At 42.6% G+C, this 144,179-nt stretch overlaps 1 long non-coding RNA gene and 1 pseudogene across 1 annotated transcript; both read left to right on the top strand.

The window, feature by feature from the left end:
* The first annotated feature begins 43,677 nt into the window (after window positions 1-43,677).
* On the top strand, window positions 43,678-106,202 carry LOC128930193 (uncharacterized). The gene is made up of 3 exons (XR_008477875.2): window positions 43,678-43,976; window positions 102,639-104,455; window positions 104,575-106,202. It is a non-coding gene; the product is annotated as an uncharacterized LOC128930193 (long non-coding RNA).
* Window positions 68,502-76,228, top strand: LOC128930192 (adenosylhomocysteinase pseudogene; annotated as a pseudogene).
* Window positions 106,203-144,179: the final 37,977 nt, after the last annotated feature.

Below are 144,179 nucleotides of genomic sequence, written 5' to 3'. Positions count from 1 at the left end.
AATTTGTCCTCTTAATGCTCTTCATAGCTCTTTTTCTTTTTGATTCCAGGGTCCAGTTGAAAACCAGACATTGCATCCAGTTGTCATAGCTTTAATCTTTTTTTTTTCTCTTTTTTTGAGAAGAAGTTTCACTCTTGCTGCCCAGGCTGGAGTGCAATAGCACAATCTCGGCTCACCACAACTTCCGCCTCCTGGATTCAAGCAATTCTTTTGCCTCAGCCTCCCAAGTAGTTGGAATTACAGGCATGTGCCGCCATGCCCTGCTAATTTTGTATTTTTAGTAGAGACGGGGTTTCACCCTGTTGGTCAGGCTGGTCTCGAACTTCTGACCTCAGGTGATCTGCCCACCTTGGCCTCCCAAAGTGCTGGGATGACAGGTGTGAGCCACTATGCCCAGCTATGGCTTTAATCTTAATGCCTCCCCTGCACTGTTTTGGGAATACCCTGATACTGATATTTTTGAGGAGTCCAGATCAGTTACTGTGCAGGATGTCTATTGATTTGGCTTTGGCTGTTTCCTCATGAGTAGATCCAGATTATACATTTTTGTTGATGGGTTCTTCTCAGTGAATCACATCAGACGATGTCAGCACAAGGCCTGATCGGTTGGGTTAGGCAGCTTTCACCAGACTTTTTCATTGTAAAGGCACCTGTCCCTTTTCTAATTAATAAGTGATACGTTGGGTGATAGTTTGTGTGACTTTCCTTTTCTCCAGTGACCTTACACCCAATGAATCCTTGCCTGAGTCAGTTATGGCAGCTGCAAATTTATGGTTTTCCAATTCTGTCCTCACTTTTACATTTATTAGTTGGCAGTCTATGACTTCTTGTAGCCACATAAAGATAATTCAGGAATTACCTGAACCTGTGAATGTTACCTTATTTGGAAAAAGAGTCTTTGCAGATACAATTCCATTAAGAATCTTGAGATGAGGAGATTATCCTGGATTTTTCAATGGGCCCTAAATCCAATGACAAATGTCCTTGGCAGAGGGAGATTTGAGAGAGACAGAAGAGAAGACACAAAGGAGAGCAGGAGGCGATGTGACTACAGAGGCAGAGATTGCAGTGATGCAGTCACAAGCCAAGGAATGCCAACAGCCCCCAGGAGCTGGAAGAGCCCAAGAGTATACACTAACACCTGGATTTAGGACTTCTGGTCTCTAGAAATAGGAAAGGATAAATGTCTGAGTTTTTTGTTTTTTGGGGTTTTTTTTGAGGCAAGGTCTTGCTCTGTTGCCCAAGCTGAAGTGCAGTGACGTGATCACGGCTCACTGCAGCCTTGACCTCTTGGATCCAAGCTGTCCAATTCATCTCAGTGTCCCGAGTAGCTGGGAGACCAGCAACTACACCCGAATTTTTGTACTTTTGGAGAGATGAGGTTTCACAACGTGTTACTCAGGCTGATCTAGAACTCCTGAGTTCAAATGATCTGCCTACCTTGGCCTCCCTAAGTGCAGGAATTACAGGCATCTGTTATTTTAAGGCACCCAGTTTTTATTACAGCCTCAGGAAACCAATACAAAGGTCAAGGGAATGTTTTGTTTTTAAAACATGGAGGCCAGGCTCGGTGGCTCCACCTGTAATCCCAGCACTTTGGAAGGTCAAAGCAGGTGGATCACCTGAGGTTAGGAGTTCAAGACCAGCCTAGCCAACAAGGTGAAATCCTGTCTCTACTAAAAATACAAAAATTAGTTGGACATGGTGGCAGGAGTCTGTAATCCCAGCTCCTTAGGAGGCTGAGACAGGAGAATTGCTTGAACCTGGGAGGCAGAGGTTGCAGTGAGCAAGGATCATGCCCCTGCACTCCAGCCAGGGTGACAGAGTGAGACTCATCTCTCTCTCTCTCTCACTCTCTCTTTCTGCGCATATATATATATATATATAGCTATATATACACATATATAGCTATATATATACACAATATGTATTATATACACATATATAGCTATATATATATATATACACAATATGTATATATACACATATATGCACACACACCATATACATATATACACATATATATATACATATACATATATAGCTATATATACACATATATAGCAATATATATACACAATATGTATATATACACATATATGCACACACACCATATACATATATACACATATATATATACATATACATATATATAGCTATATATACACATATATAGCAATATATATACACAATATGTATATATACACATATATGCACACACACCATATACATATACACACACATACATATACATATATATATTGCTATATATACACATATATAGCAATATATATACGCAATATGTATATATACACATATATGCACACACACCATATACACATATACATATACACACATACATATATATACATACATACATATATAAAAATATGGAAGACATGTTGGCAAGTTTGAGTACTGATGGGAAAGACTCGGTAGAAAGTGAGATTTGATGCAAGAGAGGAGAGAAAATTGCTGGAGACGCCTCCTTAAGTAGGTGACAGGGACATGGAATCTAATGCCTGGTGGAAGTTTGGCCTTGGTGGTGGCTTGGAGAGTCTATCCACAGTAAGAAGAGGAAAGCAGAGAATATGGGGCCAGGTGCAGCTATGGACGTGGTGCAGGTACAGATCAAGGTGATGGCAGGGACTTGTGGCCATTCTTTTGTTTGAAGAGAAAGGATCGGTATTAATTTTTGGTTTGTATTACTTGGATAATAATGGCAAAGACACACAATTTTACGTGTGTGGACCCTATGTATAGAATTGTCCTGCAAAGAAATGCTGGATAATACTTTTTGAATATTTACTCTGAAACACAGTTCATACTTTTTTTCTGAACACCACCTTATTTGCAAAAGATTTGGAAGCCTGAGTAGAAATGACTATGGATATTTCTGGAAAATTAAGGGGTACATGAAAATCCTCAGTGTAGGAAAAATATCTTTTCAGGAAATCAGAAGTTTAAAAAGTACTAAAGAATTAAGGTATATCAGAAATGACAATGGGCTCGGTACTCAGGGGGAAGGGTGGGAGGGGTTGAGGGATAAAAGACTACACATCGGGAACAATGTACGCTGCTTGGGTGATGGGTGAACCAAAATCTCAGAAATCACCACGGAAGAACTTACCCATGTAACCAAACCACACACCACCTGTTCCCCCAAAACTATCGAAATTAAAAGAAATTTTTTAAAAGAATATATCAGAATTGGGAGCATAGCAGAATTTAGGTACATGATACCCAAAAAACAATAGATGCTGGAAGAAACTTCAGAAACGGGTGTGGGTTTGATAAAGGAAAGGACCTTTGTCTGTGTTGATCATGGTTTAGAAGTGGTATTTCTAAGTACTTGTCATATGACCTGGATGAATACAGTGAGTGTGGCCAATGTCCCTTAAAGCTAATATCTTATTGGAGCTATCTGAGATACATATATGGAAAATAGCAGAGAAAGAATGCCTTTCTGGTGTGCTGGAAATCCTGTTGTCTGCCCTCCCCCACCTTTCCCCTCTCCTCATTTCCCACCCTGCCCTCTCCTGGGGGAGTCTGGCCAGAAGGAACCACATCAAAGGATCCTCTGGCTTCCGGTTGGCTTTTACCAGTGGGGAGTCCCAGCAGATAGATGGAAGGTAGGCAGCTTGGCTGTGTCCCCAAGTAGAAGGTCACTGGTTCTCTCAGCATGTCCTCTCTCCGTGTCCCGGTCCCCAAGACCACTCCCTTCCTGCACGCTTGAGGCCTTGGAGTAGACAGCACTGCTTGCCGGCCCCAGGAACCTGCACTTTCCTTGGGGTTTTCTGTACCCTGTCTATATTTACAAATAGCCTCTTTACGAAATCCTCTTGGAATTATGGAGAGTTGAATATGCCACCTATTTCTCTGCGGGGAATCTGGGGATGCTCTTTGAGTGGACAGAAAACTGTGAATCTTTGGACACTTGCATGGCGTTTCACATTCAGCATTGCTGGTGTTGTAGGTGAACATTCGCGGGCACATCTATAGCGTTTCACATTCAGCATTGCTGGTGTCGTAGGTGAACCCTTGTGGCCACGTCTACGGCGTTTCACTTTCAGCATTGCTGGTGTCGTAGATGAACGCTTGTTGGGTAGTTGTACCATTTTCACACTCAATCATTTTTCAGTGAAGGTCTTCGGACTACTATTAATATTCAATGTCCCTGTGTTTTCTCATAGACCTCCCTAAGTCTCCTATCTTAGGCTATTTGCTAAATAATTATGTTCTTTTTTAAAAAAATTTAATTTAAAAGATTTTTTCTTATTTTTTCATCACTCTCAGAATGCAACTACATTCTTTATTAATATTTTTTTCTTCACTTCTTGCCACACATACCATCTTGATAATGAGTAAATAATAGCATTAATTTTAAATTTTCAGCTCATAGCCATGTAATGTTTTTTTCCTCCCAAGGACTTCAGGAAACAATGTATGTCCTAAGGTATTTGTATACTTGTCATGGTCACTTGTTCGGTAAATACTGTGTCCTTTCAATGCCTGTGGAAAGCTGCCTTTCCTGATGGTTCTCTCTCAAGATAGCCATGAGCCCACAATTCTGATTATCAGTGCAGAGTGGGGCTCTAACTTTTTTTTTTTTTTTAAGTGGAGTTTTGTTCCTGTTGCCCCAGCTGGAGTGCAATGGCTCAATCTCGGCTCACTGCAACCTCTGTCTCTTGGGTTTAAGTGATTCTCCAGCATCAGCCTCCTGAGTAGCTGGGATTATAGGCTGTGCCACCACGCCTGGCTAATTTTGTATTTTTAGTAGAAACAGCGTTTCTCCATGTTGGTCAGGCTAGAACTCCGAACCTCTGGTGATCTGCCCACCTCAGCCTCCCAAAGTGTTGGGATTATAGGCGTGAGCCACTGGGCCCGGCCGGGCTCCAAGTTTTTATTTTTATTTTAGATACGGAGTCTTGTTCTGTTGTCCAGGCTGGGGTGCAGTGGGGCAATCATGGCTTACTGCAGCCTTGAACTCCTGGGCTCAAGCAGTCCTCCTGCCGCAGCCTCCTGAGTAGCTGGGGCTACAGGTATGTGCTACCATACCCAGCTAAATTTTGTTTTGAGACGGTGTCTTGCTGTGTAGCCAGGCTGGAGTGCAGTGGTGTAATCTCTGCTCACTGCAACCTCCACCTCCTGGGTTCAAGCAATTCTGCCTCAGCCTCCCAAGTATCTGGGATTATAGGCGCCCACCACCATGCCCAGCTAAGTTTTGTATTTTTAGTAGAGACAGCATTTCACCATTTTGGCCAGGCTGGTCTTGGAACTCCTGACCTTGCGATCCTTCTGCCTCCGCTTCCCGAAGTGACGGGATTCCAGCTAATTAAAAAAATTTTTTTTTGTTTTTTTTTGAGATGGAGTCTTACTCTGTCACCAGGCTGGGGTGCAGTGGCATGATCTCAGCTTGCTGCAATCTCTGCCTCCTGGGTTCAAGTGATTCTCCTGCCTCAGCCTCCTGAGTAGCTGGGACTACAGGCACATGCCACCATGCCCGGCTTTTTTTTTTGTATTTTTAGTAGAGACAGGGTTTTGTCTCGTTGGCCAGCCTGGTCTCAAACTCCTGAGTTCAGGCAATCCGCCCACCTCAGCCTCCCAGAGTGCTAGGATCACAGGCGTGAGCCACCACTCCCGGCCCACAGGTTCTTAAATAATGTTCACAACCATCCCGATTATCTTCTTTTTCCATCTTTGAAACCGAAGCTTTGAGGAGTCACCCATGGAGTGAGGGTTTGAATCTGGGACTCCTGACCCCTAACCCAGCTAATCTCCTCTCCAGCCTGGTGACAGATTAAGCCTCCATCCCAGAGCACAGCACTCGCAGACAGGACCTGGGTTTTTGGCCTGGCTTCTTCAGTGACCAGTTGCGAGGCTTCGGACCTCACTTTCCCATCTCTAAAATGGGGACAGTGCACCCCAGGGTGTTCAGTGGGTTAAACATAGTCACTTATGCAAAAGCACTGAGCCTCTTGCCTCTGTAAAATGGCCTCCCCAGGTCGATTTCAGTATCCTGTTTGTTTCCTCTGTAGCAAGTACCCAGTCTGCGATTATCTGCTTTGTTATCAGGTTCTCCTGTTTAACACATGTGCTTCCCAAGGGAAGGGACTCAGCCTGTTTGTCTTCCCTGCTACGCTCTCAGCAGCACTTAGCACAGTCCCTGGCACACAGTAGATGCTCAATAAATATTTTGTTGTCTCCCTACCTCCTCATCTACTTATCATTTTCTAAAGCAGGGGCTGGCAAACTGTAGCTCAAGGTTCACCTCTGACTCTCATCTGTTTTTATATGACTTCTGAGCCAAATGATTTTTACATTCTTCAATGGGTGGAGGAAAAAAAGAATTTGTGACTGGAAAATTATGCAAACTTCAGATTTCTGTGTAGGTATGTAAACTTTTAATGGAACACAGCTGTGTCCATCCATTGACCTACCGTCTATGGCGGCTTTCAAACCGCAGTGTAGTTGCAGCAGAGATCATATGAACCAAGCTTAAAATATTCACTTTTTGAGTCTTTACAGGAAAGTTTGCCCATCCTTGTCTTAAAGGATAAATAGCAATTGCTTGAAAACGAATAGTCTCTCTGCTTCTTTACCTTCAGTTATCCATGTGCTTGCCTGACTCTCCTTCATTCAAAAGTTTATTTATTCAACAAATATTTATTGAGCATCCACCTCTTCTACCAAATAGATCAAAGGACTCAGCTCTATTTGCCCTCCCATAGTTGGGGAGGTGTGTCAGAGAACTGGGGAAATGTGGCCCCAGTGGTGGTGACTGAATTTGTGTTAATCCATCAGCTCCGTGCCCCTTTGTTAAGGTGGCCTGGCTGGCTGTTGAATAGGAAGAAGCCGCATACATCCCACGGGGCTTGCACTCAAGCTTTAGGCATGATCGGTATTGAAGCACTAGGCAGGGTCTCATAAATGGAGGCCTGTTCTTTTAGATGAGGATTTTCTAATCTTTTTCAGTCTGGGACTCACCTGTTACTTTTCTAGGCTCAGAAGCTCTGATGTCTGCTTTTGTCTCTCTGTCTTCTGCATCTCACAATGTAAATATAACTAAAACATCCGCAGGCGCCCTTCCTCCTCTTCCCCCATGGTTTCCATTTCCTCTGTCCTCTGTCTCAGCTGTTAAAACCACATTAGCTACGAAGGGGGTCAGAGGAATGAGAAAGAGTAGGAATGAGAAATGTCAATATTTGCTAAGTGCCTAGCACAAGCATTCTAAGGGCTTTACATGCATTGCCATTTTTAATCTTTTCTTTAAAAGGTGGGTGCTTTTATTGTTCTCCTATGTTACGGATGAAAAAACTGTGGCTCAGAGGGGCAAAGCAATTTGCCCGGCGTAACATATCTCTGAAGCAGTGAAGCCTGGAATTTGAATGCAGGCGGTGTGACTCCAGAGCTGAAGCTCTTGAGTACTGTGAGAGTGACGATCTGGCATATCTGCGTATTCTATGACAGGAAAGCAATGTGGGTAGGAAATAGGGGTGTCTTCCTTTTCTTGTAATGGCATTTTCGGTAACTCCCAAAGGAAAAGCTGGTAGTCAGAAAGAACATTTCCTACCAAAGGGACTTGGAAGTGCTAACAGGTCAGAAAAAAACTGGATGAGGGACAAAAAAGACTGACACGTGTGCTTTCTGTCGGTGTGGGGTTATGATGACTTTGCAAAATCAAACATCTTGACAAAACATCCAAACATCGTGACATCTGACAAACCAGGATGTTTCTCAGGACTGACTCACACAATGATTATCCAGAATACCAGGCCATAAATTTCACAGAACTGACCCAACCAGCCATGCCCGAGGAGCCTGTGGAATGTTAATCATGTTACTAGAAAAAAGGAGTGGCCAAATAGGTATGGGGATGTAGAGTTAAACAAGGTAGTCAGGATCCTGATGGCGAGTACTTGTGTGACCCTCCCAGAGGGAGACACATGGAAGGCAATGACCAGACCTTGGCCGTGCGTCAATGGCTACCTCAGGGGACTGGTGTTCTTGGTGTTCCAGGGAACCAGGGAACTTACTTCGGACAGTGTTGATTTAAGCCTTGCCCTTTCCCTTTTCCTTTTAGATAAGAAATCCCTAACACTTTGGGAGGCCAAGGTGGGCAGAGCACAAGGTCAGGAGTTTGAGACCATCCTGGCAAACACAATGAACCCCCCGAATATACTAAAAATACAGAAATTACCCGGGTGTAGTCCCAGCTACTTGGGAGGCTGAGGCAGGAGGATTGTTTGAACCTGGGAGAGGGAAGTCGTGGCAAGTCGAGATCATGCCACTGCACTCCAGCCTGGGCAGCAGAGCAAGACTCAGGTCTCAAAAGAAAAAAAAGAAAAGAAATCCCAAACACCTAAGTGACTTCAGAGCAGTCTGGGTCTTATGTCAATTCACTGCTACTTCTAGGCTAAGAAGGGAAAAGGATTGCCGTGTTTCCAGTGATGAAAAAACTTTGTTAGGAAGGACGTTGAGATTAATAAAACAAAATTAGATTGGATTTTTTATTTTTGAGACGGAGTTTCGCTCTTGTCACCCAGGCTGGAGTGCAATGGCGTGATTTTGGCTCACTGCAACTTCCGCCTTTCGGATTCAAGTGATTCTCCTGCCTCAGCCTCCCGAGTAGCTGGAATTGCAGGCATGCGCCACCATGCCCAGCTTATTTTGTATTTTTAGTAGAGATGGGGTTTCACCATGTTAATCAGGCTGGTCTCGAACTCCCAACCTCAGATGATCCGCTTGCCTCAGCCTCCCAAAGTGCTGGGATTACAGGTGTGAGTCACCGCGCCCAGCTAGATTGGAGTTTTGTTGAGAGCCTTTCAGTTATTCAGCAGTGATGTCTCAGTGAAAGTGGGAGTAACTTGGGATCATGTAGACCTTTCTCAAGTGTTAAAGTTTCACATATTTTAGTTTAATCTTTTTCATATCGTTCAATTTATTAAGTTAGACCTCAGACTACAAAGCATGTGTTTTTCTTTTCTTTTTTTATCTTCACATAGCAAGTCAAAGCGTGTTTATTTTCTAATGATAAACAAAACACACATTTATGTGACTAAGAGTGGGAATTGTAACCCTGGGCTCTGGTTATGTAAACATGGGAATGTGTGGAATTTACTCATAGTTTACAGGAAGTAAGGTGTCATTGTTCAGATAGTTTCCGGTCATAAAACATTATCTAATTTGATTTTAAAATAGCAACCTTAGATGTTGTTTTTCGACTCAGAAATTCATAGGAACCCAAAACTGTATGTTTTTTCTTTTTCTTTTCTGTTTTTGTGAAAGAATTTTCTGTATTTTCTACTGACAAGAAATCAGATGTTTCTATTCCTGGTAGTGCACAATGTAATGATGTCCTTATGTACCACAAACATATGTGCGGGTGACCTGACATTAAACCTAGGTACACTCTGTTGATTTCAGTGATGAGCTACACATACAAAAAGCCATCCTTCTTCCTTGACCATTTCTACAACTTCCAGTCCTGAGAACTGGTCACTCCAGCAGGTTTAAAGTAATAAGCTGAGGCTGTCAAACAATTTTACCTGAAGCATTTTGGGCTTGTACTTCTTTATAAGCTTGCATTTAAAACCAGAGGCAGACCGGGAGCAGTGGCTCACTCTTGTAATCCCAACACTTTGGGAGGCTGAGGTGGGTGGATCACCTGAGGTCAGGAGTTTGAGGCCAGCTGGACCAACATGGTGAAACTACATCTCTACTAAAAATACAAAAAAGTTAGGTGGGAGTGGTGGCAGGTGCCTGTAGTCCCAGCTACTCAGGAAGCTGAGATAGGAGAATCGCTTGAACCCGGGAGGCAGAGGTTGCAGTGAGCCGAGATCATGCCACTGCACTCCAGCCTGGGCAACAGAGTGAGACAAAATAAAATAAAAATAAATAAAATTAAAACAATATTTTTTCTTTTTTCTTTTTTGAGACAGAGTCTCACTCTCATCACCCCCAAGGGAAACCCCACACGTATCAAGCAGTCACTCACCATTTTTCTCCTCTCTCCAGCCTTTGTCTCCGCATGGATTTGCCTATTCTGGAAATTTCAAACAAATGGAATTGAACAATATGTGGTCTTTTGTGACTGGCTTTTTTCACTTAGTATACTGTAAAAACAGTTCATCCACATTGTAGCACATATCAGCATTTTATTCCTTTTAATGGCTGAATAATATTCCATTTTACAGGGAATAACCTTTTGCTTATTCCATCTTCAGTTGATGGACATTTGGGTTGTTTCCACCTTTTGGGAATTGTGAATAGTGGTATCATGAATGTTTCATGTACACGGTTTTATTCGAAAACCTGTTTTTAATTCTTTTGAGTATAGATCTAGAAATAGAAATAGTGAGTCATATGGCTGTACTTCTTACCTTGTTGAGTCACCACTGACCTGTTTTCCTCTTACCTTTTTTTTTTTTTAAGATGTGGTCTTATTCTCTTGCCCAGGCTGGAGTGCAGGAGCACAATCACAGCTCACTGCATCCTCAACCTCTGGGTCAAGCAATCATCTCACCGCAGCCTCCTGAGTAGCTGGGAGTATAGGCACAGACCACCCTGCCTAATTTTTATTTTTTATTTTTTTGTAGAGACCAATGTCTCACTTTGTTGCCCAGGCTGGTCTTGAACTTCTGGACTTAAGTGATTCTCCTGTCTCAGCCTCCCAAAGCATTGGGATTACAGGCATGGCCAGGGCCTAGCCTCTCTTATCTTTTAAATGCCTTTCTAAAAATAAAAATGTACCACAAAATTGATGTCCCAATATCAATATGAGACTTGTGTTAAAGAATGTTTCCATTTCTAGGCTGAATATTAAAAGCCTAAGATGTTTCATTGAGTCAAAATTCATTCAGAATACTTTGCTAAATGAGCAGGCACAGCAGGCAGAAGCCACTTATATTCATTTGCTTCTTGCCATCCTTGGCTCTTTGCTAAAACGTTTGGCCTTTCACAAAATTCAGTATCTGTAAAGATGATGGTTATAAATAGATGACACGTCCCTGTCCACTTTGGTTTTGTACTTTTTCTGGGTCAGATGGAAGCTCTCTAATCTCTTTCGTGATTTGGTTAAATGTAGAGTAATCCTGTGGCAAATCCGAGTTAGCTCCTCATCTTCCTTTTTATGTTGACTTTTGCTTAAATATCATGGTTCCCTAGGGCAGGGTAGAAGAGAAATAGAACGATGACAGATAATGCTGATAATATCCCAGTATGAAATTGGCTGGTGAGGATCCTAGTCCCAGCTACAAGTGAACAATAGTGTGAAGTCTGACTGCCACAGACAGTGAGCTCCACGGGAGGGTGTGAGAGTTAGTAAAAACTGAAGTGTTTTCCTACTCACAGTCACCACAACACAGAGCTCCCTAGTCACCACAGTGTGTGGGGTTTTTCCCCCTCACAGACCAAGCGATTCTCCAGCGGACACCAACAGGCTGTCCTGTGATTCAATTTAATTCTGGAGTTGGGAGTCAGATCCTGCGGGAGGGCTCGGTCCCACAGACTGCTCCTTTTTCAGATGCCAATTGCAAGTCCAGTAGCATGTTGTCACCTGTTCTTGTGAGTTTGTTTGTTTTTGTTTTTTTGAGACAGGGTCTTACTTGTTGCCCAGGATGAATTTGGTGTTGGCTCACTGCAGCCTCCATCTCCTGGGCTCAAGTGATCCTCCCACCTTAGCCTCCTGAGTAACTAGGACCACAGGTGCATGCCACTTTTTATAGAGATGGGGGTCTTGTTCTGTTCCCCAGGCTGGTCACAAACTCCCGGACTCAGCACCCACCCGGGCCTCCCAAAGTGCTGGGATTACAGGTGTGAGCTATTGTGCCCGGCCCACCTATGCTTCCAACTGATGGGCTATAAATCAAGTTACCAGGATCTCTTCTTCAGGTTCCATTAGTTAGCTAGGATGGCTCACAACTTAGGGAAACAGTTATTTATATTTACTGGTTTGTTATATTAATAGAGGGTGCAGATGAGCAGCCAGATGGGGAGATGTATAGGGCAAGGCATGTGGGGAGGAGCACTGAGCCTCCATGTGCTCCCCAGGTGCACCACCCTCCAGACACCTCCACACGTCCAGGAACCAGGAGGCTCTCCTAGCCCTGTGTTTTGAGTTTATACAGGGACTTCATTACAGAGACACAATAGATGACATCACTTGCCATTAGCGAGTAACTCAACCATCAGCCCTCTCTCTCCCCCTCCCTGGAGGTGAAGGTGAGGTAGGGATAAGAGTTCCAACCATCCAATCACATGGTTGGTTCCCTTGGCAACCAGCCCCCTTTGGGAGGCCACCAGAGCCCCCAACCATCAGTCATCTCATTAGCATACAAAAATACCCCTTTGGAGATTCTAAGAGTTTGAGTTACTGTGTGTCAGGAAACTGGGACAAGGACCAAATACATATTTCTTACGTAAATTGCAATATCACAAGGGCTGTAGCCTGTTCATTTATACGCAGGTCCTCATCCGTCTATCAGCTGCTCTTTGGTGGCCCAGCCTTCCCAATACTTTCCAGGTTTTGGGGAATAGTTTAGGAATTTTTCTCCACGAGAGGTCTGCTCTCGTCTAGGGCTTAGATCCCAAATATTGAACAATCAATATGGTGCAGGCATCAACCAGTCTGCACACAGGATATAGGTCATGGTATGATGCAGCAGGTTCTGAATTCCGTCTCCCCCCCGCACCCCACCATCAGGCTCAATGCTGTAGTTGTGGGAACATGAAGTTTCCTGGTTCTGGGATTGGGGTTTCGGGAGGCAATGACCTTGGGAGGACGTGTTAGGGTATCAGCTATTTACCAACTGATATAGAAGTATTATTTATTTATTTATTTTGAGACGGAGTTTTGCTCACGTTGCCCAGGCTGGAGTGCAATGGTGCAGTCTTGGCTTACTGCAATCTCTGCCTCCCAGGTTCAAGCAATTCTGCCTCAGCCTCCTGAGTAGGTAGGATTATAGGTTCCTGCCACCACACCTGGCTAATTTTTTTGTATTTTTAGTAGAAATGAGGTTTCACTATGTTGGCCAGGCTGGTCTTGAACTCCTGGCCTCAAGTGAACCACCTCCCTCAGCCTCCCAAAGTGCTGGGATTACAGGCATGAGCCACCGCGCCCGGCCCAGAAGTATTTTAATATGTAGACATACTGATTTACTAGGAGAATTCTATTACTAGAGCCTATGTTTTCCTACCATCTTTAACCTTAAATCTTCAGGATGAAGATTCTGCTGTCTTACCCTACTGTCTTTCCACAAGTAGTTACCACTTTTCTTATTAGAAAAGGCATCATTGTGCCTCCATAGAGAAGATGCTTCTTCCTATATCAGTCTAGGTAGGTTACTGTCATGACCTTTGGTTCCTTGTACTTTCAGAAATTTCTTCCTCTATCCATTTTACTTGACATTTCCATCAACTTTTTTTTTTTTGAGACCGAGTTTCACTTTTGTTGCCCAGTCTAGAGGGCTGTGGCGCGATCTTGGCTCGCTGCAACTTCTGCCTACTGGGTTCAAGTGATTCTCCGGCCTCAGCCTCTGGAGTAGCTGGGATTACAAGCATTCACCACCATGCCAGGCAAATTTTTTGTATTTTTAGTAGAAACGGGGTTTCACCATGTTGGCCAGGCTGGTCTTGAATTCCTGACCTCCGGTGATCCACCCGCCTCCACATCCCAAGATGCTGGGATTACAGGCATGAGCCACCGCTCCCGGCCTATCAACTTTTGTTCTAAAGCCTCAGTTACACTTGGTCATTGTCCTACTTAATAGCCATCAATGTGTGTTTAATGCCTAAAAATAGTTTCCCCACTTCCAGCAAGAGAAAAAAAAAAAATTACACATACAACTTTAGAATGACAGTCTAAGCCTCAGTCTCATTCCCAACATCTTTTTCAATGACAACTTCTCTTCCTTACTTCTACCCATGCATGGGAATGCGTATTCTCCCGCAAGTACACCCTGTCAATCACCATCTCTGTTCCTCAATTCCCTGCAAGTAATCTCTTGCTGAAGTCCTATGATACCTGCTGTGTTATTCTTTCAGTGTCACACCCTCTCCTTTTTTGGAAGCTAAGGAGGAAACATGTGAGCCAAGCTGAGCAGCCAGCCTTTTCCCAGGGTTGATATAAGCACCTGAAGAGAGACCGTTACCGTTACTGTCACCGCCTGCTCTGAGGCCGTGTGAGCCTGGAGCTGCCGCGACCATTTATTCTACGATGTGGAAAAAACCCACTAGAGGACAAACTCAACAGGGGAGCAGGGCCAAGGGGTCAAGGGATTTCAGGAATGTGCCCTGATAGACATCAGTGAGACCCTGAGATTCCCCCCTTGGATTTCTCTTTCTTTGGGGACAATACATCCCCCCACCTTTTTTTTTTTTTTTTTTTTTTTTGCTTAAATGAATTTGAGTTAGCTTTCTGTCGCTTGTGAGAACGAGGTGGCCTTCTTTCAAGGCGCAGGTCATCCGCCAACTCCTCCACGTGTCACGTGTTCCTACCTCCTTTTTCACTGGTCTTTTTTCCCTGTTTCACCACTGCCTTGGACGCGTTGTTTTTTGCACGTTTCATGCTGCTAGGACGTATGGACCTTCGGGAGGACAGATTCCTGGAGCGTCCAGACCAGATTACATGGTTAATTAGAGAGGGAGTGGGTGGTGGGCACTATGTGTGAGTTACTCTTTTGTGAGATTAGGCAGGAAGAAAGAAAGGCTGGTAGGAAAAGGCTTAGGGGACCAGGCTCAAGGCTGGCTTAAGACTGGCTCCAGAAGACTCAAGAAGAAAAAACTTCAGCTCGAAGTGGCTATGTGCATTCATGCTTATACACAAAGGGAAGTCAGGGAAGAGGGAGGAAGAAGGTATCGAAGAAAGAAAGTTCACTGCAGAAGTGCCATCTCAGGATCAGCAGGAGGGCCGGGAGTAGAGCTCAGAGAGTTAGAGCTTGGGAAAGAAAAGAGGGTATTCCTTCAGGGCTGTGAATGGAGAAAATAATGGGTTCAGATGTGGGGACATTGTCACATGAAGAGGAGCTGAAGGAATAGATACTTTATGATATTAATCTTGGCAAAGCAGCAAATCGTCAGTTTCCTGGACATGTTATTTAAGGGTTTTAATTTAAGGCGATTTTCCTTAAAACTGCCTTGAGAATTTAATAGCTGTGTCTTTATTTTTCCTCTAAGTGGAGGTCACTTCTCATCAGCTTCCTAAAGGGCCTCTTGTCCGTATTCTCTTTTCATATTAATCTCTTCTCTACCCAGTGTCAGGCACTCTAAAGTGTAAATCTTACCTTGTCACTTTCTTTCTTGAAACACTGCAAATCTTCCCAGAAATTCTAGAATGAAATTTCCAGTCCTTAGCTTAGCACGTAGGCCCTGTATTCTGGGGATACTGATGTGTCACAGCCCAGCATGGCCACGTATGTGGCAAGCAGGCCCCGCCCACCTGTCCAGACCACCTTCCGCCACCTCTTTCCTGCCTACTTGTTTCCCTTATCCCCTCCTCACATTTCACACCTCCACGGATGTTGGAGTTACTTGGTATTTTCTGCCAAACCATGTGCTTTACTATCCCTTGAAATCTTTCTGCATATTGCTTCAACTTAATTCAATAATATTCACTGAGCATAAAAAAGTGTCTGTTGCTGTAGTGGGAGCTACAATATTACTCAAACTGATTACTAGGTTAACTCCTAACTTTCAGTTAACTGCGGTGAAACAATCGGCCTCCCTCTACTGGAAGCCCTCCATCCCCTCCCATCTGGCAGGAAGGGGGCAGCCTGCAATCCCCAAGGGCAGATCTGGGGCTGCCAGATGCTCCAGGCAGGAGGCCAGAGGGGGCTCTCCAAAGCTTGCCCTGCAGGAGATGACAGCGCTGCCCCTAGCTTGTCTGCCAGGGTACAGTGGTCCTTGACCTCCTGTAGCCACTTGCTGGTAATTATGCAGGATCCCTGCGAGCTTCTTCTTGAAGCCATCCTTGGAGCTGCCATAGATCATTTCACTCTTAGGGGTGCAGACTGAGGGGCTCAGAAGGTAAACATCAGGTCTTCCTCTTGGCACTCCTTGGATTCATAGATTGCATCATAGGGGAGATACTGGCAGTCCTTGACAACCACATAGGAGGCAACAACTGCCCCACTCATCTGCCAGGGGCCCTCTGCCCTCCTTGAGGGTGATGTTCTTGTTCTCACTCAGGCAAAAGAGCACTGCCTTCTTACACGTCTTCACCTCTTCTGCTGAAGACTTGTGCACCTTCGCGTCATCATGTCATTGAACACCTTTTTAAATCTTTTTTTCTTTTTTTAAATTTTGAGATAGAGTCTTGCTCTGCCATCCGGGCTGGAGAGCAATGGTGTGATCTCAGCTTACTGCAACCTCCGCCTCCCAGGTTCAAGCAATTCTTGTGCTGCAGCCTCCTGAGCAGCTGGGATTAGAGGCACCTGCCACCGCGCCCGACTAATTTTCTATTTTTAGGACTGATGGTGTTTCGCCATGTTGGTCAGGCGGGTCTTGAACTCCTGACCTCAAGTGATCTGCCCACCTTGGCTTCCCAAACTGCTGGGATTACAGGCATGAGCCACTGTGCCTGGCCAATTTTTGTATTTTTAGTAGAGCTAATTTTTGTAGTTTTAATAGAGACAGGGTTTCACCATATTGGCTAGGCTTTTCTCAAACTCCTGACCTCAGGTGATCCACCCACTTTGGGCTTCCAAAGTGTTGGGATTACAGGCATGAGCCACCATGCCCGGCCTCATTAAGCACCTTGATGATGCCATCAGAAACAGCCACACCTGATGCCATGTTCCTGGAAGTAAGAAGGAGATGGCAGGAGAGCCCCAGAAGAGGAGAATTGCTGCAGCTGCTGCCAGGATCCGACGGAACCAAAAATTCTTGTGAAGGAGCTGGGTCGAAGCATGACATTCAAATGCAAGAATGCTACCTTTTGCTCCAGTGCCGGAACACACTGTGACTTTTTTTTTCCCACTTGAGCATGAACTTAAGTAGTTGGCTTATGTTTTGGGGCCAGGAGCCTCTTGAAACTCTCCACTCACTAGTGCTCACTGTCCCAGAGGCATTTGGGAAATCACAGCCACAGTCACTATAGTCCTCATGTTGTGGAATGGCCTGGGCTGTTTGTATTGTTTTGTTTCTCTTGTTTAAAAGAAAATTACTGAATGAGTATATTTGAGTTCACCTAAGTCAGATGCTGATATGATGTGCCCCACTGTGCTGGTCTGAGTTCTCCAGAGAGTTCTAGTCTGGGAATGCCTTTGGAAAGTAATCAGTGTGTAGACAGTAGTTAAATCAGTGAGTGTGGATGTGTTCACCAAGGGGAGTGTGTGTCAAGAGGAAGAGGAGGCAGCCTAGGGCAGGGCCTCGGTGAACACGGATGTTTATGGGGCTGGAGAAGGAGGATCCCAGAAAGGAATCTGAAGAAGATATGAGCCTGGAAAGTAACACAGGGACCACAGACAAGAGTTTCAAAGAAAAGAGTGGTGAAAGTGTCTGGTACTATAGAAAGAGGTATTCCCTTATCTTCATTAAGTCAGATAAGCCTAGAGGGTGTCCTTTAGATTTAACAGCTTCTCCAAAGCATTCACCACTGAGAGGCATAGTGAGGGTAGAGATCAGATTGCAGAGGAAGGAGCTGGGAACAGGAGACTGATTTTTTTCAAGAGTTGGAAGTGAGCATGGAAGGTTACTAAAGAGAGGGTCGTGAACTAAGAAAATCCTTTAAAAATAAATAGAGGGGAAAATTCTTGAGCCTATTTTTATGATGAAGAGGAGAACCAGTTTAAAAGGAGAGCTTAGAGACTGGGTGTGGTGGCTTGCCCCTGTAATCCCAGCGCTTTGGGAGGCTGAGGTGGGTGGAACACCTGAGATCAGGAGTTCAAGACCAGCCTGGCCAACATGGTGAAACCCTGTCTCTACTAAAAATATGGAAAGTTACCCAGGCGTGGTAGTGGGTGCCTATAATCCCAGCTACACTGGAGGCTGAGACAGCAGAATGGCTTGAACTTGGGAGGTATAGGTTGCAGTGGGCTGAGATCATGCCATGGCACTCCAGTCTAGGCAAAAAGAACAAAACTTTATCTTAAAAAGAAAAAGAAGAGAGCTTAGAAATAAAAGTGTGTGGTGGTGGAGATGGAACAAGGTGCTGGAGAATTTGGGAGGGGACGATCTGAAGACAAGGTCCAACGTTTCACCTTGGACTGGAGGAGGGGGAAGGAATAGGAAAAGCAAATGTCTTATTTTTGTCTTTGTCCTGTGCAGCGTGGTGCCTATTTGCTGGAAGGTGAGGGAGGTACAAATGACTGCGGTAGGTGAGAGATGAAGAGTCAAGTGAGCACTTGCCTCTTTTCAAAGAGGAGTAGTCAAGACCCTCTATTGAAGGTGCCTGAGAAAGTAGTGGGGATTTGGAGAGGACCCACTTAAGGAGGTGGAGAGGAGGAGGGAGAAGTAACTGTGCTGTTGGGAAGGCTCGCTAAAATCAGGGACCATGAAATTAGAAGCCAAATCCATGGGATTGGGGGTCTTCTCCAGGAGCGTGCAGAGATGCCCATGGGTAGTAGTCGAGAAGGCAGTACCTGGCCAGGCGTGGTGGCTCATGCCTGTAATCCCAGAACTTTGGGAGGCCAAGGCGGGTGGATCACCTGAGGTCAGGAGTTCAAGACCAGCCTGGCCAACATGGCAAAACCCTGTCTCTACTAAGAAAAATACAAAAACTAGTCGGGCATCGTGGCAGGGGACTGTAATCCCAGCTACTTGGGAGGCTGAGGCAGGAGAATTGCTTGAACCTGGGAGGCGAAGGTTGCAGTGAGCCGAGATCGTGCTACTGCATTCTAGCCTCGGTGACAGTCTGAGACTCCATGTCAAATAAAGAAAGAAAAAGGAAGGAAGGGAGGGAGGGAGGGAGGGAGGAAGGGAGGGAGGGAGGGAGGGAGGGAGGGAGGAAGGAAGGAAGGAAGGAAGGAAGGAAGGAAGGAAGGAAGGAAGGAAGGAAGGAAGGAAGGAAGCAGGCAGCACCTATCGGAATAAGTCATCCATGTGGAAAGGCAGTGAGGGGCTCTTCTCTACTCTTCTCTACTTTCTGGCATTAACTTTCCATTTCTCCCCCTGAAAACTCAGTGTCTGCCCTGTCCTCAGACAATGAGGTGGAGAGAGTTGAGCTCCGCCTGGCTCCCCCTTAGGGGATTTGCATCCCTTTAGAGACCTGCGCGGACTGTGGCCCGCCCTTGAAACTCCAACTCCTGAGTTGGAGTTATGACTACTGGACTTCTGTGCTGCCCAGTTCCTCCACACCCCTACTGTGCCTGTTTCTTTTCATCAGGTTCCTGAGTGCCCTGCATATATCCTAGGATGGTTAAAAATGTGAAACTGTCCATACTAGGTGTCACTGAAGATGCAGAGCACCTGGAACACTCAGACACTGCTTGTGGGAGTGTAAATGGGAACAAACCTTTGAAAATCCTTTGGCAGTGTTGACTGTAAATATACCCAGTGACAGTGATTCTACTCTGAAAATAGATGCCCAAAAGTAAATACGCCAAAAAGTAGATACAAGAATGTGTACAGCAGCATTATTCCTAAAAATAACCCAAGATTCGTGACAACCGACGTGTCCGTCAGTGGTAGAACTGAAAGATAACTTTGCTAGAGTCCTGCAGTTGGTAGTAGCAGTAGAGAAAATAGCTGTTGCTACATGTGAAAACACGGACGGATCTCACAGACATAATGCTGAGTGACAGGAGATGGATGCAACACACATGCTGCATGTTGTAATTACAGGTAACAGTTCAAAAGCAGGCAAAACTAATGGTTGGGGCAAGGATTGGGAGGGGACATGATGGAAGCTGATAGGTTACCAGAAATTGTTCTCTACCTTAATCTGGGTGGTGGTTTACATGAGAATTTTTACACTTAAAAGTTCATCAAACTTCAAAAATTCATCAAGTATATTTATAATTTCTGATTTTTGTTTTCTTTTGCTGTTTTTTCTTTTTCTTTTTTTTTTCCTGAGACGGAGTCTTGCTCTGTTGCTCAGGCTGGAGTGCAATGGAATGGTCTTGGCTCACTGCAACCTCCGCCTCCTAGGTTCAAGTGACTCTCCTGCCTCAGCTCCAGAGTAGCTGGGATTACAAGCACCCACCACCACTCCTGGCTAATTTTTGTATTGTTAGGAGAGAAGGGGTTTCACCATGTTGGTTAGGCTGGTCTTGAACTCCTGACCTTGTGATCCACCCTCCTCAGCCTCCCAAAGTATTGGGATAATAGGCTTGAGCCACCATGTCCAGCCTGAACTCAGTTTCTTGCAGGCCACTGGAATGAAAGCCTCATTTTCTTGCTGGCTATTGTCTGGAGGCCAACCTCAGGTCCTAGAAGTGCCATGCTCAGTCCCTTGCCACACAGGCCCTCAACATAGCTGCTTGCTTAATGAAGTCAGCAAAGGAAAGAAAAAGTCTTCAGCAAAATAGGTTCTACAGTCTTTCAAAACATTACATTTACCCCATCACCTTTCTATTGGTTAGAAGCCAAGCACAAGGTTGTGTTCATTCTCAAGTGGAAGGGATTGTACAAGGGCATGAATGCCAGGAGGTGGACTCTTGGCAGCCACTAGTGTTATTATTAGGAGTCTATCTGCCACAGTGAGGAGCAGTCTGTTTCTCTTGCTACGGTCCAGGTCCAGCAGACTCCCTTCCTCTCACCTTGGCTCAGCCAATCACCACATTCCATTCTCTGGTCACAGTGATTGGATCAAGGTTGGGCATACCACCAGGTCAAGTCAAATGGGGCCCACGTGACTCAAGGGCTCAGAAAATAAAATCAGAATCTACTTTTCCGTTAGATTGTGATGCAATTCACAATAGCAACCTTTAGTGAGGTAAAGTGGAAAAAGTAGATTTTCTACCTGTCTGTCTGTAATTGTATCAGGCTAAGCAGATTTTCACTACATTTGGAGATCATATTTGGCATGGTTTGACTTGAAGCATAGGTTTTGAGTCAGGTAACTATAAATTCTGATTTGTCCAGAAAAGCTCCAATTTAGAACTGTTGTTCCAGTATAATTATTACTAGTGTTTCCTTTCACTCTCTAAATTGTCGAGTTTGGACAATAAATTATATGATTACCCTAGCTCTGAAGTATGTTCCAGATTCACTTGGAAAGCCTTAGGGAGGACCATTTCCATTTCCAAGAGACAGCCTATTATCCCCTAAGACTGCAGTCAGAGGAAGAACTCCAGCGATGGCTGATTGAGAGAGACATGTATGGTACATAGTTATCAAGATACCGTGTACAGAACAAGAAGAGATTCCAACTGAATATGCACCCAAATTCTTTCTTTCTTTCTTTATTGTTTGAGATGAAGTCTTGCTCTGTTGCCCAGCCTGGAGTGCAGTGACACGATCTCAGCTCACTGCAACCTCCTCCTCTCAGATTCAAGAGATCCGCCAGCCTCAGCCCCCCAGTAGCTGGGATTACAGGCATGCGCCACCACCATGCCTGGCTAATTTTTGTATTTTTAGTAGAGATGGGGTTTCACCATGTTGGCCAGGCTGGTCTCGAACTCTTGCCCTCAGGTGACCAACCCACCTTGGCCTCCTAAAGTGTTGAGATTACAGATGTGGGCCACCTTGCCCAGCCCCAAATTCTTAATAAAAGAATTATAGGTGTTGACTTGCAATTTAGATGCTTCTAACATGAGCACTATATCTTGAACTTCAGGGTTAGAAGCAGCAGGGAATTATTGAATTGTTAATGAAAGACTTGTTCATTCTAGGAACTCTAGTTCTGCAAGTTAAGAAATTTAAGTGAGAAATGAGTGAGAGGAATTGGAATTTGGAGACCAGCTTGGAAGCAACAGATGAAAGGAAGGCAACAAACAGCAAGTGGAGATCAAGGAATCCCCTGGCAGGTCCTCAGAGGCCCGGGCACCCTTCGGACTCCTCTTCTGTTTGTCCTTCCTTCTTCTCCTTTAGAACAAGGACTAAACATTGCCTTCACAGAAAAGGAAAGGAAGGTGGAGAGTGGGGTGGGATTGAGATCTCGGGGGAAGATGAGGGAGGTGGTATCATTTAGAATCTTTACAAGCATAAGCTGTAGACATAACTACTAGGATTTGAACACTGACTCTTACCTTGATATTTGTATGTGCTTGGACAGAGTTACTATGATCAATTTCATCATATATAAATTATTATGCTAAATTGTGAGAATTAAATGAGATAATAAATGTGATATGTCTAGCACAGTCCTGAGAACACAGTAACATCTCAGTCTTAATTAGCTTCCATAAAAAACAGCTGAGCTCCATACAGAGTAATGTATCATTACTATTCATGTTACCACGAATGACATTTGTTGAGCTCCATACATAGTAATGTATCATGTACGTTAAACACATTACCTAAGCCAGGTGCAGTAGCTCGCACCTGTAATCCCAGCACTCTGGGAGGCTGAAGTGGGAGGATGGCTTGAGCCCAGGAGTTTGAGACTAGCCTGGGCAATGTGGCAAAACCTCTCATCTTTACAAAAAATACAAAAGTTAGCAGGTGTTGTGGCAAATGTCTGCAGTCCCAGCTACTCAGGAGGCTAAGATGGGAGAATTGATTCAGCTTGGGAGGTCAAGGCTGCAGTGAGCCATAGTTGTGCCACTGCACTCCAGCCTGAGCCACAGAGTGAGACCCTGTCTCAAATAAATAAATAAAATTAATGTATTACCTTATTTCACACAATGGACTGGACATTTCCCTCATCTTACAATGGAAGAAACTGAGGCTCAGAGATTATATAATTTGCCTTGTTGTCTAGTGAGAGGTACACTAGAATTTATGTTCCCATAAGAAGCGTGGCTGCGTTCGATGCTTCTTCCACCACCCCAGGCTGCTTTGTCTGAACCGTCCCTGCATCCCCGGAGCCTAGAACACTGCCTAGCACTCAGGCACCCACCAAACATGTGTTGGCTGACTGCATGAATGCTTCCTGCCTCCTCTCACCATGACGGTTCCTTTGTTAGGCGTGTTGGGCATTTGAGTATCTGCCCGCAGTGTAGGACACTGCACTCATTAGTATGCTGCTTCTTGTTGTTAAGCCTTTGTTTGTGTGTTGCCAATCCCCTGGCTAGACCGGCAGTTCTCAGGCCAGGCCTGTATTCAGTAATGCAGGGAACTAAGCTCCAGCATGTTGGAGCCCAGGAAGCACTTTCCAGAAAAAGATTATTTAGAATATCCAAGGTTGGAGTATCATGACTTTTTTTTCTTTTAAACATTCAGATATGAAATGCACACTTGGCTAGCTAATCTGTCTTAACTAGGATCAAATGTATGAAACTGTCTTCACATTGGCAGCTCAGCCAAAAATGAAGATTTGGCATGCTTCAAACAACTGTTGCCTGCTTTTGTTTTTGAAGGCTGCGTATTTCAGAGGCAAGAGCGCTGGACTTGGGGCTTGAGTCACTTAACTTCTTGGGCTCTCCTTCCTCATTTTTTAAAAAGCATTTATATTTTTGTATTTTTATTTTATTTATTTATTTTTGAGACAGAGTTTCACTCTTCTTACCCAGGTTGGAGTGCAATCATGTGATCTCAGCTCACCGCAACCTCTGCCTCCCGGGTTCACGTGATTCTCCTGCCTCAGCCTCCCGAGTAGCTGGGATTATAGCCTTGCACCACCACAGCTAGCTATTATTTATTTATTTATTTATTTTTGAGACAGCTATTATTTATTTATTATTATTTTCACTCTTGTTGCCCAGGCTAGAGTACAATGACACAATCTTGGCTCACTGCAACCTCCACCTCCTGGGTTCAAGTGATTCTCCTGCCTCAGCCTCCCGAGTAGCTGGGATTACAGGCATGCGTCATCAACCTTGGTAATTTTGTATTTTTAGTAGAGATGGGGTTTCTTCATGTTGGTCAGGCTGATCTTGAACTCCCGACCTCAGGTGATCTGCTGGCCTCGGCCTCCCAAAGTGCTGGGATTACAGGCATGAGCCACTGTGCCCGGCCTCCCTTCCTCATTCATAAAGCCAGGATGATAATGCAAGCTCTAGTAACCCAGAGTTTGGAAGACACAGACTGTTTTAAAGGCATTATTCTTATAGTGTAGTGTACCGTTAAAATAAAAAAGGATCATCTATCGAGCTTATTGGTGGTGAGATATGGATGATTTTCTCTTCTCAATTTTGCCTTATTTGTATTTCCTAATTTTGATATTATGAACTTTTTTCTGACTTTCTTTGAGTCACTAAAATCATTAAAGATTCCCAGTGAAAAGATTGTGGGCTGGGTGCCGTGGCTCATCCCTGTAATTCTATGGCTTTGGGAGGCTGAAGCTGGAGGATCACTTGAAGCCAGGAGTTTGAGACCAGCTTGGGCAACATTGCAAGGCTCCATCTCTACAAAAAATAAAAGTAAAAGTTAAATTAGCCAGGCATGGTGGCACACACCTATAGTCCTTGCTACTTGGGAGGCTGAGGTGGGAGGATTGCTTGAGCCCATGAGTTTGAGGTTGAGGATTGCATGCTGCACTCCAGCCTGGGTGACAGAGTGAGACCTTGTCTCTAAAATAAATTAAAGTAAAATAAAAGAAAAAAGGTTGTGACTTACACTTTGATATTTTAGTTGACATTTGAGGGTCATTTTGGCAAATATCTGATATTGTAAAATTGATATAAATAAGTGACAGTGTAATTAATACAAGAGAATGATTACGGTTGATTTTTAGGGACTGTAGTTTACCTATCACAGTCTGATAAAAAGCTGTGGTTTCTCCTCCAGCCTGGCTTCTGGTATGTGGCCAGTGGTAGAACAGGCCTGCACAGTTTTGCCTGTAAAAAACTAAGGTCCTAGTGATTTTATCCGCCTCCAGACTCTTATTAGTATCAAGAGAGATAATTAAAATTAAACACAATGGTAAGTTCACTTTTAAGCATGGATAAATGCTACACAGGACTACAGCAAATTCAAAAGGAGGAAGATGTGATCTGTGTTTTTAGGGAGTTTCTCAGGTTCTCCTCAGTTTGGCCTATCTCAGTTTATGCTTTTTCCCCAAAGGTGTGGCTTTAAAATTACTGAGGAATAACAGCTACTCATTGTTATTTCTGCGTCTTTTTTTTTCCCCACGAGACAGTCTTGCTCTGTCACCCAGGCTGGAGTGCAGTGGTGTGATCTTGGCTCACTGCAACCTCTACCTCCTGGTTCAAACGATTCTCCTGCCTCAGCAGCATGTGCCACCTCACCTAGCTAATTTTTATATTTTTAGTAGAGATGGGGTTTCACCATGTTGGCCAGGATGGTCTTGCTCTCTTGACCTTGTGATCCACCTGCCTCAGCTTCCCAAAGTGCTGGGATTACAGGCATGAGCCACCGCGCCCGGCCTATTTCTGCTTCTTTTAAACTGGCGGTTGTTCCGAGTCACCATGTTCAGGTTTGACACTGCCATTGCCTTTTGTGATGGCTCCGCTGCTCTCTTTGACTTCTGTGGACCTGAATCTTCCTAGCAGTTGAGACTGAAAAGTACAAGTCTCAGTTGAGGTCCCAGCTTCAGTGGAGGTTTCTTCTGCCCACACCACATTTGTCGTCAACTGTTCCTATTTAATTCCATGGTGCTGGAATGTTTTTTCCCATATACGCTTCTAGAGATAATTATAAAGAGTATGGGCAGTGGGTATGGTGGCTCACACCTGTAACCCCAGCGTTTTGGGAGATTGAGGAGGGAGGATTACTTGAGCCTAGGAGTTTGAAACCACCCTGGGCAACATGGTGAAACCTCATCTCTATAAAAAATGTAAAAATTAGCTGAGTGTGGTGGCACATGCTTGTAGTTCCAGTTTCTGGGGAGGCTGAAGTGTGAGGATTGCTTGAGCCCAGGAGGTCAAGGGTGTGTTGAGCTGTGTTCACGCCACTGCACTCCTGCTTGGGTGACATAGAGAGACCCTGTCTCAAGAAAAATGTACTCTTTTGCACAGTTTTTAGTGGACATTTAACATTTTTCATAAATTTAAATATCAAATTTCAAAAAATCCATAATAAATCTATAATATACCTTGTTTAAGGGTCCTCAATCAGGGGTGATTTTGCTCCCAGGAGACATTAGGCAAAATCTGGACGTCACAGCTGTGTATGTGTGTGTGTGTGTGTGTGTGTGTGTGTGTGTGCGCGCGCGCACATGTGCATGCAGAGATCAGGGATGCTGGTCAAGATCCTAATAAAAAGGTTTGGTTTCAGCAAACCACAACACGAATTTTCTAGCCCAAAATGTCAACAGTGCTGAGGCTGAGAAACTTTGGTTTAACTGTGTCCAAAGGAATATGAATATCATGGGATTTTGTACTCACCAGTGCCAGTGTAAAAAATACAGGCACTCTTCTTCCATAGCATTGTTCCTTTTTCTCCTTGTATTTCCATTCTCTTTCCCTCATAGAATTTTATCTTGATGAAATACATCCTGGGCTGGGAGCGGTGGCTCATGCCTGTAATCCCAGGATTTTGGGAGGCTGAGACGGGTGGATCACCTGAGGTCAGGAGTTCAAGATCAGCCTGGCCAACATGGTGAAACCCCATCTCTTCTAAAAATACAAAAAAGGATGATGTCTTCCTTAGTGTTCCTTGCATTTTGGGACAGAATGGAATCTCAGACGTTGTGAAGGTGACTCTGACTCCTGAGGAAGAGGCCCGTTTGCAGAAGAATGCGGAGACACTTTGGGGGATCCAAAAAGAGCTGCAATTTTAGTCTTCGGATGTCACACCATTTCACTGTCTAGGCTGCAACAGGATTTTAGTTGGAGATTGCGCATGTTGTCCTTTTTTATCTGATCTGTGATTAAAGCAGTAATATTTTAAGATGGACTGGGAAAAACATCAATTCCAGAAGTTAAAAATAGGAATGCTTTGTAAAGACCTACAGCTATATTCTGATACTGGATGGTGGTAACCTTGTGTAGTCCTAAACTGGTCAGTGCGAAATAGTTCTGCCACCTCTGAGGCACCACTGCCAGTGCTGCACATGCTGCAGTTGCCCCTTGAGCCAAAGATGTTCATTTGTTATATAACTTCCTGAACATGCCTAGTCCAACATTTTTTCCAAGTCGGTCACATCCTGGCATTCAATGTATAGATCCAATATCGCATGTCTTGTTCCAAAGGATCTTATTTTGTGAACTATATTTCAGTAGTGTACATTACCATACAATGTAATATAAACAATGCAACCAACTATTCAAATGTTACACCAACTAAAACCCACAATAAACCTTGAACAGCGAAAAAAAAAAAAAGAAGTACATTCTTATGCTTGAAAGCCCTTATTAACTATGATATAATTCTCTGCTACAAAACTAGGTATATAAATTGAAATTTGTTTTTCAAATATCCTGTAAGATTCTAAAGGTTAACATTTTTCTTCTGTATTGAGGTAGCCCTGGAAATTGATCAAAACACCATCAATATATTACAACCTATGTGATATATTTGATAGATGAGTTTTAAACACAAAAATCTTTTGGTTGAAATACATTTCTTAATGGGATGAATTGGGGAGGGAATGTCAGGGACCTGGTAAATAGGCTTCAGGTGAAGTGGAGGTTTGTATTTTCTCGGGTGGATCAATTTTAGAAAAGAAAACATACGGACCCTGAGGATTGTGAAATGGGGTTCCTTAAAACTATTTGTGCCCACGTACCCTCTGGAAAGTCTTCGTGTTTCCACAGAGATACTCACATATCGGCCTGATTTGGCTCTCGTTGGTTTCTGAGTAACTTAGCAACGCTTTTCTTTTAATGATTCAGACAGTTTTGCATGCAGCTAATGCTTGTTAAAGAAGCTAAGCCAGGGTAGATTATAAACACTTCATAAGTCAAGCAAGTAGAATTTCTCACAGGAGTCATAATGATAGTGGAGGCGGTATCCCATTGTAGCGAGGGCGCTTCTTCTGGAGGCAGACACAGTATTTGTTCCTGTTCTTCATCGCCATTGGCTGTGTGACTTGGGGTAAATGATTACCTGCTCTGGTCTGTTGCTTTCTCACCTATGATAAACAGAGGCCAATAATAGATTCCTCATTTGGTTATGGTAGGATTTAAATGAGGTTATGCACACAAAGCACTTTGTACAGTGCTCAACATATCCTCGGCACTTGGTAAATACTAGTCGTTGTTATCTTTAGATATGATCGTGTTTACCTCAAGGAATGAGCACTTGCGATGTAATGGAATAAGTATTTCAGTCTTTTTTCTTATATTGTGGCTCTTTTGTGCACAACGGACTATTCCTGACTTCCTGATTTTATGGACAGCAGTGGGTTTTTGATATTCCCATTGATCACGACTCTGGAAGCCCAAGGCTGTGAGGCTGCTCTGAGGCACCTGCTCCCATCAGCCATGTGCTCTCATTTTCTGATCAGCCGCACAAGAACAAATGTTAATTCTCAAACACCTGGAAGAATGAATCTCTGAATGCCTGAAGTTATTCTTAATATTCTCGGAATGCTGTCTGGGGGTTGCATGGTGTAGATGGACGGCACTCATTCGTCGTCTCCTATAGGGTCCCTTGCACAAAGCATATGTAAAGGCATGACTTCAAGTAATGGGACCAAAGTACCTTAATCCTTGTATCGACAACCGTCCTATTGGGTTACACAGTTTTAATCCCAGAGGAGTTGTCTCTTGACATTAAACTGTCCAAACAGTATTTATATCTGCGGCTGCCCTGCAAGATCACTTAACCCTGCAGAGCCGTTTAAAAGTAGTTAATGACAGAACCGGCATGACTTGCCCGTTATGAATGATCACATAAGTTCGACCTGTGCTGTCATGGTTTATGGAGGAAGGCAGTTTGTCCATAGCCTGCTTCAACCACAGCAGGTAATTTGAAATGAAATGAGACAGTTTCTACAAGCAGATTGATTTGGGAATCTTGCCTGTTCTTCCCTTTGACCCTTGACAAGTTGACACTACAAAGATTGTGACTTTAAAAAATGATTGGGTGCAAATACATTTAGGTAGATGATTTACTGTGTGCTGAGGCAAGGACAGTGCGTCCAGAGTGAGGCTGTGAGGGAAGGTAATTGTAAACTTTAATGACTCATGTTTTATGTGTCTGTATCTTATTAATTATCCTGCTAGGTGAATCTACTGATCCCTTGATCAAGTAGTTTATATTCCTGGTTAAGAGACCAGAGACCCAATTTCAGGATTAAGGGATATAGTATTTATGACAAACTTACTAAAAGTTACAGATTCCGTTTGTTATTTTGGCCATAAACCACAGCTTCTTAAGGATAAGAAGTCGAGTTCTCTTTCATGGATTCTGGGTTTTTTTTTTTCCTTTTTTTATTGGTTTTCCTAAATATAGTTAAACATATATGGGAGGAATCATTGGGAGTAAAAAGATAATCAGCTTAATTTTTTATGACCAAAGAGTCACCAGGGATATCTGAAAAGAAAAGAAAAGAAACTCCCAACTACGATGTCACACATGTTATTTCTAATTTAGATTTCCACACCAATAGTATGTAATAAGTAAACAAGTATTTTCCATATTCGTTCTATTCTATTCTTCTGGTGCAGTTTTCCTTAGAATGAGGTTTTGTCCTGAATCGATGCTACCATAAGTAGAATTTTAAAATTAGCTGTCTTCCAAAACAAAAATAAAAAAGACAGTAAGATCATTTTTAAAACAGTTTCCTTAGTTCACAGTGATACAATATTTACGTTGAGATTGTTTTAAATGAACTCTGTGATAGAATTGTTGATTTATTAATATTCGGACTTGGGTTGATGCTCATTTTACATCTGCTGTAGAAAATACCCGCGACGTGAGGTTTGTAAGACTTGGGCTATTCTCTGCAGCTTTGTGTTTTTCTCTATTCTAACCACTTTGCTTGAAATATAATTTTGAAGATGCTAGTAAAAAATGTAGCAAATGCCCTATTGGTCTCCGTTTAAATTATTTACTGCCCTTTTGAGCCATATCTTCATTGAACTATGTTAAAAGTATTTTGCTGAAATGTTTCTTTATGTTGTCCATCGGGTTTAATAGACGTGCCGTTTAATAAGCTCTCTACCTGTAAGGATAGACTATTTGACCTCTCTGCCCTACCACTGGTAGACATAGTATAAGATTGCTTTGTGAAATAAAGCTGTCGGTAACATCAACAAAATAAAAAATGATCGTATTCCAATACTCTCTGCTGAGTACTATGACAGCGCTGAAATATGGAATAAAATTGAAAGTAGATTAGTTTTGGGTCTTAAGTCATGTTTTGACAAGAAATAAGAGAGGAGAACATATCTTTGAACTTTTAGTTTTAAAGTTTTTTAATGAAAATATTTATCATTTTGTAAGGTTCCCTCTTTCTTTATCACATCTAGGCTGTATAACCTTAAAACAATTCATTCTCTTATTGTGAGGGATATAAATACTGTTCTATCTTTATATTAAATATCATAAAGGAGACACGCACAATGAGAGATGGCTTGACACATGTTAAGGATTGTCATGCTAATAAAAAAGCTTATTGAAGAGGTTGGAAAATCAGTCATTAATAAGCCATATATTTTTAGGGTATGTAAAGCATGTAAATACTGTAGACAAGAAGGCTGCTTTTGCTGTATTTTTTGTTCACTTTTTGGAATGGTTTGAATCTGAAGAGGAAGAATAAGCATGTCAGAGTGGAGAAAGCTTTGCAGTGATTGCTTTCAACCTAAAGGAAATTGAACATTGCTGCGACACGCAGATTGTGAAATTATTTCTTTTGCCTCTGTGGTTACATATTAATCAGCTGAAATCGTGACAAATAAATGGCACTGGTGGCCTACAGGGAGTGTGGGTTGAGTACAGTAACCCTTCCCTCCAGGAGTTTGCAAACATCCTGTGTCACCAAATGTGAGACGACGGAGCTCATAAACATGCAGTGCCTGCTTCCCCTTCATTGCCTAGATGGAGTGACTACACGGGGCAGGTTAAACCGCGCTCCTTGTTCATCTCAGAGGGAACTTTTCTCTCTTCATATTCTTTCCCTTTAAAACACAGGATACACGTTCTCCACACAGGTCACTGGGCTGCCCTTGCTCTCTCCAGTGTGTCCAGGAGCCCTCAGCCCATCGGGGCAAAGCTCACTGATGGGAGCCTTCTAACCTTTCATTTAAAAATATTGAAATTGACCCCTCCCCACCAATAAAGGTGAATTGCATGATAGCATGGGGCTATAACTTTGGGCAGACCTTTATGAAATGCTGTTTTTAGTCATGAAAAGAACCATTGTCGTAATCTGAAAATTTTCATATTAAGAAATTTAAAAAATAAATGGAAAAAGCCAAGATCATACTGGCTAAAAGTTCCGGAAAAAAAAGTTATCTTACAAGATTTCAAACAATCTCTCCTATGATAATTTAAAATGTACAAAGGAAAAAAATTAAAAATTAAAGGAATATGAAATATAGCTGTGTTTCTTAGTTGAAGTATACACCAAAAGTGTGACGGAGGTCCTGTAATTTGTTCTATTACATGGTTTTAACCTTGACTTTGCTAAATAGTATCTTTAAACAGGATGATGAATTGCTGTGGTCATTAGGTTTGTGTCATTTGTCATCATTGGTGTAGGCTTGACTCCTGAGTATAGAAGGTTGTTAAATAACTATACAGTTATCAATGATCCAGACCAAATTTACCTGTGCGTTTTATTCGTGTGTGTGTGTGTGTGTTGTGTGTGTGTGTGTGTGTGGTCAAATGTCAAGCTCGGCCCTGAACATCTTGAGAGGGTCGGAGTGTGCTGTAGACTTTTGAAGGACTGGGAGTGGCCATGCCCTGGGAAACAGGTCCTTGGCCAGGGGAGAGTTCCCAGAAGAGATCGAGGCTAGCCAAGGAGGGGACTGTGCATAAGGATAGGGAAAGGTATCAAAGTTGGAGGTGAGAGAAAATTTTAACGTTCTAGAAGACAAGGGAGAACGGAAGTACTGGTAGAAAATTAACAGTAATTGACCAGGCATGGTGGCTCACAACTATAATCTCAGCACTTTGGGAGGCTGAGGTGGGCAGATCACCTGAGGCCAGGAGTTTGAGACCAACCTGGCCAACATGAGGAAACCTCATCTCTACCAAAAATACAAAAATTAGCTGGGTGTGGTGGTGGGCACCTGTAATCCCAGCTACACAGGAGGCTGAGGCAGGAGAATTGCTTGAATCCGAGAGGCAGCAGTTGCAGTGAGCCAAGATCACACCACTGCACTCCAGCCTGGGTGACAGAGAGAGATTCAGTCTCAGGGGGAAAAAAATAAAATAATTATAATAAAGGAAAGGGACTTGGAAGGCATTCCATTGTGAAATAGGTGAGGGGATAGACTTTTCATAGTGGCATTCTGTATGTCAGCCTGGAGTTCAGGGTCAGGTGTGCCAGATCACAGCTGTGATACTTTTGGCAAAAGATGCAAAACTTCTTAGTGTCAGGGTTTTAATTTGTAAAATGGCGATAAAACTGAGGTGGTTACACTGTGTGTGAATTCAATAACCTACTTGAAATTGCCTAGTGTGGTTGCCAACACACAGCAACGGCTGGTGACCTCCTCTCCCCTCTTCTCCATTCTGAAATAAGGATGTCAACCTCTTCCTTCTTCCAGATTTTGTGAACCTAAAGACGTCCATTCTATTCTTGTGAAAGGGAATATTCTAGAAGTTTTTTTTTCACCTTCACTAAACAAAACATTCTTATTCTAATTTCAATTACTCCAGTTATTTGGTTTAAGAAATCCAGACTAGAACCTTAGTGTCAATAAATTTTAGAGACAATTTGCATTGTGGTTTTGTAATTAACATTGATTAATATTATTACAGGAGAATATGGGAGATGAGATGAGTAAGTTTCTCACTTGGGCCCTTATTTATTCATTCATCTATTTATTTATGCATTTGGTCATTCTCAGAAGATTCGATTTGGTAGAAAAAGAAGGTTTCCTGAAGCAATATGTTGCAATAAGATCTTTGCTCTCAAGTAATTTAAAATCTCATAAAGAAGAAAAAGATGCCTACAAAAAGTTTACCTAAGCCTGGTGGTGAAGGAAAAGAACACAGTCAGGAGGGTTTTGCAGAAACACTGAAGTGAACATTGAGACACAGGATGGAGGTGGGCATTCTGGGATAAGAATGAGGACCAGGAGAGCTGTGAAGGACATTCAGTTATTGTGGGGAGTGCCTGTCCTGAGAGGCACCCTCGGGCAAGAGCGCCAATGCATCATGCCAGCAACAGATGGAGTTACAGGGTGCGTGGGGTTAATCTCAGTCATAGCCTATGGGATGCTTGCCATGCTGGGACTTAGTTTTGAGGTGTCATTTGGACATTACTAATAACCTCGTGATGATCTCTAAGTGCAGAAACAGCAAGAGGGTTAAAAGTTCTAGTAAGAGAAGGCAGATGACGCCAATGAAAAGGAAAGAAACATTTTTCTAAAATGGTGAGCAAGGAAGTGTTCCACACGTTTAAGGGTTGAGTCCTCACTTGGGCCACAAACTCAAAGCAGCACAATGTTCAGGATAAGAACTCGAGAGATGTAACATCACAATGATCTTAGAAGCTCTTTCTTCTTTCTTTTTCTTCCTTCTTTCCTTCCTTCCTTCCTTCCTTCCTTCCTTCCTTCCTTCCTTCCTTCCTTCCTTCCTTCCTTCCTTCCTCTCTCTCTCTTTCTTTCTTTCCTCTTTCCTCTCTTCCTTTCTCTCTCCTCCCTCCCTCTCTACCTCAATCTCTCTTTCTCTCTCTCTCTCTCTTTCTTTCTCTCACTCTGTCACCCAGGCTGGCGTGCAGTGGCATGATCTCAGCTTACTGCAATCTCTTCCTCCCAGGCTCAAGCGATTCTTCTGCCTCAGCCTCCTGAGTAGCTGGGACTACAGGCGTGCGCCACTACCTCCCAGCTGGTTTTTGTATTTTTAGTAGAGACAGAGTTTCACCATGTTGGGCAGACTGGTCTCAAACTCCTGATCTCAAATGATCTACCCACCTGGGCCTCCCGAAGTGCTGGAATTACAGGCATGAGCCAGCCACCATGCCTGGCAAAAGCCTTTAATTTCTTTGAGAATCTTCTTTATCACTGTTAAAGTCAGAGGACAATAATAATAATAATTGTAACACTACATACATGTGCTCACTATGTGCCAGGCACTGTTTGATGTAACTTATCTATATAAAGCCTTTTAAACTTCATAACAACTCTATAAGTTAAGATGTTATTACCCATATTATAGATGAGGAAACTGAGGCACAGAGAACTTGCATAACATGCCTGTGATCATCCAGTAAGTGAGCTAAGATTCGAAACCAGGAAGTCTGATGGCAGAGTCCATGATTCTTAAAAAGTCTGGAATGAAGCATTGTTTTGTGATTCACTAATTTACTCATTTATTCAACCAACCAGGCAACCAACCAATCAACCAATTAACTAACCAACCAACACATGTATTGAGTATGTACTATGTGCTAGGTACTCAGCAAGACATCAGAGCTAGAGTGGGGACCAAAAGCATATGCTACCTTCATGAAACTTATAGATAGATCAGAGACATAGATATTATTCAAATAAATAACAGCAGTAATCGTACAATTTCAATTTGAGCAAGAGGTCCAAGGTACTAAGAAAGCTCACAATAGGGATATTGGGCCTAGTAAGGGAAAACATCCTTAAGAAAATAGTACCTGAAGCTGGGATCTGAACGATGAGTAAGAGTTAGCCAAGTAAATGGAAGCAGAATTTGTGCTTCACAGCCCCTGTGATCAGAGGGAGAGTTGAGGCTTCGAAACTCAGAGAAGGTAACCTTGATACTAGGGAGAGACGAATGCTACATGAAGTCAAACCATGTAGGAAGACTTTGTGGCCTATGGAAATGAATTTATTGTTTGTCTCAAGATCAATGGAAATATTTTCAATGCGGGGGAGGGTGGCATGGTTTGGGTTTCATATCACTCCTCTACAACATGGAAAATAGATTTGTGATAGACCAGAGGTGGATGCAGAGAATTGGGCTATGTGGCAACTGCATAAACTCTGGTGAGATATGATGGAGCTCAAACCAGGGTGTGAAAGTGAAGGTGGGGAGAAATAGACAAATCCAAGAGATACACAGGGGGCAAAATCCACAAAACTCATTGGTGGATTAGATATGGGGAGATGCGGATAGCTCCTGGGTTGGTTTCTGGGGCTGGATGATTGTGGTGCCATCCCCTGTGATGGGGACACTAGCGGAAGACCTTGGTGGTTTTTTTTCTGCTTCTGGACAAGTAGATTTTGGAAGTTGTTTTTTTTTTTTGAGATGGAGTCTTGCTCTGTTGCCTAGGCTGGGTGCAGTGCTGTGATCTCAGTTTGCTGTGACCTCCATCTTCCAGGGTCAAGCGATTCCCCTGCCTCAGCCTCCCCAGTAGCTGGGTTTACAGGTGCATGCCACCATGCCTGGCTAATTTTTGTATTTTTACTAGAGGTGGGATTTTAGCGTGTTGGCCAGACCGGTCTTGAACTCCTGACCTCATATTATCTGCCCGCCTCGGCCTCCCAAAGTGCTGGGATTACAAGCATGAGCCACTGTGCCCAGCTTGGAGTATTTTTTTTTTGAATAAATGTTTTATTAGGAATGTAAAGAATAAAGTCAAAATGTAGATTTTTTAGGTGAAATTTTACAAGAGTTGAAAAGAAACAAGAAGAGTCAGAACTGATGCCATGTTGGACAGCCATTGTTCTTTAATGAAACGGAGTTTTACATGAATATGTTCATTTTATTACTTCTTTTTTTTTTTGAGACAAGGTTTTACTCTGTTACCCAGGCTGGAGTACAGTAGTGAGTGGCGAGATCATAGCTTACTGTAACCTCAAACTCCTGGGCTCAAGCAATCCTCCTGCCTCAGTCTCTCTCTTTTTTTTGAGACTGAGTCTCACTCTGTCATCCAGTCTGGAGAGCAGTGGCATGATCTTGGCTCACTGCAACCTCCACCTCCTGGGTTCAAGCAATTTTCCTGCCTTAGCCTCTCCAGTAGCTGAGATTATAGGCACCTGCCATCACACCTAGCTAATCTTTATATTATTATTATTATTATTTGAGATGGAGTCTCTCTGTTGCCCAGGCTGGAGTGCAGAGGTATAATCTTGGCTTACTGCAACCTCTGCCTTCCGGGTTCAAGTGATTCTCCTGCTTCAGCCTATTGAGTATCTGGGGTTACAAGTGCCTGCCACTATACCTGGCTATTTTTTTTTTTTTTTTGGTATTTTTTTCTAGTAGACATGGGGTTTCACCATGTTGATCAGTCTGGCCTTGAACTCCTGACCTCAGGTGATTTGTCCGCCTTGGCCTCCCAAAGTGCTGGAATTACAGGTGTGGGCCACTGCACCTGGCAATTTTTTTTATTTTTAGTAGAGACAGGGTTTCATCATATTGACCAGGCTAGTCTCAAATTCGTGACCTCAGGTGATCTGCCTGCCTCTGCCTCCCAAAGTGCTGGGATTACAGGCGTGAACCACTGTGCCTGGCCCCGTCTGTTTCTTGAGTAACCAGGACTATAGGTGTGTGTTAACCACACCTGGTGAATTTTTCTATTTTATGTAGAGACCAGGGTCTCTCCATGTTGCCTAGGCTGGCCTCAGGTGATCCTATGGCCTCAGCCTCCCAAAGTGCTGGGATAACAGATGTGAGTCACCACGCCCCGCCCATGTTTTTCCTTGTATAGTTATCACTTTATGTTTATGAACAAATGCATTTAAGATCATCTTTTGGAACAAAACCTGTCCCTAAAGAAACGGGTGCTCTACTGTGGGCATAATTGCTTCTAAAATACGTATTTATAGACAGACTTGTGTAAGCCATCATTAATTCTTTGTAAAATTAATGTATAAAATGCAGAGTTTCTATGAATGGAAGAGTAAACTCAAGCATCACACAGATAATATCAATAATATGCATCTGTAATTACAGACTGTAGGTAACTGTAGAAGCTACACTTTATTACATTAATAAAACGTGAAAACTCCTGAAGCAACCCGGACTGGGCGGCTGCAACACTATTAGGGCTCGTGCTCCATCAGTTAGGAGTTTGCTAAACTGTTCTTAGCTGGTAGTAACACCCACAGGGCATTGGGAAATCCTTTTTCTCCTGTAAAATAATGATGCTCTATTTTCCAAGATAAAATATTGCATGTTGATAGAATAATACAATATGAGAGTTATGAGAGTAGCAGCGATGATAAAAATGAAACTTAATGAGGATAAAAAGGAGGAGGGAGAACTGCTTGTTTCTCCAGGCAGATGGAGTGACCAGGTTCTGTCACTGTACATGTAAAACATCGTTTACTCCGTTAGCATGCAGCAGGTATTTGGGAGAACTCATAAAGAGAGTGCTGATTTTCTGAAGGGGAAGTGTAAAGGGTTTCAAGTGTTGCTGGGCTAATATCTTGGTCACACTGACAGGCAAAAGGAATGGTGGGTTGGATGAACTGGTCCAATCGATATCTCTTTAAGTATCTGCCAGTCTTGCCATTAGAGTGGAAGACAGCGTGGATTAGTTCAAACAGTTTCTCAGATGCTGCAACGACACTGCCAGGCCCTTTTCCCTACGTAGGAAATGGGAAGAATGACTTCATTTTGGGGAAGATGAGGAGGCCTTCAGATGTGGGATATGCTCTCCCAGTGATACCTTTAAACAAATCTGGCCTGTTCAAATATAAGCATTTTAAGTTGAGATATTCAGATTCTGTGTCTTAATATGGTTGATGACGATGAAATGTCTCAAGATAGACTTATTTGTTTAACGGTCTATATTATGTGCTATTAGTAATTCTTGGTGATGAAATTGAGCCTGTGCCTACATCTTAAACAAGTCAAGCATCAGACCTGAAAACACTTGGAGGCAGCTGACAGCTCTGTGTAAACCGTACTGCAAAAATATTCATAGAAACACAGAAGACATTTCTATAAGCTAAACAAATAAACAGACCACGTGCACCAGACCCAGCGAGTCACTTGATCCAAAACGCAACTGCCAGTGGATTTAAGATATCAACAACAGAGGTGTCAAAAGCACAATGTTTCTGTTGGAAATACCACCCAGAATTCCCAGAGAGCCTTTCCCATTGATTAACTTTGAAATGAAATCTAAACATTCTTGGCTGCAGGGAAAAGTTGAAGGTTTTTTTTTTCCTTCCCCACACACTACAATTTTGAACTAAAAATCATTTAATGTCAAAAATTTTCTTTTGCATAGATGTTATTGGAATCTTATCTTCTAACCATCCTCCCAGAATGCCCAGTTTCTTCCATTTTACAGAATTTTTGTCACAGCACAAAAAATGACGTCGCTCTGCCGTATTTGTGGTCTAGAAAGGGCTACACAAATGGGCTTCAAGACATCCAATTTATTTACAAAAATCTATTGTGAATTTTTTTTTTTTTTTTTTCTGGAGAGGATTCAGAGCTCTCATAATATTCTCCAGGCTCTGAGCTCCTCTTTCCCCATTTAAGAAGCTTTCATGGGCTCTAATGTAAATACAATTACGAATACAATACGCAACAAGAGTTCCCCTTTCCTCTCCCTGAGGTGTGTTTCCTTATAAGGCCGAGAGGTGGCAGCATAAACACCAGCCTGTAGCAGCCCCATTTTCCTGATGGGGGAAAACTTTTAAGGGTAAAGTTTATCTGTGTGAGATCCTGTCAATAACCTTGATTTGGCTTGGATAGATTGTGGACATAATGTCCCATCAAACTGCCCTAAAATATTCGTAGAAGAGTAGCGTGAGACTGAATGAGCAGTCCTGGATTTAAGGTCACAAAAATGGAAAGACAACGTTTTGTTATGGAGTTGAGCACCATGGAGAGAAAAGCATAGAGCTTCATTATTGGTTGACTTAGAGGCATTCACACATTCCATATAAAATCAAATATAATTTCCTGAGCCGCGATTAGTATTTTACTACATAATATCATTGTTTAAATTGTATGTACGTCACCCTAAGAAATTACTTGTTCTGGGCCGGGCTCCGTGGCTCATGGCTGTAATCCCAGCACTTTGGGAGGCCAAGGTGGGTAGATCACAAGGTCAGGAGTTCAAGACCAGCCTGGCCAAGATGGTGAAACTCCATCTCTACTAAAAATACAAAAAATTAGCTGGGAGTAGTGGCACGAGCCTGTAGTCCCAGCTATCTGGGAGGCTGAGGCAGAGATTTGTTTAAACTGGGGAGGCAGAGGTTGCAGTGAGCTGAGATCATGCCACTGCACTCCAGCCTGGGTGACAGAGGGAGACTCCATCTCAAAAAAAAAGAAAGAAATTGCTTATTCCGAACTGGAAAAGACTTTCGTTTCTTGGAACCAACGGCCAAAAGATCTCTTTCAGTTCTTGCACTCCTTAGGTGATTGAGAAAAACAGAAAAAGGAAGTTGTTTTGCACATGTAGATTCTGTGGATTTTTATTTTAGTAATTAAGTATCACTTTCATTTTCTGTGAAAGTATGAGAAGCGTGGATGCAGAGGCATGCTACAATTCTTATGCATACTGGATAGTTTTTTCTTCTTTAAACACAGCTAGCCAGTTCCAATATAAGAATTTTAACTAGCTGACCAGGTGTGGTGGCTCACACCTGTAATCCCAGCACTTTGGGGGTAGAGGTGGGCAGATCAGTTGAGGTCAGGAGTTGGAGATCAGCCTGGCCAACAAGGTGAAATCCAGTCTCTATTAAAATTACAAAAATTAGCCGGGTGTGGTGGTGAGCGCCTGTGGTCTTAGCTACTTGGGAGGCTGAGGCAGGAGAATCAGTTGAACTTGGGAGGTAGAGGTTGCAGAAAGCCGAGGTTGCACCACTGCACTCTAGCCTGGGAGACAGAGAGCAAGACTCTGTCTCAAAAAAAAAAAAAAATCTTAATATGGTTTATGAGTATAAATGTCTCAGGAGAGACTCATTTGTTTAATGGGGTATATGATGTGATACTAGTAATTCTTGGTGATGAAATTAAGCCTGTGCTTAAATGTTAAATAAGTCAAACATCCAACTGAACAATCACCTGCTGGGCTTAGATGAGACAGGTTTTGCCTATTATTTCTATTCCTTTAGAAAGTTTCCATAAAATTCATAATTATTAAGTCACAGAAAGCATGTGTACACACACACCTTCACAGCTTCAGGCTGTTTTGTGTGGAAGAAGATGATAGATATGAAGGGCTGGTGGCATTTGACAAATAGAAGCAATGCAAATTTTGTGGGTGGAATAGAATTTGAGAACTCTTCACCAGCTTGTTTTGGTTCATTTTTCATAGTCCGGTTCAAACTATGAGGCTCTCTTGAAATGTAAAATAATCTCCTGGGGCAAAACAGGAACAAAGTGTCTGCATTATGAATCCAGCTTCTCTCAGATAGTACCTAACTTTAGAAGGGCCATCAGTTGATCAATTAATTAATCAGTCAATTATTACTTATTTGGACATCTATTTTTGACCTAGTCCTCTGCTAGTATTGTGAGGAATATAAGAGAAATGTAATGCCTAATCCCATAGCTGCATCCATATTACCTTCTGTGCCTTTACGTGTGGAGTAGGGAGAAGGAAGTGTGCTGTAGGGAGCCATGGATAGGCAGGGGTGTCTAAGGGCAATTTTTTAGGAGTTTTAACATAAACATTTCTGCCAAGTGCAGTAGCTCATGCCTGTAATCCCAACAGTTTTGGGAGGCTGAGGCAGGTGAATCACTTGAGGCCAGGAGTTTGAGACCAGTCTGGCCAACATGGTGAAACCCCATCTCTACTAAAAATACACAAATTAGCTGGGCATGGTGACACGTGCCGGTAATCCCCCTACTCAGGAGGCGGAGGCAGGAGAATTGCTTAAATCTGGGAGGTGGAGGCTTCATTGAGCCAAGACTGTGCCACTACATTTCAGCTTGGGTGACAGAGTGAGACTCTGTCTCAAACAAACAAATAAAAAACCATAAACATTGGCCACATGGCACAGCTCATGCTTGTAATCCCAGCACTTTGGGAGGCTGAGATGGCAGATCATGAGGTCAGGAGATGGAGACCATCCTGGCCAACACGGTGAAACCCTGTCCCTACTAAATATACAAAAAATAGCTGGGCGTGGTGGCGCATGCCTGTAATCCCAGCTACTCGGGAGGCTGAGGCAGGAGAATTGCCTGAACCCAGGAGGCGGAGGGTCCAGTGAGCCGAGATAATGCCACTGCACTCCAGCCTGGTGACAGAGCAAGACTCTGTCTCAAAACAAACAAAACAAAACACAACATAAACACTCTGTCTCACTTTCTGAGGCACCTCTCGGACTGAGAAAGACTAAATGCAGCCCTTTTCATTTGCCTACTCCCCTCTTCCTATTACGCCAGGTGCTTGACACACCTGGAGTTCCTTTTATAAAATGTTTTCATTAAATAAAAATTAGTCCAGCTGGGTCACAGTTTGAACAGCCCTTAGACTGCTAGCTTGACTGTCTTATTCTCAAGGGTGATGTTTATGTGTATTTTTTTCTCCGTTAGCTCTGCCTCCAGGGAAACAAAACACATATAAGGCTTGTCAAACATGCAGGTCTGCTAGCAGCTTAAAGCCTGCTGGGGTGCATAAATGTTTTGGGGAGCAAGGGTGGGGCTCAAGTAATAAAAGAATAGGTTCAGACTGGGTGGCCCTTTCTCCTGAGCTTTGAATCCATTTCCAATGCTGCAGGAATCGATACCTAGGGGACTATTTTTAAATACTCCAGGTGTGTTGGGGCTAACAGGGATGCCAAATCAACAAAGATAAACTGTACCATGCTTTGAGTTATAGCTCCCATGAGGGGAAAAGTAATATTTCTGGAACCTTCTTATTCAGTATAGTTTCAGAATTCTGACATGGTGTCTACTCTTCCAGTTATTCAAAGTTTTTTTTTTTTTTTTTTGCGCAATGGTTTTATAACATTCACAAATAGCAATTAGGGCTAGTTTCTTCTTAATTCTCTTTAAAAAATTCTTGTGCTGCATCTTGACATTTCAGTTTCATTTGACCTAAAATTATTCTATATGTTAGATGGTTTAAATCACTGCTTCCCAAAGTGTAATCCTGAAAATAAAAATTTCATGGTATATTAATAAATCTTGCTTGGAAAAGGGTTCCACATTCAAAGAAATTTGGAAAATGCTGGGCTAAGCTAAGTTCAGTAAGTTTCTTGACTGAGAGCCTTAATGTGAGATGTGACCCTCAGAAACAGAGAATGCTGGGTGTGGTGGTACTTGCCTGTAGTCCCGGCTACTCAGGAGGCTGAGGAAGGAGAATTGCTTGAACCCAGGAGGTGGACGTTGCAGTGAGCTGAGATCACACCACTGCACTCCAGCCTGGTGACAGAGAGAGACTCTGTCTCAAAAAAAGAAAGAAAGAAAATGTGCAGAGTTTCTCAAATACACTGGCCAGTTTCTTTCCCAGGGAGAATCTTGCAGAGCTGGTGTTCTAAAAACCACATCTTTGGAAAACACTTGTTTATAGATTCATTTATGTTTGAAAAGATTTAGTACAGAGGAAAAGTGGACACAGGGAAGGCAAAAGACTGTGAAGGGGTTTATTTTGAAAGATGAATGGCATGAATTGGCATATCATTTTGGAAAACTTTTTTTTTTTTGACACAGGATCTCGTTCTGTTGCCCAGGCTGGAGTGCAGTCACTCATTGCAGCCTCAACCTCCCAGGCTCAAGCCATCCTCCCATCTCAACCTGTCCACCCCCTCTGCAGCCCCAACTCTCTTCCCTCCACCCCAGTAGCTGGGACTGCAGACATCCATACCACCATGCCTGGCTATTTTTTAAAATTATTATTTTATTTTATTTTTTGTAGAGACAGGTCTTTGCCATGTTGCCCAGGCTGATCTTGAACTCTTAGGCTCAGGCGATCTACCCTCTTTGGCCTTTCCAAGTGATGGGATTACTGGCATGAACTACTGAGCGCCACCTGGAAAACCTCTTTTAATTACACATGTTACTTTCTGGTCACCAAAAAATAACCTAAGACCCAAAAGGCAACAGACAGACTAAGGTGGTGAATGAACACATTATAAGAAAATACATTTTACAACTTACAAAAATATTTAGGACAACAAGTTGGTGAGAATATAAGGAAGCATTGAAAACAATGCATATTCTCAGGCACAATTTAAAATGAGGATCTCATTAAGATTCATGTCACAAGGACATTTTTATTTCTAAAATAGGCTTGGTACAGCTTGGGCCTTTTATGTATAATTTAACAACGGAAACCACAGCAACAATAATGTATGGATAGGAAGAGTTTATTCTCTTGAATGAACAAATTAGGTCATCATCAAGCAGTTTTATTTAATGGGAATCTCCCGCGAGGTATTCACATAGTGAGAAACAGTTCTTCTCCCTTTAGAAAAGAATGCTGAAAAGAACAGTCCCCTCCGTTTCACACAAGAGTGGAAGGGCCCAGTGAAAACTGGGAATGTGCTAACTCCCGACAGTGGTGCTGGAGTGCGTCCTCCAATCCAGCTGTCAGCACTGTTGGGAGCAAGGCCGAGCCTGCAACCACTACCTTTCGCACTTGCGCTAGGTCTGAGGGTTTGAAGAAGAGATAGCAATTCCTTCCTTGCTCCTTGCTCCGTGGTTCCAGAGCAGGTCTCTGATTTGGAGCTTATTAATAGGCTTCCCTAATAAGATCATCCATAAAATTCTGAGCCCCCAGTGCGTTTACCTGGTGTAAGTGTTCTTACCAGTAGGGGTGACAGCACAAAGGAAACTGAGGTTCTAATATTGACTCCCCAGGGCGATGGGCATCTCCTCCCAAAAACCTCCGTGGTGCAGAAGGCTGGACTCCCGGCGCTGGGAATGACCTTGGAAACCTCTCCAGCACCTTTCTCAGCAAGCCAAGCTCTGAAACTGGGAGGGGAGGCTTTGCTGTTGATGGTGCATGCTGCACCAGGGGAAGGAAATCCTGAGTTGAACTTCCTTCGGAGAGAGCGTGACCTTTCCGCCGGGTCCCACGCTCAGGACAGGTATTCTTTGAATGTGCAAATTGAAGTCGCTCTAAAAGTCGCAATGCCGACCCGACTGTGTACCTAATGGCATTCTGCAGTTTAGACGAGGTTCTTTCAGGCCAGGCTGTCAGGAGAGCGAACGCTCATTTTCGGTTTTCTTTTGCAAGGGCTTGCCCCGCAGGGGGAGCTAACCGGCTCTGCCGGGGGTGCCGGTTCCCGCGCAGCCGCTCCGGGGCTCCCATTTCCCGGGTCGCGGAGGCCGGGGGCGCGCTGGGCTGCGCCGCGATGCGGTTGCATCTCATGTTAATTGCTTTAACCTCTGGTGGTTTCAGCGTTTTTATTGGCAAGAGATTCGGGCTATAGCGCTTTATGGGATAAGGTTTCGGATCGCGCTTGCGGGGGAAACAATGGGCTGGATTTTGAGGAAACCGACCGAGACGTTCATTAGCCGCTTAGACACTCGGAGCCCTTTGCAAATATGAACGTAGCCTGGGTGTAAACGTAGCCCAGGGTTTCCGTCCCGAGGGCAGGAGCTTCGCTGTTTGGGACGCTTTTTTTGTTTTTCTTCTCAAATTAAAATAAAGTAGTGCAGCGCCATGTTGAGTATTTAATTTAAATTCCTTGAGAAAGTGTTTGGGGAAAATGCTGATCAATAGAGGAAAGGGAATTTCTGACCTCCCCGCCCCCCCCCCCCCGCCCCGCATGCTTTTCTTCTGCATTTCACACTTATATGTATCTTAGAGAAAACCATATATAGTATTTTAAAGAGGAACAAGGTGATCACCGTAAGTGATAAGAAACATGGCATTATACTGAAAGGGGAGAGTTACCTCTTAACAGTAGCTCTCATTGAACACCTATTGGTATCAGGCACTGTGCACTGTCTTCATTTAACTTAATTCTTTCCACTGCCTGGTGTGATAGGTGGTGTTATCCCCACGTTGTATGTGAGGAACTTTTTTCTCTGCTGGCTGGCAGCAGAGGGTTCAGACCCTGTTTCTGTGGCCGGGCTTCTCATCTCTCCCCCTATAGGGTCCCAGGTGGAGCCTGTGGCCAGCGGTGGCGTGAAGCATCGATTATAGCATCAGCAGCCTGCCTTTAAAATCAGCCTCTCACCTGAGCTGTGTGACTTTGAGCAAGCTATTTAACCACGGTTTCAGTTCATACCTAGCTCCTGGGTTTGCTATGAGATTTAGAGCAGCGTATAGAGAGCCAGGAAATAAGGGGGCTCAGTGAGTCTTAGAAATGTACTTTTTTTTTTTTTTGAGACAGAGTCTCGCTTTGTCACCAGGCTGGAGTGCAGTGGCGCCATCTCGGGTCACGGCAACCTCCGCCTCCCAGGTTCAAGTGATTCTCCTGTCTCAGCCTCCTGAGTTGCTGGGACTACAGGTGCGCGCTACCACGTCCAGTGACTTTTTGTATTTTTAGTAGAGACAGGGTTTCACCATTTTGTCCAGGATGGTCTTGATTACCTCGTGATCTGCCCACCTCGGCCTCCCAGAGTGCTGGGATTACAGGTCTGAGCCACGGTGCCCAGCCAGAAATGTACAATTTGTAGGAGTGTTACTTCTTTCTCTCTCAGTAGCTGGTGACTCCTGCCCACAACCTGCAAATGTGTTGTAAAAACAATACAATGAAGAAGCAGGAGGATTTAGGAGTTGAGCTTGAGTCTGGAAAAGGTGCTACTGGGATACAAATCCTAGCTCTGTCCTGCTGGCTGCATGATAGAGCAGATTAATTAACTGCTGGGTACCTCAGTTTCCTCCCGTGTCACATAGAAACAGTATTAGGGTTGTTACGAGACTAGGATGCGGGGATGATTAGGAAATACTGTACATGGGGCATGGCACCTAGTTAGTGAAAAATTATTGTGTCTGCTATCTCCTGCAGATGTTAAAATGGTGCATTTTCTCTTCTGTATTTAAATGCCGGTTCCAGAAGAGAAGCATTGTTTTTCTGTCTTAATATACTTCTGTTCACACTTTGATTTATAGTCTCATTGTATTTTGCTTAGGTATTGACACTATTGTGCCTTTTTTCTTAATGGATTCCAAATATCGTCCTGTAAATATTCTTATGTCTCCTTTGGGACTTAGGGAGACACAGGCCCACTGACACACTCTTGCATTCTCTCACCATTTAGCGTTTGCTGTGAGCTGGGTGCTGTGTAGTGTGTCTGTTCATGGGTGCATGAGTGCGTCAGGGATCAAGATATTGTAAAGAAGCTACGCTCTCCCTCAAGAACCCCAGAAGGAAAGAAAGCAAGACAGGAAGTAAGTTTTAGTAATCCAAGGCAGAAGGAGGTGAGAGCATCTAGATAAGGTGTCAGGCAGGCAGGCTACACGAGGAGGTGATAGGTCAGGAGTGAGGTGAAAGCTGAGATAGGCTTTGCATGGGTAGAATTCCTGAAAGTGTAGAGTGGAGAGAGGCCTGGGTGAGGGAATGAGAACCTGAGCAAAACTGTGGAGGTAGACGGTGGAAGAAGGGCGTAGGAACGCGTGCCTTGTGGAAATGTTGTGAAGCATAAGGATGGGGAGCAAGTGAAGTCCGAGGGGGCCAGAGGATGGGAGACCATGGAGAGGTGAGGTTTAGCAGGGTCTGGGGAGGGTGCAGAACAGTTTCATGAGTGTTTGTGGTAAAGGGTGAGAGGTGAAAGGAGAGTCTAGCTGCCTGGGCTCTGGAGTGGCGGACACAGTGGCAAATGGCACTGAGGGGTATGCAGAGACAGGGAATGAAGTATCTCCACAGTGCCTTGAGTTTCCATTCTCAGGCTGGGCTGCTGCTGGGGCAGGGTTGGCTGGGGGTGAAGGGGCAGAGAAGGGGAGATGGTGGATGGAGACTTGGGTTTTCATTGCTTCTGGGCTTCCTGTGCCCTGGCACTGATTTTCTCACAAAAACCATATTGGAAAATGTCCCCAGGTTCTAAAGTAAACTCATAAAGCCTGTTAATCCACAACATACTAAATAATATAGCATACCATAGTACAATTGGTGCGAACTCCTAAGACCATGTTGTAGGATATGACCTCTGTGGGTAATTAATTGTAAATTCCAAATATGTAATCAGCTAAAAACATGATGGTCAGCTGGGATTCTTTGACATCCAGTGGTTCCACTATATGCCTTGCCTGGAGAACATCTGTTCTATTACAAATGGCCTGAAAAAATTTAAGTTTGCAATTTTTTTAAGAGATGGGTCTTGATACATTGACCAGGCTAGCCTTGAAATTCCAGGCTGAAGTGATCGTGTTACCTCAGCCTCCCGAGTAGCTCGGACTACAGGTGTATATTACTTCACATGGCTAGTTTTTCTTTTTATGGTTCAGATTTTAAAAGACATATCAAATATGGTTCTTCTATTGCATTTTCAGGAAATACATTTTTATACTATACTTAAGGAGAAAACATACTTAGTCATTAGCATTTGTTGTCATTGTCAATTTTTTTCTTTCTTCTTTTTTTTCTGGAGATGGAGTCTCACTCTGCCTCTGTCACCCAGGCTGGAGTGCAGTGGCACCATCTTGGCTCACCGCAACCTCCACCTCCCAGGTTTAAGTGATTCTCCTGCCTCAGCCTCCTAGTAGTTGGGATTATAGGCATGTGCCGCCAGGCCTTGCTAATTTTTTGTATTTTTAGTAGGGACGGGGTTTTGCCATGTTGGCTAGGGTGGTCTTGAACTCCTGACCCCAGATAATCTGCCCGCCTCAGCCTCCCGAAGTGTTAGAATTACAGGTGTGAGCCTCCGCAACTGGCCCCTCATTGTAAGTTCTTGATCATCAGCCTTTTAAACTGATTCTAGTATTGTTTTCCCATCCTGGGATTTTGGAATCTTTATGGTTAGTATGATTATGAGAGGTGACTCTTAGACCCTTATATGGATAAAAACTATACAGAGCTCAATTATGGGGTATATTTAAAATTTAATCTTGTCAAAGAAGAAATTATTCCGATAGCTGTTAGAACTGGTATCAGAATAATTGCTGGGCGTGGTGGCCTGTACCTGTATCATGAAGCACCCTACTTGTACATGTACCAAATACTGTGCTAGACACAAGTGAATCTGTTCTGATTAAAATCAATCCCAGTGTCATAGAACTTTGAGTTGGAAAGATACATAATTGAGTAGATAATTAAGCAAATCATTGCAGGTGTGTCGAGTGCTGTGTGGGCAATGTACAGAGTGCTTGCGAGCAAGTATTAGGGACCACACCTGTTCTTAGGAGTGGCCGGGGCCAGCTTTGACCGATAAGATGGGCAAGGTGGACAGACAAGAGTTAGCCAGGTGAAGAGAGAGGACGATCAGCAGAGGAAGTCGAGGGTATGGCAGCTGAGATGTATGAAGAACTTGGGAGGGGCCCAGATATGGTTGGAGGTGAGACACTGACTGAGAAGCTGCTGAGAGAGGAGACTACAGACGTCAGATGATTCATGGTCTTACAGGCTCTCTTGAGGAGTTAGATCTTTATGCCAAGAGCAATTGCAAGCCATTGAAGACTTTGAAGCCTACAATGACCAGATTCTTATTGTATGGTAAGATTTGTGTTATGAAAACTGTGATTCTGGCAGTGGAATGGGGAATGGGTTGGAGGGAATCAAGAGTACAGGAGACTAGTTAGCAGTCCATGATTGCTGAGGTTCAGATGAGATATGAAGGGGGCTGGCCCCGGGTGGTGACATTGGATGAGAAGGATTTAAGAGTCAAGCCATACCATATTACGTTGATCCTGAAATGTAGGTATGTTTCATGTTTTCGTCTCTAAAGTTGGGATAAGTCTTAGATTTGGTGATACTGATTCTCTCTGAGAGGTATGAATGACAATGGTGCATCTAACACTCCATGGCCTGTTATTAGATGAAATTCGGTGTTTCAAAGAGAAAAGCTGCCGGACTTGCTGGTGTCATGGAGCTCAGTGGGTCGGGGGCTTGAACTGCTGAATGAATGGTGGAACTGCAGGTTCTAGCAGAGAAAAGGCTTTATGGGAACAGGTTTAGTCTTTAGTTTAACAAAAACCAAAAAAACAAAAAAAACACGGATTGATTCTGAAAGGCCAGAAAAGAAAAGAAAAAAAAAAAAAAAACACGGCCAAGTCCAAACTAGGAAAGTTAGTTAATGTGTGCCAGGAGTTGAGTTATCAATTTTCTGTTTTAAGAGATGGGATCTCACTTTGTTCCCCAGGCTGGTCTCAAACTCCTGGGTTCAAGCAATCCTCTCGCCTCAGCTGGGGCTACAGGCTCATGCCCCTGCTCTCGGCTTGAGTTGCCAATTTTAACGGTTGTGAAATAGCATAGCTACGTTTTAATTGTTGATATGAATTGTTGATTCTAAACTGTTGTATTCATTTTATGAAAAACTGGTTTGTTAATTGCTGAAATTAAACTGGCTTTAGGGACAGATGAACATCTCCCAGTTTGATCTCTTGGTGGGCAGGGCTCACCCTTTTAAGGTGGCATATTTACATTCCCTGCCCTCCGTTAGCATCCCCTTAGCTTCAGTTTTCCTGTCTCTTGATGACACAATAGCTTTACTTTGTAAATGACTGACCTCCTGTTGATAGTAAATATTTGTTGTGCTGGTGTCTTCATGGCTCAAACATTCTGGAAAGTTTTTTTTGTCCTTTCTTTTAAGAGACTGGGTTTCACTATGCTGGTCCAGCTGGTCTCGGAACTCCTGGGCTCAAAGCATCCTCCTGCCTCAGCGACTTGGGTAGCTGGGTTTATAGGTATGGGCCCCCTCACCTGGCGTCCTATTTTTCACTGCCTCTTGACAAAGCAACTGAATTCGACACAGTATGCATAAGGGAAAAGGAGTCATTCATGGTAGGTAAATATTTATTTGTCTCCCAGCTTACCCAGGATGGAGGATATTTTTAGCTCAAGGCCTGTAGGGAATGATTATTGGTAACTGGAGTAGAGAGGTTAGAAATTCCAAAGGTTCTGTCCCGGACTTGCCTATGGCAAAATTTAAAGCATTGCTGTCTGCTATGGACTGAATGTTTGTGTCCTCCCAAAATGCATACGTCGAAGCCTTAATTCCCAGTGTGGTAGTATTTGAGGTCAGGCCTTTGGGAGACAATTAGGTCATAAGGGTGGGAGGCCTCATGAATGGGGTTAGTGTTCATTAAGAAGAGACAGAGAGAGGTGATTTCTCTTTCCTCCATGTGAGGATACAGGAAGAAGACAGCTATATATAAACCAGGAAGAGGGCCTTCACCAAGAACTCACCTGTGCTGGCATTCTGATCTGGAGCTTCAGGCCTCCAGAATTATGATAAATACATTTTTGTTTAAACCACTCAGTCTGTGGTATTTGTTATTGCAGCCCAAACTAAGGACACCATTTTTCTCTTCATCTTGCAAATATAGAGATTATTATAAAATGCTTTTACGTTGGGCATGGTGGCTCACCCCTGAAATCCCAGCACTTTGGGAGGCTGAGGCAGGAGGATGACCTGAGGTCAGGAGTTCAAGATTAGCCTGGCCAACATGACGAAACCCCTTCTCAGCTAACACTACAAAAGTTAGCTGGGTGTGGTGGTGTGCCCCTGTAGTCCCAGCTACTCAGGAGGCTGAGGCAGGAGAATTGCTTGAATCTGGGAGGCGGAGGCTGCAGTGAGCACCACTACACTCCAGCCTGGGTGACAGAGTGAGACTCTATCTATATCAAGAAAAAAAAAGCTTTTAATTTTTTTATTGCTTAGTTGATAATAAACATGAATCACCAGCAGTAAGTATTCTCAAGAAACAGCCAATGTTTTAGATGCCTCATACTGTACCTCTGACCAAATAATTGTAATTTAGTGGTCAAATTATTACATTTCTAATATTGTTATTTTGAAGATAATTTTATTTATTTAGATAATTTCAACTTTTATATTAGATTCAAGGGGCACATGGGCAGGCTTGTTCCATGGGTATATTGTGTCATGCTGGGATCCGAGGTGAGAATCCTCTCACCCAGGTAGTGAGCATAGGGCCCTGTAGGTGGCTTTTCAACTCATACCCTTCCCACCCCTCTCCCATCTAGTAGTGTGCAGTGTGTGTTGTTCCCATCTTTATGTCCATGTGTATTCAACGTTCAGCTCCCACTTAGAGGTGAGAACATGTGGCATTTGTTTTGTTCCCACGTTAATTCCCTTAGGATAATGGCCTCTACCTCCATCCATGTTGCCTCAAGGACATGATTTTATTTTTTTACGGCTGCGTAGTGTTTCATGGTGTATATGCACATTTTCTTTTTAAATTTTACTTTAGGTGTATACTATATCCAGTATTTCTCCCCATGTTATCCCTCCCCACCCTCCTCACTCTCCCCATTCCGTGCTGTCCTTTCCCTACCCCCCCACAAATCCCCCCAGCATGTGATGCTCCTCTCCCTGAGTCCACATGTTCTCATTGTTCAACACCCTCCTATGAGTGAGAACATGCGGTGTTTGGTTTTCTGTTCTTGTGTCACTTTGCTGAGAATGATGGTTTCCAGATTCATCCAAGTCCCTACAAAGGACACAAATTCATCATTTTTATGGCTGCATAGTATTCCATGGTGTACATGTGCCACAATATGTACATTTTCTTTATCCGATCCACCACTGGACTATGGTGGATTGGGCAGCATCTAGGTCTTTGCTGTTGTGAATAGTGCTGTGATGAGCTGTTGTGAATAGTGCTGTGTCTTTTTGGTGGAATGATTTCTTTTCCTTTGGATATACACTCAGAAATGTGATTGCTGGGTGGAATGGTAGCTCTATTTTAAGTTCTTTGAGAAATCTCCAAACTGCTTTCCTGAATTGCTGAACTAAGCATTTTAAGCAATTTCTAAGTGTTTTCCTTTGCTGTGGAATTGGTCTTACAATAGAGCCGAGGGGTAAAGTGATAACTACTATGGGCATCCTTGGAAGCAGATTCTTAAGATCTGTGACTTCTATTTTGGGGTATCATTAGACGATGCCCTTACACAGCCACTTACTTTTGGGAATTGGAACTTCGGAATTGCTGTTGTCTTGTCTTGTTCAGGAGGTGAAGCAGTCCGTGGAATAGAATAGAGCAAAGGGAACTAAGCTTGAAAGAAATGGTTCAACTTCCTGTGCTTCAACTGCACGGGATGAACAGGATTCATTTGTCTCACTTGGCTGGAAGTTCAGGAAGTGGTGCCTGACAACTCATCCAGGTGAAGCTCTCTGGCAACTAGAAGTACAGAAACCAGGTATATGGACAGGTATATGGATCAGTATCAGCTCCTGATCGTTGTAGAAGCTTGGGATATGCCTCCTTCTGGTGTGGCTCTTTTGCCCATAGCCATCGATAATAACTTAGCAAATCTTGTCTCTGTTTATATCCACACCTGTATATGTTATTGAGGGGAACAAGCAAGATTCATTTATTTAGAATGCGAGAAGTCATTTTATGAGTCAGATAATAATGTGGATCTCATGAAACAAAATGAAGGTCGATCGTTCCTAGATGCCCTGGAGAGGATTACAGCATGGCACTGCATGTCACTCTGTTTATCTACAGCTTTAAAGCAGAATATTATTGCATTAGCAATTCTCCTATGCTGAGATACGCGGAATGCCAAGGGAACAAGCCCTTCTGTGAGTTCTGCTCCGGCACCTGCTTTTAGGATCTAGAAGAATAAGAGCTATTGGCTTACAGGACATAATCAGGCTTTCTGATTGTGAACATTAATAATAATAAACATCTTACATTTTTATTGGGTAATTAAAAAATGTCTAAGTACTTGAATACCAAGTGTGTATCTTGACTGATTCTTGAGAATACTTATCTCATTGTTGGTGATTCATGTTTATTATTAACTAAGCAATAAAAAAAGCACTTTAAAATAATGAATAAATTACTTTAAATGAATATATAAAAGGCGTTGATGTTTTCACTATGCAAAGAATGATGGCTTGGTGTGGTATATGAGTGAGGAAAAATGGTCTCAGGACAAATGAAATTAGGCTGCCAAGAGTTCCATTCTATTTCTGTTGAAGGTTTTTTTGGTAACTCTCATCAAAATGATTCTCTCATTAACACTGATCTAGCCTTCAGTTCCATCAATCAAAAAACAGTTGCTGAGCCTCTTCCATGGATAAATAAAGCCTTTTCTAGTGCCGGCAAACATGTACAAGGAACATCATTCAAATGGGACCACGGTCTCTGTTTGAAACCTAAAAAGGGACAACAGCGCCTCTGCTGCAAATATGATACCTTTGGGTGTTGTCGAAAAAGGTGCTGCCCCCTATGGATACATATAGTCTTTCAGGCTTGGGTTTGATGGACAGGCTTATACTGTGCTCATTAGGAACATGAGCGCTTTGCACTGACTCAGCTTACATCAGGTCACACAACAGGTTGCATAGAACTTGGCATTTCAGCCCCCATTTTCCTTCTGTCCAGCTATACTTTCTGGTTTTACCTACAGGTAGTTTCAAGTTGATGAATTTTTTCACAGTCATGTCTTACTGTTCACAGTAAGAGTTAGGCAGGGAATGTAGATGGGCATGCAAGTTTCTCATTTTTCCTGATGAACACACACACGATGAGGACTCTACTATGTCTGCTACAACAGGACTTAATACATGAGGAAGAGAAAGCCCAGAACAATTAGCAGGCTTTTCTAGGCAATTGAGTGGCAATCCAGGATTACGATTTCTTAATGTCTGCTCAATGCTTGAAATCACATTCTTGATAGTAGTGGCATGTAATACTGTTAAAGCAAACATCTAGAAGGTTTAACGCGTGTGCTTTGTCATCGGAATTAAACCCAAATTCTTTTTTTTTTGAGACTGAGTTTCGCTCTTGTTACCCAGGCTGGAGTGCAATGGCGCGATCTCGGCTCACCACAACCTCCGCCCCCTGAGTTCAGGCAATTCTCCTGCCTCAGCCTCCTGAGTAGCTGGGATTATAGGCACGTGCCACCACACCCAGCTAATTTTTTGTATTTTTAGTAGAGACGGGGTTTCACCATGTTGACCAGAATGGTTTCGATCTCTTGACCTCGTGATCCACCCGCCTCGGCCTCCCAAAGTGCTGGGATTACAGGTGCGAGCCACTGCTCCCGGCCAAACCCAAATTCTTAAACTGACATTCAATTCCCTTTGTGCTTTGGTCTCAATTTACTTTCTAGACTTTTTCTCTGCTGCTCCTTCATAAGATGCATGCCATAGTCTCACCAAAATGCACCATTTAAGGTTCTCTAAACCCTAAGCTTTATGTTTAAATAGTGCAAAATGCATCTACTCTGTATCCATCTGTTGAAGTTTCTTCCATCCTAAGTGGCTCTGCTTGAGTATTGGTTCTTTTCTTTTTGAGATGGAGTTTTGTTCTTTTTGCCCAGGCTGGGGTGTGATGACACAATCTCAGCTCACCACAACCTCTGCCTCCTGGGTTCAAGCAATTCTCCTGCCTCAGCCTCCCAAGTAGCTGGGATTACAGGCATGTGCCACCACACTCAGCTGTTTTTTGTATTTTTAGTAGAGATGGGATTTCTCCATGTTGGTCAGACTGGACTTGAACTCCTGTCCTCAGGTGATCCCGCGGCCTCAGCCTCCCAAAGGTGGGATTGCAAGCGTGAGCCACCACTCCTGGCTGGTTATTTTCTTTATAAAGCATCTGATACTTTCCACCTACTGTGATTTCTGTCTTCTGAATCTGGATAAGGTTTTCATTGTTACTTAGTTTACTGTCTTCTAAGTTACTTATTTATTTTTTTAATGCTTATTGAGGATAATGATTCTTTACTCAACTTTCTGTCTTCTACAGTGCTGAGTTTCTTAATTAGGGAGGGGAAAAATGTATACTGTGTTTTAAAAAAAATTTTATTTATTTATTTTAATAAGGGCATAAACTCAAACTCGGTGGTAAGAATATGCTGTTTGAATTTATTTATTTTGGAATTAAATTGGAAACAATCGAGTTTTCTTCTCTCTTAGTAGAATAGTATAATCCCAGTGTCCTTAATTACATTAACATACAAATATTTATCTTCACCTTGATATTCCTATTTATATATTTTAACTATATGCTATAAACACAAGCATTGCAATATCACGACAGTTGATCTGATAACCCAGATGGCTACCAAGAGATTTCATCGTGCCACTCAGAAGCGTACAAGATTGAGAACTTAGAAATTAAGGTTGGAATTTTTCTTTTAGCATTTGTGGACTGCGGTTGACTGCAGGTAAGTGAAACTGTGGAAAACAAAACATCAGATAAGGAGAACTACTGTAACATGATAAAGAAATGAACCTTTGCAGCTGGAGGTCATTGGATTTGAGTTTTTGTTGTTGTTACTGCAACATAACCTGGTGAAAACTGTCTGACGTGGGCTTTATATTTGAAAACCTATCGGGACTGAAAGATAAATAGGAATTTGCCTGCTTAGAAGAACCTAGGGTCTTGGGGCATTCCAGGCAGAGAGGAGCCCCTTGAGGGAATCATTTTCTTGACTCATCAAGTTCTGAATATCGGGATCTGGTTCCAAAATTCCCTGCCTTTTCAATGAACTTAAATCAGAAGTATTCAAGAATTTGCATCTGTACCACCTGAAGTCACGGCCAACCTGTTTTGGGTATGAAAGGGACAGGAGAGAAACTTAAGGTACTGAGAAGCCTGTGCCAATTCTTGAGCTGAGGGTTTTTTGCATTCTGCTGTCGTTTGCAGCTCTTGGGCTCCTAACGAAATGTTTAAACCAACCCTCTTCTCCTATTTCTTCAGGAAATTGTAACACTTCTGCCGAATACACAAACGATCTCAATTATTCTCCCTTCCTTAGCAAATAGGGAAACTATTTATCATTTTCCTCTATAAATACTTTTGGTTCATCACCCATTGCGTACTTCACAAATGAACCGGTAAAACACAGTTTAGGAATATGTTCTGGTGGTAAAAGTTGCAATTGTAAAAGAAGACGTGACAGTGACTCCCTGGATCCTGGACAATAAGACTCCAACCAGAAGCCACAAGAGCAGAATAAAGTCCCCGGAGTCAGGAATGGATCTTGAAAAGAATTTGATCTTGTCTTGTTGTTCCCCACACTGTTTCAGTGCTATGTGCACGCTGTAGAAAAGGGCTATATTTTATTAAAAATAGTTCCCTTCAGGATTATACATGTCATAGACATAGTTTTCAGTTTCATTTTAGAAGATATATTATCTTTGATTCTTAAAAAGATAAATGCTTTTTGAAGACAGTATGAAAAATACTTGAAAACATGAAGGAGAAAATAAAAACCATTCATAATGTCACCACTCAGAAATAATCGTTTTGGGGTTTTTGAAATTTGGAAACATTTTGAGATGTATGTATGACTACTCAGTAAAATTCTGTAAGATGATTTTTGATTGGCTCTTATCCTGAAACCAGGACAAACTAGAGGTGACCATCCTGACTCTGATGACTTCTATGCAAGTGCTGCTGTGTATTTGTCCACATCTTTCTTGGTTCTCCTACCCCCCTCCCTACTCCATGATTCTAGGATAATCATGGCACATATTCCAGACTTCACACTACTCAGGCTGGCTACTCAGAGTGACCTAATTCTCCTGTTCACAGAAGGTGACCAGAGTTGGGCCATCCAGAGGCCTTTTGATGGGATTCCTAGGGGGGTGAAAGAGCTGTGTTTTTTTCTCTGGGAGAGTTGTTGTGAGGATGGCGTCCCCCAGGGCTTTGGTGCCATCTTTCTGCCTGTGGAGAGAATTGATGTAAATGTAGCCAAGCAGAGGCATGCAGAACTGAGCAACAGGGAGGGAGAGGTACAGTCCCACTGCCACTATTTGCAGCCCTGGATCTAGCGGGACCTGGCGTGTGAGCTGGTAAGCTCTCCGTGTGCCAATGCCAGTGTGAGATGAGCTTTTGGCCCTTGTGATGGAAGCAGCTGTGACTGATAGAGATTCCCAGAGCTGAGCTCATCACTGGATCAAAGGGTCAAAGAGCACCTCAAGGCTCCTGATACACTGCGTTAGCAGACTGTGTGGTGGAAAGATTGTACCAAGTTACTCTCTTAAACCAACACCGAGAATTTCTATCTTCCCAGCCCCAAGTGATGACTTGGGCATCATCATTTCAAATTATTTCTTTTGCTAATTTTATTAATTAAAAATGTAAACTAGCCTGGGTGCGGTGGCTTACACCTGTAATCCCAGCAGGTTGGGAGGCTGAGGTGGGAGGATCACAAGGTTAGGAGTTTGAGACCCACCTGATCAACAAGGTGAAACCCGTCTCTACCAAAAATACAAAAATTAGCCAGGCATGGTGGTGCGCACCTGCAATTCCAGTTACTCAGGAGGCTGAGGCAGGAGAATTCCTTAAACCCAGGAGGCCAAGGTTTCAGTGAGCTGAGATTGAGCCACTTGCACTCCAGCCTGGGTGACACAGAGAGACTCCATCTCAAAAAAAAAAAGAAAGAAAACTTTAAAGTTTGTATTCTTTAAGTTACTAATGAGGCGACATGTGTTTATGGAACTATATTCATCTCATGTGGATTTTCTGTTTTCTGCTGTTACTCCCTGACCTATTTTCCTGCTGGTGTCTTAGTTTTTCTTTTCCTCTTTTTTCAAGTATAGAGTTTAACAGCATTAAGTACATGCGCATTACTGTGCTTATCACTTTTTTTTGTTTGTTTTTTTGAGGCAGGGTCTCTGTCACCCAGGCTGGACTGCGGTGGTGCTCACTGCAGCCTTAATCTCTGGGCTTGCTCTCACAGGTCTTGCTATGTTGCCTAGGCTGGTCTCTAACTCTTGACCTCAAGTGAGCCTCCCTCCCACTCACCCTCCCGAAGTGCTGGGATTACAGGCATGAGCCACCACACCCAGCCACATTATTATACTTCTTTTCCTTTTAATCAATTTGTAAATTTCCTCTCTATATAAGGCGTTTTAAGAATATTTATAACAAATATATTTATTGGCTTTTCTTTTAAAAACTTGTGTGGTAGTCAATTCATTTCCTTTGTGATTTCTAAGTTTTGAATTTGGAAAGGACTCCCCACCTGACATGAGATAAATATTCTCATACATTTTTTTCTAAAAATTTAGTTTCACTTTTGGCTGGGCACGTGGCTCACCCCTGTTATCCCAGTACTTTGGGATGAGGAGGAGTCTAACTAGATTAGTTTCCTGGTACAGAAGGGTGCTCACTATCTCCTGTAGAAGCTTGAATGAATTAGATAAGGCAGTGTTCCCAAAAAGGGCATCTGGAAATTTGTGGGGATGCTTTTTGGTTGTCACAGTGATGAGGAGCTGCCAGCATTTGGTGGGCAGGGACAGAGGAAGCTAGACATCTTGGCCTTTGGGGGACAGATCAGGACAATGTCGTTGTCCAGCCTCCTGCTTTACTTTTGAATGTCCCAGTGAATTAAATGTGTTATTAAATATAGACCAGTAGTAATTTAATACATAATAATACTAAATAATCATAGAAAATGATTATAAGAATAGCCCACAATATGGGATGGTGTTATGGAGAGGAAGGATGAAATGAAATAAAGGCATTTTCTCAACATTATGGTTCAATGTAGTCTAACATGTCCAGCTGCATCTTTAGTTGAAAAGAGTTTCATCATAAGCAAGAAAAACTCACTGCAAATGTGTATCTGAGATTCCTTTAGAGATTCTTAGAACCAGGCAGGGTGTGGTGGCTGACGCCTCTAATTCCAGCACTTTGGGAGGCTGAGGTGGGTAGAGCTTGAGCTCAGGAGTTTAAAACCAGCCTGGGCAACATGATGAAACCCTGTTTCTGCAAAAAAATTTTTAAAAAATTAGCTGGGTGTGGTGGAATGTGCCTGTGGTCCCAGCTACTCAGAAAGCTAAGGTGGGAGGATCGCTTGAGCCCGGGAGGCACAGGTTTCAGTGAGCCAAGATCATACCACTGCACTCCAACCTGGGCGACAGAGCAAGACTGAAGGTCTCAAAAAAAAGATTTTTAGAACCAAATAATTAATTACTAGAGACACATTAATTTCAAGGACTGCATTGAATTTTCAGAATAGCTTGGTTTAAAAGTATTTCATTTTATTACCATGCTATATATTCAAACATTTTAGTTTAGTTTTATTTTGTTGTTTTGAGACAGAGAGGGGCTCTGTCACCCAGGCTGGAGCACAGTGGCACACTCACGGCTCTCTGTAGCCTTGACCTCCTGGGCTTGAGCAATCCTCCCACCTCAGCCTCCTGAGTAACTGGGACTACAGGTGTGTGCCTACAACATGTTTTTGATTTCCAAATATCAAAAAGAAATCTTTGTGGTAAAAATTTCACAATGAAATTATTTCCAATTATAGGAGTTGCTTCTCCTTTTTTCAGTCTTTCCTTGACACTGTTCTTGGAAGTCTCCTGTATAACCTTTTTCTAGTCTCAGTTATTAATTTTCTCTTTTTTATTCCCTTCTCTGTTTCCCCAAAGTGTTCTTAAGTTCCAAACACTGACTGCAAGTTTATTTATTTATTTATTTATTTATTTTGAGATGGAGTCTCATTCTGTCACTCAGGCTGGAGTGCAGTGGCATGGTCTCGGCTCACTGCAACCTCCACCTCCCAGGTTCAAGCAATTCTCCTGCCTCAGCCTCCCAAGTAGCTGGGATTATGGGCGCCCACCACCACGTCCAGCTAATTTTTGTATTTTTAGTAGAGTTGGGTTTTACCCTCTTGGCCAGGCTGGTCTTGAACTCCTAACCTTGTGATCCACCCACCCAGCCTCCCAAAGTGCTGAGATTATAAGTGTGAGCCACTGTGCCCGGCCTATTTTTTATTTATTTTTTTTAGGCAGAGTTTTGCTCTTGTTGCCCAGGCTGGGTGCAGTGGTGCAATCTTGGCTCACTGCAACCTCTGCCTCCCAGGTTCGAGCAATTCTTCTACCTCAGCCTCCTGAGTAGCTGAGATTACAGGCATGTGCCACCACGCCCAGCTAATTTTTTGTATTTTTAGTAGAGACAGGGTTTCACCATGTTGGTCAGGCTGGTCTCAGGTGATCCACCTGCCTCAGCCTCCCAAAGTGTTAGGATTACAGGCATGAGCCACCGCGCCCAGCCAGACTGTAAATTTTAATATGCAGTGGGATTTCCCGAGAGGGGACACATTTGCTATGCGATGTTATCCCCATCTTGCTTCCAGTCATAACAGGGGTAATTATTCCATGTCTTCCTGTAAACTAGGCCCTATTTGTTGGCAAGAATATTAGTACTAACTCATTTTCTCCACTTCGAGGATCTGTAATTTGTTTTGGCATGCTTTTTCTCCTCTAATTAATTTCTTGCTTTCTTTTAGAATGTGCACTTAAGCCTTGTCTGTTCGCATTTTTTTAAACACTAGATGTTATTCTAGCATCCACCTGTCCCTCTGGTGCTTCACCTGTCCTTGTGCGGACTGCCTTCTTCTCTTAAATCCAAACTTACCCAGTTTAAGTAGGGGCAAGCAGCTGACTACTTAGTTATGTCAATTATTAATTACAATCCTTTTGATACAATCAGTGCATTGCATATATTTTTGACATTATGTAAATAGTAAGTTATTTTGTCAGTGAGTTCTGTCACGGGATGGTATGTTAAGACTAAAAATATTTGTTCTCAAAAGAAGTTGTTAGGTTTGATATAGTTGAGAATTGCTGGAAAAAGTGAATAGATATTTTTTGATAAGTGCATGGAGAAAAAGAAGGGAAATCATCACTTTTATGATGCTTACCACGAGACAGGCATCTTACCTCACTGATATCTCATAACAGCCCTATGGAGGGGGCACTGTTGTTATCCGCTCTATACAGGTGAGGAAAGCGAGGCGAGAGGAGGTAAATAACTCCCCAAGGCCCCAGCTGCCAAGTGGCAGGGAATAAATGTGCTGAGGAATTACCATGTGCCAATCACTTCCAGGAACTTTTACATGATTTAATCTATTAACCTTCACAATTCCTGTGAGATAGGTACTGTTATTATCTCCATTATATAAAATAAGAAGTGAGGCGCAGTGTGATTATGCATTTTGCCCTGAGTTCAACAGTCTGGTGGATCCTGGATGCAAACCCAGAGTCTGTGCTCTCAGTTACCACATCACCTGACCTCTAGCAGAAACCATCTCTGCTTTATGGCTTTTTGCCATCAAGCTACACTAACTCCTGCAAAAAAATAAAAATCTTCAATTTTTTTCTGTCTTCATTTCTTTCTCTCCCTCCCTCCCTCCCTCCCTCCCTACCTCCCTCCCTCCCTCCCTCCCTCCCTTCCTTTAGACAGGATCTCGCCCAGGCTGGCAGCAAACTTCTGGCCTCAAACAGTACTCCTACTCCCATCTCCCAAAGTGCCGGGATTACAGGTGAAAGCCACCATACTGAGTCCCTTCCCTTCCTTTTCTCCTTCTCTTTCCCCTTCCCTTTCTCCTTCCCCTTCCGTGGCCCAGGCTGGAGTACAATGGCATGATCTCTGCTCACTGCAACTTCTGCCTCCTGGGTTCAAGTGATTCTCCTGCCTCCGCCTCCCAAGTAACGGGATTAAAGGTACATGCCACCACGCCTGGCTAATTTTTGTATTTTTAGTAGAGATGGGGTTTCACCATGTTGAGCAGGCTGGTTTCGAACTCCTGACCTCAGGTGATTCATCTGTCTCAGCCTCTCAAAATGCTGAGATTACAGGTATGAGCCAACTCACCCGGCCTTCTTTCTTTTTAAAAAATATATATTATTGCCACTGAGCCATTTTGAAGTTTTTTTTCTTATTTTTTTTTGAGATGGAGTCTTACTCTGTTGCCCATGTTGGAGTGCAGAACCACAATCTCAGCTGACTGCAACCTCCACCTCCACCTTCCTAGTTCAAGCAATTTTCCTACTCAGCTTCCTGAGTAGCAAGGATTACAAGTATGCACCAACACTCCTGGCTAGTTTTTGCATTTTTATTAGAAATGGGGTTTCACCATGTTGGCTAGGCTGGTCTTGAATTCCTGACCTCAAGTGATCCACACATCTCGGCCTCCCAAAGTGCTGGGATTACAGGCCTGACTCACCATGCCCAGCCTCTTTTTTCTTTTTAGATGGGGGGTCGGTCTTGCTATGCTACCCACGCTGAAATGCAGTGGCATGATAGTAGTTTACTGCAACCTCAAACTCCTGGACTCAAGCAATCCTCCTGCCTTAGTCTTTGGAGTAGCTGGGACTACAGGCGTGTGCCACCATGCCTCGTTTATTAATTTTTTTTTAGACGGAGTCTTGCTCTGTTGCCAGGCTGGAGTGCAGTGGCACCATCGGCTCACTGCAACCTCTGCCTCCTGGGTTCAAGCGATTCTCCTGACTCAGTCTCCTGAGTAGCTGGGACTACAGGCATGTGCCATGATGCCCAGCTAATTTTTGTATTTTTAGTAAAGATGGGGTTTCACCATGTTGGCCAGGATCGTCTCAATCTCTTGACCCCATGATCTCCCTGCCTCAGCCTCCCAAAGTGCTGGGATTACAGGCCTGAGCCACTGCACCCGGCCTAAAAAAATTTTTTAGAGACAGGGTCTTGCTGTGTTACCCAGGCTGATTTTAAACTCCTGGCCTCAAGAGATCTTCCTGCCTCAGCCTCCCAAGTAGCTAGAATTGCAGGTGTGAGCCACCATGTCCAATTCATTTTGAAGTTTCTAGAATATCTGGGCACTTTTGGTGTGTAGGAACTGTGGCAGCAGCTTCAAAGATGCTACCCTAAGACTTGAAATTTGACAGCAAAAATGGGAGAGAGACCTGGGAAGTTGTAGGACACAGAAGCTACAGAAGCTGCAGAAACCCCAGAAACTGCAGGGCCCTGAACCGCTGCCCTGCGGTCTCTGCTCTTTGGCTGGCTGTTCCATGAAGGGACTTGTAGCAATAGCAGAGACTGCAGAAAGTGAGGAGGAAGGGTAGGATGCTGTTCATCCAAGTTCTACCTGTCCGTGGCTATCATCAAAAGTACCCAATATCAGGAGGCCCGGGACACTGGCCTTGCTCTCAGAACTGTGTCCTTGATACAGCAAATAAGGAGACTGAGTTTTGCTTCAGATTTTGAATGTAGGAAATGTCTTTCTACCGCATTTTGCTTCTCTCCACTTTTATTATTATTATTATTTTTGAGATGGACTCTCGCTCTGTCACCAAGGCTGGAGTGCAGGGGTGCGATCTTAGCTTACTGCAGCCTCCGCCTCCCAGGTACAAGCGATTCTCTGCCTTAGCCTCCCAGGTAGCTGAGATTATAGACGTGTGCCACGATGCTCAGCTAATTTTTTGTATTTTTAGCAGAGATGGAGTTTTGTTATGTTTACCAGGCTGGTCTCGAACTCCTGGCCTCAAGAGTTTTGGCCTCCCAAAGTGCTGGGATTACAGGTGTGAGCCACCGCATCGGGCCTTCTCTCCACTTTGAAAGCCGCCTCCCCCTCCATTCCCGTGTGTACGTGGGAGCCTGGGCTCAGTGGCTGCTGGTGACCCTTGGTGTTCTTTTCAGGCCTCCAGATTGGCTCTGTTCCCATCCCCCATGGCAGCTCCCCTCTACTTGTTCCTCTCCTCAAGCCCACAGAGCTGTTGCCCCCTCTGCAGGTGACCTTGCCTGGAGTGGAGCTGAGACAGTGAAAGCACACCAGGTATGGAGAGTTCCTCAACTTCCCTTCCTTCCTCTTGCAAACGGCTCTATTTTTACCCATTCATAGCTCTCTCTTGCCTCCCTCCTGCTGCTGAGAAAGCAGCGGCCCTGGACCGGTCCGAGACACATTACTCCTCTCTGCCTCATGTGAGTCAGCATTTGCTGCAGGAACAAACAACCCAAAACCTTAATATTTGCAATTAACAGCCTTTGTTTCTCTTTCAAGGTCCTGGGCTTGGCAGGGCGGGGCTGGGCTGGGCTTCAGGCTGCAGGTGTGGTTCAGGTCTGGACCACTGCTCTCCTTCGGGGTCCCCAGCAGACCCCGGCAGCGATCAATGGCTACCTGGCCTATTATTCTCAGAAAAGAGGTACAGTAGGGGACACAAGGCCATGCCAGTCCTCTCAAGGTCTCTGCTTGGAGCTGCCACATTGGCACTTTCTCCTGCAACCCACCAGTCAAAGCATAATCATGACCCAGAGTCAACGGGGCAGGAAAACAGTCTGCCTATGGGGTGGGTTTTTCTGCTGAACGTAACACAGTCTACTGCATGCCTTCTTTAAAATCGTCACCCCCTACAACAGTTATTTTTATTCCCATTCATTTTTTTGGTCCATCTGTTTCTTCTCATTCTGCTTGCTTTCCTTTTTAACTCTTCTTCAGTGGCTTTTCCATGCTGACAAATAGATAAATATTTTCTTGCCCTCAAGGAAAAACTTTCTTTCTCTTAATTGACTTCCCTCCAGCTTTCTTCACTTCTTTTCCTTCACCCACTTACAGCGAGTGTTTTCTGCCACCTTACTATCTCCCCCTTCTTTCCTAGCTCATTACGATCTCCTGTCCCTAGTGCCCTTCCTTGTCCCACTGGCTCTACTCCTCCCACTCATCGCTCCTTCTCCATCTTCTTCACAGATCTTTGATTTTTTAATTCACGAGTTTGGCAGATGTTTATAATGTGCTTTGTATATGCTGCATAGGGAGATAATGGGTAACATCCTTGCCTCAAACTCCAATGAGTTGACAGACGATTACAGAATTGTAACAGTGTGATCACTGATATGATTTGGGGTGCCATGAGAAACCTAACTCTGCTTGGGGATAGCAGGTGATACGATTTGGCTGTGTCCCCATCCAAATCTCAACTTGAATTGTATCTCCCAGAATTCCCATGTGTTGTGGGAGGGACCCGGGGAGAGGTAACTGAATCGGTTGGTAGCCAGTGGTCCTCCAAACTCAGTACTAAATGCACTATCTAAACTGCAGCATCATTCTTCCTCACTCCACGACTGCCTCATCACCACACTGGTGAGGGTTGACACTGTAGTCTTTCGGATGCTTCTTTCTTCCCCACCTGCCATCTGTTTGCCATCATCACATTTGATGCATGGCTCATCCTGCCGATTCTACTTCTAAATGCTGTCTCAACTGTCTCACTTTTCTCAGACTCTCATTGCTGGTTCTAGGTATTGTTCATATCATTCACCAATTTGGTCTCATTCACTCTTAATTCTTTCCTGTCTTTCTTAAGCATAGATCAGCTTAAAAACTCATATGATATGCACAAATGTTCATAGTAGCACTATTTGTAATAGCTAAAAGGTAGAAACACTCAAATGTTCATCAACAGGTGAATGGTTAAACAACTTGTGGTATATCCATAAAATAAAATATTACTCAGCCATAAAAAGGAATGGAGTACTGATACGTGCTGCGACACGAACCTTGAAAACATTATGCTAAGTGAAAGAAGCCCAGCACGAAAGGCCAGACTGTATAATTCCATTATATGAAACATCCGGACTAGGTAAATCCATAGAGACAAAACTCAGATTGGTGGATGCCAGGGGCTGGGGGAGGGAGCAAAGAAGAGTAACCGATCAGTGGGTGCAGTACAGGGTTTCGTTTCGGGTTGATGAAAATGTTTTGTAACTAGAGGTTGCAGTTGCACAGCACTGTGAAGGTATTAAATGCCACTGAATTGTTCACTTTGAAATAGTTAATCTTACGGTATGTGAGTTTCACCTCAATTGAAATCAAGACAGAAACCTTTTGATGCTCTTAGAAAAGATCATGTTCTGAGCTTGGTGTCCCCTTTCTTCCACGCCTGGCTCCAGGCTCTTTCCTGGCTCACTGCACCCTCCTCTTCCGTATTCCATCCCCATTTCCTCCCTTCTTTTCCCTTCTCTACCACCCCCTAGTGGCGTTCATTTGAAAGTCCAGGCACCTTCTTGCTGCTAAGGCATTTTAAAAAGCCACCTTCTCTGTAAGCCCTCTTTCCTTACTCCTATTTCAAAAGGAAATTTGGAGGGAGTACAGGGAACCTGGGAATTGGGGACAAATTCAAATTCAAATTCTTACAAAAGACCTAAGTTCAATTTCCTATTCTACTACTTACTCAGCTGTGTGACCTAGAAAAAGTTAATTACCTCTCTGCACCTCATTTTTTTCTCATCTCTAGTACCTGTCTCATAAAATTATTGGGAAGAGTAAATGAAATCGTACACACAAAGCTTTTAGAGTGTACTGGCCACCTACCAAGCTTGCAGTAAACGTTGGCTATTAGGATGTCTGTTAGTTCATCCTTCAAGGCCCAGATCAAATGGGAGGTCTTCCTCATCCGGGAGGTCTTCCTTATCTCCCCCTGGCAGAGTCGGTTCTGTATTTACTGTTATTGCATAGCTTGTGTACCTCTGTGCTTGTTGTATGTTTTACTCGCCTTTTCCTACAGGAGCTGTGAGCCCTTTAAGATGGAAATTCTCCATGATATAGTTTGGCCATGTCCCCACCCAAATCTCATCTTTTTAAATTTTTTATTTATTTGTTTACTTATTTGTTTGTTAGTTTGTTTTTGAGATGGAGTCTTGCTCTGTTGCCCAGGCTGGAGTGCAGTGGCTCAATCTCAGCTCACTGCAAACTCTGTCTCCTGGGTTCAAGCAATTCTCCTGCCTCAGCCTTCTGAGTAGCTGGGATTACAGGCATGCACCACCATGCCCTGCTAATTTTTTTTGTATTGTTAGTAGAGACAGGGTTTCACCATGTTGGCCAGGCTGGTCTTGAACTCCTGACCTCAAGTGATCCTCCCGCCTCAGGCTCCCAAAGTGGTAGGATTACAGGCATGAGCCCAGCTCCAGATCTAATTGGGAATTGTAGCTCCCATAATCCCTACCTGTGGTGGGAGGAACCAGGTGGAGATAATTGAATCATGGGGTTCATTTCCCCCATCTTGTTCTTGTGATAGTTCTCAGGAGATGTGATGGTTTTATAAGGGGCCTCCCTCTGCACTGGACACTCATTCTCACACCTGCCACCCTGTGAAGAGCTCCTTCTGCCATGATTGTAAGTTTCCTGAGGCATCCCCAGCCATGTGGGACTGTGAGTCACTTAAACATCTTTGCTTTATAAATTACCCAGCCTCAGGTAGGTCTTTATTAGCAGTGTGAGAATGGACTAATACACTCCGCTGGTGAAACAGTTTAAATTTCTTGCACCCCTCCCTCTCTCAACCTCTACTGTTTTCCCCGGGAACCCAAGCTGGTTTGGTGGCCGCTTAGTGGTGTGGAAGGGGACCAGGCAGGTAACCTTGCCTCTTATTGTGCCTCTGAACCTGAGTTTCACCAGAGTGACAGCCCAGCACCCCAAGCTGGTAAGGTGCTGGGTCTCAGTTCACTTAAAAATTTCTAAGTGCCATCAAGCCTCGGTTTTCTTTTTGGATTCCAGAAGAAAAATTAGGCAAACAGTTAATATTTATTATTTCATCTTTCCCTTTTGTGCTTTACCCATGGCCTGGCATACATGCCTAGCAACTGCTGCTGGCTGGATTGTGATGGTTTCTGGTTCCTTCCTCACAACTCACCACAGCGGGTTAGCATGGCAGGTCCCTTGTGTTTAGAAAGAGAAAGTCCAGTACCAAACAAGAAACCCTGTGACAGTCCCAGGATGCTGGGCAGGAATCTGCATTTATTTCACATTCCTTCCATGCTCAGCAACATCGTTCACTTCACATGGCTCCCTAGGCCTTGCCTTTGCCAGCAAGGCCTGGCCTCTTCCCTGAACCAGGAAAACTCTGAATTCAACCCATAATCCTGCTGTTCTTGGTAACACCAGCGTCTTCCCACAAAAGCTCTAGAAACTGGTTAGACTTTTTGAGCTTTTTGGAACAGTAAGACATTCACTTTTGTTGGGAAGGATATCAATTTTCAGTGTTCTTAGGCTTCTTGGATGAAATTTTAGATAAAAAAATCTTGTGATACTCACGTACTTTCCCCTAACCCATCCCCCTTCCCACTTAGGAAACCTTTTCTAAAAAGTGAGATGTTAGTTTGGGTTGCAGTTCACAAGGAGTAGTGGGAAGGGCCGAGAAGACCTGGCTTCAAATCCCAGTCCCACCATGAGTATGAGGAATGCGTTCAACCTTTCTGGCCCTCCGTTTCCTCATCTGGTCAGTGCCTCCAAGGTTTATATTTAGAATCAAATAAGATTTTTGTAAGGTGCTTAACACAGATTTTCAACAAATGTCAGTCCCCTAATTCCTGTGATCTCCTTTCTCTCGTGCCCTGTTTGCTCATAACAATTTTCCAAAATCGAATCTACGGAGAGTTTGAAAAAGCTGGAATTATGTGTTTTCCATTTGATCCTTTATTTATGTTTATTTATAGAGATAGGGTTCTTGCTCTGTTGCCTAGGCTGGCCTTAAACTCCTGGGCTGAAGTGACCCTCCTGCCTCACCCCCTGTAGTAGGTGGGACTGCAGGTGTGAGCCACCATACCTGGCTTGGTGCTTTCTTTTTAAGCACATTAACCTTTCTGTAGCATTTAAAAAGTGCCTTACCCACAGCGCTGCTATTATATACAGTCGTCTAGAGACTGATAGGTTAAGTGAACTGGGGACTCACTATGGAATATTGTGCAGTGGTTAGAACCAACATATTAGGTTACAAATTATAACATGGAGAGATAGTCAAAGTATAGTGCATAGTGAAGAATAAGAAATACAAAGTGGTATTTAACTCAATACCATTTATATAAGCAAAAAATACTTGCACACTAGATGTGAAAGCACCAGTACTTATGGATTCATGTGCAGAAATATGCAGCTTTGTTTGTAGTGATGAAAACCTGAGTGCAACCCAAATGCCATGAGTAAGGGAATGGTTGGGTAAACAAATGAACATCCATCTATTCCACGAATTACTAGACAGGTATTAAAAAAGCATGCCAGAGATCAGGACCTACTGCCCTGGAAGGATGATCGTATCATATTCTTAGATGAGAATAGCAAACCACAGAGATACGGATTATGAATCCAGTTCGTTAAACCAAATCTCTTTCCTCTCTCTCCCTCTCTCTCTCTGTTTCTCTGTCTCTGTCTCTCTCTCTGTCTCTCTCTCTCTCTCTCTCTCTCTCTCTCTCTCTCTCTCTCTCACACACACACACACACGTGTGTAACCACCAGTTTAAAGGACTGAGTGATCCTGGAGACACGTGTGGAGAGATAGACCCTGCCCATGCTGTTAGCAGTGGTCACCTGCTGGGGGTGCAGGGAGATAAGAAAAAAAGACTATCAAAGACTAAAGAAAATAAAAGCTCATTATAGCTATGTTGAAAATCCAGACACAAGTATTCTATTATGGAAGTTACTTACAATGAGTAAACAACGAAAACGCAGGTGGACCAGGACCAGACTGTAACATGAATAAAAGTAGTACTTGGGTAAGAGGATTATCGGCATAAAGAAAAATACATGAACACAAAACAGTGATATCAAACAAACAAAATAAACATTAAACACCTTAGGGTAGCAGCCTATATGTGAGAGGAGAGGGTGGGAGTGAGTAGGAAGATCAAAAGGACATTTAAAAAATATTAAAGAGAAGGTGTATGTTTAGCCCGGTGACAATGAATGGAGGTGGGAGCATGATGACCTCAACACTCTGCACTTAAGGTTAAAAAAGTCACATAAGGACTTTCCCCTAGAGTAGCTTATATAAAGAACAATAACACTAGAACTTATGTAGGGGAGGATGTACCTGCGACTTTAGGGTCCACTTTTCTACAGAACATCATTCAAGGGTGACTGCGGTAAGCCCCATCCCCAGAGGCAAAGTAACTAAAATTTAGCAAGGGTCTGAGTACGGACTAGTAAGTGTCATGATTATTCCATGCGTGGGAATTCCCAGACCCGTCCTCCAGGGACTAAGGCTAGCGTTACCTGTAATGATCAGTGAGAGAAGGAACGTTCAGCCCATCAATGCCTTTGCTCTTGTAAACCAGACTAGATCACTCTGGGGAGAATATTAGCTATTAATTAGTTCCTTTAAATAGTGGCTTTGAACTTTTGGAATTAAAATTAATTGATGGTCTAAAGGAATGCCATGTAAATTTTATGGCATTGAGACTCCCCCCACCCCCGGGATTGATCTGACTTTGTTCTTTCCCCCTCATTTTCCCAAGCTTGCATCTTTTTAGTAGCCGATTGCACTTATCTTTTGAGCTTTGAACCCTGCCCCAGTGGATAAGTAATTTCATTTAGGTAAACAGTCTCTAGAAATAGATTCAAACTGTGAGCAAACAGCTTGTTTGTGATAACAGGCCCTGCCTTGCAGCCTGGTGTGTGAGGCTAATGGTCTCATGTCTGCTGATGGCGATGCCTGACTTCCCCTCTTTGTAAAGTACACCCCAGATGTGTTACATTCTCTTAAGGTGCAAGGCAGGTCCTGTAAATAAACTGGGTTTCTCCGGGACTGATGCAGGGACCAGAAGAGTCACATACAACTGCAGAGCGGTCGGTCCTGTCATGAGGGTCTCACTGTCTGGTGTTGACCATCCGTGTCACGAGCCCGGGTGTTGCTGAAAGACCAAGTTAACGCGGTTGCCTTCCCTCCGCTGGAACGTGTCCTATATGATGACACTCATTATAGTTAATGAGCTGTTAGCTTTTCCATTAAGGAATTCTTTTAAGGGTTTATAACCTGGTAATAACAATAATTTGCTTCAGGCAGAAACTCCTGTAACAGGTATGAACAGCCCAGCTCTTATCAACGTTGCTTGGGGTGGGAGAGTTGGTTCCGCTCCATACAGCATGCAAAAGGAAACTTGCCAGAATCTAAAGGTATTTCCCTTATCTTTTTTTCTTTTACAATCACAATTGGTAATAGCTGTATTTGGTATAAAATATTTCCAGAGAGGGCAGTGTCATCAAGAGTCCTGGATGGGGCCGGCACATCTGCCATGGTGAGAGCTCTGGGAATGTTGTGTGATTGGTGGTTGTGAGAAGCCAAATGCAGAGAAGTCAGCCAGGAAACCCTAAAGCTGACACCAGCTCCACCGCACCCGGCTCCCTGAAGTGCAGAGAGAACCCTAGCTTTTCTTAGCACAACACACAGAGGCCTGAGTGGTCAGGCAGCCCACACAAAATCCATGAAGGATTCACATTTATCCAAATACTGCAAGCTCTGGGCTTTAAGAAAGGCCATCCAGCATCCTATAGACCACAGGCGATGTTCTGTTTGTCTTCCCAACCAGAGTGGCTTGGCCTGAGACACCAATTAACATAAGCTAGGCTTCATGCCTGAAAAGACGGTTACATGGTATAATATTATGATATAATAAGACATGTATGCATGTGGTTTATGCTCCTGGTTCTTGGCACACAGCTCCTAAAATTTTTGGAATCTCCAAAGTGATGTGTATTTGCACGCTATCGTGATGACTGGCATATGTGTGTATTGGGGTGGGGGTGGAAGGACCTGGATAGCCTCCGGATAGAGGCTGGTTGCCGGAGGAACCAACCGTGTGATTAGAGGGTTGGAACTTGCCATCTTCTCTCCTCAACCCCCACCCTTGACCTCTGCCTCGAAGGAGGAGAGAAGGACTGAAGTTGAGTTGCTCACCAATGGCCAATAATCAATCATGCCTATGTAATGAAGCTGTCATAAAAACCCAAAAGGACAGGGTTTGAGAGCTTCTGGATTGCTGAACACATGGAGGTTCTCGGGGGGTGAACCCCCTCATCAGGAGGGGCTGTGGAAGCTCTGTGCCCCTTTGCAGGTGCTTTGCACTGTGTGTTACTTCATCTGGCTGCTTATCTGTCCTTCACAATATGCTTTATAGCAAATAGGTAAATGTAAGTAAAGTATTTCACTTAAGGTTTTTTAGAATATGAAGGAAAAAATATGTATACATATAGAAAAGAGTTTTTTTTCATTTTAGTTTTAATTTTTGTTTAAGCTTATGGTTCTGAGAGCTGAGAAGTTCAAGGGCATGGTGCTGGCTTCTGGTGAGGCCTTCGGTGTGGCGTCATGATGTGGTGGTGGAGGTCACAGGGGAAGCAGACATGTACGAAGAGGGGAAAACCTGACAGACAGCCTCATTCCCCTGAGTTCTGTGAGCTGTCCTAGCAAATTAATCCAGTGTGAGGAAGGGGTCTCGGGAACTCTCAAGTTCTGCTGGTTGGTCAGAAGTACAGGTAATACAACACAGGGCTGGTAACTGGCATCTGGAGAGGGAGACAACCTTGTGGAACTCAGCTCTTCCCCTACAGGGTCTATCTCCAGGTAAAGAGTGTCAGAATGGAGTTAAATTGTAGGATACCCGGTTGGTGTCTTCTGGAGAACTGCTCGACGTGTGGGGAAAACCCCACATACATTTTGGTTATCAGAGGTGAAATACCTTGTGCTGGGTGCGTGAGAGTGGGAAAAACTGTTTTCTTGTCTCTTACGCAAGGCATGAGGAGAGTCTTGTGCCTTATGACTATGAAGAGTCCCTAGACTGAGTGGAAGAAGTGGTTAAAGAAGGCAGCTCAAGGGATCCTTCCCTCTCAGCCTCTTGAGTAGCTGGGACTACAGGTGTATGTCACCACACCCAGCTAATTTTTGTAGAGACAGGGTTTCGCCATGTTGCCCAGACTGGTCTGGAACTTGGGCTTGCGCCTTATGAATTTGAAGAATCCCTAAACTGAGTGGAAGAAGTGGTTAAAGAAGGCAGTCAGGGAGGTGAGGAGTCCATCCTGGCTGAGAGATTGACAGGATGAAGGATGTGAGAAGGACGTTATATCTACGGAGGAGCTGAGTGGCTCAGACTCCCACATGGCACAGAAAAACATCAATGGTGCTGCCAGGAGTGAGGGGTCTTGGGACAGCCCTGCAGAGGAGAGGCTGAGTTGGGAGAAGCACTGATTTCATGTTTTAAGGTGTGCAGACCTAAGTTATGCTGTGTATGGGCTTTCAAGAAGGTGCGACAATAGGAAGGAGGCGGGACCAGGACCTGGCAGACCCACTCCTCACGCTTTCTGCTGACTATTGGGGTAATGGCTACTGGAGTCAGAAACCTGGAATGTCTGAGGATCCAAATTCTGGACAGATATTGGAAGGATTGGTAGGTCAGATTGCCCTTTCACCTCTATGTCATGTTTTCCTGAAAGAACTGGTCCAGCCCTGGGCAAACTGGCTCCTGTCCCAGTGAGGTGGGCTTCCAGTGACCTGGAGCACATGCTTAGCAGGAGAGTCTCTGGCCTAATTAAGAGGCTTTAACATTTAAATCTGAGTCTTGAACTGTTTGGGATGTGAGAAGTTCCAATATAGAAAGAACGGTAAATGGAAAAGGCATGCATTTTTTCAAGAGAAAAGTCTGCTATAGGGGCCATTGCCAAGACAATACTTCTGTTCTCAGATGTCTATGTGTTAATTGCACTTTTAAATAGGCTTCACTTACCTGTTTTAAAATAATATACGTGCACTATAGAAAATTTAGGAAAATATAGGCAAGGGTAAGAACGAAGCAAAAAGAGCCTATTGTCTCCCCTTCCCCACTTTAAGCTGTAACTACAGTTAGTCACTTTCTAGATTTCTTTTCATATTGTGTTCTAAAATGACACTTTATACCATTAAAATGGCACGGCGCCACCTGCTCAGTGCCTGTTCCCAGACTGAGGCTCAGCCCCCTCACCCATGCGCATCACCAGAGCCGCAGAATGTCTGACAGACTGCCCTGCAAAGTCACTGGCATCGGCCTGGCTGTCTGGGGCTCAAGGCTCTGGACACCGGATGGCGATGCGCGGCCTGATGCGCATGCGTGAGAGGGGCTCGGCCTCCACACTGCTGGAGGGCGCCCGCCTCGCTGGCTGCCTGCACCGGCCGTGGAGATGGCCGTCCCCACTGAGACCCTCGTCGCCCTGGGTGCTTCAACACCTTCTCCACCCAGGACCATGAGGCGGCTGCCATCGCCAAGTCTGGCATTCCAGTGTATGCCTGGAAGGGCGAAACGGACAAGGAGTACCTGTGGTGCATTGAGCCGACGCTGTACTTTGAGGACGGGCCCCTCAGCGTGATTCGGGATGACCGGGGGGACCTTGACAACCTCATCCACACCACGTACCTGCAGCTCCTGCCGGGCATCCGAGACATCTCTGAGGAGACCACGGCCAGGGTCCACAACCTCTGCAAGATGATGGCCAGTGGGATCCTGAAGGCGCCTGCCATCCACGTCAACGACTCCGTCACCAAGAGCAAGTGTGACAGCCTCGTGGCTGCCGGGAGTCCCTCACAGACGGCATCAAGCGGGCCCCAGACGTGATGATTGCCAGCAAGGTAGCAGTGGTAGCAGGCTATGGCGATGTGGGCAAGGGCTGTGCCCAGGCCTGTGGGGCTTCGGGGCCCGTGTCCTCATCACTGAGACGGACCCCATCAGTGCACTGTCGCTATGGAGGCTGCCATGGAGGACTATGAGGTGATGGATGAGGCCTGTCAGGAGGACATCTTTCTTGGCTGGCATTTTGACCAGATGAAGGATGCTGCCATCCTGTGTAACACTGGACACTTTGACATGGACATCAGTGTCAAGTGGCTAACCAGAACGCTGTGGAGAAGGTGAACATCAAGCCCTCAAGCCGCAGGTGGACTGGTTCCGGCTGAAGAATGAGTGGTGCATCATTCTGCTGGCTGAGGGTCAGCTGGTCGTTCTGGGTTGTGCCATGGGCCACCCCAGCTTCATGAAGAGTAACTCCTTCACCAACAAGGTGATGGCAAAGATGGAGCTGTGGCCCCACCCAAACAAGTACCCCGTTGGGGTTTACTTCCTGCCCAGGAAGCTGGATGAGGCAGTGGCTGAAGCCCACCTGGGCAAGCTGAACGTGAAGTTGGCCAAACTGACTGTGAAGCAGGCCCAGTGCCTGGGCATGTCTCGTGATGGCCCCTTCAAGCTGGATCACGACCGCCACTGAGAGCCAGGTCTGGGCTTCACCTTCCAACTGCTGTTCTTGCCCAGGCCCCGCCTTTCCTCCCTAAGAGCAAACGGCACCAACTTTGTGACCGGTTTGCCAGTGTCCCCATCTACTCTTTGGGGCTGGTCACTCAGTGTTTGGCCTCTGTTGCAGCCCTCATACTGTTCCAGGTGTGGCAGCAGGAACTGAGGGGCCCCTTCTCAAGTCCACGTCATGATGGAGGTACCAGCCACAGGGAACCATGGGCTCACTGGTCTTGGAACAGCTCATTAAGTCAGTCCTTCCTTAGCCTCGAGCCAGTAGTGGAGTCACAAAGCCCATGTATTTTATCATCTAGGCCTTCACCTGGTCTGTGAACTTAGACCTGTATATTTGGTTTATGGGTCCGGTGGTTCCTCGGCCCACAACAGATGAGGAGCTATATTGAAGGGCAAAGAGGAACTGTTTGAATTTTCCTGAGAGCCTGGCTTAGTGCTGGCCTTCTCTTAAACCTCATACCAGTGAGGTCAGTACTTTTAGTCCTTGTTTTATAGGGGTTAGAATAGACTGTTAAGGGGCAGCTGAGAACGAACAGAGAAGTGACAGTCAGAGGTTGAGAGGGGCCGGAAAAACATAAAAGCAGGCATAGATCTGCTACCACTTTGTAACCAGATGGTTCCCATCACAACCCAGGGTCAAAAAGAGAATAATTTGGCCTATAATGTTTATAATGTTAAAATAAAGCAGGAATGTGGGTACATAAAGATCCCAATGCTTAAAAAAAATTGTAGATATTTTAGATAATGGGAAAAGCACAGAGAAGAAAAATATACTCATAGTGCCACCTCCATGTTCACATAGTTTTTAACTTTTTATTTTGGAAAACTTCAAACATATATAACCTTTTAACATTTTTGTTTTTTTTTTTGGTCTCACTCCGTCAGCCAGGTTGGAGTGTAGTGGTGCAATGATGATTCACTGCAGCCTCGACCTCCCCAGGCTCGGGTGGTCCTTTGCCCCAGCCCCTTGAGTAGCTTGGGCTACAAGTTTACACCACTACACCCAGTTAATTTTTGTATTTTTTGTAGAGACAGGGTTTTGCCACGTTGCCCAGACGGGTCTTGAACTCTTGGACTCAAGTAATCCTTCCTCCTCAGCCTCCCAAAGTGCTGGATTACAGGAGTGAGCTAGCATGCCTGGCCTCCTGTTAACATTTTGATATATTTTATTTCTGTCTTGACTGTGTGTGTACTATCTATATATGTATATGTATATACAGACACATATCCGTATAGACATATACACAGACATATAGGCAAAACTAGGATTATATCACATATTAAACAGGTTTTTTTTTGTTTTGTTTTTTGAGCTGGAGTCTTGCTGTATCACCCGGGCTGTAGTGCAGTGGCAACCTCAGCCTCCAGGTTCAAGTGATTCTCATGCTCAGCCTCCCAAGTAACTGAGATTACAGGTTCCCACCACCACACCTGGCTATTTTTTTTTTTTTTGTATTTTTAGTAGAGACAGGGTTTCACCATGTTGACTGGGCTGCTCTTGAACTCCTGACCTCAAGTGATCCTCTTGCTTCAGCCTCCCAAAGTGCTGGGATTACACATGTAAACCACTGTTCCTGGCCAGATATTAAACAGTTTTGTTTGCCATTTGTGCTGCTTTAAATGACATTGTGACGTATCTCTAAATATTCTTGGAAACATTTGAACAAGGGAAGCAAAATGGTTTCTCGGATTACTCTAGGCTGAGCGGGAAAAGACCCATAATGACACTCGGCAGTAGTGAGGGGTGGGTATTCTGACTCTAGAATGTAGCAGGCACTCAATCCATCTTGTTGAGTGAACAAATTACTTGCTCAAGAGAAGTAGACTTGATACGAGGAGTGAGGAAATAGCATTGTAAGTAAAGACATGCAATATGACGAACCTTAAGTCTCATGGAACTTGAATTTTTAGGTCATGGAGTTTATATTTTCAACCTAGGAAAAGGGACAGAAAAAAAACCGTTTTTCTCAGTAAGTCGTTTCCCACTGAGCCTAGAGTAATCCGAGAAACCGTTTTGCTTCCCTTGTTCAAATGTTTCCAGGAATATCTAGAGATATGTCACAATGTCATTTCAAGCAGCACAAATGGCAAGGCACCTCCAATGGCCAGGCCCAGTGGCTCACACCTGTAATCTCAGTACTTCGGGAGGCCGAGATCACCTGAGGTTGGGAGTTTGAGATCAGCCTGACCAACATGGGGAAACCCCATCTCTACCAAAAATACAAAATCAGCCAGGCATGTTGGTGCATGCCTGTAATCCCAGCTACTCGGGAGGCTGAGGCAGGAGAATCACTTGAAGCTAGAAGGCAGAGGTTGCAGTGAGCAGAGATTGTGCCATTTTACTCTAGCCCGAGCAACAAGAGTGAAACTCTGTCTAAAAAAAAAAAAAAAAAAAGAAAAGAAAAACATGTCCAACTTCTTGGCTAGAATGTTGATTTCTGGTGGTCAGGAATATTCTATTTCCCACCTGCAGATGTTCCTCAGGGCCTATTATTCGTGTTTGTCTGTGCAAAAGGCCACCTCAGTCCCTGGATGTAGCAGGTCATTCTGTGCTGCTGGAATCCTGGGAGAAAATAGTCACAGCAGGAAGGCAGCAAGGAATGCGTAATTACCTTTGGAAGGGTGTTCTGGATGAAGCAGTCGAAAACACTAGCATAAGGAAATTTTCCTCTGAGCAGAGCGTGGCCCCTTAATTGTGATGATGGGTAGAGAGCGGTTGCTGTTTTGTTCACACATTTTTCATCCAACAAGTATTGAGCACTTAATATGTGCCAGGGTCAAGGGATATAAGGATTGAAAAGACAAATCCTTCTCTCAGGGAGTGCAGAGTAAAGCATAGGTGATTGCAAAACACAGGAAAGTGCTAAGGGAGAAGTGTCTGAATATGCATTGGGGCAGAGAGGAGAGAATGTCCAGCTCTGCCTGGGTTGGACGAGAGGAGCTGATGCTGCAGCTGCCTGCGGGCTGGCATGGAAGAAGTGCCTGTTTGTTATCGGCTGAAGAAATACCAAGAACACAGTGGGGCACTTAGTTGGGGCCAGAAACCATGAATCAGTGTGTGTTGATCTGTATCCTACATCCTGATTAGTAGCTTCATTGTGTATCCAGACAACCATCAGAAATCTGAGCATCTTCCTGGATTCCTATATCTCATGCCCCTGGTATTGAAGAGATGATATTGTGGCACTGGATTGAATGGGTGGATAATATCCATCCCACCAGGTATCAAGCTCTGGGGCTCCCACCTCTGGAGAGCCCTTGAGGCAGTCTCATTCTCTTCACCTCCACTGCCTCTGTCCTAGTTGAGGTCTTCATGCCTTTTTAACCAGAATACCGCACCTTGAAATTGGCCATCCCACCTCCTGTCTCATATCACATTCATTAGTTATTTATTGCCAAGTAACAAAATTGTTTCAAATTGTAGCAGCTTAGAATAACAGGCGTTTATGACCTCATAGAGTCTCTGAGGGTCAGTAATCTGGCTTCGGCTTAGTGGAGTGGAGTGACTTAGCTCGGTGGTCTGTTTCTCATGAGGTTGGAGCAGCCGTCTGGAGCTGCAGTCTCTGAACTCTTGACTAGGACTAAAGGATCTATTCTGATGTTCAGTCATGTGGCAAATGGCAAGAGGTTTTATTTCCTTGCCACTGAACCTTTCTGTAGGGCTGGTTGTGGCATGGCAGCCAGCTTTCTCTAGAGTGAGGAAGGCAGGGGTTGGAGGCTGAGGGAGGGAGATTGACCAGGATGGAAGCGGTAGTGTCTTTAGAGCCTCGTCTTGAAAATGACATATTATCACTTCTTTTGGTCATGCAGAGCAACCCTGGCACACAGTGGGAGGAGAACCAGACAAGACTTTGAAGGCTGGGAGGTGGGGGGCATTTAGTGCCACATTGGAGGCCCCTTTAACCCATCTTTTCCATCATTTGCCCTTGCCCTTCAGATCCAGTCCAGACTCCTTATCATAGCACTCAAGGTTCTTCATGCCTGACCCCGGGCAAAAATGCCCCCTTTCGTTTATTATTTCAGAAACTCAACATGGCCAGGACTGCTGGCTCACACCTGTAATCCCAGCACTTTGGGATGCCAAGGCGGGAGGATCGCTTGAGACCAGGAGTTTGAGACCAGCCTGGGCAACATAGTGAGACCTTGGCTTTAGAAAAGTTAAAAAAATTAACCAGGCATGTGGTGGCCCATGCCTGCAGTCCCCCAGCTCCTCTGGAGGCCACAGAAGGAGGATAGCAGGAGTGCAGGAGCTCCAGGCTGCAGGGAGCTATGATCGTGCCACTGCACCCCAGCCTGGTGGCAGAGTGAGACCGTCTCTAAAACAAAACCTCAACAAGTGTTTTTAATATGACCATATTTTAGACACTGGAAACAGATTAAAATTCTTCTACTTGGGGGATTTTACAATCTCATGAGGGGACACAGGAAACAACAGGTAAATAAATATGTAAGTGACATATTGATGTAAAAGCATATAATAATATAGTAGACATTAACATTCTTGGCCATCAGAAGATGATGATACCATCTAGGGAGAACATAGATTGGAATAAGAAGGATCAGGGTGTTCTTCGGTGGAAGTCTGGTTTACAATTTTTTTTTTCGATTTGCAATTTTTAAAGACCTTACTGTAGGCCGCTAAGTGGGAGACAGTTAAATACAAATCGGAAGTGGTGAGGACCTGCACCATATGGGTGCGTGGGGAAGAAGCTCTGCAAAGGCCCTGAGGCGGGTGTGCATCTGGTGAGTTCACAGACCAGCAAGGAGGTCAGTGTGGCTGGAATGGGGTGAATGACGAGCAGAGGACTAGGGATGTGAGGTCGGAGGAGCTGTGGGGAGGGGAATATCAGGTTCAGGGACCTTATAGGTCACGGGGGATCAGTGAAGTGCAGAGAAGAGTCACGACTTCACATTTGTAAAGACCCACTTTGACACCATGCTAAGAATTCAGCTAAGGGGTCAGAGTGAAGCAGAATGCCCTGTTAGGAAGTTACTGTAAGAATCCAGGTGAGATATAGCAGAGGGTTGGCCAAGGAGGTGTGAGGAAGGAAATGGTACCTGGTACTGCAATTATTACTCTCAAATCAGGTGTGAGGATGGAAATGGTACCCAGGTACTGCAGTTATTACTCTCAAGTCAGTTGTGAGGAAGAAAATGGTACCCAGGTACTGCAGTTATTACTCTCAAATCAGGTGTGAGGAAGGAAATGGTACCTGGTACTGTAATTATTACTCTCAAATCAGGTGTGAGGAAGGAAATGGTACCCAGGTACTGCAGTTATTACTCTCAAATCAGGTGTGAGGAAGGAAATGGTACCCAGGCACTGCAATTATTACTCTCAAATCAGGTGTGAGGAAGGAAATGGTACCTGGTACTGTAATTATTACTCTCAAATCAGGTGTGAGGAAGGAAATGGTACCCAGGTACTGCAGTTATTACTCTCAAATCAGGTGTGAGGAAGGAAATGGTACCCAGGTACTGCAGTTATTACTCTCAAATCAGGTGTGAGGAAGGAAATGGTACCTGGTACTGCAATTATTACTCTCAAATCCTATTTCTTTTCAATGTTGTGCTACCTGTTGATAGCATAGGGTGGCTCCCATGTTATTGAATGACACATCCTAAGAAGAAAATCCATTTTGCTAGTGCCGATTGATCAATAAAGGATTCTTTATAACTTACGGTTAAATTACTTGCTAATTAAAACTTCTGCAGCAAAAGGCTCCCTTTTTAGAAAGTGTTGGTTATTTGAGGGTCTGATATTGCAGTTTTTTACTTCCCCTGTCCCTTCAAACGAGAGGAAATACAAGTGTAGTTACTTGTGTATGCAGTTGTGGTACCTGGTGTTGGAAGCTGTATGTGGGAGGCTGAGAGTGTTGATCATAACTCACTGGCTTTGTAATTAAACTCTCTTTTTATTAAAGCTGAACTTCTTAAAGGCCCCTGCCTGTGTGGGACTGAAAATTATTTATCATAGAAATTGTCTGCTTTGCTATAAAAATGTTGATATATTATTCTGTTCATGAGATCTAGACACTGTTTTTTTTTAAAAAAAATCTCTAGCTATAGATGTGCAGACATCATATAAACTTTCTTACTAATGTCAGATTTATTGAGCTCTCTCTGTGTGTGAGACTAATGGCTCAACTGTTTTAAAAAATTTTTTACTTATTTGTTACGATGTTAGCTGTAGCCTTGTAAAAATAAAATAACATGTTTACTTATTTGAAGCACCAAATCGGTGTTTCAAACTCACAAGAGTAGCTGGGGATCAAAAAAAAGTATATAAGAGAACATAGTCCTTTGCCAACTCCAGTCCATTTCATTCTGTTTCCCTAGCACTCCAGTGAAGGCAGCAGCCATCAGTTAAATAAACAAGCATTTCTACTGATGGCAGCAGCCTCAATATGCTTACATCCACCATGTTACACTCTACTGAGGGACTTTTGCTGATGGAGCCTTAGCTGAGATTACCTAGACAGTGTTTTCTTCTATGTGGAGCCAATTACTATGTAACACATTCGAAACTGCAACAAATAGACAATGAAATGTATTAACAAAGATCTATTTTAAATAAAAGGATTTGAAATGGTGGACCATGTCCTCGTCACTGATGCCTTTCTCACAATTTTTTTTTTACCATCACTTTAACTGCAGTGTTTAATATATATGGTTGGTGCATATGGATCACCTTTGTTTTGTATTTGTTCCAGCTTCTTTGTTCCCTTCTCCCTCCTTTCATGCCACTTTTTGAGTAAATTGCACATTTCTTAATATTCCATTTTATCTCTTCTTTGGAGTTTTTAGCTAGACACACTCACCGTGTATGTGTTCAAGTGGTTTCTCTAGACATTACAGTATGCATCTTTAACTTACTACAGACCAACTTCAAATAATAATATGTTACTTCTATACCATTACTGTAGATAGTTAATTTTACATATAATCACAAGGGAAAAAAATCAATACTACACCTATTATATTTATGTGAAGATTAGCTGTATTCAGATTTGCATTTTGCAATCGATGTGGGTGCAGAGCCCTCCTCTGCCTAATCACAGAATTGATTATACAATTCACAGACGTTTGTGTGGTTGCTGGTTGCCCACTTACCTGAGTATTTCATTTCTTCAGAGACAATTACTCTTTTGTTTTTCTCTTTTGAAATAGCTAATGCAAATGAAGAAGAAAATGAGAAATGTTAAGCAGAAATTTTTTTTTTAAAGGGAAGCTGAATCAGGGCTGGTGAAGTAGCAGCCACGGTTCAGTGGCCCTTTTCACGATGAAGGTGATGAGAGATTTCACCTCTCAGTCACGGGTACCATTTTATTGAGGTCTGAGTTGACTAACTCATAGTCTGAGAATGTGGATGGATTTGAGAGGCTCAGCTGAGAGGTCGATTTCCCTTGGCATAGATCTGCATGTCATTTGCAAATGAATCCCTTCTTGATGTCCTGCATGATACATGCGCCATGTCCCATTTAGCCCCTATGTGTCTACCACAGAAGTCAATGTTGTGTGGATCAGGGGGCATAGGGGACTTCTGGCCCAGTGTCATGTAGCTAACTGCTTAGTACATATTAGTAATCAAAGGTGGATCTTAATGAATCCACTATTTTATTTGGATATTTTGAATGCTCTCTATGCAGACTGGTCCTCTTTGGAAACCAGTTCTCTTGACTACAAAAGGAACAACAACAACAAAAAATTAACATTTGGTACCTATACAAATAGAATGAAATACTGCCTTTGCTTAAAAAAGGCTTGGTTGGAACCTTATGTTGAAACTTGTAAAATTCCATTTGTTATTATTTTACAATGCCCAGGAGTTCATGTTACATAACACTGTGTGCGCATGTATTTTTCAAAGTTGCATTTTAGTGGGCTGTCATATCTTATAGTAGGTTACACAGGAGAAGTTATTTTGGCTGATTAGCAAAATTAAAGTTAGAAAAAGCTGTAACTGGGATGACTAAGAAAGGAAAGAAAGGCATGGCTTATTATTCAGAATTGACCTTTAAAGCACTTTTACCTGTTTAACACATGTACACAGTCAGGGTCCTAATGTTTTGCTTTTAACTGGCTACCTGGTATAGTTGCTTTCCAGGTTCTTATCAGGGAACACAATCTCAAACTCACTGCCATTAATACCTTTTGAAAGCTCTGCAGAGAGAAACAATATTTATGGAGGATTGCCTGAAGTATTTGTTGTCCATCCATTTTTTAGATAAGTCATCATCAACCTGTTGTCTTACAGACCCCTGGGAGAATGTAGAGTTATTGCAAGGCTGTCTGCAAATCCTTTACTGAAGGTATTATTATTTCTGTCATAGTAATCTGTAAGGACACAACGGTGACATTGAATATTTTGTTTAAGGGAACGGAGGCTTTTCCAACACCCGGGTCTTTACTTAAAATAAGAAAATCATGTGATAAATGCAATTGGTGATGGGATCTGGAATGGGAGTTGCCAGGGTTTGAACTTAACTACTTGTACTTTAAGCCTCACTTTAGCATCATAGAACCATGGGGCATTAAACGCTGGAAAGGACCCCATGGGGTCGGTTAGGTCACTGATGGGACATCTGCATTGTGAGTGTGGGCAGTGGGGCCTTTCCCACTGGCGGTGGTGCATTTTCTGGGATGCTCAAAGCTGTTATTTGTAGTTGAAAACAATAGAGGTGCCAAAAACATTTGCTTTAAGTATTGATTTTTACAAAATCAGTCCATAATTTTATTATTTTATTTTGTTTTGTTTTTTGAGATGGGGTCTCACTCTGTTGCCTGTGCTGCTGGAGTGCAATGGCATGATCATGGTTCACTCCAGCCTCGACTTCCCAGGCTCAGGCAATCCTTCCAGCCCAGCCTCCCAAGTAGCTTGGACCACAGGCACATGCCATTACACCTAGCTAATTTTTGTATTTTTAGTGGAGACAGGGTCTTGCCATGTTACCCAAGCTGGTCGAACTCCTGGGATCAAATGATCCGCCCACCTCAGCCTCCCAAAGTGCTGGGATTGGGGTATGAGCCACTGTGCCTGGCCAGAAAGTTATTTTAAACTAAAGCCCCACCTTTGAAATGAAACAGTAAGGGCAGCAGCTTCCAAGAATCAGTTCTTTAAGGATGTCCCGTGATTGGGGGCATCAGAGGAGCCGCTGCTGACTCTGCACCCACAGAGCTGAACGGCAGCAGCCACCACGGCAGCGTGTGTAGCCACATGTTACTGAATTTACGCCCACAATGAACTGTGCATTAAAGGAGGGAAGCATAAGGAGCACTGAATCTGAAAACAATTAAAGGAGCCCCCAAATTATGGCAATTCTGCAGATTGACCCCAAAATGCTCCTCATTAAATCTGTACATTGTAATAATCTGCTCTGAATTCTGATATACACATCAGGATGCTTCTAGTTTTTTTAAATGCCAGTAGTCAAAAGGGGAAATAGAATAATAATTATATCCAATTGGGCTCTTTATTTATGTTAAATTAAAGCTATGCACATGGGCAGTGTGAAAGTGCTTGCCTATAGTTATGTGAAACCGTCTTTGTCATGTTGTCATTTAGAAATATAACAATTTATTAAAAAATTTTAACACAAGGCCGGGCGCGGTGGCTCAAGCCTGTAACCCCAGCACTTTGGGAGGCCAAGGAGGGTGGATCACGAGGTCATGAGATCGAGACCATCCTGGTCAAAATGGTGAAACCCCGTCTCTACTAAAGATACAAAAAATTAGCTGGGCATGGTGGCACGTGCCTGTAATCTCAGCTACTTGGGAGGCTGAGGCAGGAGAATTGCCTGAACCCAGGAGGTGGAGGTGGAGGTGAGCCGAGATCTAGCCATTGCACTCCAGCCTGGGTAACAAGAGCGAAACTCCGTCTCAAAAAAAAAAAAATTTTTTTTAACACAAAATATAAGACTTCCAAACATGTAGTCCTGAAGGCAGTTTTAAATTTACATCAGATGTAGTTAGATGTATTAACCAGGTTTTCTTTTCCTTTTTTTTTTGGAGACAGAGTCTCGGTCTGTTGCCCAGGCTGGAGGTGCAGTGGTGCAATCTCAGCTCACTGCAACCTCCACCTTCCGGGTTCAAGCAATTCTCCTGATCCAGCCTCCCAAGTAGCTGGGATTACAGGCAGGTACCACCATGCCCAGCTAATTTTTGTATATTTAGTAGAGACGGAGTTTTGCCATGTCTGCCAGGCTGGTCTCAAACTACTGGACTCAAGTGATCTGCTCACCTTGGCCTCCCAAAGTGCCGGGATTACAAAGCGTAAGTCACTGTGAAATATTAATGTAGATTAAATTTAGGAAAACAGAAAGAAAAGAAAGCTTGGGTAACAACAATATGTACTGTTTTATTAAAAAGTAAATAAACAAAATAGGCTGGGTGTGGTGGCTCACACCTTTAATCTCAGCACTTTGGGAGGCCAATGTGGGCGGATCACCTGAGGTCAGGAGTTTGAGACCAGCCTGGCCGACATGGTGAAACTCTATCTCAAAAAATAAATAAATAAATAAATAAAAATCCTCCTTAATATTTAGCCTTTCTCTACGCATAAATATAAATATAAAAAGCATAGAAAAAGGTCTGAAAGGACACATACCAAGTTGTTAACAGCAGTTACCTCTGAGAAAGAGAACAGCTTCAGATTGAGTGGGGAGCAATTAAAGAGACTTTCAAAAATATGTGTTTATGTGTTTACCTATGTAGCAAACCTGCACATTATGCACATGTTCCCCTGACCTTAAAAGTTGAAAATAAAACAAAGAAAATGTGTGTTTATGTACTGTTATTGCTTTTGTAATACTAATAATAATAGGAAGCAAAAAGCTAAGGGGCTGTGGTGGTCGTGAGAATGTGCCTCTTAGATTTCCTGCTACCAGTGAAATTGATCGTTGACTGGTGGTCTAAACTGCTTCCCCCTGAAATCCATCACAGTGTTTTCGATCCAGGCCACACCTCCCGTGGGCTGCTCCTAGTCAACAACTGAACATTGAGGGCAGGTAGGGGATACTAAGGGAGACCTGTTCCTGGGAAATAGAGGGACTCTTCTGATGGACTCCCTGTTGGCTTTAGCAAAACTTTCACTGAGTTTGTTTGCTCCCTCCCTCCCTCCATTCCTCCCTTTCTCCCTCCCTTTTTTCCTTTCCCCGTCTTTCCTGTCTCCCTTCTTCCCTTTTCCTGTTCCTCCCTTCCTCTCTTCATTCTCCCCCTCTACTTTATTTCCTTCCTTCCCTTTCTTCCTGCCCCGCCCCCTTCCCTAGTGGCATCCCAGCTGGAAAGCAATCCCAGCCTTCTCCAGCTCCCTCCCCATCTTCCCTCACTGATGCTTCCCCATTCAGTGTCTTGTACCTTTAATCCCATCTTGGTGTCTACTTCCAAAGGACCCAGACGAACACAATGTTTTTTAAAAAGCCATTTATAAAGTTAATTATAGACGAAAAGCCATTTATGAAGTTATTTACAAAGCCATTTTAGATGAAAAGCCATTTATAGAGTTAATAATAGACAAAACCTAACATTGTACATACCAGCACTACAGCATGCTGGTATACTGGTGGCCAGCGTAGGAAACTGTGCATTAGAGATAGGGCTCTCTCTCCGCACCGTGAGGATTTACAATATATGTAAGTTAAATTTATTAGAGTTATAAGTGTTACTTGGGCCCTTGAGATTGACATCTTTATTATCAGTCAATTGAGATATTTAATATAAATAGGATATATTAAATTTATAGATGCCATTTTAATTTTTCAAAGAAGTATAACATCCAGAGTTTGTGAAGGGAGCTAAATATTCATCAATGCCCTTAAAGGTGATTCTTAATATTTGTAATTTTATAAATAAAATAGTAAGACATGAAGTAGTTCTTTTTTTTTTTTGAGACGGAGTTTCACTCTTGTTACCCAGGCTGGAGTGCAATGGCGCAATCTCGGCTCACCGCAACCTCTGCCTCCTGGGTTCAGGCAATTCTCCTGCCTCAGCCTCCTGAGTAGCTGGGATTACAGGCATGCGCCACCATGCCCAGCTAATTTTTTGTATTTTTAGTAGAGATGGGATTTCACCATGTTGACCAGGATGGTCTCGAACTCTTGACCTCGTGATCCACCCGCCTCGGCCTCCCAAAGTGCTGGGATTGCAGGCGTGAGCCACTGCACCCAGCCCCGGAGTAGTTCTTAAAACTTAAGGAAAAAATAGGCTTTGGAATTTGAAAACTTAATTAGAAATAAGTATTTATTAGTGAGAAAATCATAAACTTAGCTGAATGGTAGTTTCTATACACTGAAATCATCCTCAAGAGTACCAAAATGTTTTCATTTTGTAAAGATTAAGCTGGGATTTCCATGTGAATGGTAGGCAGTGGTATGCTGGTAAATATCTAACAACAGTAGATATGCAAAAATATATGTACATAATTTATTACAAATTTTACTGATATAAAGGTGTGTGGCACACAATTTACATAGAGTAATAAAATATCAACACTATTGTAAATTTTACCTAGCCGGTTGATTCTCACAGAACACTTTCATTGATTTTTGTCGAATTCATGTATTCATAACCAGCCTACAATTTGACAATAGGAAGTATTCCAATCCACTTACTTTTTTCCCGATAAATTTATTGTCATGAAATCTATATGTGCCATTGTCAAACTATTTCTCATCTTTGTGCAAATAATATTCATTAAACTAAAATTTCCTTTAGTTTTAGTGGTACCTTCAAGTTTAATCTGTGCTATTAGCCTTTTCTTCTTTAAGTGTAGACACTGACAGCAATAAATTAAGCCCTGACTTGTAGGGTTTGCCAATTTCCATGGTGTAAATGCTCCCTTGATTTCAAGTCACCAAGATGAGGTCACTAAATGCACAGAAGTACATTATTCAGTGGTATTGCCACCACATTGATGCAGTAGACTTGAATAACCTGGAGACCATACATAGTAGTAGATACAGTAAAATGTAGTAAAATTATTAAGGGCTGATGACTTTTGAATTATTATTGCTTTTGTTTTAAATAATCTCCATTTAATTGTAAATGTATACAATTCGGTTGTTAATAATGTCTGGATTTAATAACCAAGTTACGAAATTCTTAAGAATCTAGCAGTTGGCTCTTATGAGCTGGTACAAGCTGGCTCCAGCATAGCACTAATAGTAGGGGAGGGCAGGGCTTAAGTTTTAGAGAATGCAGTGAGCCAAAGGCCCAGTCTCCTAATGAGAGTATTAGGAGGAGCTAGAGAAAGAGGCTGATATGGTTTGGATTTGTGTCCCTGCCCAAATTTCATGTCGAATTGGAAGAAAGGCCTGGTGGGAGGTGATTGGATTATGGGGTGGATTTTTCTCTTGCTGTTCTGTGATAGTGAGTGAGTTCTCACGATATCTGATGGTTTAAAACTGTGTGGCATGTCCCCCCTCACTCTCTTTCTCCTACCACCATGTGAAGAAGGTCCTTCCCTTCCCTTTGCTTTTGCCATGCTTGTAAGTTTCCTGAGGTCTCCCTGTCATGCTTCCTGATAAGCCTGTGGAACTGTGAGTCAATTAAACCTCTTTTCTTTATAAATTACCCAGTCTCAGGTAGTTCTTTGTAGCAGTGTGAAATGGACTAATACAAAGGCACAGCCAAATGCTAGGATTCTTCAAAGAAGCAGGTTTGGTTTGTGTCACTTTTTCCTGTTCAATGCCACCCACATTGACTCCTGGTGATCATCATTGCTACCAGCTAACCTACACCTTAGAATTCAAGATTGGATTATTGTTCGGTCTCTCAACTAGTCATCTTGCCTCAGATTCTTTCCTCACTAGTCCACTCTACACTCAGCTTCCAGAATAATCTTCTCAAACACATCTTTGTATGCGTTCTTTCCCATATTGCCAGCCCCTGGATAAATTCAATACTAAGAAATCTGTTTTTTACGTTTTTCAAAATTGCACACTGACCTTTCCACTGTGTCCCTACATATGCACATTTCAACTCATTCCTCTATTCTGAAGAAGTGACTTTTTAGCTATTGGTTGTTGAATAGGCCAATTGCATTTCAGTTGCTTAGGCTTTGCAGCCACCATTGCCTGGTTGTAAATTTTTTACTCCACTTAATTGCTTACTTGCAACGTGTTCTTCCTATATGAATCATGTCAAATTCTAAATACTCCAAAAACCGTTGTCAAAATGAAACTTTCCCATCGGAACACTTCTACCTTTTTTTAAGGCTTATGTTGTCATCCAATTTTATATATTTCCACACTCACATCTAGGTCAATGTGTGCCATGGTGCCCTAATGAAGGCCTTAACCTCTTGGGGCCAGAGATGGTAGATATTTGACAAATATTTCTTGCTGATGACCAGAACTTGATGTTCTTCAGAGTGGGGCACTCTCTGATGGAGTTGTGTTATTTGACCAATCGGTTTCTGATACATTTTTTCCCCTTACTGTTTATTTCTTCATCCTTAGCTTCTCTTTGTAATGGATGGAAATATGAAGCTTCTTTGTACGTCGATTGCCGTTTGCATCAGTCTGCTTGGGCTGTCCTAACAAGATACCATGGACTGGGTGGCTTCCACAGCAGACGTTTATTTTCTCACAGTTCCAGAGGCTAGAGGTTACAAGGTCAGGGTGTGGACAGAGCTGGCCCCTGGTGAGGGCTCTCTTCCTGGCTTGCAGACAGTCACCTTCTCACTCTGCCCCCACGTGGCCCTTCTTCTGTATTTTTGAAGAGAGAGAGATCCCTGGTGTCTCTTCCTGTTCTTTTTTTCATTGTTTTTCTTTTATTTCCTCTCTCTCTCAGCAGAATCAACTTCCTCTTCTTATAAGGACACCCGTCCTATCAAATAAGGCCTACTCTTTTACCTCATTTAAACTTGATTACCCTCTTAAAGTATCAGTCTCCAAATACAGTCACGCAGGGGCTAGGGCTTCAACATATGAGTTTTGGGGGGGTATAATTTAGTCCTCAACACCTTTTAAATTGAATTTGTATTTTTCAAAATAACGTTTTGTTTCCCTTTGATTATAAAATGATGCTGTATCTTCGTCTTCTCTTCACTGAGTGAATTTATTATTAAAATCAAGAACAGAAAGGCCCCGGTTGTGGGAGCAGCTGCTGCGCGCCAGTAGCAGCAGGGAGGCAATCGCATGGTGGTTTGGAGCACGGACTCCCAAGCCGCACTGCTATGGTTTCAACCTGACCCTGCCATTTGGCAGCTGTGTGACCTGGAGCATGTTACTTAACCTCTCTTTGTTTCTGTGTTTTTATGTACAAAATGGGAATAATAACAATGTTTCTACCTCATAGGAAAGGGTTGATTAAATGAGCTAATATGTGTAAAGCGCCTGCAACATGAACTGTTATTATGTCTACCTTAGATCTCTCCTCACTTTAAATGCTTGTAGAAGTATTTGTGTGTCTCTGTAGTACCCCAGTCAGGTAAACAATAGTAGGGGAACATCATTGAATGCTTGTGTTGATTCAAGGGTACCATATTGCTTTAAAAAAAAGAGCCAGTCCATAGGCCGGGCATGGTGCCTCACACCTGTAATCCCATCACTTTGGGAGGCCAGGGCGGGTGGATCACCTGAGGTCAGGAGTTCGAGACCAGCCTGACCAACATGGCGAAACCCCATCTCTAAAAAGAAAAAAAGCCAGTCTAAGTCAGTAGAAGCCCTGATGAGGAGGATTCTGGCCAAGGTCACACAGGCATCACCTGCCACATATGCCCAATTCCTCTGAACAAGTGTTAATTTATAACTAATATGCAAGATTATGGCCAGTGCAAAAAAAAAAAAAAAAAAAAAAAGAAGGTGTGCACAGTCATTACTGTGAGCACAAAAGAGGGGCTTTTGGGCTTAGGTTGAAGGTGCGGGGGGCATCTGGAAGGACTTCCTGAAAGTGGTGATGTCTGAGCTACAGTTGGAAGAATAAGTAGAAAATTGGGATTAAAGTGTTTGTTACCAATAATATGCTGAGTTGATATTGTTTACAGAAGAAAATTCAACAGTATTTCTTTGTAGTGAAAATTATCTTATATTAGAATTAGCAGCGGTTGAGAACCAGACGGCAGAAGATTCCAGCAAAAGTAGCAGACACTGTGACTTTAAAAATATTCCTAATTTTAAAAATGATTTATTAAAAGTGAGTCAAAATCCTATTGTTACAGGACAAACAGGAGAAAGCAATCCCTTATTTAGCTGGTAATTTTAGATGTCATCCAACTATGAATTTCACGTATTTATTCATTCCATGAATGATTTTGGCTACCTACTATGTACCAGGGGACTGAGGATATAGTGGGGAGTGCATCAGACTTGTGGTCTTTGCCTTCATGAGTGTAGGGGAACTAAAGGAAGAGAGATAAACAAAAAAATGTATGATGACTATTAAGCCAGGAGAAGCAGAGGACATAGCAGAAGGTTCCAGAAGCCTTCAAAACGTGATGATAAAATTACTCTTAATTCTGTCAGTCTAACTGCACTTAATTTCTTCTCTCTCTCTCTTTTTTGCCTTTTTTTCCTCCCTGCACATTCACTTTTTACACTCTTCCAGTCATGGGGTAAGGCTTCCTCCACATTCACTACTGTAGCTAAATAAACCCCAGCTATTACTCATCCATATGGATAACTATGGTAAGAGAGTTGCCAAAGGGAGAAGCGTCTCCATTGTGCATCGATTTTCCAGGGTGGCTCTTATTTGTGATTTTGAATTTAGGGCTTATATTTGATACCATTGTGTGTTGCCTCTGTTTACAGTGACTTCATCATTGTCGCATGTCTCCCCAAGCTGGCAGTGACCCTGGCATCTCATTTTGCCTCACATTCAATTGCTCTGGAGCATGACCTTCTGTGATCATTTAAATTATTGTTCATCAGATAATCCCTCCTCTCCCCTCTCACCACAGGCAGCGTATACTTCTCTGTCTTGTTGACTTTGGACTTGGCATATGACTTGCCTTGGCCAAAAGACTGACAGCAGATGTGCTTGCACATTGCTCTTGGGACTTATGCTCTGGGGATCCACCCTAGGAAGTGATTGTCCCAGGTAGCCATTGGTCTGGGGAGGAAGAGAGACATGTGGAGCAGGTCCATACCCAACTCACACGCGAGTCCAGCTGGTCTTCCCCATAGCGGAGTCACTTAGGGGAGCTCAGACTCAGTCAGTGCTTTGCTGCAGAACACTGAGTTTGCACAGTTCTGCATCACTGTGGTGGCAAGAGATGACTAAATTCAGTATCTCTTTGATGCCCCTCTCCAGGGCATCTCTAAGTGAATTTTGTATATGCCATAGGGTCTACATATTAACACTATATTTTAAATGAATCTAGCAATTTTTACATTCTGTAGTACTACGCATTTATTCAGCAATCATCATGTTAAACCTTTACTAGAGCCAGGCACCATGGAAGCCAGAGAGATGAAGAGTATAGCCCCTGCTCTCTTGGACTCTATAGTCCAACAAGGGAGATGGGCTTAAGTGACCACATAAATTAAATGCATAATTACAAAGTGAGATAAACTCCCTGAACACAGTTCTATAAGTGCATTAATAAGGAAATGGCCGGGCGCGGCGTCTCAAGCCTGTAATCCCAGCACTTTGGGAGACTGAGGTGGATGGATCACAATGTCAAGATATCGAGACCATCCTAGTCAACATGGTGAAACCCCGTCTCTACCAAAAATACAAAAATTAGCCAGGCGTGGTGGCATTCACCTATGGTCCCAGCTACTCGGGAGGCTGAGGAGGAAGAATGGCTTGAACCCAGGAGGCGGAGGTTACAGTGAGCCGAGATTGCGCCATTGCACTCCAGCCTGGCAACAGAGCAAGATTCTGTTTCAAAAAAAAAGGAAACTTGACTGGGAGTCTGAAGGTTTGCTGTGGAAATCTATGGAACTAAGTTCCGTGGTTATCCATATGGATGAGTAATAATACTAATATTTGTAACAATCATTACTTTAAAACATACCTTGCTTGTTGCTAGATGCTGCTGTAAGGGCTTTAAAAATACCGACTTGCTTAGTCCTCAGAACTCCTTTGTCACTGGCAATTAGTCCAGCAAAGAGCAAGGGTGGTATCTGAGGCCACATCCTGGGCCTGCGGAAGCCACAAAAGGGAAGGCCTTGGAATATGTGGGAACTCTGCACATTTGGAGCATTGAAGATGCTCAGTGTTGCTGAGGGCAGAGAGCCTAAGGGAGAAGATAAAATGGTGAGGTTGCCAGGGTTAGCCTTGGAGGGCCTTTGTTTGCCTTAGCAAGGATTTTGATCTTGCTGAGAACAAGGAGAAACCACTGAAGGCTTTTAAGTAGGATTTGGAATAAGTGGTGTGATGAGATTAACATTTAGTACAGATAGTTTAGGCTGCTCATTGGAGAAAGAGTCAGAGAAACTCAAGGAGGGATGAAGGGAGATCAGTAAAGAGGACCTTGCAATAAACCAGGTGTGAAAGGATGATACTTAAATTAGGGTGACGGGCATGGAAATGAAGACAAGACATTTGCAAATGTCATCCCCTAATACCACTCACCATATTTGAGTGGTATTAGGGGAGACATTGCAAATTTTATTATCATCATCATCATCATCATCATCCATTATTATGGAGTGGAGTGTTGTGATCACAGCTCACTGTAGTCTCAAACTCCTGAGCTCAAGTGATCCTTCCACCTCAGCCTTCTAAGTTGTTCAGACTACAAGTGCATGCCACCACATCCAGCTAATTTTTGATTTATTCTATTCATTTATTTTATTTAGAGACAGGGTCTCACTTTGTTGCCCAGGCTCGTCTCAAACTCCTGGCTTCAAGTGATCCTACTGCCTTGGCCTCGCAATGTGCTGGGATTACAAGCATGAGCCGTCATGCCCAGCCAGAGTTTAATTATTTACTAGAAACTCTCAGTATTATTTATTAGATTCTCTGTTGAAGGTCAACATTTTACACTTATCTCTGTAATCCCCATGTTAGGCTTCCCACGGGAGGCACAGAGCTTGGAGAAGGAAGTGGTTTACTGGTTCCTCTTCAGAGGATGGAGGGGAGACCTTCTGCCTGCAGTGAAGGTTGTTGCTGATGGCATTGAAGGTGGTGAATGAATCTCTGACTGGAGAGAACACGTTCTGGGTTTGTACCTAGTGGTCACCACTTGGAAATGATATAAACCTGACATATAAAAGTGCATAACGTTTTTACAGTTCAATATTGAAAGCTCCATCTGTGTTTTTTTGTTTTGTTTTGTTTTGTTTTGAGATGGAGTCTCTCTCTGTCGCCCAGGCTAGAGTGCAATGATGTGATGCGAGGCCCACTGCAACCTCTGCCTCTAGGGTTCAGGTGATTCTCCCAAGAAGCTGGATTAGAGGTGCCTGCCACCCACTCCCCGCTGGCTAATGTTTGTATTTTTAGTAGAGACGGGGGTTTTACCATATTGCCCAGGCTGGTCTTGAACTCCTGATCTCAAGTGATCCACCTGCCTCGGCCTCCCAAAGTGCTGGAATTACAGGTGTGAGTCACTGTACCTGGACTGTTCTTGAAATATTATAATTTTAGGTTTTCGTGAAGGAATCAGAGGTTTACATGGAGAATACTGAATGATCTGAAGGACATTTTTAGTGCTAAGGCGTCCCACAGTGATTTAGGATGAATTTCATGTCGGTTTTTCAAGGTTTGGGGAGGCTATTCAGCTCTTCTGTCCACTTCATGTTCCCTAGTCTTAGAAGTGTTCTTACCTGAGTGTAAGTGTTTAACCTAAAATAAATGCAAATATAAGGGAATTGAACTCCATTCTGTTTGCCTTCTCCATCTAAAAGGAAATCTGATTTTGGATTAAAATGCATTTTGGAATATATTTGAATATTTTAGGTGATAAATAGGTTATGAATAGTTTGCTTCTGGTAGGTTTTTCCTGAGGATTTAAAAATTGAATTTCCAAGTAGAATTATTTGATTATAATTCTGAGATACTGATACCGTTTCATATAACACCTTTAATACAAAGCTTTCTAAGGAAAAAAAAGGAGTATATTTAGTATATAAGGCATTTTGTATCAAAAACATAGTCTTAATATTGAAATATGATATTTGTTATATAAATATAGGAGCATCCTGGATGTATTACTTTCCTGTTTCTACGACAACACGTTCCTGCAAATTTTGGTGGCTTAAAACAAATACACATTTATTCTCTTACAGTTCTGGAGGTCGTTAAGTCTGAAATCAGTTTCCTTGGGCCAAGATCAAGGTGTCAGCAAGGCTGCACTCGCTCCAGAGGCTCAGGGGAAGCATCCGTTTCTTGCCTTTTCCGGCTTCTAGACCCACATTCCTTGCATTCCCTGGCGCCGACCCTGTTCTCCATCTTCAAAGCCAGCAGCGTGGCACCCACTCTCTCTGACTCTGCTTCCGCCGGCTGGCATCTCACAGCTTTCTTCTCTTCTGTGTCAAATCTCCTGCCACCTCTCTGTCACAAGGAGACTTGGATTGTGATCACTGATTGCTCTGATTTTTCACTGTACTTACCTGCGAGCTGTAACCCCTCCCCTCCCTTCCCCTCCCCTCTCCTCCCCTCCCTTCCTCTCTCCAGACAGAGCCTTGCTCTGTTGCCCATGCTGGAGTATAGTGGCCTTATCTCGGCTCACTGCAACTTCCATCTCCCAGGTTTAAGTGATTCTACTGTCTCAGGCTCCTGAGTAGCTGGGATTACAGGTGCACACCGCCACATGTAGCTAATTTTTGTATATTTTGGAGAGACGGGGTTTCACCGTGTTGGCCAGGCTGGTCTTGAATGCATGACATCATGATCTACCCGCTTCGGCCTCCCAAAGTGCTGGGATTACCAGCGTGAGCCACTGTACCTGTCTGACTTTTCCTCTTCTCTCCCAATTATGGGTTCGAGTCTACCTATAAAGGCATTGCACATCCCTAAGGAGTTTGGGGGCTGGCAGGGCTGGCTTGGGCATTGGCTCTTAACTGTAGACAATTTGCAGTTTTGTGTTTTCTGTAAGAGGAGGGAGGAGAACGATGAAGTCTGCTTCTGTGTCTGTCCCAAACTGAGTGGCCCATAGTTACCAGATAGGAATGAGTGAGGCGGGGTGGGCTGTGAGGGGTCTACACTGCTTGGGTTTCTTTTCTTTTTTTTTTTTTTAATAAGAAATTGGCTCATGGAATTATGGAGACTAGCAAGTCTAAAATCTGCAAAGCCAATGTTCTGTCCTATTTTGAAGGCTCGCAGGCAGGAGAATTTTCTCTAACTTGAATCAGCCTTTGGTTCAGGTTTTTGATTCTAGCCTTCAACTGATGGGATGAAGTCCACCCACATTATGGAAGACAATCTGCTTTATTCAGTTTACTAAGTTAAATGTTCATCTCAACCAAACCCCACCCATGACCTCACAGAAACACCCAGAATAATGTTGAACCAACTATCTGGCCCAGCCAAGCTGACACATAAAATTAACCATCACATGAAGGTTGAAAGGAAAGTTGAAAACCTTCAGGACTTAAGTAAGCAGTAGTGTGTCTATGAGACGCGTATTTAAAGCACAAAGAACAGGTACACAAAGGTGATAGGTGTGGTTTGGACTTTTTAAAAAATTCAAATAGTTCTTTTTTTTTTTTTTTGAGATGGAATCGCTGCTTGGGCTTCTAGCACTGTCACTGGGAGAGCAATCAGTGATCAGAAAAGCACCACCCACTCGTCTAAGTGAGGAACATAAATATAAGCCAAAGGAAAACTTTAGAGAAAAGGAAATTATAACACTTAGGAGTAGTCTAGGTGTTCCCTGACATCATTAATCATTCATTCGGCTTCCTTGTGGTTCTTCTCATTTAAAAAAAAAAACGAGTAAGAGTGAACAAGGAATTGGCCATCAGGGTTGAAGGAAGAGCCACTTATGATGAATGGTAGCTCCTTGTGGAAAGTGCTTCATGTTACAGTTTTAAACTTATTTCGTTGAGGATTTCAAGCAAAAAATACACCCTTTATCAATGTGCTTCAGCCTCTTTTGCTTCTTTATTCACCTGGCTCCTTGCGGGTAACAGAGGTCACTCTGGGAAATAGATTATTGACTCGTACTAAAATGTTACTACCAGCAATGGTAAGGCTGGGTCAATTCCACTTAATGCTGGTCATTTGGAAGAGTGTTAACAAACACAAAATTTGAACTATGTGAGTGTCGTCCCCTAGGTGATTAATAATCAGTTTGGCAAGGAATTGTTTTCTTCAATTCACCGCACTTACCTGCAAGTCATGTCTTAGTCTTCTCTTTCTTCCCAATTACGGGTGCAAGTCTACCTATAAAGGCACTGCACATCGTTAAGGAGTTAGGGGGCTGGCACGACTGGCTTGGGTATTGGCTTTTAACTGTAGAAAATTTGCAGTTTTGTGTTTTCTGTAAGAGAGGGGAAGGGAGCTATGAAGTCTGGTTCTGTGGCACTGGTTCCTGAATATTAGCCCATTCTGCTCGGGGCAAATTTAAACTGTGCGTACACCTCTTGTAGCCTTGCTTAAGAACTAGCAAAGAGTGGTTTCCAAAATGCAGTGTGTACACTGTGGATATACAAAAGGAAAAAGTTGGAATTTCCTTTTCTATTTTTATCTCATTCCCCTGTATTTTTCCCCCCCGCTGTATTTTTTTTAGCAAAGGTTTTATGCCGTACCTGATCTAGTAGAGTACAGGTTCACAATCCCTTATCCACGCTCCTGGTGTTTTAAAAGCTTTGAAAACCTGAAGTTATTTTGTAATTCATTTGGCTGTTCGGCCTGAACTGGCCTGAACTGAAGTGTGGCAAGAGTCTTTATTTAATGCAATTGGTAGGAATAATTAGAATGATCATCCATTTCTTTGTAGAACTCTTAATGTGTTTCACTATGTGACGCTGCCCTGGATCCCCACTGGGGTGTTACATAGTGTATGGTATTTGCACCCTATTATTCTGCTAAAATTGGAAAAATCTGAAGCTTATTTGGTTTTAAGGATTCTGGGAAATTATTTTGGACATGTAGTCGAGTACAGTTTATAGACAAAAAATAGGCATCTGCTGCAGGTGTAAGCTCAAGGGTTTTTGTTTTTTACTAACATGGCATATGAATCTTGGAGCCCACTGCACCAGACCCGGGTGACTCTGACACTGACCTCCTCAGGACCCAGGCCTCCTAACTCATTCAGCAGGTCAGGCCAGGCAAGGACTCTTACCGAGCGCCCTTTGCTTACCCACCTTGGTTAAAGAGAGGTGGGAGAAGGACAGATGTGAGGTGCAGACCAAAGACAAAAACAATAAAAGGTTCTACGTATCTTTGCTGGAAGAGTCTCATGGCCTAGAGCCTGACAAGACATTTCTTAGGATAGGGAACTCATGGCTGAATTCTAGAAATTAAGATTAATGTATTATATTGTGATTTTTTTGACAATTAATGGAAGCAATTGTTTCTATTTTGAATGAGAAGGAGAAAGAGACAGACAGACACAGAGAGAATGAGAATGTAGGTTTGTAAATTATGAATTAAGTAGAAATTTCCAGTTTCTCAACTGTCATGATGTAATAATGAAATCATAGTAATAAGAGGAATTGAATGATTTAAAGCAATGTGAACAATTGGTACAGCATCTCAGAAATGTTTCTAAGGAGACTTCCTCAGCTTTTTCACAAGTCATCCCAATGTTTATTTTATATTCAGTGACTTACAAAAGAAACTTACACAATTCTGAAGGAGTTTGCTTACAAACTTTCACATTTAGCTTTGTGGCCAGGACTGCAAAGTCCTTTTTGCTAAGGGGCTTGAACGTTTGTCATGCTGTTTACTCCACAGCAGCAGAATGCCTGGTGTAGTATTTGCTTCCGGAGTTTTTTGGTTGACTCTGGGGACACCGAGTGTCACTCTGACTCCAGTAAGTAATGCCAATGGCACAGGTAGATGGATCTGACAGGCCTGAGGACTAACAGCATCTCAGCCGCCTTTCTCCAATGAAGGCTATACATCAGCACTTGGAATCTGCTGGAGCCGGAGAGAGTGACAAGGGAATAACATCCCTTTCTCTTCCATCGACAGGGGTAATAACTCCTCACTCCCTAGGGACAGATTGTAAAAGCCAATAGCCAGGAGCTGTGAAGCAGGGATGGTAGAAGAATTGAAAATTAAAGAGGGAGTGGAAATTTTGTGTAAGGCTTTAGTGAGATGGAATAAACCATCAAACGTCAATCTTTTAATTGCCTTGTGGTTGACACAGGGGTTTGCAAATGTTCATTTGGATTGCTTAAGCTGATTGTTAAAAGTCATGTATATTACATAAATGTGGGTTTATGCTTTATGTGTATGTTTTACTAGTGAATGTTATAATGTCCTGATATTTAATATATAAATTTCTTCAAGTCATTGTTTTAAAGTCCTTATTGACAACATATTTAAAAATATCTTTCTGAAGAAAGATGCACCAAATGCATTAGACTGCTTATGTAATCTGATGTCTTTATTTCCTTGTGCATATCCGTGTATTTATTGCAGCCGAACATGAGGGTATCCGGTGTATGCATATTACATACAGTATTTCCTGAAGGTTAATAGGAATTTCTGTTTTCAAGTTAACCATCACAATGAGTTAAGTGCCCTGTGGACGTCAGTCTTCTGGTGGCAACCAATAGTAAATAGAGAGTTCTTAAGGTCTACAGTACTAAGGAGAGTTTCACATTCATGGCACCACATGAATAAGCAAATTTTGGGACCCAAATGTTGCTTTGAATTAAATGTGGTACAAAGAAAAATGTAACTTTTTAGAATATCATACTGTTTGGAAACAGATGCCTTTGGACACCTCCTGCTTTACAGGAACCACACTTATTTAGTTTTTAAACTAGGACTGGTGTTTAGTTAAATCTCCTGCGGACTCAGTTCACTGAAGGTGACAGAAGTACTCACTCGAGCTCAATGAGAAGTCGACGCGACCATAAATTTTTCAGGCAGCGACAGGAGATCTTGTTATAGGAGTCAGAACGGGGGTCAGGGCAGAGCCTGTTGATGATTGAGGAAAAGAGAAGTAAATTCATTCTGCTTCAGGCACTTTGTCAAGTGCCAGTAGCTTACCATTGAGAGCTAGTCACCCGTTCTAGTCTTACAGCCCTAGAGGTCACTCATTTGATATAAATCATAGCACCGCATAGGCGCGGCAACCTATTGCCACTCGGGATGAAATAAAAAAGAGAAATGCTGCTTTCGGAATGGAAATGACTCCGAATATCCCACCACATGTTGCTGTTTAATGCAATATGTGGTTAGATATTGATCTCCCGAATCAAGTCATTAAAATGTGCAGTTTTTGTTTATTGGAATGAAGCAATTAAATGGTTCAGTTATGCCAGACCTTACCTTTTCTGATGAAAACTATTGATTTCTTGCCACAGCTTTATAAGCGACAATGTTTTTGATTACTCTTGACAAACCTCCTTGGAGTGTTAATTAAAATCGTACCAGATGAGCAGGTGTGGGAGATCATTAGATCGCCCGGATCACACATCTCCACTTCATATTCTGCAGCCTTGCATAATGAATAGGGCACAAGAGGGGAAAAACAATATCTTCATCAGCAGAATTAGCATCTTCACTTTTTAAAAAACTAGGTGACATTACATTTTATAGTACAGATGCTGTTGAATCATTGGCTCATTCCTACCAATACATTTGATCAAAATTTGCTTTTTATGTTTTGCTTTAATTTTTGAGTATCTAATGAGTTGCTGTTGCTGTTTCCGAGGTAGCAAATATTTAAACACTTATTTATACAGAAAATTGAGGAATCAAATAAAGCTCTTTTACTGCTTATGCAGATGAAGTCATGAATATTAATGTAGTTCATTTAACACTTAAAAAAAATCCCCTCAGTAAGATAGCATCAATGTGATTTAAAAAAATATTTTGCTACTTATTTTTGGGACCTGTATGAAATATGATTATTTAGAAATGTGCTCTCTTGAAGACTGCAGTCTGTGGATTTGGAATAGAACTTTGTTTCTGTGGCTATTAAAAGACTTACATTTGGAAAATCAAAAATACTTAAATGATAATTTATAAAATCAGAAGCAAATGATATTCCAGTTTTTGAGAAATGAAATAATCTTTACATTGAGGCCATTTATCATGGAAGATGATTTAATTATTACTTTATTAATATGGGCATTGAAATGGACTTTTTTCATTTTTGTATAATGCAAATAATTCAGATAATTGGAATTAGACTTAAAATCCTCTGTGAACTGGTGTCTGTAGATAGCAAGACAGCTTGTATTTCTCAGATTCATAGGACCTGAAGAGAACTTTAAGAGGTCATCTAATCCAGTCCCCTGCTGCCCAAGTAGCTGTTTAAAAATGCACTATTTTTCATTAGTGTGGAATTTTAAAAAGGATTAATGAATTTATAAATGTATTATTTACAATGTTCTGATCATGTATGTCTAACTGGAGCTAACTGTTAGATTTTGAAATAAGTTGCATGCATGTATTTTAAAATATTGACTTCTTCTAGTAGAATGATTTATGATTTACAAAGTGTTTTTCCATTTATATTCTTTCATTTGATTAATAACCAAGTTTTAAGTCTCAGAAAATGTCTTATCATTTTTTAAATGAAACTCTGGCTCAGTGTACCCAACTGACTTAGCAGTGTTTATATAATCAAGTTATTTGATGTAACATTGTTGTTTCACAGCCGCTAGTATGGATAGCTTCTAGAAAGCATAAGTCAACCTGAAATTGTTATTTCTGTCTAGTAGGTGAAGGTTATTTATGTTTTCTAGGTGAAATATAAAGTTCAGATAAGAGCTTCAATCCAATTTTCTAGTATTAAAATCTCATTTACTATTTCTAACAAGTCCCACAAATAGTAATTGTGCTCTACCGACCAGTTAAGCAAAATATTACAAGTAATAAACATACATGTAGCTTTGTAGAGTCTAAGAATTCTAATCTTAGAAACTATATGTGCTTCGTATTTCTGTCTAACAAGCCACCACAAAACACAGTAGTCTATGAGAAAGAAATTATTTATTTTTGCTTATGAATCTCAAGCTTGAGCAGAGCTCATCTCTGCCCATGTGGCATTGGCGGGACAGCTGGACTAGGGGCTGGAAAATCTGATTTCAAGATGGTTCACTCTGATGGTTGGTGAGTTGGTGCTGAATGTCATTTAGGAACCAAGCCGGAGCTGGGGCAAGGGGCTTTCTATGTGGGCCTACCCGGGAGGCAGCTCGCGTCGTCTCCTGGAAACACAATTCTGACGGCCAGGTTCCAACAGAACAAAGCAAAAGTACATGGCATTTAAAAAAATCTAGCCTTAGAAGGTGCATCACATTATTCCCATCGTATTGTTGGTTAAGGTCATCATAAATGCCTTCTCAGGTTCAAAGAAAGGGGGCACAGACCCCGGCACTTGGAAGAGAGGAGCACCAAGGTCAGAGTGTCAGAAGAGCTTGTGGAATGGGAGATGTTATGGCTGTCTTCTGAAGACACAATTGGCCACAGAAAGTATTTGTTCTCTCCTTTCATATTACATATATTATCTTGGATGTGGCTTAGTTGAGAGAGGTGAAAGTGAATGGAAAAAGCAAACATGATTCTAATAATTCAGCTACAGTTGTTTAAAACTATATGCATTAAGCTGTGCTTTATCTGAGAAAAAGGCATAAAGATGGGTCATTTTAAATAAGTTTTGAATATAAAAACACTTTGAAATCTATAATGTTAGGGCAATAAAGACTATGAAGTTTTTTAAAAATCAAAGTAATTGTTTAATCCATATCTACTTCACCACCCTTTGGAAAATCAGTTAAGTTCTGATGAAAATTTCTGTTTCAGAAAATTTTAACTATTTGGTCATTTGTTGTTGCTGTTGCTGTTTTTTTTTTAGATGGAGTTTCACTCTTGTTACCCAGATTGGAGTGCAATGGCACGACCTAGGCTCACTGCAACCTTCACCTTCTGGGTTCAAGCAATTCTCCTGCCTCAGCCTCCCGAGTAGCTGGGATTACAGGCACGCGCCACCATGCCCAGCTAAGTCTTGTATTTTTAGTAGAGACGGGGTTTCACCATGTTGACCAGGATGGTCTCGATCTCTTGACCTCGTGATCCACCCACCTCGGCCTCCCAAAGTGCTGGGATTACAGGCTTGAGCCACCGTGCCCGGCCTTTGTTGTTGTTTATTGTTATATTAGAAACTCACAGTGGTTTTTTTGTGGCAATTGTGTTTGATGTTTGCTAAGACTCAAAATTACTGTATTGTAGAAATACAGATATGGAACCCTTAAGGGTTCTTTCATTCAGTCAATGACCATTTATTGTGCTTCTATGATGTACTGTTCTAGGCACTTTAAAAGTTCTCCTGAGTGGTACGCAATGTACGCAATAACACACATATACATTTTATTTACCAGATGTAATAGAGAATACACTCCCAGTAATCTTCTCTGTGCTCTTTTTCTTTTGAACTATTAAATAGCATTTTTTGCTTAATTTGTAACCATAAAAAAATTAGGAGATAAACTAAATCTCTAGAAACAGTTGGAAAGCTTATCTTGCTCTTGATATATAATTAATCCATAAATAGAACTAAGAATTCTTAGTATAATTTGTTCAATACAACATAGAGATCTCTCTCAAAAAATAACTTATTTATCTGTTTATTACTGTATCTTAAAAATATATTGTCAGAGATCCTTATTTGCCTATATAATGATTTACATAATCAAATTTCCAGTAGATTTTTGTCTAGCGGCCAATTTTGTTCAATCACCATTTGTCGAAACATCTCACTATAGCAGGCATCTTTGCAGGCACTAACTCATTTAATCCTTAGATGAAATCTATGATGGGATATCAGTATCCCCATTTCATAGGTTAGTCTATCTGATCTCATCATTTCCCTTTTCCTACAGGCTTTTCCTTACCTAAGATAAAGAAGGAAAGGGAAATGATTGTGGTACTTGTTAGAACCACATGTTATCTAAATCATGTGCCCAGAGTTGTGTCAATCATAGATTTCACTTATACATACAATTTCTGCCCTTCGTTTGGACTTTTCATTGAGATCTGGCAGGACTTCAAACACAAGAGGATCGTTATGTTTCCAGCATGAACAAGAATCTGAGATCGAGTTGTGGCAATACAGGTTGAGCATTCTGAATCTGAAAACCTGAAATTCAAAATCCGAAACTTTTGGGCACCAACCTGATGCTGCACCTAGGGAATTTCACACCTGACCCCATGTGACAGGTTGCAATCAAAACTTTGTTTTATGCATAAAAGCATTACAAATATTGTATAAAATGACCTTCAGGCTGTATGCATAAAGTGTACATGAAACATAAATGAATTTTGTGTTTAGACTTGGGTCCCATCCCCAAGATAGCTCATTATATGTATGAAATATTCCAAAATGCAAAAGAATCTGAAACGTGGTCCCAAATATTTCAGATAAGGGATACTCAACCTGGACATTATTTAGTTTCTATGTTTTCTGTAGCGAAGTAAAATCGAATTTATTAAATCATCTTAAAATGATGTAGTTAAGAACAAGAAGCCAGAAGTATATTTTCATCCCAAGCCGTCCCAGCTCCATCATGCCTCATCCGGTGTTTCACCACGCAGCAGCAACAGCAGTGGTTTCGAAGAGCTCCAGAAGAGCAAATTGAGCATTTCGCAGATGTTCCAATAAAGCCGGACTGGCTGGTAAGTGAGTCAGGGCAGACTTTCAAGCCTTTTCTTTGCTCTGCAGGGCCCCAACTGTGCTTGCGTAATCTTTATACAAGTCATGTCGATCTGTTTCATTCTCTCTCCCCCTTTTGCAGTGGCATTTTTGACTTGAATGATTCTGCTTCGTGCAACCTCAGGATGAGCACGTGGAGGCTGCTTTGCGTCAGAAAGTAAACATGCGTATGCACAATTGCACACCACTCAGTGGTTTGTGCGGGTGGAGGAGAATGTGCTTTTAAGGAATAATCTCTCCTCTTCAGCAAACCAACCGCTTTCTATGTTTATTGGCCAGATTTTCTTTGGTGGTGTTTTTATGGCTTGTTTGTCAGACATGTTGCATATTAAACAAGCAAAGCCTGGATTCTCTTAGGATCCGAGGTCCTCTTTATTCTCTCCTCCGTATTGGAAATCATCGCTGTCAGCTCGTGCTCTCCAAGCTGCCTAGAAGAACTTTGGCATAGTTTTCCTAACCTTTCAAACAGTAAAAGCAAAACTCTCCTTTGATAAAAAAGCCGGAGGACTTTGGCATGTAGCCATAAAGGATGCAGGCGACTCGGCTGCGATCTGACAGAATAATCCACAAAACACTGAAAAGTTCTCGTTAAGGTCCCCAGAGTGGGCTGCGGCACTTTGCTTGTACTTAACATATATCAACTGTCACCCGGTGGCAGTCAGTGTTGAACTGAACACAATGGAACATCCAGATGGTCTAAACAAAGCGAACAAATGTTCACTGCTATTAAAAGCTGTTTACATCAACTTCCAGGATTTCATGTAGTGAAGTTTATATTGTGTCACTACTGAGGTGCTTAGCTCTGTCTGCATCAAAGACTGGCCTTTTATAAACTCCTGTTGCTTGTATGCCCATGCTCTCAGCACCTAGTGGAAAGCAAAGTTGAGGAATAAGTTAGGAAATACATAACATCAACTAATTATGCAATTTCAGATGTTTTAAGTGATTTGCCTCCATTCTGTTATTTTGGTCGTCTGTTGCAGCCTCATCAGCTCCAGACCCAATAAACACAAAGCAGACCCTCTTCTGTAATGGGAGTGTGTCATGGATGGATGGATGGGTGGCTGCTATCTGCCTCTGCAGACGGGGCCTCCGAGTCTCGTTGGCTCCTCGCTGGGGATGTTTACCCAGTAATGGTTTTGTTTTCTTCCTCTGAGATGTGGCAGTATCAGGTCCTGTCTTACTGGGGATTAATATACATGAAAGATAAACCCACACTTTTTTGGTCTTCTTCCTTTGGCCTCTTTATGGTGTCTCTTACAAATTCCAGGCGCACTGCCTACAGTGTTCGAGATCTGTTGTTGCCATTAATAACAATACTTATATAAAAGGTGTCCAGCTTATTTCTTGTTAAAGAAGAATCTACAAAAACTGTCCCTGTTTTTTAATCACTACCAATTTCTCTTGGCATAACATAGCTAAACAAATAAGTAAATACTAAAAGAATACTATTTATTAATTTGCTCTACAATTCATAGTATAACAAGAATAGAAAAGACCCTCATACGTGCAAGCTCACTAAATAAAATTATTTTCTATATAAGCATCATTTTAACTCAATTTTATATTTGTGTTAAATTTTACACACAACCCCAAAATAATTGTACATTATTTGTTGTGCCATTTTTGTTGTTACCATGCCTTTTTGTTACCATTGAAGACTTTTTAAAGATGATCTCATAAATGATTAAACTCAAATGTTTAAGAAAATATGATTTATTGGCCTTATTTTCTCCAGAAATGAACTTTTAAGATCAAGATGGATATTGAATAATGTCATATGCCATGACACAGAGCTGAATTTTACTGATGATATGTATGCCCTCAAAAAAAGGTTGATGTGGGCTCCTTATGAGCTCAGTAAAGTGGGTCGATCTCTGTTGCATGGGGAAACTTTTGTCTTCACAGTTGTTCTGGTAAATGGGGTCGTTTCAACACATTTGGTAATGAACAGGTTTGGATCTATATTTTTTTATAGGGTTATAGCCCTTCCTCCTTGATAATGACATGAGAGTCAAAGTTTTAGATCCCTTGCTTAAGTTTAAAGAAAAATGTTTGTCATTAAAAGCTAACCTGGTACAGTAGGCTGCCTGTATACAGTGATACTAACACACAAGGAACAGCAAAGCCCTCTCTAGAGAGCTTTTAAGAGTTGGGAACTTTTCACTGACAATAATTTTGTTAAATACTGTGTCAAGAGACAACATGAAAGCTGTGAAAACATCATGCGCACCTCTATAATTTGGATTAGGGAGATAGTTTTATTGGTTGTTGGTATGTGTGGTATTTTTCACAGATGTCTCAGAGCCATTGGATGGGATTTTGGAAATATGGACGTACAGATGTGCAAATAAAATGTAACAAAACAAGCACTTCAGCTTCTGCCAGGGGTCAAGCACTATGCCCACTTCAGACGAGCCATTCCAAGCCTGTCTGTCAGTCCCAACGCAAGCTGCTCAGTTTCCTGTTTATGCCTGTGCAGAGTTCCACATCCGGGCGAGCTTGCCTTCAGCGGCAGGTTTTTCCGCACGCCCCAGGAGAGCTCTTCCTTAAAATGGCTCATTATTTATCGTCTAAGTAAGCCATTGGAATTTTGTTAATTCCTGTTTTACTTAGCACATGCAAAATGCTATCATTATCTAGGAGGAGATAATGTTAACTTGTAACTGTTACCCAGGGTACTAATTAAGTGACCTTTGCAAAACAAACCTGGTCAGGGAGTCTATGAAGAAGAGAAGATGGAAGCCAAGTTTATTGCCTTCCAGCCTTTGGGTATATAACCTAGGGTTAACAACAATTAAAACCTGGCTAGTTAGTTGAAGAAATGCTAACACTTTATCTTTACTAAATTTCTTAAAATGTAGAAATCTCTTTGGCTTTGGCCAAATATTGAATTAGCTGAAATTTACCTGGCATCTTCCTCATTCATCTTGCCTCTTTCTAACTCATAGGTATCCAGATCCTTCATTACTTCTGTCCCATCAACATGTGGAGAGATTATGATAAACTAGTTCACACCCCAGTGTAAATGACACCTGGCTTAATAGTCAGCCTTTCCTAGGGATATTTGTATTTTAAAGGAAAACAAAAATCTAAGATAAGGAAATAAAATTCTCCAACTTTAGACCTCAGTTTGCTTGGTGGGAGAGGTATTTCTGAGGGTAAGCAGAAATTTCCCAGCACCCCTGTATGTCAGCCCCCCTGTAGATTAGCCTCTGAAATTGATCCTGAAAGCCAGATTTATATTGCATTGCCTTGAATATATTAGGTTCTATGGTACACTTAAAATAATTCAGATTTAGAATTTAGTTCATGTTTATGTAGTGAGAAGCTACACACTTGAGGCTTCCGTTTTTGTTTTCTCCCTGAAAATCTTCTGATGACCTCATTTCTTATTTATTTAATTTTTTAGAGACAAGGGCTCCCTATGCTGCTCAGGTGAATTTGAACTCCTGGCCTCAAGCAGTCCTCCTGTGTAGCTGGGACTAACAGAGAGCGCCACCTCTCCTGGCTCATTTCTTAATTCTATCTCAACGGAAGGAATACCTTGTTTTCCATTTTTTTTCTTATTTTTTCTAAGACATACTACTTTTTTCAGACATTTTTTGAATTACATAAAGTCGTTTTGATGAATGTTACATTTTCTTTTAAATTTTATTGACTCTTTAAAAGGTACGACAGGAAGCTGAATTATCACCCCAGTTTCCAATTGTTCCCTTTTCACTGACTCCTATGAGCCAAACATGGGTGTTTTGGGCATCATGTGCCATTCAAAAACTTGGGGAATGAAAAAGTATGAAATATGTAAAATATTTGCTGATAAGCTGTTACTAAAAATGAGACAAAAACAAACATTCTGATTAAAGATCATTGTTTATTAATGATTTTGATTCTATGACATCTGCAATATTACAGCTTCTGTCTTAATTATTACCCTAAGAAACATTTTTATTTTGTAGTAATTGATGGAGAAGTCTTTCAACACATTGCACTCTGATTTATAAAAGAGCACAAGATTAAAGTTGGGAAGATTGTATTAATCTGACACTAGGTCTCCCTGTAACATACCTGATATATGGTGCGATCACAGTAAACATGTAATAAAAAGTCAAGGGAGTATATCCCAATATAATTGCAAAAAAAAAACCACCAAAGATTTAGTGGCTTTGCAAAGAATTAAAAATGCAACACTTACTTATCTTTTTTCTCTTTCTTTCTTTCTTAAATTTTTTTTTTACTTTGCCTTTTTCTACACATTCTAACACTTATTTTATTAGTGCTGAAACACATCCAAGTCCAAATATAAGATTTGATGGAATTAAAGCTTGAAGCTAGAATATTATGGTGCCTTGTTGTTATTACTGGGCCTTGAGAATGTGTTTAGTAATCAAAGGCTTGGGGTCTGAGGGGTCTTCTAGGTCTAATACTGTGTGATTTGGCTACTTCCCCCACATTACTTCCCCCTCATCTGTAGATCTTTTTCTGACGGTCCTTATTGTACCAAGGTTATCTACAGCTTAGAACTATTTGCATTTAGACCATTGGACAGTATTGCTTACCTACTCTGTTTTTTCTAAAAATTATTCACGAATTGTCATGATTCTGTGTTATATGGCTAATCGATTAAAAGGCAGTAAAAATTCAGTATCTCAACAAGTGCTCCACAATCAGCCATATTTACAAACATCGTCCCATAAAAACAGCGTATGATCCTCTGTCAGCCGGAGAGTGACTAAACACTGAAATCCTTCGAGAATCACTCTCATGTTGTGTGACGCATCGGCACACGTGTTTTATCTGTCATCAAAAGGGCATCCCATTTAAGGCTTTTCCCCATGGTAATCAAGGTTAAAGTCAGAGAAAAATTGTATTCCCTTCAGAGGGTACATCAAGTTGAGCTGAATAGTGTCAGGAGGCTGGCCTACTGGCCCAATTCCTTTTTATAATAATATTGTTTTAACTAAATTTGACTTTCCCAACTCACTGCCAAGATGTTTGTTGACTCTTGAGAAAGCCTTGATTTCTAGCAACTGTAGCACGGGGGCAGGAGTATAACAAATAATTCTCTTATTAAACTTTACCTTTTTTCAATTGCTTATTAAAAAGACTATTGTAAGATTTATTTGATTCATTGCTCACAGTTTCAACAGAGTTTTAGTAATCTGAAATCATTTAAATCAATTCATTTGTTAAATGATAGAAGCTGCAAAATAAGTTGTAGTGTTCACAGATGAATTCTCAGGAATGGCCAATTCTCCTAATTTTGCTTCTGACACTTCGCACTGCTTTGTCCTTTGGTCAGCCATGAATGTAATACATTTGTTCAGTCCACGAACAGTTATTTAGACCTATTAAGTGCCATTCACTAGGGACACAGAGCACAGTGGAGTAAATCACAGTTTGGGAGCCTAATGTTTAATAGGAGAGGCCACAGCATTCATATTACGGTGTGAAGGCAAGATGAGCAAGTAGGTGCTAGGTGCTGGCTTTTAGTGCAGGTTGACTGCCCCAGTCAGAAAATGCCAAGTCCGAGACTCTCCAAAATATTTTGATCTCCAATATGGTCCTCAAAGGAAATGCTTGTTGGAGTACAGTGAAAACATTCCAGGCCGGGCGCAGTAGCTCACTCCTGTAATCCCAGCACTTTGGGAGGCTGAGGTTGGAGGATCACCTGAGATCAGGAGTTTGAGATCAGCCTGGCCAACATGGTTAAACCCTGTCTCTTCTAAAAATACAAAAATTAGCTGAGTGTGGTGGCACATGCCTGTAATCCCAGCTACTCAGGAGGCTGAGGCAGAAGAATCTCTTAAACCCAGGAGGTGGAGTTTGTGGTGAGCTGGGATGGTGCCACTGTACTTCAGCCTGGATAACAGAGCAAGACTCTGGTATCAAAAAAAAAAAAAAAAAAAAAAAAGATCCTGAAATCAGAATTCTGAAGCACTCCTTCTCCCAGGCATTTCAGGTTAGGGATACTCAGCCTGTACCTGGAAGAGTTGGGAGGAAGTGAAACCTGACTGAGTCTTAGTAAAAATCGGTCATGTGGGTGTGTATAATATGGAAAAAAATGTCTGGCAGAGGCAGCAGCCTGTACAAAAGCATGAGGGTAAGAGTGCTTTAAGAGTTAGGTAAAGAACTCTCATGCATGTGGAGGAAGAGGGAGAAAGGGATTCAGTCAGCAAGGCAGGGCTTGAATTGTGAAGGCTCTTTCAGCAGAATAAGGAGCCCCTGAAGGATATCAGGTGATCAAGTGATGTGATTAGAGAGGGGAAGGCTGGTAGTTAAGAACTACACTGTGTGGGTTCCAGTCCTATCCCTGCCTGTCACGTTAAATGCTTTTGTTTTCCTGTCTGTATACTGGGTATAACACTGATCCGAAGGGCTGGTATGGGGATTAAATGAGGTAATACATGTAAAATACTTTAATAGTACCTGGCACGCATGTTCAAGAATTCTGTTATCTGTTATTGTTATAACTGGATTGGATGGTGAGAACCTAGGGTGGGGAAATGGACTACCCTTTTGTATTAATCCAGGGGAGAAATGGTGAGGCAACTGCAATGAGGACGGAAGAGATGCTAATAACGGATTAACGATGTCGAAGGTACAAGCAACAGGATCTGGTGATCCACTGGACATGGTGGGGGGTGGCAGGGAGAAGATCTACTGCCAGAGAGAAAGGGGTCACCGATGGCTCCTAGGATTTTGGCTAGGGTTTCTGGGTGGGGGGTGGTAATCAACTGAGATCGAGAATGTAGGAGTGGGAGCAGGTTTTTGGAGAAAGATACTGAGCTCAGTTTCTCTTTGAAGTGCTGGTGCTTTGTTGCTTAGTAGCTGGTATATGGGATTGAAGCTCAGGAAGAAGGTTCTTGCTGGAGATGTAAATTTTAACTCATCAGCTATGGGTGGCAATTGAAGCCATATGCATCAGTCAGAATACTTTGGGCTGCAAGTAATTGCAGAAACACAAGTGAAAGAACAGCAGAGATTTATCAGCTCAGAAAAAGTGAAGGGCCCAGAGGTAGAGTGGCGGTCAGTCTCATTTCACTTGGGGCTCCAGCCTTGCTCTTCTGACATCCTCGGACCTCTATATGTCTTCTCTGTGTTGCTTTCTCCTCTGGCTGGGGGGCCGATGGTTCCATCAGCTCCAAGCCTCATCCATGGGTGCATTCAACAATGCCCCACAGAAAAAAACCCATATTTTTAAATGTCTCTCTTGAAAGAACAAAGCACAGAAGCCTTTTCCAGGACACTGGCCACGGGTCCCATGCCCATTTCTGAATCAATTCCCTGGGTCAGGAGATCCCTGCGGTTTCTGAACCTGTCATTGGCAAAGAAGACAGATTAACCTAAGACCAGGCTCACCTCCCAAGCTCTGGGTGGACCCACTGCTCTAGACACACAAGGGAGAGATGAATAGGTGAATGAGAGCTGGCATTCTGTCAGGAAAAGGAACAGGACAGCTAACTCACAAGGCACACCATACTGTGGAAGTGGATGAGCTTCCCAAAGACACAGTGAAGCATGAGAAGAAAAGAAGGGGAAGGACTGAATCCAGAGAAGAGTCAAGCTTCAGGGGTGTCTGAAGTAAGAATCTTGAGTCATTTGGAAAACGCATCTTAACTTTCGTTTGGCTCTCTGGTTATATCAAGCAAGGTTACCTTGCATGCTACAGCGTGAGTTGAGAAAATTAACATAGGGGCTGGGAGAGGATAATCCCAGCACTTCAGGAGGCTGAAAAGGGAGGGTTGCTTGAGCCCAAAAGTTGGAGACCAGCCTGAGCAACATAGGGAGACTGCTCTTCTTCATAAAACTTGAAAAACTAGCTGGGTGTGGTGACACAGGCCTGTGGTCCCATCATTTGGGAGGCTGAGGTGGGAGGATTCCTTGAGCCCAGGAGTTTGAGGCTACAGTGAGCCACAACACTCTAGCATAAATGACAAAGCAAGATCCTGTCTCAGAAAAACAAAAAAGAAGAAGAAAATTAACATAAAAAATAGTCCATCAAGAAAAAAGGGTATTATGGAGTACAGCAAATCATGGTAACTAATAGGATATCTTGTTAGATCACATACTAATATATGAGTAACAACTGCATTTATTGAGCTCGTGTGTTAACAATATTAGTAACACCTGCATTTACTGAATTCTTACTCTGTGCTGGGTTTGATGTCGGGTCCTTATTTAGTCTTTCCAGTAACCTTTGTGAATTTTGCACTCACGGGAACATCGTCATTTACAAGTACAAGACTAAGGCTCATGGATTAAGTATGTAGCTCAAGGCCTCATACTTAGTAGAGGGAAGAGGGGGACTTGAACCCAGGTCTGTCTGCCACCAACATGTGTTTCTAAGACTGCTCTTGTGTATTTTTATAGGAGGAAATTAGCTTGTTATTTAGGATCTTCTGTGTCTTCCTAACTCGGATCTCCTTGGAGTCTTTGCCTTGGCCAACTGCAGGGTCCTTAGGTTGATGCTTACAAGTTGGTGGAGTTCTTAGGCCTTCTTCTTCTCCCTCTGATAGGTCACTACAGTTCTTAAAGTCGAAGGTGAGGCAGAGACTATTGGGAAACAAAAGGCAGTGTGTGAGTTTCAAAGTTCCTTACCATTTGTTATATTTTCAATCTGAACAGAAACCAAACTGAAGTCTGCAAATCCCAGGATTCAAGAGGGAGGCATTTTTGCAACGAGTCTGTGAATCCCTCTGTTTGCCAAGCATTTTATGTGGAAAACCAAAAACCCATGGCCTGGTATATACAGAGCTCTCAGGAGATGGCAGCTGTAGGCCCACAACTGAGAAGTTTGGTTTCCCACAGAAGCTGGGCCTTGCCCTGAATGTGACTGATACTGATGGAGTTCCAGAAGGATTGCAGTGGGGAGGAGTGTGTGGTCAGAATTACATTTTTCAGCTAGATCATTGTCATTTATTATGCATTTATATGGCCAAGATAGGAGGCAGAAAGAACAGTTGGGAAGCTATTTGTTGTAGCATAGGAGAGATTTTGGGGGCTGTTGTGTTGATTGTAAAGACTGAATTGAGGATCAGGAGAGATTCATGCAATATTTGGAAGGTAAGAGGATTCTAGGCTGGCTTTCAGATTTCTGGCCCAAGTTACCAGGGGAATGACAATAATAACACTGAACTATCTATAGAGAGACGCTGGGGAGATGACAGCAAGGTCAGGTTTGGACAAACTGAATGTGGGGAACCCATAGGGCAGCCATGTGTAGGGGTCCCCAGCGGAGGTGGCCTCATGTACAGATCCTGGGCTCAGGGGAGCAGGTGGAAAACCGTGCTGTGCAGAGTATTTGCTCTTCAGTGAATCTGAGTAGGATGAGAAGCTGGGCCTCTACAACTAGTTTTTTACTCAGTTACTGAATTGGCCTGAATTTTCTATATAAAAATTTCTGGAACCCAATCCAGTACCTTTCGGAGAGGAAGCAGAGGAAGAGAAGGGTCTACGTTGTTGATTGGCAAAGTAGTAACAGCGGGCCCTTTCTTTTTAGAAAATGTGAACCTTTAAAACAGTTCTCCATAGAATGTGGTGGGTGAGGCAGGGAGGTGCAGATGCATCTGAGCTCCTCAGCAGGGTTCCATGGACACTGGGTTCCAGGACAGTTTCTTTCTCTTCTTGCAGCGGATCTGCAGGTTTCTCTCTTTTTGTTGAGTGGCTCAGCTGTCTCGACATCTTGGCTTCCTGAGTTCACTGTGGTCCAGAGAATGATGCATTATTCTAGGAAGAGCCCATGAGCACATTAAAGAGAGAAGACTGCTGGGTGCGGTGGTTCACCCCAGTAATCCTAGCACTTTGCGAGGCTGAGGCGGGTGGATCACCTGAGGTCAGGAGCTCGAGACCAGCCTGGCCAATGCGGTGAAAGCCCATCTCTAGTAAAAATACAAAAATTAGCTGGGCATGGTGGCAGGTGCCTGTAATCGCAGCTACTCAGGAGGCTGAGGCAGGAGAATCACTTAACCTGAAAGGCAGAGGTTGCAGTGAGCCAAGATGGTGCCATTGCACTCCAGCCTGGTGGACAAGAGTGAGACTGAGTCTTAAAAAAATCAAAGAAGATTAAAAACTGGCTGTTTTCATTTTCCCTTCAGGCTCATTTTTACCAGGTTGCAATTCTTTAAAATGCTGACTTTAGAAAAATAAAAGAATTTCCTACGTACTGGACCTGAGCTTGTAAAATCGCTTCTTGTAGTTTTGGTACCTCTCCTCCAGATTTGGGGATAAATGGACTTCTCCACTCACACTGACAACTGTGTGAGGAAGAGCCTCGTGAGATGATGGAACTCCACTGATTTTTCATAAAAGTTTAGTAAGATGATGCAGATCAAAAGCTTTGTAAAGTTTCGCTATAAATTGTAGTGAGGAATTGAGCAAGATGTAATTGGATAAGAAAATGTAAATGAAGCTTGTAGAAGTGTGGCAGAGTTGATGGAGAATAATGAGAACAAGGCCCCTCTTCACCATCTCAGTGGTATTTTTCTAAACATGCAGCTGGCCATTAAGTGCAGGGGCTTTGACTTCAGTCAGCCCCTTATCACTGACGGATTAATATATTGTTGCCCATTGGTTTTTTGAATATCATTAAAATTCATCAGATACAGTTTATGGGTATAGATCAGATAGGACAGTCAGTGCGTTTGCATCTGACTCAATTTTCAGGTTGCACTTTTGGTGACGTTCAATTCCATATTAAAGAATAGTGTGAGTGCAGCTGGGTGTGGTGGCTCACACCTGTAAGTAATCCTAGCACTTTGGAGGCCGAGGTGGGTGGATCATCTGAGGTTGGGAGTTCGAGACCAGCCTGGCCAACATGGAGAAACCCTGTTTCTACTAAAAATAAAAAAAATTAGCCAGGCATGGTGATGCATGCCTGTAATCCCGGCTACTCCGGAGGCTGATGCAGGAGAATTACTTGAAACCAGGAGGCAGAGGTTGCGGTGAGCTGACATGGCACCATTGCACTCCACCCTGGGCAACAAGAGTGAAACTTCATCTTAAAAAAAAAAAGTCGTGTAAATGCTCTTTTGTTAACCAGCCGCCACGTATTTTCCAGTACCTGTAATTTATATGGTATTGATTTACTTTAGATTCTTTGAATAAATGCAAATATATTTCATTTTATATTATACTATTTCTTTTTAAAATGATTGCTATGCTTTTCACTTTCATAATGTATCTTTTAAGATTTTCAAAAATCTGTTTTCTTGCAATGGCACTGAGGGTGATATCAATCCTAGCATTTCTTGTTTTCTTCTTATTAAAAAGTGACGCTGCCCTCTTGAAAGATAGTTGGATAGTGTCTGTCATTGATTTTTGCTCAACAGTGTACACTGTACCTAATAAATGTGTTAATAATCAATGTAACATGAAATGCCACGCACCAACTAATAATATTTCTCGCACATACTAACTAATGATATTTCTTGCAACTGTGTTTCTGAGGAGGTATGAAAAGTTCTTGTGAGAGCCAATTCCATGTGAATTTGTTTGCCATATTCTCTTGATTGTCACACAAGCTTTCTCTTTCCCTTATTGGTGATATTTAGGATATTGTAAGATGGATGATTTCAGAATCTGTTCTCTGATCTGCAAAAAGCAGCTAGCTCCTATTCTAGTTTAAGAGACCCAGACTTAAGTGAGACTGAGAGGGAAAAATGACTCAGGCAAAAACATTTTCAAATAGCAGCCTTATAATTTAGGCTACCAGTAAATTACTAGGAAGTTGTGCAACTGCTATTTAATGGACATGAACTAATTATAGCCCGAGTGGTGAGTCTCATCCTGCGGATATACAACATAATTCCTTTTACAGAGGCAATAACATATTGCTCATAACATGCCATATTAGCTTATATGCCCAAAATTTCAAAGGAATTTCTCAAAAAGGGCTATGGCAAAGAATTAGCATGTAGCAATCTGAGCTTCGGACTTTGAACTATTCTTTGGTAGCTCTTTTGTAAATGGATTCATGTAACTAAAAGTTCTGAGCCACAGTTCTCAAGTCTGCAATATTTGTTTCTATGTAACAACCCTTTTTGTTTATAAATGACAGCAGTAAGTACAATAGCCACCAATGATTAAGCCTTTTCTCTTTGCTAAGGGCTTTATACACCTTGGCACATTTAGCCCTGCCAATAATCCTGTGATTCCATTATTTTATAACTGATGGAGCAAAATAGTAGCTCTGAGAGGTTAAGGAACTTGCCCGGTTCACACAGTAAGTAGGTGGAGGAGTCTGGATTCAAACCCAGGTCAGTCCATGCAGTATCACTCATTTCAGCCTGGGATGGGTAACCATGCCATTACTATTGGAGGGATAGAGGCAGATTTCCTCTTAAGTTCCAAAAGCAATGTGTTTTGGAATCTTGGTCAAAGATTGTCCAAAGAGCAGGAGTTTTATGCCAATGTGTCTCCTGGTTGCTGCTCCAGGTCTTGGAACCTGCAGACATGTTCCAAGAGGAGACAGGCTTCTAACGTCTCCCTAGTGGAAGGCATATGTATTCAGATATTGCTTTTATGTCTCACACAATCCAGAAAATACCTAGGAGAACATATTTCTGAACTTGTTTGTTGATTTGAGATATTCTGGGAAAACTCAAATCCTTCTGGTGCTTTTATTATAACATTTTCTTTTCTTTCTTTCTTTCTTTTTTTTTTTTTGAGATAGGGTTTTACCATGTTGGCCAGGCTGGTTTCAAACTCCTGACCTCAGGTGATCTGCCCACCTTGGCCTCCCAAAGTACTGGGAGCCACCGCGCCCAGCCCCTTCTGTGGCTTTTAAGAACACAACTTCTTCATAGTTCTTCTTGCTAAGAAACTTGCCCATTCTAGCCATCAATCCTTTTCAGGAATTGAGATTTTGTTTTGCTGCTTTGGGTAGACCTTGAGTTCTTTAGGTGCTCAGGCACAGGTAGAAGATGTTTTTTCAAGGAGTGTTCGCTTTCAACCAGGTCAGCTCCTCAGCCATCACCTGGACAGGTGCTGAATGTCACCTAGAGTTTACCCCTCCTTTCAGAGAATAACAGCCTTAGTGTACTCCAGGAAGACTTGGGTATAAAAGAATGCAAAGTCAGTCGTGTTATCACCAATAGGTCTCATGTCAACCTAGTAGTTTTTCTCGCTGATTTTGAAGCATTTTCGGAATTTTTCATGACTTTATTAATTTTTTTTTTCTATAGAAATGGGGTCTTGCTTCACTGCCCTGGTTGGTCTCAAATTCCTGGCTGGAAGTGATCCTCCCGCCTTGGCCTCCCAGACTGCTAGGATTACAGGCATGAGCCACCATACCTGGCCTCTTGATTTTTTTTTTTTTTTTGAGACAGGGTGTTACTCTGTCACCCAGACTGGAGTGCAGCGATCCTTCCTTCCTTCCTTCCTTCCTTCCTTCCTTCCTTCCTTCCTTCCTTCCTTCCTTCCTTCCTTCCTTCCTTCAGCATCTACTATGTGCCAATGAAGTTTTAGGCGCTGGGGATGTAGCTGTGAATGAGACAGAGAAGTCTCCACCCTCATTGAGTTAACATTCTAATGATGGTGGAGGAACACAATAAATGTAGAAATAAAAGATCAGGTAGTAATATGAACCATACAGAGAAGTGTGACAGGTGAGGCAATACCCAAGTGCTTAGGTAGTGCGTTTAGACTGAAAGGCCAGGGGAGGTCTCATCGGTCTTTAAACTGAGATATGAATGGCAAGAAACATCACGCCATATGAAGACCTGGAAGATGAAATTTTAGGCAAGAAAGACCCATGTGTCTTTAACGAATGGAGAGAGGACAGGGAACTGAAACATGCTAGATGACGGGGAGCAGAATTTAATCGAGGTTCAGCTATTTGTGTAGGAATAATTCCCCACTCCTCTCATTGTATGTACTAAAAATTTAGTATATCATGTTCACTTATTCCACAAAAACGCAGTGAGTGTGTCAGCTGTGTGCCAAGCACTGTTAAGTGCTGAGCGTATAGTGGTAAGAAAGATAGAGCCCCTGTCCCCAAGAAACCTCAGTCCCTGGAGGGGGCTTCACAAGGAAGCAGACATTTACAATGAAGGGTGATACACGGTATGATAAGGAAAAGTGTGGTGGGCTGTAGGAAAGGCATCTACCCTCGTCAAGTGCTTGGCTAACGAGAGAGGCTTCCTGGGGTAAGCAAAGCCTAATTTGAGACTTGAGCTACAAGTAATAATTGGCCAGGCAAAGGATTTAAAAAGAACATCTAGGTAGCGAGTCACCTAAGCCAGAGTCAGGATTTGAATGAGAAAAGAACTTATTGATTGCATAGTGCAGTGTGGATGGAGCAAAGAGGGTGGGTTTTACAAGATGTGCCAGCTGCACTTAATGATGTAATACATGGATCTTTTTTTCTTTTCTTTTTTTTTTTTTTTGAGACAGACTCTTACTCTGTTACCCCAGCTGGAGTGCAATGGCGCCATCTTGGCTCACTGCAACCTCTACCTCCTGGGTTTAAGCAATTCTCATGCCTCAGCCTCTTGAGTAGCTGGGACTACAGGCATGTGTCAACATGCCTTGCTAATTTTTGTATTTTTAGTAGAGACAAGGTTTCACTATGTTGGCCAGGCTGGTCTCGGAACTCCTGACCTCAAGTGATCTTGGTCTCTCCCAAAGTCCCAGGATAAGCATTAACCACCATGTCTAGCCCATGAATCCATTTTTAAATTCCAGAAACAATGTAACATTATGAGAGATTACAGAGCACAAAAAGACGAAAGAAATTTTAAAAATCTATAGTTTTCTACATTCATGGCTGGGAAAAAAAGAAAAAAGAATCTGTAGTTTTCACAGCAAAACTTTTACTCTGGGGGAATTCTTGTGTCCTAGTGACAGTTTTATAGGCTCAAATTTCTTCATGATAGAACTCAATGTCTTCTTTAGTTTCTTGCTCCATCCTGGCATTCACTTGTAATACCCAGGTAAATCATGTGTCACTTGTTTTCAGTAACTGATACAAGCACTTTTATAAACAAGTTATCTTGGTAACAAAGGATATAACCAGCAGGAAGGAAGGTCAAGAAGAGACGAGAGTGACTGGGGAAACATATAATGCCTGACCACTATTTTTTTTTCCTGGGGAGAAGTGTTTTGCCTCAGAAAAGTGTCACGTGGCATCACTTTGTTCCATTTAACGTATGCACCGATGCTGAGATTTCGGAAGTACAGAGTCCTATTGTTTGTGTTTGCCTGACACACACAATCATTGGAAAGTGAAAAAGGAAAGGAATCTGTTCATTGTATGTGAAGCAAAAATGCAACATCCTGATCCTGACGGGAAACTCAGTTTTCGTGTTGTTCTTGTCAAGCATTTGAGTGTGTGGAAATACTTCAAGGTATGAAGGCACACATTCGGTGTGGTGAATGGAATTAGGTTTAGTGAAACCGATTCATTGTGCAGGCTTGCTGGATTGGGAAACCACAGTATTTATTGAGTTTTCTGTTAATATATGCAGTATGTTAATAGAGTAGCTGGCAAAACCTTGTTGAAAATGTTGTCTCACAAGGACGTGTTTTACAAATTTAAAGATGAATGCTTTGCAATGAACATGACTTTTCTTATGAAAATTCGGTTGACTCTGAATGATTATCTGAATGGTTTGCAGGAAAAGTTAAAATTAATGTAGGGTCCTCTGTTGATGAGTGTGAACTTTTGTTTACTAGAAGTATTTATTAGTTTCTGCATCTACAAAAAGACAAGTCTCCTTAGGAGACTGCATTTAGAAATATGTTTCCTAATAAGAGTTCCAGAAAAATCCATTGATTTCTAATTTTCTCTGAATAGTCCAGATGAAAAGTACCAAATATTTTGTAGTCTCTATTTTAGTGTGCATTTTAAACTATTATTTATGGTAGATAAAAGTGCAGTCTGTATATATCTCTGCATATCTAACTATATCTACATATACCTAACTATATGTAAAAGTGATACAGTACCAATTCAAAGTGGAACTTGAGAAAGAAATGATTATAGTTGAATGGTGAAAAGAGGAGCCAGAAGTTCTGGGACACAAATGTTTTATTTTGTGCTCTGATTTCAGGGACTTATGACAGAGCTTCCTTCATTTGTGCAAATGACAAACAGGTTGTCCGTAAAGTCTGGACCCAGGCAAATATACAGGATGACATTAGGAACATCTTCAGTCTTTACTAAGAATTGTATAATATGGGCTGGGTGCAGTGGCTCACGTCTGTAATCCCAAGCACTTTGGGAGGCCAAGGTGGGCGGATCACAAGGTCGAGAGATCGAGACTATCTTGGCCAACGTGGTGAAATCCCGTCTCTACTAAAAAATACAAAAATTAGCTGGGCGCCTTGGTGCGTGCCTGTAGTCCCAGCTACTCGGGAGCCTGAGTGGGGAGGATCGCTTGAGCCCTGAAGTTCTGGGCTGTAATGCATTATGCTGATCGGGTGTCCACACTAAGTTCAGCATCAATATGGTGACCTCCTGGGAGTGGGGGACCACCAGGTTGCCTAAGGAGGGGTGAACCGGCCCAGGTCAGAAATGGAGCAGGTCAAAACTCCCCTAATGATCAGTAGTGGGATTGCGCCTGTGAATAGTTACTGCACTCCAGCCTGGGCAACATAGTGAGACCTCGTCTCTAAAATAAATAAATAAATACAAAAGTTAGCTGGGTGTGGTGGTGCATGCCTGTGGTCCTAGCTACTTGGGAGGCTGAGGCATGAGAATCGCTTGAACCTAGGACGTGGAGGTTGCAGTGAGCAGAGATTGCACTACTGCACTCCAGCCTGGTGATAGAGCAAGATTCTGTCTCAAAAAAAAAAAAAAAAAAAAAGAATTGTATAATATGATTTGTTTCCTGCCTTTATGGACACCCCGTATTAGCTGCTTTGTGAAGGTGCTTTGCAAGGGAAGCACACAGCGTGTCGCAGCCCTGGTCCTCCAACCCAAAGGCAGTGCCTTCTCTAGCTCCCACCACTTTCTTCTCCCTGCCTGGAGCAGGGTGCATGTGTCCTCAAAGGATGCCCTTTTTAAAGTTTCTGAAGTTGAAATTACTGGGTGCCTATATCTTAGGAAGGGAAAATGATAATACAAAGTAGCAGATAATGAAAACGAAGGGACAGTCAATTAGAGGGGATCAGAGTCAGGGGGACATCACAGCCTGGGGAGAGTCAGGAAAGCTTCCTGGAGAAGGTGGGACTTAGACTGAGCATTTTGGGCCAAGTGCAGATGATGAGGATGGGGTGGCCCTTCTGGGCAGAGAAAAACGTATGCTCCGGTTTGATCACCACCGAATGTAATTTGTGAACTTCTCCAAAAGTGCTCCAGGAATCTCAGGTGCAGCCCAGCACTTCCTGTGCCTTATTTGTAAAATCAGGGATTGAGTCTAATCTCAGAGGCTTCTTGTAGCTCTGTGGTTAATTGTGATTTGTAAGTAACAAAGCTTCATGCCTCCGGTTACCTTCAAGAACAAACTACAAAAACCATTTGACACATATTTTCTTCAGTCCCATTTTACTGCAAATCTCACATTTCTGATGCGAAGATCGTTGTCATTCTTCCCTTTTCTGGGGTGAATCGTCTTGTCCCTTCCCGGGCCTTTTCTTTCTCTATCTGCTGATTGAGACTAAACTGATCATTTAGCACATGGCAGGAAGCCGTGGGTGCTGAATCATCATTTCTCGCCTAATCTATTCTCGTGCAGCTGGCTCCCTTGCAGTCCTTCAGCCTAGATGAAGAGAGAAAGAGGGAGAGAGAATTCAATTCCCAAGTCAGGCACTCGAAATGAGAAAAGGCTTTCCTGCCCAAGAGGTGTTCAGAGAAATCTGGTATGACAGATTTGAGCCAAAGCTGTGAAAAGAATGAAAGACACCATGATAGAGAAATAGGGTGTTGCAGAGTGGTTGACTGGGTGCTTGTAAATTTCACAACGTGACGAACACTGACAGTATAAAGCTATGTCTTAGAAATTTCAGAAGTAGGCTCTTACCTCTGCCTAGAACTGCATTACCCCTCCCTAAATAACACTAATTCTGAATTTTCTGAAGAATTAAACCTTTTTTTGTTTTTTTTTTTGAGGCAAGCTCTCACTCTGTCTCTCAGGCTGGAGTGCAGTGGCGCAGTCTCAGCTCATTGTAGCCTCGACTTCCCCTGGTTCAGGTGATCCTCCCACCTTAGTCTCCTAAGTAGCTGGGACTACAGGCACTTGCCACCATGCCTGGCTAATATTTGTATTTTTCATAGAGATGAGGTTTTGCTATGGTGCCCAGGCTGGACAATTAAATTTTAAAAGTTGAATTCAAGGGAGGGTGAGTATTAGAATATTAGGGTCTTCTTAAGAAGACACTGGCTTTGGGTTCTTGTTCGCCAATGTGTGTGTGTGTGTGCGCGCACACACACATGCGTGCATGCGTTAGTACAAGAAGCATGTGATTGCTCTTTAAACCATTTTCAAATGAGTGGAACTCTTGTTAGACAGTCAAGATTTGTCATGAGGATAAGGACTAAAACAGTTTCCTGTTTTTATTGATGCTGATACTGTTACAATAGGTGCAACTCTACTAAACTAATGTCTTGGTCAATTTTCACTGTGTTAAAAATAGTGAATGCTGTTTCTAAATCTGTCTTACATGTTGGAAGTCTCTCAGAGGGTATACAATGTTATATACAACACACACACACACACACACACACACACACACACACACACACACACCCTGATGTGCCAACGAGAAGTTAGAGATACAGAGATGCAGACATCTTATTACACAAAACAAGCAAACTTGCCCGAGAGCGTCTTGAGGACATTGTGGACTAGACAGTGTGGAGTCCTTTGGAAAGGTGGGTAGAAACAACTGCTCTATAAATGTGCAGTTGTAATGTTAAATTGGAGATCCCTGGGAAATTCACAGAATCACAACTTCAGTAGCAATTTTACTTTTAGGAGATTTGGATAAAGTAGTTTAAAATGAACTTAGGAGCCAGGTACGTAGTAGACAGTGGGAGGAGGATGACCAAGGAAGCATCTCGATACTTACTTATCAGGAGACCTTGCCTCCTCGTATTTCGTTTCAACACATATTTTATTGTGGAAACTTTGAAAAAAAATTATATTTACTGAGAAGAAGTTTTAAAAATACAAAACTTATCTTGATCTTTCTAGCTGTTGCTATGGTTTTGAGTAATACATCATCAAAGCCGTGGCACTCCAATGATATATTAAAGTAATATATCCTAACAATGCCACGGCTTTGATGATATATTAATGTAATACATCGTTAAGGCGCCATTGGCCTCATGATGTATTACTCAAAACACTACCGACTGGTTAGATCAACACACAGAGACCTGTGTGTTAGGAGCAGGAGAATGGCAAATGATTTTGGTCCAAAACACAATTGAACTTCTTAGAGATGTCTCACCCACAAAAGCAGTTCTGTTAAGACTGGATGGGCTTCAAAGCCTTGCTCAAGAGTGACAGGGTTGAATCGCAGTGAAGGGCAACGAAGACATCTGCTCTGACTGTATTAGAAACCTGTGCCTGTGCCAGGTTTTCCGGCGGGGGAAGAAAAACATGCCTGTGCTTTACCCAGCAGCAAACAATGTGGTTTACTTGCACGATTTCATTAAATCCCCACTGAAATACTATAAACAAACTCGATTTTAGAGATCAGGAGCTGAGGTGCAGAGAGGTAAAAGGAGGTCTCAGAGCTGATAAGCAGTGGAGCTAGGACTTGAGTCTATGTCTGCCTAACTCTGCAGCTGGGCTCCATGTGAGGTCATTCTAATTTTGTGCCCCCAATTTAGAAACTCGGTTTTTCTATCTTTAAAGAAAAACATGGAATGAGCTGGCTTCCCGTCTTCCCCCATACCCTCCCTCATCCTCCATCCTCTGTGTATACAACACCCAGAGAAGGCATTTGGAAAGGTAGATCTGGAAAAACTTAGGCAATGCCAGACAGGTATTTGGCAGTTGTTTTATGTTTTTGTTTTTTCTCAGGGTCATACCAAATGCCTAAACCGTGGTCGAGGGAGGAGCCCCCTGGTAGGGGGCTCTGCTGGTGACCGAAAGCATACCTCTGCCCAAGCTCCCCTATTGTTCAATTGAAAGGCCTCCTCCCCAGCTTCCTGGCCTCCACTCTTGCTCCCACTACAAATCCATCCTCTGCACAGTAGCCAGAGTGATTACTTAGAAATTTAACTCTGTCCTGTCATCATTTTTTCTAGTTCTTTTCAGAAGCTTCCTACTGCACTTAGAATAAATTCCAAACTCGTTTTTTCCCTGAAGCCTGGACTTTCCTGTGGGGCTTCACTGGTCTTCTTTCTGCTCCTTGAACAGGCTCATTGCTTTTGCACAAATCAACGAACTTTTGTGCTAATCTATGAAACTGACCAGCTTTGTATGGTTGCTTCTTTCTCGTCACAAAGGTCCCACTGAAGTGCCACCTTCTCAGAGAGGCTGTCCCAGATCACCTTTTCACTCATGACCACATTCCCTGTTGTTATTTTCTTCTCACCCCCTAATATTTGATTCTGTATTTGCTCATTGTCTTTCTGCTGCAACCACCAGTGGAAAGCTTGGACCCTGCCCCTCAGGCCTTGGCTGCATCCCCAGGGCCCACCACAGCCTGGTACATAGGAGGGGCTCAACAAAGATGGTGGAAACCAAAGGCTCTATGTTTCTTGTGTGATTGACCGTAGTGAAGACAACCAGTGGGCGAGAAGATTCAAGCATGAGGTGTTACAGAGCTAAATGAAAACGTGATAGATGGCAATACAAAAGGAGTCTGAAAAAGACACTCGACACGTTTGTATCAAATAAGAAACGGGCCCTCTCCACAGGAATTGGAAGAGCCTGAGAGCTGATTTAGGAGTTAGTGAACACCGAGGCAGACTTTGCATTGCTCCTTCCATGCACAGCCCGTTCTGAGCCTCTGGGGAAGGGTGTGTGTGTTACGTGGTCATATGTAATTACCTTATGTCCACGTGGTCATATATTTGTGCGAAGTTTGGTGAGAAATTTTAACCACCCCACTCCACTCTCATACTTCTTCTCATGTTGGGTGATGTTGGGATATCTGTGGGTGCTTTGTACTCATAACCATCACAGTAGTTTGTATTTGTAATTTTATACGTTTTTCTTAAATAAGATCCCTGAATTACACTAGTTTCAGGCCCCCCAAACGTAGATCCATACCTGGTTGAAAGTACGTTATGGAAAAGTTAGAATGGAAAAAAGCAATATGGTGGCTAATGTCTTGATCGATCTATATGGTAGAAGCTTAACTAGTTTAAGTCACCGCTTAATTTTACTGTGAAAAGGAATTACAGCTTATGATTCGTTGTAACTATTTCTTGTCAGAGAAAAAGCTCAAAGCCTGGAAAAAATTGGGAGGTTTCTAGAACTTTCTTCCCTTTTACAACTCACATGTTCTTTGCCTTATTTTCTGGGGGTCTTGTAAAGCAATTGACTTTTTAATCTTGGGTAAATTAACTCACATTAAGATGTTATTGATTTAGTGTTTCCCTTCCCAGAGGAATTTGTGGTTAGGGAATACTCGAGGGATGACAATGGAATACAAGTAATTTAGGGCAACATGATACTTAGAGGCAAGAAACATTTAGACAGTCCTCAAATTAACATAGGTCCTGACTGAACTGGCCCTTTATTATTAAATGAACTAATTAAGGTAATATTTGATGAGTGTCTTCCCTATGCTAACTGTTGGGGATTCAATGATGGCCTAAATCAGAAGCTACCCCTGTTCTCTTGGAGTGTCCAGTATAAATTACCATCCCCACCCCCTCATTTCCCCAAGAGAAAAACCAAAAACTGTGTGACACAGACCTAGGCAGATCCTAGGCAGGACTTTATTGGACAGTTATCTGGGCTGGACACCTTTGTGCAGGGCACAAACAGTAGGGGTGGCTCTGCCCACAGCCAGCTATGGGAGACACAAAAATCAAATAATTGCCAATTCAGCCAAAGCTTGGAGGCAAAGATGCAGAGTCCCCACGAGCATATAACCAAGATCCTTGCCTGTGTGAGGGCATCCGCAAAGCGCTCCCGGAGGGCTTGGCACGGAGATTTGGGAGATAAGGAAGTGAGAGTCCAAGGAGAGTTCAAGGGAAGGATGTGGTTTAGGGGTGAGACCTGGGGGGATCTCAGACAGAGGGAATAGCATGTGCAAAGGCCCAGAGGTGGGAGGGAGCATGACAAACTTGGGGGACTTCCAGAAAGCCTGTGGAGCTGAAGGGCAAAGAGTGAACACGGAGGCTGGGGGAGAAGGCAGGGCCACAGCACGCAGCCCTGAGGCCCTGCTCAAGATACTGGGCTTCATCTGAGGAGCAAGGGAATATTTCTTGAAGGAATGATGATACTCAGCAAACATTAAAGACATTTCTGGGCCAGGGGTTGTGGCTTATGACTGTAATCTCAGCACTTTGGGAGGCTGAGATGGGAGGATTGCTTGAGGCTGGGAGTTTGAGACCAGCCTGGTCAACATAGCAAGAACCCATCTCAAAAAAGTAAAAAAAAAAAATTTTTAAAGACATTTCTGGCTTCAGTGTGGACGTGTGGGGGCAGAGATTGTGGGGAGACCAGTGGGAGCTCTTCCTGTGTTATGGTTCGGGCGAGAACACTGGCTTGGACGAGGGCAGTGACACAGGCAACCTTTTCAGCTTTTTGTGGCTACCTGTCATGGTCATTATATGTATCCTGGACTCTTTTTGTAAACCAAACAAATCAGTAAGACCTCAGATAATAAAGACTTCAATATTATTTTCTTTTTTTGCTTGAATTTTAAAGTATTTTCTTCGTATTTAAGATGTAAATTCACTCCATCTATCTCACTACAAGAAACTCATTTTTCCCTGGTCTTTTCTTCATAAGCCTCTTTTGATCTGTACTTACAGTATTTTAGTTTATCATGGAAAATCTCTTTCTATTATTTACATTAAGTAAAATTTTTATCCTCAGATGTATTAGTCATATAGTAAAATATGGCAAATGACTCTAAAATTTAGTAGTTTAAAATAACAGTGAACACGCATGATATCATACAATTTTGTAGGTTAGGAACACAAATGGTTCTGCCTCCAGTTCTTTTAAGAAAGTGATGTTAGCTGGGTACGGTGGCTCAGACCTGTAATACCAGCACTTTAGGAGTGGATCACCTGAGGTCAAGAGTTTGACACCAGCCTGACCAACATGGCAAAACCCTGTCTCTACTAAAAATACAAAAATGAGCCAGTCATGGTGGTGGATGCCTGTAATCGCAGCTACTGGGGAGGCTGAGGCAGGAGAATCACTTGAACCCCAGAGGTGGAGGTTGTAGTGAGCCAAGATTGCGCCACGGCACTCCAGCCTGGATAACAGAGTGAGACTCCATCATGAAAAAAAATGATGTCAAGTAACAGTTGAGGCCACTGACATCCACAGATGTGGTGGGGCTGGAGGGTCTGCTTTCAAGTAGCTCACTTAGATGGTCAGTAAGTCAGTGCTGGCTGTTGGCAGGAAGCCTCTGCTTCCTGTCCTGTGGACCCCTCTATTTGTGCGTCCTCATGAAATGGCCAGTAGCTCCCCAGAGTGAGTGGCCCAAGAGAGAGCAAGGGAGAAGCTACAATGTCTTTTATGATCTGGCCTTGGAAGTCACACTCCATCATTCGTACGATACCTTACTGGTGATGCAGGCCAGCCCTACTCAATGTGGAAAGGGTCTGCGGACTGCTTGGAGCATGAGTACCAGCAGGCAAGAATCCCTAGGAGCCATCTTGGAGGCCGGTCACCATAAAAGGTGAGACACAAAATAATAATCCTCATATGCACGTGGGCAGATATCAAAGACCAATTAGACAACATATCTTCCTAATCTTAGGAATGACAGTTCAATTTCCAAGTTGTATACAAAGTACTCAATTTAGAAATAAATTAGTACTATAAGTAGCACTATAGTACTATAGTTAGTACTATAAATTTAATACTCTAAAGTACTAAGTTTAGTACCAAAAAGTCATGTTTCATGTGTCATTCACAATTCCTAAAAGATGTAAAGAAAAAGCTTGACTTTCCAGCGTAAAACAATATCAGGTTACAAAACTCTAGTGTGCACAAATAAACCTATCTTGCTTTGATTAATAATGAATATCAATGACCTATAATTAAGCAATATACATAATTAGAATTAATTTTGGCAAATTATAATGGATGAATATTATTTTTACTTTTTGAGAGATCTATTTGAGACTTTAGAGGTTGTGATACGGAAGAAGGAAAAAACGGAATGACCCCTGAAGAGATTAAGAATAAACTCATAAAAAATGGAATAACAGACCCACAACAATTTTTCAATTTTTTTTAAGTTTAAAAAGCGTAATACAATAGAGAAAGAGTGATATCTCATGGTTTGTTGCTGAATGGACTGCACAGCCATTAGGTGCCAATTCCAAAGAGGAAGGGATCCCTGCAGGCAGGAGGGCGATGAGCTCCTATGGAAGTGATGGACTCTGAGCTGTGTCTCTCGAAAGGCTGAAGAGAAGTCATCAATCAGTTAATACAATAATTTATTTAATCTCCTGTTATTCTCAAACATCAGGTTAGATGGATACAAAATGATTCCTACTTTCAAGATGCTTTCAGTCCAGTACTGATGTAAATAAAAAAGAGGAGGCTTTCTGGGCAAATGGAGTAGTAGGAGCTGCAGTGCAGCGGAATGGGGGTTTCATGAGTAATGACGGAGAATCAGGTAGTGAATAGAGATGGGGCTTTGAGATTATTTTCTGCAGATACTGAAGAATCAGTTAAATAACACGATCAATATATATTATACTCTTTTATTATATATATATCCATATCCATAGACTCTTTCTTTCTCTCTCTCTCTCTCTCTCTCCCCCCCCCCACACACACACACAGACACACACACACACACAGACACACCCCTTTTCTAGTGCCCTCTCCACCTGCTGACCGTGATGCTAATATATATTACGTGTTGAGGAGAGTAATGTGAATAAATCCAGGTCTGCCTGATTCCATGTATTCAGAGAAGGGGCTGTCCCGGTGGAGGTGGTGCTGTGCAGGGTGGACGTAACTCAGGAAGAACTGACCTCATCGAGGGCAGGTGCAACACTGCAAGTGAGGGAAAGATAAGTGGATTCAAGAGACGATATGCAGAGCAGAACTGAGAAACGCACGCCTTTGAGCTAAAGAATGTTAAAAAAATAATTTTCAAATCTTGATCCTGAAAACAGGATCAAGGCTCAATTGCCAGTGGCTTTTCCTTAGAGGCCACCATGGCCAACATTTCATCATTATCCTTGGGTTGCAGTGTTTTCTCCAGCTGTCATTGGGAATACACAACTGGAATCCACCAGGCTGCCACCAAGGCCAGGAGGCTCAGTCTTGGGTAAGTATCACCAAGTGTTATGGACTGAATGTTCGTGTCCCCCCTCTAATTTCTTGTTGAAATCTTACCCCCAGTGTGATAGTATTAGGATGTGGGGCCTTTGGGAGGTAGTTTAAGTCATGAGGGTGCAGCTTTCGTGAATGGGATTAGTACCCCTATAAATGAAATCCCAAAGGGCTCTCTGTGAAGATATAATGAGAAGATGGCTTTCTGCAACCTGAAAGGTGGCCATCCTGGAAACCTACTGTGAGGGCACCCTGATCTCAGCTTTCAGCCTCCAGAACTATGGGAAATAAATTGTTATGCCTAAGCCACTCAGGCTGTGGTGTTTTGTGGTAGCAGCCTGAATGGACTACGTCATGGAGCCATAGGAACAGCCAAGTCAAATGTACCACTGGTATCTTCCTCGGGTTCTCCAATTCCCTTTTTGTGTCTGCCTTTGATTTTATTGAGACTAAAAGATTGAACACGGAAAGGCGACACTTATGGCCTTTGTGGTCCCCAGGAGTCCTGCAAGTCTTGACAGCCAGACACAGTCAGGGCCGCTGTACGTACTGTGTCTGCTATGTGTCACAGCCAACCTGTCCTTCTTCAGTGAAGGGGTGGGAGGCGTGTCCAGAACTAACAGATGCCTCTCTACCGTGCGCTGTGCACACCTGCTCATAAGGTATCTCGTTGTAACTGTCACTTTCCATTTCAGGTCTTGTTGGATGAGCCTGAGTCTGTGGTAGGTGTGGCAAAGAAGTGTGACGTCTCCTCAGGGTGGGCCCCAGGCAAAGCCCCCAAATCTCCCAAGATTTATGGATGGTTCAAGGAGGCAGGCTGGTATGAACTTTCACAGTGAGAGAGTGGGTGGGTGAAGGCTGCCCAGTGCCAGCGTAGACCCTGGACTTGATGAATTAACGTGGTGAACAGTGTGTCACTGAGCTCCTGGCCACTAAGTAGTGGTTTCGCAGGTGGTGATGACACCTGTGAGGAGATAAATGGGAATATCTTCCAATAAGTAATGAAGGCTCCTCCTGCCAGTCACGGTTCTGGGATGGTTGTGTTTGCAGATGGGTTAGAAATTTACATTTGAAAATAATAATAATAATAATAAAGAAAAAGAAATTCACATTTGAGATTGAGATTGGATGTGGTAGCTCATGCCTGTAATTCCAGCACTCTGGGATGCCAAGGCAGGTGGATCACTTGAGGCCAGGAGTTCAAGACCAGCCTAGCCAATAATGTGAAACCCCATCTCTACTAAAAATATAAAAATTACCCAGGTGTGGTGGTGTGGGTGCCTGTAATTCCAGCTACTCGGGAGGCTGAGGTGGGAGGATCACTTGAACCCGGGAGGTGGAGGCTGCAGTGAGTAAAGATCTGGCCACTGCTCTCCAGCCTGAGTGACACAGTGAAACTCCAACTCAAAAATAAAAAAAGCTGGGCATGGTGTCTCACACCTGCAATCCTAGCACTTTGGGAGGCCAAGGTGGGTGAATCACCTGAGGTCGGGAGTTCGAGACCAGCCTGACCAACATGGTGAAACCCTCCCTATGCTAAAAATACAACAAGTTAGCTGAGCGTGGTGGCACATGCCTATAATCCCAGCTACTAGGGAGGCTGGGGCAGGAGAATCACTTGAACCTGGGAGGCGGAGGTTGCAGTGAGCTGAGATCACACCACTGCACTCCAGCCTGGACAACAAGAGCAAAACTCTGTCTTAAAAAAAACAAAACAAAACCACATTTGAGTGATACGTAGTGAATATGTTGTTTCAGATGCAATGGGCCGATGTGCACCTTGGTTATTGAATTTCCCTGTGACATACAGCAGTTTCTCGGCTAGTAAGAGACTAGTTAGTGGATGTTGACCGCTGAAGCAGGATCAAGATTTGTATGTCTGACACTGCATTTGTCTTATGGTTACAAGAAGCTGTTGAACAGTTATTACAACTAGGAACTAGGAACCTTCAGAGAACAAGCCATTTTCAGTTTTTTCCATTTCTAACATCTTTTAAACGGCTAATATTGTTTAAGAATTTGTTAACAGGGCTGGGCACAGTGGCTCATGCCTGTAATTCTGGCACTTTGGGAGTCTGAGGCAGGTGGATCACGAGGTCAGGAGTTCGAGACCAGCCTGACCAATATGGTGAAACCTCATCTCTTAAAAAAAAAAAAGAAAGAAAGAAAGAAAGAAAAGATTTTGGTAACAAACTAGAAAGAAATCAAGAAGGAGGGACATAAAAGAACAAATAAATGGGGCTGCTCACTTAAAGGTTTCTTCTGTTCTTTATGTCTCGCCTTATTATAGTAATTGATAAATAAAAAGAAATCAAGCATTAGAGTGGCAGGTTTGAGTCAGGCTTTGCGTGGTCTGTTGCAAAGGGCCGAGCGTGGTCCTTCAAGTTTTGCAAAAAGCGTTGAGGCTTAGGAATCTATGCTCTGCATCCTCTATTTCAAAGTTTAAATCTCTGCAAAGACCCAAAATGTAAGGAAAAAAATAGGTACAAAAAGTATTCATGTCCTGCGTATATTGAAGACATATTTGTGTCTTACACAGAGGAAATGTTAAGATACTGAAAATTAGAATGATTGCCCCATGCAACAAATATTTCTTGGAGTTTCTGCTCTCTGATCGACCCTCTACTAGGACTGGGTGGGAGCATAAGGAAACCACGGGCAAAATGATGAAAAATGTTTATGGTAAGTGCTGCTGCTTGGGAGTCCATACTCTTGGGCAAAGACTTACAAAGGCACTATGGGCATGGCTAGCTGTTGAAGAAATTACTAAGGTGCTTACATTTATAGGGACTCTTGAATGAAATTGATAGAGTAATTCAAACCAGCTCAAGGAAGAATGAGAATTTATGAGCTCATGTAAAGTTTAAGATAACAGAAAAGCAATTGGAAAGGCTTCTATATGGCTGGATCCAGGTGCTCTGTGTCCACAGGAATCTGTCTCTCATCATGTAAGCTCTGCTTTCCTCTGTTTTGCTTTATTTTCAGGAAAATCTCCACCCAGGGGTGGCAACAATGGTCAAAGCAGTTCCAGACATTTGTTCTGGTGCTCTTGCACTTAGAGGGAAAGGGAGAGCCTCTGTCTGACAGCTCTAACTGAAGTACTGCAGGATGTTCTTTTGGTCATGATTGAGCCCCTGCCCCTCCTTGAAGCCATTTTGATAGTTCTGTGGTTCTCTGGACAGCCCAAGGTCAAGGCCCACTTTTGGAACTGGAGGTCAATCAAGGTCCAGTTCCCAACCTGAAACATGGACTGAGGGATGGAAGAAGGAAAATAGGTCCTGTTACCAATAAAAGGGGAAAGGAATACTGGGAAGGGAAACATAAAAGGTGTGCACCAGAAGGCATGTCTTTCCGTGCTTTTTGACGCTATGAGAATGCCTGAGACTGTGTAACTTATAAAGGAGAGTTTACTGGGCTCACAGTACTGGAGGCTGTAAAGTCCAAGAGTGCAGCATCAGCATCTAGTGAGGGTTACCCCATGGCAGAAAGGAAGAAGTCAGAGACAAGACATGGGGACCACCTCACTCTATGACAACCTGCTTTTGAGATAACTAATCCAGTCCCAAAAGAGAGTGAGAGCTCACTTACTCTCATGAAGAATAACGCAGTCCCTGGAGAGTAGCATTAATTCTTCTTAATAACCTAATCACCTCTTAAAGGCCCTACCTTTCCAAGTGCCACACTGGGGACCACATTTCCAGCACATGAACTCTGAGAGACACACTCAAACCACAGCGGTGCTTGTGTTCATGGAGTCCCATCACCTCCTGTATGCCACACCTGCAGACAGGATCCAGACTGCCTCAGGGCCTGAGGCCCCAGGCATCAGGGTGCATGTGGTCATTCTGTGACACTTCCCTGCCACCAGTTCTCAAGGCTGTTTCATGTTTTCAGTAGGTCTTTTAAAAAATCATAAATGTAAATGATTGTCGTAAAAAAGAATCAAATATAAAGTATAATAATATAAAATGAGAAATAAAAGATGTCTTCTCCATCCTCTAACCCCCAGTCCCAAGTCTTTAACATGGCCAAAATGGTATAAAGTTCTAGAAAATTTATCTTTGAAAACAATTATCTATCTACCCATCTATCTATCCATCCAACCTTTTCTTTTTATTAAAATAAGTTGTATCATATTATGCATATTGCTCTCAAACATGAGTTTTCACCTAATAATATTCTTGGCATCTTTTGTTATCAGCACATAATATGTTTATAAAAACAGCTGCATAATGTCCCAAGAAATGGACCAGGTGGGGTGGCTCACACCTGTAATCCCAACTACTTGGAAGGCTGAGGCACAAGGATCCCTTGAACCTGGGAGGCAGACATTGCAATGAGCTGAGATCACACCACTGCACTCCAGTCTGGGTGACAGAGTGAGACTCTGTCTCAAAAAAAAAAAAAAATTCATAAAATGGATATACTATAATTTATTTAACCATTTTTCTGTTATGAGCATTTATGTTTTATTTATGGTTGTTTTTCAAGCAATTCTGTCATGGACATTCCTGTACACATAGCTTAGTGTGCTTTTGCAAGTATATTCATAAGCTAAATTCCTAGAAGTGAAAATGTGTGTTCAAGGATATGTGTGCCGTCATGTGCTGCATAACAATGTTTTGGTCAATGACAAACCTCACATATGATGGTGATCCCACAAGATTGTAATGGAGCTAAAAAATATTCCTATCACTGGGTAAAGTCACAGCCATCACAATGCAGTAGCTCAGGAAAGACTCACACGAATCTATAATGAAAAAAGAAACAAACCGTCATGAGCATATTTCTGAAAAGAGTGATGCCTCCTTAAGAACAGCCTCAGATAGGTCCTGCAGGAGGCATCCAGAAGAAGGCATTGTTATCATAGGAGATGATAGCTCCGTGTGCGTTACTGACCCCTGAAGATCATCTAGTGGGACAAGATATAAAGGTGGAAGACGGTGATATGATGATCCTCACTCTGTAGGCAAAGGCTAATGTGTGTGTTGGTGTATTCATTTTTAAACAAAAAATTTGGCCAGGCATGATGGCTTATGCCTGTAATCCCAGCACTTCTGGAGGCTGAGGCAGGAGGATCATTTGAGGCCAGTAGCTCAAGACCAGCGTGGGTAGCAAAGTGAGACTCTGTTTACAAATTTTTTTTAGAAAAATCAAGCAGGCATGGTGGCTCATGGCTGTAGTCCTAGCTACTTGGGAGGCTGAGGTGAGGGGATTGCTTGAGCCTTTGAGTTGGAGGTATGGTGAGCCTTGATTGTGCTACTTGCGTTCCAGCCCGGATGACAGAGCAGGACCTATAGCAAAAAACAAACAAACAAACAAACAAAAAAAACCCCGAAAACTTTAAAAAGTAAAAAACAAGTAAAACTTCTAACAACAGAAAATAGTTATAAAGATATAGAGAAATACAATATTTTTGTATAGCTGTATAATGTGTTTGTGTTTTAAGCTAAGTCTTATTACAAAGGGTCAAATGCTTTAAAAAAGTAAAATTCATGAAGTAAAAAAGTGATAGTAAGCTAAGGTTAATTTATTACTGAAGAAAGAACATTTAAAAAATCAATTTAGTGTAACCTAAGTATACAGTGTTTATAAAATGTACAGCAGTGTGCAGTAATGTCCTAAGCCTTTACACTCACTCACCACTCACTCATTGACTCACCCAGAGCGACTTGCGGTCCTGCAAACTCCACTCCTGGTAAGTGCCCTTTACAGATGTACCATTTTTAATCTTTTTTTTTTTTTTTTTTTTCTTGAGACAGAGTCTCACTCTATCACCCAGGCTGGAGTGCAGTGGTGCCATCTTGGCTCACTGCAGCCTCTGCCTCTTGGATTCAAGTGCTTTTTCTGCCTCAGTCTCCCGAGTAGCTGGGATTACAGTCACCTACCATGAGGCCTGCTAATTCTTTTTGTATATTTGGTGGAGATGGTGTTTCACCATGTTGGCCAGACTGATCTCACACTCCTGGGCTCAAGTGATTCACCTGCCTCGGCATCTTAAAGTGCTGGGATTATAGGCGTGAGCCACCCTGCCAGGCCTCCATTTTTACTCTTTTACACTGTATTTTTAACTGTATATTTTCTATATTTAGATATACAAATACTTATAATTGTCTGCAATATCATTACAGTAACATGCTGCACAGGTCTATAGCCTAAGAGCAATGGGTTATACAATACAGCCTATATGTATATAATATATAGTATTATAAGCTGTATTGTTTAGGCTTGTGTAAGTACACTGTGATGTTCACACAGTGATGAAATGACACAAGGATGTATCTCTCAGACATATCCTTGTTGTTATGTGAGCGAAACTGTTTTTTTATTTTTTTGAGATGGAGTCTTGTTCTCTGGCCTGGCTGGAGTACAGTGGTGAGATCATGGCTCACTGCAACCTCTGCCTCCTGGTTTCAAGCAATTCTCCTGCCACAGCCTCTGGAGTAGCTGGGACTACAGGTGCACCCCAACACACCCAGCTAATTTTTGTATTTTTAGTGGAGACGGGGTTTCACCATGTTGACTAGTATGGTCTCTGTCTCTTGACCTTGTGATCCACTTGCTTCAGCCTCCCAAAGTGCTGGGATTAGCAAGCAGAACCAAGTGACTGTATTTTAACTTTGGATACATATTAACAAGTTGACCTTTGAGAAGACCGCTAATTTCCATTCATACAAACAGTATTAAAAGTATTTTAATTTCCCCACACTCAATCACCACTGGATATCTTTAAATGTTACATTGTTGCTAATCTGCTAGGTGAAAACGATATTCCATTGTTTTTATTTGCATTTCAAAGTTATGAATCACCTTGAGCTCCTTTTAATATGACTGGTCCATTTTGATTTCATTTTTGGTGAACTTAAAATCTGTTCTTTCTAGCCACATTAAAGTATTAGCATCATGCATTTTCCCCCTTAGAGTTCATTTAATCCTGGTCATGTAATATGATGATTTGTAGATTTACCAGTGGTTGAATCCCAGAATAGTAGAGCTCTAGATATACTTGAGATGATCCTATGATTCATTTTCCTTTTCAGATGAAGGAACTGGGGTGTCTAGGGATGCAAAATTAACTGTCCAAGGTCACACAATGAGAGGCTGGGCCAATACCAGAACACACACTGCCTGAGGTATCACTTAAGTCTTTTACTCTGCTGTTTACTAAAGCGAGAGGTCTGTCTTGGAAATTTGAACCACTCATCTTAATCTATTAGCATCCCAAGGAACTACTTATAACAGTAACCGCCAACCCAATGAGCCAGCTTCTCCATCCAATGTTTCACTTAATGGTGTAGTTTATTACAGTTCAGCGGTCCCTGAGACTGGATGCCCGTGCAGTGTGTTAAACTCCTCTTCAAGTGCTGCAGTAAAACTTTCTGCCTGGCAGTGCCCAATTAAGGAAGCAGGAGCTTCTTAGGCTCAGTCAACATGAACTCAGGACAAATCAAGCGAGAAAAATCAGTAGTCTCACCTCTGTCATTTTACAGTTTTTATGGATTGTTTAATATAATGAAATAGTCACAGGAAAAAAATTCAATACCTCCATATTACATTCTCATATGTTCACAGAGCTTTTTCAAATTCCTCATGAAATGATACTCATTTAATTTCAGTCTTGGAATTAGGATTTTATCTTTCTTACACTCCTTACGGAGCCCTTAAATAATTACTAAAATCCACATTTTGGTCATTGGGGAACTTTAAAGATGAGAATTGCTCTGTCACAGGCTTTAATCCAGGGAACCCTAAGTCCCAGCCTTCACTATCTCTACACTATCACATTGGCTTTTTTCCCCCTATGAAAACAATAAGACTCTTTATTATGCTTCTAATTTAGATACATCTATGTCTTCTCAAAATTTAGTTTTCAATAAAATATTTAAAGAATGTCTACTGGTTTTCGTGCTTGTTGCTTGTTTGTTGTTATTGTTGTTTTGAGACACCGTCTCTCTCTCCCAGGCTGGAGTGCAGTGGTGCCATCACAGCTCACTGCAACCTTGACCTTCTGGGGCCCAAGTTATCTCCCACCTCAGCCCCCTGAATAGCTGGGACTGTAGGCATGTGACACCATGCCTGGCTAATTTTTGTATATTTTTTAGAGACGGGGTCTCACTATGTTACTCAGACTAGTCTCAAACTCCAGGGCTCAAGTGATCCTCTGACCTTAGCCTCCAAATGTGTTGGGATTACAGGTGTGAGCCACCGCACCAGCCTAACTGTAAAGTTATTGATAGAATTTCCCAATTGATGGAAAAGACATAAGACTTTGAAGAAAAGAATGAAGAGAAACAAAGATAACTGGAGATGTAAGAGTTAAGCTGCATGTTGCCACATCATCCATGTTAGGAAACAAAAAACCCCAAATAGATTAATAAAAATAAAAAAAGGTTTAAATATTAAAATAGGGGATACGTGTCTTCTAAATACTATAATTGATAGAAAATGCTTTAGTACATGGTCTTTGATTTTTTTTCTTTTTCAGCCAAGTATATGCAGTAACTGTAGTTCAGCTGTGAATCTGTGCTGAAGGACCCATATGCACTATTTCTGTTTTCTGAGAGAGTTTTTAAAAAAATTCCCCCTGGCTTTTTCATTTCCAGGTTATGTTCGGTTAATTTTTGGAATGCTGAACATTCTGTCCGCTACACTTGCAAGTTCCTGCCTTCTGGGTAGGCAAAGGGGAGCGTAATGGATCCAAGGGAAATTCTTCCAGCCCGATTGTACCGACTTTCTCTTCAAGTACATTCATAAGAAATTGTGTTTATTTACAAAGAAATTGAATTATACTTTCAATTTCAGCTAAATGCAATTTGGAACTGGCTTATTAAATATTCAAAAAAATGTCTGGCTTTCGGAAGTTAACTTTCTGTGAAAATGATAGCAAAAAATGGGTTATGTTAAATATGTGTTTGAGGGAAATGATTTCTAATGCAGAGGCTCAGGGAGGATGAAGCAAGGGGATGCACCCCGCTATCCTAGAATGCTGCTTCTCACTGAGGCAGAGCAGCAAAGTCTAAAGAGCCATCCTGGGAGTTGTGGGAATGGAGAATGTTTTGGCCTAAGAAAATGCTTAGTCAGCCAGGCACAATGGCTCACACCTGTAATCCCAGCACTTTGGGAGGCTGAGGCGGGATCAAGAGATCGAGACCATCTTGGCCAACATTGTGAAACACCGTCTGTACTAAAACTACAAAAATTAGTTGGGCATAGTGGTGGGCGCTTGTAATCCCAGCTACTTGGGAGGCTGAGGCAGGAGAATCACTTGAATCCAGGAGATGGAGGTTGCCGTGAGCTGAGAGTGCACCACTGTACTCCAGCCTGGCAACAGTGCGAGACTCCATCTCAAAAAAAAAAAAAAAAAGAGCAAATGCTTAGTCAAGGTGCTGGTAGGGTTGGTTTCCTTCCGAGGCCCTCTCTTTGGTTGCAGATGGCTGCCTTCTTGCTGCTGCCTCATATGGCCGTCCCTCTGCACATGCACCTCCCTCATGTCTCTTGTGTGTTCAAATTTCTTCTTATAAGGACACCAGTCAGGGTGAATGAGGGCCCACCAATATGACCTTATTTAACCTTAACTACCTCTGTAAAGCCCGAGCTCCAAATACAGTCATAGTCTGAGGTGTTGGAGGTTAGGGCTTCAACATACGATTTTAGGGGCACATAATTCAGCCCTTAGCAACAGTAAAAGTGTGTGTCTGATTTTGAAACCTGTGGTCTTAACAATATTACAGTTACTACTTGTTTGTGTGTGTGTAAAGCTACTGAGGAGGTTGAAGGAAGGGAATTTAAGCACATCTTTAATCATCAAGAAACCTTTAGGCTAGGTGTGGTGGCTCACCCCTGTAATCTTAGAACTGTGGAGGCCAAGGCAGGCAGATCACCTGAGGTCAGGAGTTCGAGACCAGCCTGGCCAACATGGTGAAATCCCATCTCTACTAAAAATACAAAAATTATCCAGGTGTGATGGTGGGCACCAATAGTCCCAGCTACTCGGGAGGCTAAGGCAGGAGAATCACTTGAACCCTGGAGGCAGAGGTTGCCGTGAGCCAAGATCCTGTCATTGTACTCCAGCCTGGGCAACAAGAGTGAAACTCCACCTCGAAAAGAAGAAGAAGAAGAAGAAGGAGGAGGAGAAGGAGGAGGAGGAGGAGGAGGAGGAGGAGGAGGAGGAGGAGGAGGAGGAGAAGGAGGAGGAGGAGGAGGAGGAGGAGAAGGAGGAGGAGGAGGAGGAGGAGGAGGAGGAGGAGGAGGAGGAGGAGGAGGAGGAGGAGGAGGAGGAGGAGAAAGGTTTTGCAAAGGAGTTCTACATGTGAGTAGAGTTTTGAAGGATGAACATGCTTTTTTATTTTTCAATTTAAATTGTAATTGTTGTTTAAAACCTTAATACAAAATTTTCTTTTATTGCTTTTTAACAGTTTTTTCTTTTTATTGTACTTTGTCCAAAAGAAGAAAGAATTTTTCTTACTATAAATGTAAATGTGTTTTTTTTGTATAAATATTAGAGAATTAGGTAATAAAATGAAAAAAGACACTCAGAATTGTGCCACCAAGAGAAATCTCTTAACAACTTGGCGTATATCTTTTAAAATTCAGTTTTCTTTATTTCAGATAGACTAATGAGTACATAGACGGAGAAAGTGAGAAGGAAGAAGCAGGGTTCTACCACTGTACTCACATATTCATTTCTGTGTTTTGGGGTTTTTTTTAACTCAGTGTTGCATGATGGAGATAAACCACAGATTTTGAGGGGTGGGGAGGGCAGAGATATTTTTGGCAGAGGATTAGTTTGCACAGGACCACAGACACAGAAGGCTTGTAAGGACTGACTCAAGAGCAGTGGTGCAATTTGGGCTGGCATTTAGGACAAAGGGCCACAAATTCTAGACCACTGACTTGGATTGTTTAATGCCCTACAAAACATGTAGCCAGATTTGTAGGGCTTTAAACTATCTGAGTTAGGTCTAGAATTTATTTGGTAGAAAAGATGAAACCATTAAACTATTTTTGAACTTTCTAAAGCTCTGCTATTTGTATAAAAATTAGAGAATTAGATAACAATTTAAAGCTAATTTGCAGGTAGAATGCCTGGTGGATAGGAATGTGAGGAGATTAGAGGGTTAAGAGCTTGCTAGAGGACTATAGTCTATGGGAAAGGAATCAGGAATAAAAACTAGGTAGAGACAGCAGGAAGACAAACGAGTCACAGAAGAGGAAGAACGCATAGAGTAACTGGGTAACTGACTTGTATGTATGATGGGGAAGGGCAAAATCCAAGATGGGTGAGGGCAGCAAATGACAGGTCAGCAACTGCCATGGGAAAGTTGGAGGAAGAGTTGGCCCCTGGTGTAATAGATAAGGTGTTGACTTTGAGAGGTCAGTGATGCATCCGGAGAAGAGGTGTCTGTCAGGCCATCACAAATCTGAGTGTGTAGTAAAATGGCACATGTTTCTCAATTATCCATAAGAAGCCTCTGAAAGCCAGTGGTGGGCAATATAGCAAAACCTTTAGTCCAGATCTTTGATTTTTGTTGCACTTTCTAAGAGACTGAGTGTCCATACACTCGTCCGATTCACTTGATCCCAGTGAATGCAGTAACTGGTCATGTTTAACTGAAATCTACATTCACACTTCTGTGTTACTGTAATTTCATTTTCAGATTCCTTTTTTGGAATAAATAAATCAAGTGTGTTCTTCTTCTTCTTCTTCTTTATTTTTTTGAGATGGAGTTTCGCTCTTGTTACCCAGGCTGGAGTGCAATGGCATGATCTCAGCTCACAGCAACCTCTGCCTCCTGGGTTCAAGCAATTCTCCTGCCTCGGCTTCCCAAGTAGCTGGGACTACAGGCGTGTGCCACCATGCCCAGCTAACTTTTTGTATTTTTAGTAGAGACAGGGTTTCACCATGTTGACCCAGATGGTCTCGATCTCTTGACCTCGTGATCCACCCACCTTGGCCTCCCAAAGTGCTGGGACTATAGGTGTGAGCCACCGCGCCTGGCCCAAGTGTGTTTTTCTTGATGTAGGGAAGCAACTAAATCCCAGTTGCTAATCTAAATGAGAAAGAAATATTATGTGAACAAAAAGAGAGTGTGGATATTAACTTGCTAGCCCCGCTTTAAGTGGCAGATGGTCCACATTCTAGAATGATCATGTCTACCTCTTACTCTCTGTATTATAATACCCCTTAGCCAAATTTCTGCTTATAAAAATGGTGTGAATCTTATCCCTAGTCGTTAAAAAGATTTCATGCTATAAACCCAATGTTTAATGAACCATTGTGAGATTTGAGATTATACTGGTGTCAACCAGGAAGATGCCATTAACTCTTTAAGGCCTTAGGGTCTGAACTAGCAAATGACAAGCTGCAAAATGCTTCCATCGCATCTCTGGAAAATGATTCTCGTGGCCTTGTTTCCAGAAACACTGGCTGTGTGCAGCAAGCCCACTTAAGGATTTTGGCCACTGAGTCTAGAGACTGGAGTTAGACTTACTAGTGATTCTTAAGACTCAACCATAGATATAAAAGATTTATTGAATCTGTTTTTATGTTTTCCAATGATCACTGCTTTCTGGTTTAATTCAACCCTCTTAACTCCTCTTGACCTTGACTATCGTAATAGCCTAACTGGCCTCTCTGCCTCTAGTCTCAGCCCACTTCATTCCATCCTCCACACTGCTGCCAGCGTGGTCTTTCTAAAACACAGCTCTGAACATGTCACTTCCCTACTCAAAACCTTTAAAGATTCATACTGCTTGTAGCGGATAATGCAAACTTGTTAGCATACCGGAGCAAAACTTTAGTTACCTTTCCAGTCTCACCTCCAGCCACTCCCTCGTGGCTTTCACGCTTGTCACTCCTCCATGCCTTTGTGCATACTGATTTCTGGTTAGTGATGCCTTCTTCTTGATGTACTCCTTTTCGTTCTTATCAAAGCCCAGCTTGCATGCCGTTTCCGTGAATCTTTCTGCTTCCTCCTCCTTTCCGTGTTGGCTGAATGAATTCCTCCTTCATCTGTGTTTCATCAGCTCTTTATTCACCGTATAATAATACACCTCATGTTGTGGTGTATAGTTGGCTGTTTACATGTCTTTTTCCTCTGGCTAAGCTCTGAGCTTTTGGGGGGCAGGAACGGTATTATATTTACCCTTCACCTTTGATTTCACCTTTATTTCATTTCCTTTTCAGAGACTTAAAACAAGAGTTGTTAGAAAAGGCAGGAGGATCACATCTTAAGTCAACCTCAGTCTCTAGTTTGAAGTTTTTTAGTTACAAGCAAATTGAATGAAGGGGGTAAGAGTTCTGCTTAACAGCAAGCACACATATTTATAATTCCCATCTTTCTATAAAACCCCGATTTTTTAAGAATATTTAGAAAATGGTATATAATCTGAATTTTTTTCTCAACTTAACTCCAAAGTTCCCTCTCCAACCATTCATTTAAAAATGTTGTTATATTTTAAAATTAAAATTTTATTGTATACATTTAAGTGATACAATGTAATGTTGCGAGATACAGGAGGATAGTAACATAGCTGCTGTAGTGAAGCAAATAAGCTTATCCATCATCTCACGGTGACCTATTTTTTGTGTGACAAGAGCAGATAAAATATATTCATTTAGTGGACATTTTGAATACAGTACAATGTTATCCATAGTCCTCATGATGTACGTTAGAATTCTAGACCCGCGCATCCTCCGCATGTACTGTTTTATATCCTTTCACCTACGTTTCCTCATTTCCTCCTTCTCCCTCCCCGTCACCCCAGTTAACCACTGTTTTATTATGTTTTTGCATGTTTAACATTTAAAAAAGATTCCACATGTAAGTGATTATGCAGTGTTTTTCCTTCTGTGTCTGGCTTATTTCACTTAGCATAATGTGCTCTAAGGTTATACACTGGGCAAGTGGCAGGATTGTCTTTTTAAAGGCTGAATAATATTCCATTATATATATATATATATATATATATATATATATATATATATATATATATAACACATGTGTAATACATACATGTTACACACACCCCACAGTTTCTTATTCATTCAGATGGACACTTCTCTTGTTTCCATATTTTGGCTTCTGTGAATAAGTCTGCAATAAACACGGGAGTGCAGGTATCTTTACAGGGTGGTAATTTCATTTCCTCTGGGAATATGGCTTGAATAGGGGTGCTGGGTCCTAAGGCCGTTCTATTTGTGCTTTCTTTAGGAATCCATACCATTTCCCACCATCTCCACCAGTGGCAACACCAGTCTACATTCCCACCGACAGCATGCGAGTGTCCCTTTTCTCCACAT

The sequence above is a fragment of the Callithrix jacchus genome, chromosome 19, assembly GCF_049354715.1.
Source record: "Callithrix jacchus isolate 240 chromosome 19, calJac240_pri, whole genome shotgun sequence".
NCBI classification, from domain to species: domain Eukaryota; kingdom Metazoa; phylum Chordata; class Mammalia; order Primates; family Cebidae; genus Callithrix; species Callithrix jacchus.
This window is presented reverse-complemented; position numbering and strand designations above follow the sequence as displayed.